At 41.1% G+C, this 144179-nt stretch overlaps 1 protein-coding gene and 1 long non-coding RNA gene across 2 annotated transcripts; one reads left to right on the top strand and one right to left on the bottom strand.

Moving 5' to 3' along the window:
• Positions 1-43159: 43159 nt before the first annotated feature.
• LOC134206955 (tumor necrosis factor receptor superfamily member wengen) lies at positions 43160-135685 on the bottom strand. The gene is made up of 5 exons (XM_062682698.1): positions 134318-135685; positions 95927-96367; positions 95590-95833; positions 80035-80268; positions 43160-43874 (listed from the first exon to the last, which is right to left on the bottom strand). The coding sequence occupies exons 2-5, from the start codon at positions 96362-96364 to the stop codon at positions 43735-43737; spliced, it is 1056 nt and encodes a 351-aa protein (XP_062538682.1). The 5' UTR covers positions 96365-96367; positions 134318-135685; the 3' UTR covers positions 43160-43734.
• Positions 48314-52886, top strand: LOC134213156 (uncharacterized). The gene is made up of 3 exons (XR_009979409.1): positions 48314-48606; positions 52189-52309; positions 52370-52886. It is a non-coding gene; the product is annotated as an uncharacterized LOC134213156 (long non-coding RNA).
• Positions 135686-144179: the final 8494 nt, after the last annotated feature.

The raw sequence follows: 144179 nt of genomic DNA, 5'->3' as shown, positions 1-144179 counted from the left end.
TTCCTCTTGTTTCTCTTGTTCCTCTTGTTCCTCTTGTTTCTCTTGTTTCTCTTGTTTCTCTTGTTTCTCTTGTTTCTCTTGTTTCTCTTGTTTCTCTTGTTTCTCTTGTTTCTCTTGTTTCTCTTGTTTCTCTTGTTTCTCTTGTTTCTCTTGTTTCTCTTGTTTCTCTTGTTTCTCTTGTTTCTCTTGTTTCTCTTGTTTCTCTTGTTTCTCTTGTTTCTCTCGTTTCTTTTGCTCTTCTTATTTCTCTTGTTTCTCTTGTTTCTCTTGTTTCTCTTGTTTCTTTTGATTCTCTTGATTCTCTTGATTCTCTTGTTTCTCGTTTTTCTCTTGTTTATCTTGTTTCTTTTGTTTCTTTTTTTCTCTTGTTTCTCTAGTTCCACTTGTTCATCTTGTTCCACTCGTTTCTCTGGTTTCTCTTGTTTCTCTGGTTTCTCTTGTTTCTCTTGTTTCTCTTGTTTCTCTTGTTTCTCTTGTTTCTCTTGTTTTTCTTGTTTCTCTTGTTTCTCTTGTTTCTCTTGTTTCTCTTTTTTCTCTGGTTTCTTTTGTTTCTCTTGTTTCTCTTGTTTTTCTTGTTTCTCTTGTTTCTCTTGTTTCTCTTGTTTCTCTTGTTTCTCTTGTTTCTCTTGTTTCTCTTGTTTCTCTTGTTTCTCTTGTTCCTCTTGTTCCTCTTGTTCCTCTTGTTTCTCTTGTTTCTCTTGTTTCTCTTGTTCCTCTTGTTTCTCTTGTTTCTCTTGTCCCTCTTGTTCTTCTTGTTCCTCTTGTTTCTCTTGTTTCTTTTCTTTTCCTCTTGTTTCTCTTGTTTCTCTTTCTTATCTTGTTTCTTTTGTTTCTCTTGATTTTCTTGATGCTCTTGATTCTCTTGTTGTTATTTGTTTGTTTGTTTCTTTTAATTCTCTTCATTCTCTTGACACTCTTGATTCTCTTGTTCCTTTTGTTACTTCTTTTTCTCTTGTTCCTCTTGTTCCTCTTGTTCTTCTTGTTACTCTTTTTTCTCTTGGTTCTCTTGTTTTTGTTGTTTATCTTATTTCTCTTGTTCCTCTTGTTCCTTTTGTTCCTCTCGTATCTCTTTTTTATCTTTATTCTCTTGTTTCTCTTGTTTCTTGTTCTTCGTTACTTTTCTGCCTGTCGCCTTAATTGTGCCTCGCACTGTAAATATTTTCTTTCCACATTTGCTGTTTAAATTGTAAACAAACCCAGTTCGTAAAAAGAGCAAATTGGCACTTCCTCAGCTTCTAATCAAAAGCAGTCAAGTTAGGAACAAACTCATCCTTGAAAACATTTTTCCAGCTCGAAATCCTTCTTTGATCCCAAGCCGCCACACGGACACACGTCTGAGCCGGGTGCATTGTGTCTTCAACCGGACCGACCAGATACTGTCATCAACGCCTCCGTCCGTTTTTGCATGATGAAGACTTAAGCTTCTTAGACTTTACATTTGGGGTTGGAAAAACTTGTTTCGTCTTTCGTTTACTTGAAGAAAGACGCACCACACCGGAGTCAATTTACCAAACCCTCATCGTTCGCTGTTTGTTGCGGTCGGCTGGGGAAAGTGGATTCTGGTGTCGTCTTCCCGGTCAATCCGGGCACTTTCTTTTGAAGGAAGGATTTGTTTATCAACCTGAGCGAAAAAGGGATACGGCTAGTTTGGAGATTGAAGACCATTCGATGTCACAAGACCCCAGTGGCAACGACACGTACGAAACTGATGTCAAGATAAGTGGCGAGTTAATCTTTTCACCAACTTTTTTGACAACCAGGCTGATGTGGGTGGGTAAGTTTGGAAGACATTATTGTGCGATGATGGAAGTTGGTCGGTTGAGTGGATGGGTGAAGGCTTGGTCAAGTGCTTTACCTGAAAAAGATAAAAAGGAAGCAACGTCTATTTTTATGCCAAGATCTCTTCTTTCTCTGGGGTTGCATGAAAGATCAATATTCAGAATTCACTATTTGCAAAATATGTTTAATAGTTCCAGTGATACACACCACATTTCGCTGGTATTGTAGCAAGTACGCCATATTTATTTATTTATTTATTGCAATATTTAGTTTATCTTTGTAAATATATTTATTTTGTTATTTATTTAAATTATAAACTTTGCATGTATAGTTGCGTCTTTTGAAATAAATCTTTGTCTTGGATCACCGCAAGAATAGTCTAGAAGAAGTACGCCATTGAGTTACCTACGCTAAGAATTGAGTCTTATGAGTTCCCTACAGTCAGCTACCAAAGAAACACATGGGGTTTAGCCAGCATATAGCGCATCATGACGCCAAAAGTAGCGCGTGGCTTGCGGCCAACGACCCGCACGCCGGTCTTTTCAAGTTGCGTTGACCTTTGGCTTGTCCGGCATTCCACGCTTGGCACGATTCTTAGCGAGCAAGCTTACTGGCTAATTTGAATCGTCTGTGGGAATGAGATGCACGATTTTGGGGGATTTCGTGGATAAATTCTTTTGATGCTCGGTTCGCAAATTTCAACTTCGTTGAATTTCGCGAACTCTGAGACAATGTCTAAAATTCCGCGGTATCTGAGGAATTTCCCAACTCAGAATCGTTCACTTTGTTCCGTTCCGTGGAAGAGGCAAACGCGGTCACTATTGATCCGTGCCGAAGAGTGATCTTTAAGGTGAAACGTGACCTCGATTCTTTGTAGGTAGTAAGCTAATATACGTTCTACGTATCCCTCTAGTAGTGCATACGGTAGTAAAGCTCAGTATCGTCTATCTTGTGAGAAAATTGTGCAAGTGCAGATCCGTGTTAGAAGAGGTAAATCATTGAATTTGTAATATGTTAGATAGTGTCTCCAACTTCGTGCGTATGTGCTATTGTGTCTTGCAAATTAGTTCCGTGGCAGCATTGGTGAAGCCGACACACGACCCCCTATTATTACGACCGTTTTTGACCCCACGCAACGGCTACAAAGGTTCCTGGGGTACACTTGGCCGGAGAAGGTTGCGAACCGTCTATTGCGCACCTTTGGCAGGCGAAGCCAACCACCGCAAATCACCGTCATCAACCACCGAAAACACCATCAACTTTCCATCGTTTCATCGTCCTCCTACGGCATAGCAGCAAATCGCCGTTGTCGTCGTCATCGTCAAGCAAAGTACCGACGGCGCATCAACTTTTCGTTTGCGCGCCAGGAGGACCATCGGCGCTTGTACCGCGCCCATGCGTAAGCCCGCGCTCCGTATGAGGGAGTGAGAGACCAGCAACATCGACGCAATTAGCCGTCCGTCGGCGTGCACGCTTAAAATCAATAACACAGAGATGTGTTTGCATCACACAAAACGGACCTAATGCGGAACATCCCCTAGATGAGCGATAGTTACACAGCCACAAAAATAGCTCCTGTGATTTTATTGAAGCTTGGATTTCAATATTTTCTACAGTATTTGGTTCCTCATGAAACAAGGAATCTGTACAAACGTTTACATGTTGAAAAGGACCGTTATCACGACCGTACGAGGCATTTTTGTGCCTGTGTAACTGTCGCTCATCTAGGGGATGTTCCGCATTAGGTCTGTTTTGTGTGATGCAAACACATCTCTGTGTTATTGATTTTAAGCGTGTGAGTTCCGGCCCGGAGTAGTGCTTAAAGCAGCTCCGGCCCATCCGTAGGTCCTCCCCATCAAATGACTAGCTAGTACAGAGTGAGTAAAATGCATGCATAATTGTTTGTGTCGTCCATGGCCATGTGACTCAGTTAGAGGCACAACAATTTGTTTTCGTGAGTCGTCAGTAGCCCATTGAGGACGGCTCCGTGTGAAGCTCATCGCATGTGAGAAGGTGAGAGTGAGAGATTACCGGAGAAGTTTGTCGGAGTAAGCAGATGCCGGAGATACCGCTGGCGAAGAGAAATAGCGAAGAAGAGGTGTAAAGAGAGTGTACGCACGTAGAGAGTAGAGATTAGGGAATTGCACGCACACTATAAAGCGAGTTAGAGGGAAACCAGAGGGAATGCTAGGCCTAGGCAAATGCAAGGAATAAAGAAAGTGCATTAAAATCCATGTAACCTTGATTGGGAGCTTCATGTATGGGAGGAATCAGAACCGAAATAAAAATCTAAAGTTAAAGCGTTAGACTGGTTCAAATGACAATGCGTGCAGTTTGAATGTATTTAGTTGATGTCCTTTAAAGATTTTATGTCGCTTCGTGGTCGAGTTTAGTTCTTTGTTGTTGTTGTATTTACTGGGTAGTCACCCGATTTGACTTTTGACCGGTTTCCAATCTTGGACGGGGCTAAACAGGAACTTTTTTGGGTTGGTCCGATGAGGAAAACCCCCGCCTGAATGACTTTGTTTCCGGGCCGGAAATCGGAGGAATTTATTCAGGAAATCTCTTGGGATTAGTTGTGTCCGCTCGGAAACGAGAAGTACGACGGACGCATTTAGGTTAGCCAGTCAGCTTTCTCTTTAAGAAAAGTGACCCTTCCCCTAAGAAGGTCTCAAGCCGGGCAACGAAAACTTGTTGGGCGGTCTCCTTCCAGGAGTGGCGCATAAGCCGCCCAATTTTAAACCGGAAACGCGACTGGCCGTCCCGTTATAGTATAACAAAAAAAAGTTCAGTATTCCAATCGCACGCCAATTATTTTAAGATTTTATTCTCTGAGATTTCCGTTAATCCAAGCATTTAATGTCAAGCTCACAACCAACTCTAACAGACCCATTCAAGTGAAACTTCTTTTTCCCAGTCCCCTATTCCGGAACGTGCCGTCGCCGGTGAAAAATCCCATTCAATCCGCTCTGCCCTTTCGAAATACCAAAGCCGAGCTTAAATGCCATTATTATCCCGTTCCTTGGCTGTTTTTAAAATTTTATTGCTTTCGTCTTGTTATTTTAATTCGATTTTTTGCCGCTCCAAAACCCTCCCCTATACCGGAATCAGCACCCTGGGGCCCAAGGGCGGGGATGGATTTTCGCGCATTTGTTCTCCGGCTCTTAACGACAGTTGTAACAAGTCAATTAAACCAGTTCCCCCGGCCATTTGGAGTTGCCAGCAAGCAAGTGAGCGAGAGAAGATGGAGATTTGGAGTCTATTATCGTTTGCGTCTTACCGGTCCTGTTCGGGTAATCCGAATAGAAGTGAATAGCAAAACCAGATTGAAAATCTTTTGGATTCTGAGGAACTCCTTTGTATTCGCCTTCGGCGATTTTTTCGAATTCTCGAGAATTCTTTCTAAAATTCTGTTGCTAAATATATTAAATATGACGGTAGAAAAAAATATATTTTTTGTAACGTTGTTCTATTCGGGTTAGCTAAGGAAAAAATGAACGTAAGACGCCCAGGAATGGATGGTCCGTTTGCTCGGTTGGAATTTCTTGGATGACAAAAGTGCAAAGAAAGCATCCCGTCGGATGGCGGAGGCGGAGGTGTTTGTCTTCTGGCTAATTTTCGGCCGGAAATAGAGATACAAGTTAAGCGCGTAAAGGAAACAGAAAGAATGAGGCTTTTCTCAAAAAACTCTCACGTCCCTATCTGGGACGACTAAGTCGGAACCAGCTCCTCGCTGGAATTGCAACTAAAGGGATGAGCGAAATCTGTGATAATTTCCAACCCAAGGGAACATACAAACGTCGTCGTCGCGACAAGCATTTGCTTGATCCGTGTGAGGCAGGGGTTGGCGACGAGGACGGGGAAAATCTAATTACAACAATAAAATTCTTAAAACAAGACCCACAATGCTATCTTTCGACTGTATTTAATTTTTATTGCAGGTTTTTTGTCGACTTGCTGCGCTGCTGGCTGGTGCTGCACGAGAACTGGATTTGCTCTGGGGCTTTTCAGTTTGAAAAGAAGAAGGAAGATAAGGACAACATTTTCGTGCTCGTTTTGAATTCAAATTGAGTAATTATGAAGGTAAACATCCAGTTGGGGGTGATAAGCGTTATTGCGCCGAATGCAAATTGACTATTTTTTTCGATCTGCTGTCGGACAATCAGCCTAGGGATGTCTGGTTATTTTCTGTCTTTATCAGTCCCAATCATATTGCTGTATCTCTCTGAGATTGATCAAAAAAGACTTGACTGAATTTGGAAGACATCACACGCAATGTGATGTTATCCAAAGGTGGCGGCAGCACTACGAAGAACACCTGAATGGCGATGTTGCAGACGAAAATGGCGGTATGGTGATCGACCTGGGAGAACGCGCACAGGACACAGGCTAGAGCGCTGCACTGGGTCATTACCAAGGTTTGGGAGAAGGAAGTTTCGCCGTAGGAGTGGATGGAAGGTGTCGTGTGTCCCATCTACAAAAAGGTCGATAAGCTGGATTGTAGCAACTACCGCGCAATCACATTGCTGAACGCCGCCTACAAGGTACTCTCCCAAATTTTATGCCGTCGACTAGCACCAATTGCAAGGGAGTTCGTGGGACAGTACCTGGCGGATTTATGGGTGAATGCTCCACCACGGACCAGGTGTTCGTAATTCGCCAAGTACTGCAGAAATGCCGCGAATACAACGTGCCCACGCATCATCTATTTATCGACTTCAAAGCCGCATATGATACAAACGATCGGGACCAGCTATAGCAGCTAATGCACGAACATGGATTTCCGGATAAACTGACACGGTTGATCAAAGCGACTATGGATCGGGTGATGTGCGTAGTTCGAGTTTCAGGGGCATTTTCGAGTCCCTTCGACACATGTAGAGGGTTACGGCAAGGTGATGGTCTTTCGTGTCTGCTATTCAACATCGCTTTGAAGGGAGTAATACGAATGGCATAGATTGACACGAGTGGTACGATTTTCAATAAGTCCGTCCAGCTATTTGGCTTCGCCGACGACATAGATATTATGGCACGTAACTTTGAGAAGATGGAGGAAGCCTACATCAGACTGAAGAGGGAAGCTAAGCGGATCGGACTAGTCATCAACACGTCGAAGACGAAGTACATGATAGGAAGAGGTTCAAGAGAAGACAATGTGAGCCACCCACCGCGAGTTTGCATCGGTGGTGACGAAATCGAGGTGGTAGTAGAATTTGTGTACACTGGCTCACTGATGACTGCCGAAAATGATACCAGCAGAGAAATTCGGAGACGCATAGTGGTTGGAAATCATATGTACTTTGGACTCCACAAGAATAGAGTTCACCGCCGTATCAAACTGACTATCTACAAAATGCTCATTAGACGAAAACTCCCAGATGCTCGTGGAGGACCAACGCGCACTGGGAGTTTTCGAAAGGAAAGTGCTGCGTACCATCTATGTTGGGGTGCAGATGGCGGACGGTACGTGGAGGGGGCGAATGAACCACGAGTTGCATCAGCTGCTGGGGAACCACCCATCGTTTACATCGCGAAAATCAGAAGACTGCGGTGGGCTGGGCACGTAGCCAGAATGTCGGACAGTAATCCGGTGAAAATGGTTCTCTACAACGATCCACAGCGAGCAAGGTGGATCTATTAGGTGGAGGATCAGGTGGAGGACGATTTGCGGACCCTCCGCAAACTACGTGGTTGGTTGGCGACGTGCAGCCATGGACCGAACTGAATGGAGAAGACTTTTGTGTACTGCACAGACCTTTCCGGCTTTAGTCTAGTAATAAATAAACAAATGCTTTGGAAATTTCTCCTGTATTCTTCCTAATAATATTTCATAAATTTATCCTCCTTTCAAAGTCCTCCACGCATTTTGACGAAGGCTACGTCTAAGGGGAAGACTCGGATACAGGGTGACAAATGAAAATTTTCAAATCTGAGACCGTCACGAAATCATGTAAGATTTTGAACGTTAATAGCGCATTCATCTTTCGATGGATTTTTGAGATTTATATATCTTGGCTTTTGGGCTCTGCTTTTTGTGCGGTGCTTCGCACCAGTTTCGCACAAAAAGTAGAGCCAGAGCAGTGACCGCGGTCGGCATAGTGTGTAACGTATAGTGAATCTATATACATAAAAATGAATTTCTGTCTGTCTGAACCTTATAGACTCCGAAACTACTGAGCCGATCGGCGTGAAAATTTGTGTGCAAAGGTTTCTGGGTCGGGGAAGGCTCCCATACAAATAAACAGAGATTTCTGCATAATTCGAGAACTACGCAGATATACTCAATTTTAGGCGAAACGAAGTTCGTCGGGTCTGCTAGAAGTGCATAAAAAGTGATATACATACAAGCGCATGTTTAAGCAAGGATAGGATGAGCGATTGTTAGCAACGACAATGCAATGTGATAATGCTATAATCGCAATACAAATTAACAAGCATGTTCGATTCAAAGATTAACTTAGGAAAATGATAATCCATTTTATGATAAACTGCAAATTTTTAATTATATTTTTATTATTAAATATACGCCAAAATCAAAATGATTCAATTTTTATTCAGGAAGAGTGAATGCACTTCAGATACTCTTTAATATGTGGGTACAATCATGCGGGGCTTATTGTATACGGCTATAGCTTCGGAACGCATACTTTCTTGAAACGGACTATAGGTTACAACGGAGCTATTACCTTGTAATAATATGGTTGCACGAATATGTTATCCATAATGCCACTGCCAGATAGTGGGAGTTAGATTGTAATAAAATAGCACACACACCCTATTCCCGTCCGCAACGTTTACTACTCTGGCGCATCTCAACAGAATGACTTACACTCAAAATAATTGTCACTTAATTTCCACTATAAAAATCAGGTAGGCTTTTAAAATCGACGTTTATGATGACCTTACTTGTGTCTAATAAAACTGACTCACATGTCTTATGCATACCAAAAAGAAATGTAGTGGAATTTAAATGAAAACGTAGAAAACAATATCTATGTTCTTTTCTAGTAAATACTACTTGTCACGAATGTATGAAAAATATATGAGTGGGGTACTCAGACCGAAGTGTATGTTTTCCATCAATCGCGAATGAAAAATTGTTCAAAAATGTCATAAGAGCAATTTACAAAAATAAATCTGAGTATGAAATAAATATTTCATTACTCTGTTTTTGGTCCCGTCCGCTTCTAGTGGACGGGAATTATTATCACTAACACGGATATTTCTCAAACTATAATGCCAATTCACTTAAAATCTATGTGTTTGTTGAAATTTCAATTCACTTAAATTTAATTACATTTTTTAAGTGAATTGAGAGCTGTGAGTACCATCACTAACGAAATATTTAAGTTTTACAATCGAACCTAGATGGAAAAAATCTTCATATGTTTTCCAGTAACTTCTAAGTGAAAATTATTTTGAGTGTAGTTTTTTTGTACCGTTCTGACTCAAATCCCGAACATGACTCATATTCCGAACACTGGCGTTTTAGCGCCCTAAAACTAAAATTGTCATTGGTTTTCCGCGCTGAGGATCAAGATAACAAACGAATTCAAGCTCCTGTGGAGAAAATTACACGAATAAAGTTGAAATGGGCATTTAAAAACTAGTGTTCGAAATATGAGTCATGTTCGGAATTTGAGTCAAAACGGTACATGGCTAGTATTTATTGGTTTCTAGTTGTCGCAACCGGATTTTATCGACTCGCGCTTCTTTGTCGGACTCGGCAATACGACTATTCCTTCTCCGCCAGCGATGCCTCGACACTCCAACTAACAGAGGGCGGAGATTCGGACAAAGATCCAAAGCTCGTATTCCTCCACCAGTGATGGCTTGATGCTCTGACTACCATTGGACAGATGCACCTGCTTGTCCGTAGCCAGAGCAGAGATTTTTCGCAAGGTCCAGGGCCGATGCGTATCGTCTCGCATCTGTCGTAAAATCGCTAAACCGTGTTACACGCACTCACCAGTATACAACCCCAGCAACAAACATATTGCACATCGATCGCAGTAACTTATATATATAACCGGATTCTGTCACAATATGGTCACTGCAACAAGATTGACTTAACTTGTACGGCTTGGGATATCATGACCATGTAACGCTAGTGATGCGTAGATGATTCATCGTTCGGAACGACATCATATGCATTATTTTTTCTTGATCACTGACATTTCGTCATTGGACTTTCTATGTCACACATCAATGAACGCTCTCGAAAAATTATTCGAATTTTTTTTACCAACATCAATTATAGAGTTATTTTTATTTCAAAATAGTACACCCAACCGTCGGTTGTTAGATTTTCCAACAACGATGTATAAGAATCTACCAAAACCTGTATAAGAATTGGGCATATGCGAAATTGCTAGATTCTTATATAAATTTTGTATATGAATCTAACAATGTTGTAAGCTTTTCTTACATTTTTTTTAAAGAATCTAACAATTTCGCATATGCCCAGTTCTTATACAAGTTTTGGTAGTTGCTCTTACAGAATTGTTAGAAAATCTAACAATCGCTGGTTGGGTGTATTTCTGCATATTTAATAATCATACTACACTACTGCCACCTATATATTACTATACTAGTGATGTACAAAAAAATCAAGATATATAGTTGGTGCTACTCTAAGGCTTCTTCTTTGAAAATGTAATGAAAATGCAAGCAATTTATTAACCATTAACCGCATTAACCACACTAAGAATAACATCAGCAATGATTCAAATTGTTCGGGCTGTCATTTTGAATATGGATCTGAAACATTCATTTTCCCAGCAGCTGTTCTAGATTCATTTTTCATACCAGTCAACTGTCAAAAACATAAAACTGGTATAACGCTCAGTTCTATTTTCTGCATGTTTGAACCATGAATGAATCACGAGATTCAAATATTTGTCAATTATTTAAGTGTATGAATGATCATTTTAACTACTGATGAATCCTCTTTGCAATTACGGCGCCTTTCCTGGCAGCAGCATAATTATTTTATTTATTCGATCATTCTAAAACAGCGGTTCTCAACCTGGGGTACATGTACCCTCGGGGGTACCACGGACAAAAATGCGTAATGGCGGATGTATTACAATTCCAACACTTTTTGATAAAGTTCTGATGATTGTGTATTTTTTTATTTCAAAGCTTTGTATTGTACATAACATGCAAGGTGATCAATAAATCAATACCTATTTAATCCTGCCACTACAACCTGCAGAGTGCATGAATGGCTGTGTGACAAAACGTAGAGTGATTAACCCAAATATTTGTTTTCGCTCAAAAACACTATTTTGCTTTCTAAAATCGATCTAATCACGGTTTAGGCTTTAGAAAATTTTAATTCGCGATTTCATCAATTTCACACTTTGATATTTTACAATTTTGTTTTTCAAGTTTTTTTCCAATAAAATAATTTCTTGAATCTATTAACTTTGTTTGATTTTTCAAAATATTGAGACTAATTTCAATTTTTAAACTTTCAGAGTTAATTTGTTATTTTGCGTGTAACGAGTTTGATAAATATTTTAGCGTGTAACATTCACCACTATATTCTTCTATTGAATAAGGTTAGAGTCTGTTCACAAATTACGTAACGCTTTTGGAGGGAGGGGGAAGGTCCAACTTGCGTTATACTTTGTTATACTAATAGGCGGGGGAGGGGGTGGGTACTACCAAATGTTACGCATAACGCGAATAAAAAATTATTTGAATGTCTTTTTTTTTAATCATTGATTGAAGTAATTGCTGTTTATCGTTATGTATTGTATATTAGTCATTATCGAAATCAAGCATTCTGACATAGCGGGACTGATATGCGTAAAATATTAAGCGAATATTGTATTTATCAACACCACAGCTCCGCTAAACTATGGTTATGATCGCAAATTCTATTTTCGTTTCTACTAGCTGCATACTTGATATCCTTGATTTTTGATCATGTGCCGTCCCTATTCTAAAAGTGTTCAAAAAATACCAAAACCCAAATGCCTCAGAGAAGGAAAAAAATCGGCCTTTAAAATTTTCACAGTTACGCGTTACATGGGGGAGGGAGGGTGTGTTACTTTTTGTTACGAGGGGGAAGGAGGGGGTCAAAAACTCGGATTTTTGCGTTACATTATTTGTGGACAGACCCAGTTGTAGAAAAATACTAAACTACAAATATTTCACTCTTCAAAGGTATACGAGCGAAAACACGGTGGAACAAAATATTAATAAATTTTCAATATAGGGGAAATATTCCGATCTCCATATCACTGTACATATATCCATCTCATCGCTAAACAAAGAAATACGGCACCAAATTCGTCGCTTCTTTTTGTCAACATGCGTGCTCACTGCTGAAAAAATCACAAAAATAATAAACAAACCAAATTCCTTTCCATTGCTTTGTTTTTGATGGGATGGAAATAGGAACTATGAGATGAAGTGGCGAACCGTTCCCCTATTTTTTATAAATGTGTAGAACTTTGAAAAATGACTTTAAACCACATTTCGGGACTAATTTGCGATTTGGGCGTAGTTTATTGCAGTTTGCCTTGAAACATGGATTATCGATGCACTTCGATAATCACACTTTTTTATTGCGTGTACACAGTTGCCGAATTATTTTCCTCGAATCCTACTAAATAATATTATTTTCTGAAGGAAATAACAGGGCTGGTAGCGATAAATGCCGTTCAAAATAGTGGCTTAATGACCAACGTTGACGAAAAAAGTGACCAAATAGTGACTTTCAGAAGCAGAAAAGTGACCAAATAGTGACTTTTGATGAAGTACTAACCAGGTAGTGAGCTGAGTTGCATTCGTATTGTTACTGAGTAACTCGTAGTAGATCGGAAACTAGGGATATCATGTTTTTTTCAAATCCTTATTAGAATGCTATCAGAAATCAAGAGAAGACAAAAATTACAATATCATGAGGTTTACTACTGCTGGCCGTGTGCATCTTCATCGTAACTAGGGAGAGGATGGATCTTAGCAGGGGACAACCGACTTGGCGACACCATCATAAATACCACAGAGTTGGATATTGAGGAAGGTATTCGTTGGGACATCCAGAGGCTAGCAATATGACCATGGTAAACCATATTCCGTAACACACGGGAGCAGCTAACGAGTTACAAGTTGTTACACTAAACCATGCTTATAATTTGAACAACGATTTTGAAGCAAGTTCTACAGCATTGTGGTAATAAAGTTTAACATGAGCTCGAAGTTTTTCGTGAAACTGCAGTTTGTGTATGAAAAAGGCAGAATGAAGTATAACAAATTTTGCGCTCCTTTTACTATCAAAAAATATTGTCTCGTCAACATATATTCCCAAAAGTTTCACCATATATAGATGATTCAGCTGCAAGACAGTATGAAAAAGTGCCAAAACGATGTTTTGGATTGGGCTTTCGCTAATTTTTATGTAGTTAAACGTGTGAACATTGGTTTTGGCACGTTAAAAAATTAACAAACGGTTTTTCGGCAAAAAATAAATAAATTGAATTATTTGGAATCACAAAGTTTATGAATCTTTATAAGAAAAAATTGTTAAAAAAACTTAAAGAATCCAAAATTATGATGACATTTTCAAAATACGATACGAAATAACATTTTTAATTGAAACAAATTTAAATACATATAGAGTCCATTTGCCATTTGTTTTTTTGAGACCCTGATCTTGGTTTCATTAAAAACATTAACTCATATATAACATGAATTTTACCGAACCTAAGTTTCAAGTTTCGTAAAATGTGATCCAAAATCTTGAATTTGATGCAGAAATTGCTTTGGAAAACTCTGAATTTTTTTCAGAAATTTCAGTGGAAGTTGATTTTCTGTGAAAAACCTAGTGTAAGTTTCTAGGATTTTTTTTCAGAAATTGTGCAGAAAATACTTCAATCCTTGTGAAATCTTTTTCCAGGAGTTCAAACGGAAATTCCAACAGAAATCCGATGGTGAATGTTCTTTCATACCATAAATTCAAGGCAGAATATTTTGTAGACATTCCTGCTGTCTCTTTCAGTAATTCCCGCGGAAACTGCACGTCAATTACTATAAAAACATCTCTGCGAATCCTTGAAAAAAAATCTCTTTCAAATACAAGCGGATTTTTTCATGAATTCCGGTAGAAATCTTTTTGAGAATTCCTGTAGATATTGTTTGATGAATTCCTAAGAAAAACCTTCCGAAAATTATTTCCCAAATTCAAGGCGAAATTTTAAATAAACATTTATGCGGTCATCGCTACAGAAATTACAGTGAAAGTTCCTCTAAGAGAAACAAAGTTAGGAAACTTTTTATAACGAAGGTGGATTTTTCTCTAGATACAGGCAACTTACCAAACTTGTAGTGCGCTGGATTCGCCTAAGAAGCGCAGATAAAACTTCGGAAGAAAGTTCGGTTCGGAAGTCCCGATCACCGAATTCTAATGTGGTGCTACGCCGACAATATCATGCTGTGTGGTTCGTCGTAGAGGGATTAATCAATCAGAAACCAAGAAATATCTCGGAATTATGTCAAAATTGAAGTGACAAAAAAAAAATGAATATTCAGAATCGATGAAAAATGACAAGGTATGTTCTTACCCTTATAATGCTTGTTAAACGAGTGCTCAAGAGTATAATGCATTCAATAATGGCTTGGAAATATCCAAAAAAAATTGGGTAAGCATAGACTTCAAATGTGGAGTCCCTTCTCAACGACATTTTGCTATCGAAAACAAAACCCTACGCTCCTTATTTATTAAATTTCCACCCAAAACTAAATCCGCGCGAAGCCTCAACGTAATGTAAATCCGCATCAAATCCGCGAGAATATCAAAAACCACGAAATCCTCGTAGTCGTAACAATCCTGCGCTTTATATACGGCGTTGCCTAAACGTATGCCCAAGCTTCGCTGTGTGGTCTGTCTGTGTGTCTCTCGATCCCGAAGTTCATGGTTCGAACCCACTCTGCCTTTCATAAGACGGCCTTGGAGCAATTATTCAAACTTTATATATTTTGTTAACAGATTTACATTTGATTTGGTTGATGATAATGGTAGGTACAAATGAATTTTATTTTGAACTTTTTTTACAAACGGTGGTACGAAAATAGTGACTTTAGTGACCATTTTCCGAAAAATAGTGACTTTAGTGACTTTTGGATGCAAATAGTGACTTTTTAGTGACTAGGCTCAAAATAGTGACCAAGTCACTAAAAGTGACTTGCTACCAGCTCTGAAATAATTATGAAAACTCAGCCTCGGGCTGAAAGTCTCCTTAATAAAGTAAAAAAAAAAAAAATTATGAAAACTGCACAAGAAGCAAGAAGTTGCAAATGCGAAAATGTCAGAAGAAAATGTTCAAAACAAAAGCACGTGGTTCTCACACCGTTTGCTTTCGTCTGACATTTATCGATGTCAAAATCCATTGTAATCGACACCGTCACATCTTTGGTCACAGTTTGGAACTGTTACACTTTCAAACTGTGTTGTACGATTTAGTGTGAACAGCGCAATATTTTGTAAACAAACATTGAAAGGCGAATTCCTGCTCAAGCAAGCATTTCCTGAGAAACGGTAGAATGTGTATCCGACAGAATGTCCCGTTACGCTGGAATATGGATACTCTGAAGTAGTGCGTAACGGTGTAAATCTGGTCATATCGTCAGGCTCGGTACAACACTGAAGCTGACAATATGACGTCCCTAACCCCGAATCCTCAGGTATCAGGCGACCCGTGCCGAGTATAGACACTATAGGTTCCATAGACGAGCGCAGGAACGGTATGGTCATTTCGATTAAGTGTGTTTTCCACTTTTTCACAGTGTACCACGTGATTTGGATTGCAATTGTGACGTCATGCTCGTTTGGCTACACTAACTGACAGTTCGTTTGGCTACACTCGCCCTCGCCTCAGCTCGTCTATGGAACCTATAGTGTCTATAGTGCCGAGGGGATGAATGGCCTGGGAGTGAAACAATTAGCCAGGCAGTTAACGGAGCCTGTAATGCTGACACCTTCTTACTATTTTTGTTCTTACTATTCTTGTTAATACTTATAAGTGATGGTCAGAAGAGTATGGAACGACTATAATTTGCTTTTAGATGACCCACCTTTTGCTCTTTTTGGATGGAGTCAATGGAGTAAATTATAAAAACGTAACTCAATTTTAGGCTGGTTTTTAAGCCGACGACATGAATCTCCAAGCTCCAGAGCGCTGATTAATTAGGAAAGAAGCGGATACGAATTTGGTGGATCTGCTGAACCCTCTGACTGGTTAGAGCTCTGTGTAAAGGTGAGATTCGGAAATGCCAAACGTAAAGAAATCAGATCTCTGTACAAAAACGAATTCGGAACTCATAAGAAGAAGCAAAAATATGTTTGAACTACAGTACCGATGCATGGTAAAAATCAGTATTATCCCACTTATTGGGCCGAAACTGATTGAGGGGCGCGCCTTTGAAAAATGGTATAAGCCGTTTCTCGAAGGGTATAAATAGCGGTACCTTAATCTAAAGAGGCCTTACATTAAGTTTAAAAATATCTGAATAAAAAACGACTACTTTATTTCTTCTCAATAGAAATGAAGCAGAAAGACATGCACTAAACAAATGACACGGGTATACTACGAAAGTTTAATGAAATGGACGCAGAATTTCATCCCGAACAAAAAAAAAATCCGGCAGAATAGGCTTTCCTCTCGCAGGTAAGGAAATTAGTTTTGGAAGAAAACGATTCCATTTCTCTTGAGTAAGGCCTCAAGGTCTACACTCGTAACCATGGGTCTATCAACTGGTTTCAAAAGTGGCACATGCTCTTTGAGATCTTTGGAATGAAATGTGATCACTACATACACAGACAAACAGACGTAACAGCTCGAACATTTTTCTAAAAAACCCATCGCACAACTCCTCTACCACCATCTTGCGAGCATGTTACACGAAACAATGATTCGTATGACATTGTCACCAGGAGGCGCTGGAGTGAAATGTCAAACTCGAAGGACTTCAACGCTAGAAATCATGGTAGATGGTAATTTCTCTAGTGTTATGCAACGTACACACCAGTCAAGCAGTTTGACAAACATTGACTCCGCCCGCAAGAAAACGCTTCGGTTGCTGCTTTGTTTGAACGTGTGTGAAGTTGTTCGAACAACCATTTGACAGTTGGCGGCTCGGTTAGAATAAAATAAAACGGTTTGATTTTGGTTTGAGTTGTCGGGGGTGGAGTTAAGATTCGCCGAACATGTTTGAGCATTTGTAGTGAAGTTGCACAAACCCCCATATACTTTTTGATGGTTGGTGCTCGAGTTGGTGCTTCGGTCATTCATGTGTGATATTGTTGGTCGAATAAATTGATTGTTCGTGTCGCTGTTGGTAAAACTTGATGGATGTTTGAATAAACGAGAGGTGTAGTCAATGTTAGTCAAACAGCATGACCGTGTGTACGTTCCATTACGTCTGTTTGTCTGAGCTCTGCCTGTGTCTGTCAAACAATTGGACTACCCTGATCAGGATGCATTTATTGGGGGTGTTCTGACTTGTCAATATCCCCAACTCAGCCATCTTGGATTTTTGTAAGGAATTTATGCTCGTTTGTTTACGTTTTTGCACTGAAAATGTATGTCCCCCTCCCCCCGCGCTTGTTATTCCCATCTACTGACGAAGTCATACAACCTGTACATAAAAAAATCTTGACCCTGATACCGAAAACATGTTTGGATCTGGGTGGTGCGAATAGAATGGATTTGGTTGTCAAACTGAAGCCAAAATTTTCTATTGTGCCAGAGCCAAACATTGGAGATTGTGGTTATGTTCGTTTCGGATCTAATATTGAGAAGTATTGTTATTATTTGGGGAAAAAATAAAAATAAACTTTGTTCTTCTTCTTCTTCTTCTTCTTATTGGCATTACATCCCCACACTGGGACAGAGCCGCCTCGCAGCTTAGTGTTCATTAAGCACTTGCACAGTTATTAACTGCGAGGTTTCTAAGCCAGGTTACCATTTTTGCATTCGTATATCATGAGGCTAACACGATGATACTTTTATGCCCAGAGAAGTCGAGACAATTTCCAATCCGAAAATTGCCTAGACCGGCACTGGGAATCGAACCCAGCCACCCTCAGCATGGTCTTGCTTTGTAGCCGCGCGTCTTACCGCACGGCTAAGGAGGGCCGGGTATTATTTCTGTATTCCTTGTAACAAATATTTTCACATTATATTTCGAGTAGAAAACTAGTAGAAATGCAATTGAAAAGCACTCATTACGAAATTTCACGAGATTCAGCAGCTGATTGGAGCATGAATGCATGTGAACAATCGTAAAGTCATGTAGAGTCTAGCGCAATGTGCGCCCTCATGCAGCATGGACAGAGAAATTCGAAGAGCGGGAAATGTTTGACAGCCAAGTAAATTGCAAACAAATTTTGTTTATGGGAGTGATTTCAAAATATCCCTCTACTCGCTTGAGCGCAGAAAAGCGGCTCCAAGATTTTTTTATGTATACAGGTTATCCGACTTTTCAATATCCCCAACTCAGCCATCTTGGATTTTTGTATGGAATTTATGCTCGTTTGTTTACGTTTTGCACTGAAAATGTATGTTTCCCCCCGCGATGGTTATTCCCACCTAGTGACGAAGTCGGATAACCTGTACATAAAAAAATCTTGAGCGGCTCTATCCGCAGCACCCAGATTTGGATACCGTTGTTGAAATAATGCATCTGTAGACTAAAAGTAAGTTAAATATCAAGCAGTGGTGGAAATCTGTGAACTTTACTCACAAAACAAGAAGTAGGCAATGTAAAAGACTCGCGAACATTTGTTTTGCCTTTTTTTTTGCCTACCTACTATTCGCAGAGAAAACAAAAAAACGAACCCCGAAAAATGTTCGTGAAGCCTCGCGAGTCATTCGGGTTAATTTGCTAAAAGTCATAAAACAACCTCTGAACTTATTTCTCACTGATGTTCGAGCAAGAACACAATTGTTTATTGTTATTGTGTTTATGTCAAGTCAAATCTATCCATTGTATTCGAAGTAATCACAAAAACTCGCGACCGTGTTTTTACTTACTCCCGTACTTGCAAACAAAGCAAGCGCCAGAAAAATGTAGGCATTAGGTTCGCGCCAGTATGGCATTTTTGGTAGGCCCAATTGCACTCTTTTCTTACTCGTGAAGCGAGTATTTCCACCACTGATATCAAGCCTTGTTCACCTGAAACTGATGGAAACTTTTAGCACAAAATTCGAAATAGCGCTCCTTTTTCATATTTCTAAGGATAAAGCTCGCTAAATTTTTATCCCAATCTTCATATTGAGATGTGAGCTGCCATTATCCGGTTGCACGCAATTTTTTAGATGATGCATTCATTGCATTGAATATATTGCATTCATTATTCCAAGCAAGACCTTGTACACAAGAAGATGGCCTCAACATCGATAAGAAGCAGTATTAAGGAGAATGATTAGTCCGATTTAGAGTGAAGCTTTATCCATACAAGTTTAGTCGAAACGTCTATCTGAAGAACCGAGAATGAAATGATCGAATGGATCAAAATAATGCCTTTGGTGTCATGTTGTATTATCCTTCAGCGTCCATCTCAATTGTAGGCAATGTCTACAGTCGTTGTGGGCAGAAGATATTGCCCTACAACTTTCTGTTTTTTTTAAATTCAAGGACATTTTACTTTTCCATTAACCGGGTACAACATTACGCGTAGCCAAAATTCGTCACTTCATATAAGCAGCTGCGAACTTTTAACGTTGGAGTAAAGCAATATAGTGACTTCGGAGAAAAGTTAGCTAAGACCTGTAGCTTTCTATTGGTTGAAAGTATAATATTGACTTGAAAAAATAAATTATGAGCGTAAAAGTACGACATTGATCGGCGATTAGATTTATTGTCTTCAGTGTTATCGCAAATTCATTTTTAATGCGTGCTAAACCCGCGTGATTAAAACTAACTGTTGTGCATAAGACGAGTGAACACTATTTGCATCGATAAGTGCATTTAGTTAAGTGATTTATGTGTTATAATCTAGAAAATTTGTGTATTTAAAGTCAATTCGTGGTTCATTTGTTTCATTGTTGTTCTGTTCATTTTGCTTTGGGCACGATGCCCATGGATGCAGACGGGGAGGAGATGGTTGCTGAAGAGAGCAATAACAATCAGCCGTGTGCTCAGTGTGCGCAGCCTATCAATAATCCTAGTGAATTTGTTGAATGCTTTGGCCGGTGCAAACTGGCTATCCATATCCACTGCCTACCGGGTGCGACGAGCGAAGAAATTAAACTCCTAATGAACGTTAATAATGCGGTGTTTGTTTGTGACGCTTGCTTGAGTCTGGCCGAATTCGATGATCGGCACTGCGAGAAACGGTTAGATGAAATTGCGAATAAGCTAAATAATCTGGCCGGTGTGGTGGAAACAGTTAAGAATCTTGATCAGATTATTCGAAAAGTGGTTCGTGAAGAAACTGCGCGTGTGATCGATCGGAACAATATTGTACCGGATGGAAAGGATTCTCCCCGGCGTATGGTCACAAGATCGTCTGCTAAACGGAGAAGACTGAACGAAACAGTGATCCAGAGTGCTGTAGGAAATACACCAAAAACAAGTTTTGCGGATGTGTTGAAAGTAGGTGGGAAGAAAATTTCTGAAGAGCAAAAAGAAGAAAAGCGAAAACCAAACCCCGTTGTCATTATCAAACCAAAAGCGGGTATGGTGGTAAAAGATGTTCGAGCAGAATTACGAAAGAATGTTGATGCTAGACATCTGAATGTGCAACGCGTTACGAGTGGTAGAAGTTACGTCGACTACTCTAAGTAGCAACCAACGGTGGAATACCAGTCTAACCGACTGACTGGTCCAGGTAAAGCTTACTTCAGTATATGTCCGCCCGAAGCAAAGCATGATACTGCACCCGCCCTCAATCGAGTTAACACGTTCCAGACTGACTCCATACACCTCGATGCTACTGTTTCCGGCACACTCTCTACCCACTTTTGCCTGGCTCCGCTCCCCGAAGCCGATCGATTTTTGTTTCTGGATGGTCCATCTTTAACGGACTTAGGCAACCAGCTCATTCGACCAACTGGTTCAGGATGTTTGACTCCTCTGGTTTCTCCATCTCTACTGGATTCAGGACACCAGCTCAACCGACTGACTGGACCAGGTAAAGCTTACTTTAGTATATGTCCGCCCGAAGCAAAGCATGATACTGCACCTGCCCTGAATCGCGAAAACATGTTCCAGAACGACTCTTCACTGCTCCAAACAACTATTTACGGTACATCTTCTGCTCTGGTTCGTCTGCATCCGCTTTCTGACGAAGGATGTTTGACTCTGGACTCTCCATCTCTATTGGATTCAGGACACCAGCTCAACCGACTGACTGGTCCAGGTAAAGCTTACTTTAGTATATGTCCGCCCGAAGGAAAGCATGATACTGCACCCACCCTCAATCGAGTTAACACGTTCCAGATTGACTCCATACACCTCGATACAACAATCTCCGGCACACTCGCTACCCATTTTTATCTGGCTCCGCAACCCGATGCCGATCGCTTTTTATTGCTGGATGCTCCATCTCTATCGGACTTAGGCAACCAACTCACCAGACTATCTGGTCCAGATCTTACTTCTTCTGGATCCGTTTTCGACTCAACACCGGGACGCACACTTGCCGTTAGTATTGAGGGAGCCCCTGACCCCCCCAACGCAGTCGAGCCAATGCTGCCAGCGTTCATCAGTCGTCCTGGTCCTGCGTTTGGGGTGAGGGATGGGGTCTTCCGAGCTCCTGTGATCGGCAAGTATGAACAACGTTCGAATGATTTACTACCTGACAGAGTACTGTTTTCTAGTGTTACAACTCCCGGTAATTCGTGTATCTCCATTTACTACCAGAACGTAGGTGGTATGAATATTCTTATCAATGATTATCGTATAGCTGTTTCGGACTTATGCTACGATATAATCATCCTGACCGAAACATGGCTTGACTGTCGAACTGTCTCCAGTTACATATTCGGTGACGATTACGAGGTATTCCGTTGTGATCGTAACGATAATAACAGCAGGAAGACAACCGGAGGTGGTGTCCTCATTGCAGTGAGTTCTAGGCTGAAATCGAAAGCCATCGAGGATGACACTTGGAATTCAGTCGAACAAGTTTGGGTAGCTATAGAGCTTGGATACCGACAATTGAAACTCTGTGCAGTTTACATACCACCGGATCGGACTCGAGACATTCAGCTAATCGAGTCACACTGTCGTTCGGTTACATCCGTAAACGACTCAGCTGCCCCATATGACGATGTTATGATCTTTGGTGATTTCAACCTAGCGGGCATTGCTTGGATTCCAACGCATAGTGGCTTCTTCCAACCTGACTATGCGATCTCTTCTCTTCATGCCGGAGCCATTAAGCTTCTCGATGGCTACAGCATTGCTACCTTGCAACAGATTAACGGCATCAGGAACGAGAACAATCGATCTTTGGATCTTTGCTTCGTCAGCGACCGTGATTTGGCTCCATACATCGCTGCTGCTCCTGTACCGTTGGTGAAACTGGCGCTACACCATACTCCGCTGATCGTTGCGATTGAGAGCAATGCGGATCACGATTTGGTTATTATTCCCACTGCTGTCTCATATAATTACCAGAAAGCTGATCATCGTGGAATTGCAGACGTACTTTCTAATTTGGATTGGGAGCGAGTTCTAGACCCCGTTGATGTCAACGCTGCGGCACAAACGTTTTCACACGTGTTATCTTACGTAATCGACAGACATGTACCGAAGAAGACTGCTCGCGCTGCCCCTAGCGCACCGTGGATGACGAGGGAACTCAAATCCTTAAAGACTACTAAACGGGCGGCTTTTAAAAGATTTACAAGGTCACGTACATTAACGTTGAAACAGCACTACGTTCAACTAAACCATGAATACAAGCGCTTGAGCAAATCCTGCTACCAACGATACCAGAGAAAGATCCAACGAAGGCTTAAAACTCACCCGAAATCCTTCTGGAATTTTGTGAATGAGCAGCGTAAGGAGTCCGGATTACCATCCTCCATGGTCTTTAACGGTGTCACCGCTTCGTCACAACAAGAAATCTGCAACTTCTTCAGTTCCAAGTTTGCCAGTGTGTTTTCGGACGAGGAATTATCTGCTGACCGTATATCACTTGCTGCAGAAAATGTCCCATTGTCTAATCGAGTGATTAGTACCATCGACCTAACTGATGCGACAATTTCAGATGCCATCTCGCGATTAAAAACCTCGTTCAATTCAGGACCTGACGGAATTCCTTCATCGTTGCTCAAGAAACATTCCGACAGTCTTCTCTCACCACTTCAACACATTTTCAGACTTTCTCTTTCAAGTGGTACGTTTCCATCGTGTTGGAAGTCGGCCCAGATGTACCCTGTCTATAAGAAAGGAAGTAAGCGTGACATTAACAACTATCGAGGTATAACTTCGCTAAGTGCCGCATCGAAAGTTTTTGAGCTGGTGGTGTTTGATCCGATGGTTTCGTACTGTAAACAGATAATTTGCTCGGACCAACATGGGTTTTATGCTGGGCGCTCAACGACGACAAATCTACTGTGCTTGACATCGTACATCACTGATAGTATGACTGAACGGACTCAAACTGACGTTGTTTACACCGATTTTTCTGCTGCTTTCGATAAAGTCAATCATGCTATTACCATCGCCAAACTGGACAGGCTGGGTGTCAGCGGCAATCTTCTCGAGTGGTTCCATTCCTACTTAGTTGACCGCCAACTTACAGTTGTCATAGGTGATTGTATGTCATCTACTTTCTATGCGACGTCCGGCATTCCTCAGGGTAGCCACTTAGGACCATTGATTTTCTTGCTGTATTTTAATGACGTACATTTTGCTATTGAAACACCAAAGCTATCATTCGCTGATGACCTTAAAATGTACCTAAAGATTGGATCAATAGCGGACTGTCTGACTCTGCAAAAACAACTAGATGCTGTGGTTAACTGGTGCAGTTTAAACTGTATGGTTATCAACCCGGAGAATGCTCCGTTATTACGTTTTCGCGAAAGAGGCTGCCGATTATCTACGATTATGCACTGCAAGGTACGAAGATCGAACGTGTTCATCATGTGAAAGACTTGGGAGTTATTTTGGACGAGCAGTTGAGCTATAAACATCATATTTCTTACATCGTCGATAAGGCATCTAGATCTCTTGGAGTCATTTTCAAAATTGCGAAAGATTTCACTGACATTCATTGCCTGAAATCGCTCTATTGTTCGCTAGCACGATCCACATTAGAATACTGCTCTGCAGTTTGGAGTCCGTTTTATAATAACGGCGAAGAACGCATCGAATCGATCCAGCGTCGGTTTCTTCGTTTTGCGCTTCGAAGGCTGCCTTGGAGAGACCCTTTTCGATTACCCAGCTACGAGAGCCGATGTCGCTTGATTGAACTTGAAACCCTCAGAGTGCGAAGAAATGTTTCCAGAGCTTTGACCATCGCCGATGTTCTCCAAGGTAGAACAGATTGTGAGACCATTCTCCAACTCATCGATCTGAATGTTAGGCCACGGATGCTGCGAAATAATGTTTTGTTACGACCACCGTATCGTAGGACAAATTATGGACTGGCAAGCGCAATAATTGGCTTGCAACGAAATTTCAATCGTGCGGCATCAGTTTTTGACTTCCATCTCTCACGTGAAATTTTAAAAAGAAGATTCGCTTCTGTTTTTAACGCCCAGAACTAGTGAAAGCTTTTTTTTATTTTTTATTTTTGTTTTGTATTGTTCACGTTAATCACTTGACCATGAGAGATTTGTTTGTGTCCTTGAATTACTTGTTTTTGTGTTTAAATTAAATATCATTGGGGCAGTAACAAGCCTGTTGATGTATACTAAATAAATAATAAATAATAAATAATAAAAATAAGCCCACAATCGGAGACTCTTCCCTATAATAAAGAAAACAACAACTCTGCATCAAACAATCTATCTTGATAGAAGATCGCCGACGCACTGTGGTCGGATATCATGAAATCATGGCATTAATAAATAACTCCTTAGGGTTGCCTCATAGAAGTTTGATGTCTTCCACAAAGTTGTTGCATGATAAGTAGGCCTTCACATGGTGACAAAAATATAGTTCGGAACTCTACCGCTAGGGCGGCGCTTCAGCTAACTTTTTATATGAGCATGACAGGATGATGGTGTCTTCAGCAAAAATCAAGAATTCAGTATTTTGAGCAACTCTTGAGAAGGAACTATCTTTGAAAAGGCTTTTGATTCTGAGATACAATGCATTTTATGTAAAAAATGTGAGTTTCTATCCAAAATTTGATTATTTTTAGTTTAATTTTGTATCTATGTGAAATATTTATTTCCACATATTTTTTCTGCATCTCCGAGAGTTATATATAGTAGTGTCTGAGCCGGTTGGACCATGAAATAACTTGCAGAACGCTTTAATTTTTGGAAAATATTCAAAAATATGATGAAAAATCGATTTATTATCCTACTCCCTCCACTTCTCGCTTAAATTTTATCTCGGGTAGAATCTTTGGGTTATAAAGAATGTAACGGACGCGAATTCGGTTGCAGAAATTTGCTTCCACAGTGCCTTAATATTTATTTAATTCAGCATGTGTTTGACGGAAACCTTGTCACTTATTCAATCAAAGTAGGCCGTAAAATTCATATTATAATGAGCACATGAACTTTCTGGGCTTCGTTTTGGTTATTTTGCAGTATTATTTTAAAATATATTAGTCTGGAATTTAGCTTAGAAATCACTAAGGGCCAGTTTCTTCACCTCCGCTTAACTCTTAAGCGGTGCTTACCCATACGCTTAAACCCGGTTTAAGCACTAAGGGAAGATCCATTAATTACGTAACGCAAAAATTGGACTTTTTCAACCCCCCCCTCCTCCCTATGTCACACTTTTTGTATGAAGCACCCAGAAATTTTGAATGGAACGTCACACTTCACTCAACCCCCCCTCCCCCCTCTAAGCGTTACGTAATTTGTGGACATTCCCTAAGCGGAGGTGAAGAAATCGCCCCTAAATGACGCTACAGATTTGGTTCCCTTGAAGTTAAAGTTAGTACACTCTGGACGGATTTCGAAACAAGAAGGTTTGATTTTATCTATATTTTTAACAAGCTCTGACTAGATCATACCAAAACGTAAACTAATTTACGTTGTCCGTAAATCTATGTCTAATTTGAGGAGTGTGCCAATCATAAAAAAATATAAAATGTGTATTTGATAAGATTCGTCAGAAATACCATCGGGTGTCAGTATATTTGACGATATTCTATTTTCGTCTTAAAGATCTAAAGCGTTGAAAATGGGCTCTCATGAAATATCACCGGAAAATATGAAACAGCTCCTAGTTCTGAAAAAAAAAATAAGTACGTTCTTCGATGATTAATGTACAAAACATTTTGTATTTATGTTATGTTCTGTATAAACAGTTCGTATGCCAACGTTAAATAAATATTAAAATGTTTACAACTATTATTTAAAAAAATATAGTACCAGCATAAAATTTCTATTGCATGGTACTATAAATGGTAGTAATGGTAGGACTGCATTCAAGAAATTTGTGGCGTATGTTAAATTGAGCGCAAAATCATTCAGTTGAACAAATAAAAGTAGGTCGTTTGAGAGTTACGGCAAGTTTCTGCAACCAAATTTCCCTCTATTTCTTTCTTTACAACCCAAAGATTCTATCCGAGATAAAATCTTGGTGGGATGTGGAGGGAGTGAGAAAATAAACCGATTTTTCTATATATTTTAAATATTTTACAATAATTAAGACATTTTTTAGGTTGTTTGTCGATTAAATCGGGTCAGACCCTACCATACATTACTCTCTGGGATACAGAAAGTTTATGCGAAAATAAATATTGTACATAGATACAAAATTAAGCAAACAAAAAAAATCTAATTTTGGGAATAAAAGCACATTTTTAACAAAAAGGCATTGTATCTCAGAATCAAAAGCCTTTTCAAAAATGGTTCCTTCGCAAGAGTTGCTCATAATACTAAATTCTCAAACTTTGCAGAAGACACCATCAACCTGTCATGCTCATATAAAAAGTTAGCTGAAGCGCCCCCCTAGCGGTAGAGTTCCGAACTAAATTTTTAACACCATATGAAGGCCTACTTATCAAGCAACAACTTTGTGGAAGACACCAAACTTCTATGAGGCAACCCTAAGGAGTTATTTATTAATGCCATGATTTCATGATATCCGACCACAGTGCGACGCACAATGCTAAATGCAAAACGCTAATTAGATATGTAGTTCTATACGGACCTGGTCAATGCTCGGAACAGACCTAAGCGCAAAGAAGGATGGGGCAAAATGGCCCAACTTAATGCGTCGTTCTTTCAACTCACCCGTAAGATTTTTGATTTTTCATATAAACTTTACAAACAACCATGCGTTTACCGTTTTCTCTTATGCAAGAGTGCCATTTTGCACCACCTCTGTGGAAATAAGTCCTGCGATCTATTCATGTTGCATCCAGATGGAAAGCGCATGTAGGAGATGAATAAATCCATAAATTACATTTACTGTTGGTAAACCATTCATCGTTATAATTGCAAATATCGATTCTTCACCTAAGTGAAAGTATACATTTTATCGATGCTTACAGTTAATTTTTTTGCACGAGAAATAGAGAAAAAAATAATGCCTATGTTTATAAAATTCTGAATTTGTAAAAGTGCTTAACTGTGTTCTTGTGTTCTGTTTCCTAAGACGAAACTTTAATAGATTGAATTTAATATCGACATTGTAAGGGGCACCTTGAGCATAATTCTAGTAACGCGTAATTTACAACATAAACACATTAACGACACTGATGGATTACGTTCAACCGAACACACGAACCGCATCCATTCACCACCATTTGAAATCCATTCCGCATTTGTTGCAAAGCGATGTGTGCAGTTCTAAAAATATTGCCATCAGTTTCTCGCCCTCCAAAAGCCGGTGTGCCTTCTAAACCCAAAATAGGAACTGAAGATTAAATAAAAGCGCGATATTTTGAACCGAAATCCGCGCACATACACGAACCGTATGCTGCCCATCCATGTCCGATGGTGGTGCATGCCGCTGCTGTTGCTGCTGGTGCCCATATGTTATGTGCCATCGCCAGCGCATAGAGTGGAAGTCCTATGCTTCCTTTTTGCTCTCTCGTTCTCGTATGCCTGCTCAACATAATCAACATCATCAGCTACTCTACCCACCACCATTTGTGTGTGCACGGATGCGTGTCTCTGATGCTGGAAAACGCATCATTTCTCATACGTGGATCATGTTCGGGCCCGCTTTCCGCGCAGTTTAGTCCCCGTATAGAGTTCGTGCAGCGCAGAAAACAGCATCTGGATCTGGATCGGCATCGACGTCAATGTGAAAGGGTAAAACTATGACGCTTCTCGGGCGGAATAGGATGGTTGTCGCATTTGCCGGTATGATGGGTTGCGCACGTGTTGCTGTTTAGAATAATATGGAAAAAGGGAATCAAATTCGGTGAGGCGTTCAGGAGATTTTGTACATGTTTTTAAGCTGCGTATTCACATGTAGAAAGAGTTTCTTTTGGCAGTGTGATTATATTGAGCAAAAATCATTATTTTTGCTCAGACTATCAACCAATTTTGAAGATTTTGGTATCGATGGATCGACCAACCTTTTAAGATGTTGTCCAACTATTGAAAACAATGGGTTGAAGGCGCTAAACTAGTGAAAAATTGAATTTCGGCGAGCACTGGTAAAAGTAGATGAACTAACCAATCCCGAAAGGGTAGGGTGACCATATGGAATTTTGTCCGAAGGAGGACAATTCACGCGAATCGTAGCGAAAAAAAAGACATTTCGTTAAAAAGGAGGACATAAAAAAATATATATCGATTAAGAATATTATATTTGTTTGAAGTTTGCACACTAAAGTTTATTGGATGATGATTTTGTAGGTCGAGGCAACCCAACAATCAATATCAATGCAAATAAGTGTACAAAATGGCATATGCATGCCTATATCGCCTCCCCCTGGAACACTTATTCGCGAGCATATCCCAAGCAGCACAAATTGTTTCACTACTGAACATTTCACTGTGTTGCAACTATTCGGAAAGAAACAATCTTTGCGTATGTGCCATCAAATACAGCTCTCTTGCAATCTAAAAAGCGCAAGAGGTGGAGCCTACGGAAACATCCTTCGATTGCAGTAAAATTGCAATAATGTAGCAAAATACTACAGCGGAAAAAATAAAATAAAAATATAAAACTGGATTCGATTTATGGATCTTGTGATTGATAGTCCTTCACTCTACCACAGCACCATTCAACACTTCGAAGGGACTGCATGCTGACTCACCATAAAAACCATACGATTATGAAGTTTTGTACTAGGGTTTCCTGTTACTTGATTGCACCATCACAGAAAAAGATGTGAGTTGTCAAAACGTTGAACGATGCTAAATTAAACATGAAGACACATTCAACTAATCTGCAACTTAATTTAAACAAACAATTAAATTTTGAAAGACGCATTGAAGTTACGTGGTAAAAAATATGCAACTTAATGATTTTGTTTCGTGTTTGCAACATGAAGTGCGGTATTCTTTGTTTGTTTGTTTCCAAATGTCAAACACGTACTGCATTGCAATTTTAGTGAAACATTGATAACAATTCGAACATTGTTGACATCTTGATGCAACTTTTTCGTGCTTTGATGTTTTTCCCATGCCTTTAATGAAACTGAATAGAAACAAGATGCTTTTAGGAAGATGTTGCGTGTGCTACTTGGGATGCAACTTTGTTTTAGCTGGAAAACACGATATTTTCCTCTACTTTATCAACATTACATCTCCAGATGGATTATTACCATTAAATGGCATGTACCTTAGCTTCAACTTAGATTTTAGTTTCATCTTATTTTAAATTCAACAGTGAACAAAATTTGCATTTAGTGCTGAATATGTATTATTATGCTGACATTTTCAGCATATTTATTTATTACACCATCTTCGGCGTTTACGTACAGACTGAAGCTCACCATACCGCCATCTTCGTCTGCCACATCGCCATTCACGTGTTCTTCATAGTGCTGCCGCCACCTTTGGATCACCTCACGCTCGTTTGTAAGAAGGTTCTCGTTTATATCCTTACACATATCGGGCTGTGGCACGTGGCCCTTACGTGAACGGTTCAACTTCTCATAGAACTTTCGTGCGTTATTAGCGCGGTACAGTTCCTCCATCTCTTCACGGTCTCGATCTTCCTGCTGGCGCTTTTTCCTCCGGAAAATCGAGTTTTATCTGTTCAGCGCCCGTTTGTGTCGCGCCTCGTTGGCCATCGTGCGGTGTTGCAGCAATCTCGCCCATGCTACATTCTTCTCCTCAACTAACTACTCACATTCACCGTCATACCAGTTGTTTCTCTAATCCGGAGCCACCGTGCCAAGTGCAGCGGTTGCGGTGCTTCCGATGGGGAATCGAATATCTCTTCAGCCATCTTCAAGAGATGCTGCGCCTAGCTGCTCTTCCGTTGGGAGTACCACTTCCAGCTGCTGCGCGTAGTCTTGGGCTAGTCTACCGTCTTGTAACCGCCCAATGTTTTGCCGCGGCGGACGACTCCGACGCGTGTTGTACACCGTCGAGAGTTTTGAGCGCAGGCATACTGCAACGAGGTAGTGGTCGGATTCACTATTCGCATTGCGTACGTTCGTGATGTCGGAGAAGAATTTACCGTCGATTAGAACGTGGTCGATACGGTTTTCCGTTTCTTGGTTAGGTGATCTTTATGTGGCCTTGTAGATATTTTTGCGGGGAAAGAAGGTGCTTCGGACTTCCATTCTGCGGGAGGCTGCGAAGTTTATGTACCGTTGGCCGTTATCATTCGATGCGGTGTGCAGACTATCTGGTTCGATAACCGGTCTATACATTTCCTCTCATTCTCCCATCCTTGAAGGAACAGCCTTTTATCCTCAGCTTGCACATCCTTGCGTTGATTGGCTGAATCCCAATCACACCTTGGCGCATTTTACCCAGCACTATGAAGCCGGTGTAATTCATCGTAGATCATCTTGTCGTAACCAAAACCTAGAGACCTGCAGTTCCATGTTCCAAGCATCCAATCGTGATCATCGCCTGGGTCTTTGCCGATTATATCTTCTATGTCGTTCGTAATGGTTGTTTTTAAAGGCGGCTTATTGGGCCTGCGCAAACCTCCTGTCTCGTCGGAGGGCCATCGTGTCAGGTCTGTTTTGTATCCCACCCGACACCAGGACTCGGGCTTGTGCGCTTTGAGCGGCACACGGTCGCTTTGGTGGGGCCTACTTGCGGATACATGCAGCTTTTTATAGGAATTTAACAGGGCCCACTGTCAAACCCCACCACATCCTAGGCAAGCCCCACAACTCGCAGATGGTCTGGGGAGGGATCGTCAAGCCCTTGGACATAGTCCCTGCTGCTGTTGTTATTGATGTATAATCTATTTTTTGGAGTGCTGTCAATTGGGGGAATTGATCAGTCTCCACGAATAAGTAGAATGTTGCCCTCTAATTTTTTTAAAAATATTTTTCCTTCAAAATACGCAGATTCTACGATTTGCTGTGCGTATTCATGAACCAATTTTTGTTATGGATTTCGACAGCGCATGTAATCTTAAGATATGGGGAGACTTGATCCCCTTTTCATTATATCCACTCAATAAATATTTTTTACGAGCCAACCCTTCCTCAGATCAGTGAAATCTGTGAACAATTGGGTTCTAAAATGAAAAATTGATATTCGATTGTCTTTCAGGGAACGACGAAGTTAATCATCCTGAATGCATCAGTTTTTCTTTCGACTCAAAAATCGAAAGGAGCATTGTTTAATTTGAAATTTAAAAATAGATGGGAAATGCTTCCTCGATATGTTCGGTCTTGTTTGACGTACGGAATAATATGATTTAAACGCACTAGCAAAATACCGCAGGGCACTTGACTAAACCTTTGACAGTTGATATATGGGCCTGAAGTTTTGGGCTGATGTTTCATTCGTTCTAAAATGTTGCACAGCCCAAAATTTGCCTTAAAATGTCTCAAGCACAAACATATCGTTTTTATTGATTTAGACTTTTGCCAGAATTTTTATAACATCGGTTCAAGTATTCTTGACCGATGCACTACCGTTTGCAACCAGGCGGGTGCTAAGCTGTCAAATATGCGTTGCCTCCAATCGAGCGAATACCGACGGCACTAACACTACGCCGTAGTCTATGAAAAATAAACACTGCAGTGAGTGAGAATGTTCTGAAACGCACAAAGTTTGGATAAAGCAAGAAACAACTGTTTCTGCTCAGCACAGAGTTTCTTCTACCAACATAATTATTTATCTGCATATTTCGCGTAAGGAATAAAGTGAAAACACTACATTTTTACGAATTTGGTGTATTTTTGTTCGATGCTATCTTTAATTTAATATGTGCTTTCGGAACCACTCTCTCTTGTTAAAACGGTAAACAATACAAATTTTTACAAATACCACCACAATTTATGGTAGAAGACACCCAGAAATCGCCCTCTCCCCAGTTTTCGCCCACCTATTTTAAAATCTTTATTTCTCGAAAACTAGTTGTTGAAAACAGTTACAGTTCAAGTTTTTCCATACAAGCATCAATCAATTACGAAAAAACTTGAATTTTGACTGTTTCCAACAACTAGTTTTCGAGAAATAAAGGTTTTAAAATAGGTGGGCGGAAACTGGGGGGAGGGCGACTTCTGGGTGTCTTACCCTAGTATATGAGCATTTTGACATTGGAGTATAAATTTATGCGCCAAATAAGAGGGTGCTGTCATACTTGCCAAACTCCATATGAAAAAAAAAAATCCGTTGTCCCCCCTCTGTTTGCAACCATAAACAAGGTAGGGCTTTAGGACGCAATTAGCCACTGGAGAATAAATTTATATTTTTTTGAATTTTTTCGCCAATTTTTTGTATGGGTGACTAATGAGAGATCAAGTGTCCCCAAATTGAGGCAATAACTTAAAATCCAAATATCCCAAAATTATGATGGGTTGTTCATATTTTTATCAGTGCGGATCATTTAGCATATTTTTGACATTGTGCTGTAAAAAAATGATAGCATTTGGTCAATGTTAGGAGAAGGATCAAGTCTACCCATCAAGTTTTCCGCGGAATTTTTATTGAATTGGTTGGTTGAATTGAATTGGTACGTTATGTATGAAATTCTGATTTTACTTTTATGAAGTCAAATAACTGTTTTGCGACCAATAGTTAAAACAGAAGAGGCAGTCAGCGATAATTCGCCGCGTTCCTGTTTATATGCCATTGGCAATAAGGCAATACCCCAGCATTTGTGCCACTTTCAAAGGATTTCATCGTGTCGCGTGTGCTCCATAATCTGATCAATTTTATATCAGTTCAGTTTTACATCAGTAGGGGAGACTGGGTAGACTTGATCCCCTTTTCTGATTTCCGATGTATCATAGCCAAAAATAAATAAACATACGCAATTTCCACACAAACTCTCTAAGAAATATAGTATTCAACTTTACTGATGTATGACAGTCCTTAAATTATTGTTGTTATTGATACACAATCGATTTTTTGGAGTACTGTCAAAAATCGACTTTTAAAATATTAGGGGGAAATTGATCCCTCTTCACGAACTTGCTTTGATAAAATTAGAAAGGTGCCCTCAGATTTTTTAAATATTTTCCCTTCAAAATACATGCAATTTTAAAATTTGGGGAGACTTGATCCCCTTTCTATGAGATCTATGCAATAAATAATTTTTCCTGCCAACCCTTCATCAAATCTGTCAAATCTACAAAAAATTAGAAGCTTAAGAACAGATTTATATTTTTTCGCCAAATTTTTGAATGGGTGACTAATTGGGGATCAAGTGTCCCCATATTGAGGCAATAACTTCAAATCCAAATATGTATCCTAAAACTTTGATGGAATGTTGACATTTTCATCAGTACAGATCATTAAGCATATTTATGACTTGTTGCTGTGAAAAACAAAAGACTTTGTCCATTGTTATGAAAAGTTGATCAAATTTTGCGTGGCCAATAAAAAAATCTTTAGGAAAGTCAAAACATACAATCCGCCCTGCAGAATAAAGGTTGTCAATCCAAAAAATAACTCACCACATAAAAGTCATTTGGCTAGAACGCTAGAACAAAACTACTTTAGTTCTCGATAAAACAGGGGGTAATCAAGTCTCCGCGGGGATCAAGTCTACCCACCTTCCCCTAAGTATATAAAAATAAAGGAATTGTGGGATATTTCGTAAAGTGATTCGAATTCCGTTAAAACCTCAAAACCTTCACTTAAAAATTATGTGATTATGCTGAAGCATACTTCTTATTGTCTGATTAGTATGAGCTAACCCAAAATTAGAAAAAGGAATCCATAGATTGATCAAAAATTTGTACCAAATCAGTAGTGTAGTTGATAGATCAAAAAGTTGTACCAAAAGGCTATCATTTCCTTCCAAATTCAAACTTTTTATAGGAGGTTCGGAGTCTTATATACTATCAGCTCGACGAACTGAGCTATTGTCTGTTTTTCTTTGTTTATCGATCACAGTTGTGGATACTCCGTCGCCATACGTCACAATACCCACGGTACTGAACCAATGGTCAGCCAGGAGGAACAATCTCGCATATCAAGCTTACGCTGTTGCAAATGCAAACTACTGTTTTTTTTCCGGTGAAATTATCGATTCATCCGGGCAATGACGGATCAATAGCGCTGTAAAAATTAATCTAGTTTAAGCTGCTGGCGAACTTCTCTCAACATCGTCATTAGGCAAAACTTATACTTTTTATTGTCAAATAAAATATAATATATCAACAAGCTAAATGCTTTATATTCAAATATGATATGATCATTATTGGACGAGTAATAAAGTTCATGCTTGTATACTAAATAATGAATATATATCTAATTTAATAAATAGAACAAATGCTTTTTTTACGTGTATGATTAACTGTACATATCGTAGTTGCTAATAATAATTGGCCGAGAAACAGCAAATATGCACAGCTCACCAATTGAATAATCTTCATGGGATAAACAAAAAACTCGTAGTACTTGCTCCGGGTTTTCCAATTCATGACCAATAACGATGCTGCTCCTTACAGTCAATTTTGGATTATGAGAGGAAATTAGTTTGGTTATAAGAGGTCGAGGTATGCTCTGCATCTGCGTGAGCGCCGCAGTAAAGGGATCTTTGGTTAGTTGAAAACTGAGATTGAAAAGGTAATTCATATGAAGTCACCTTGGTAAGCGACTAAATATGTATCTTCTTCTTCTTCTTATTGGCATTACATCCCCACACTGGGACAAAGCCGCCTCACAGCTTAGTGTTCATTAAGCACTTCCACAGTTATTAACTGCGAGGTTTCTAAGCCAAGTTACTATTTTTGCATTCGTATATCATGAGGCTAGCACGATGATATTTTATGCCCAGGGAATTCGAGACAATTTCTAATCCGAAAATTGCCTAGACCGACACCGGGAATCGAACCCATGAGCACGGTCTTGTTTTGTAGCCGCGCGTCTTACCGCACGACTAAGGAGGGCCCCAAATATTTATTGTAAATTAAGGTATTTGGAAAACACGAAGACGAAAATCGTATTTCAAATGATTATTTATTATCAGACTAAGGCCGGAGTGGCCTGTGCTGCACATAAAAGTCTTCTCCATTCAGCTCGGTCCATGGCTGCACTTCGCCAACCACGCAGTCTGCGGAGGGTTCGCAAATCGTCCTCCACCTGATCGATCCACCTTGCCCGCTGTGCACCTCGCCTTCTTGTTCCTGCTGGATCGTTGTCGAGAACCATTTTTACCAGATTACTGTCCGACATTCTGGCTACGTGCCCGGCCCACCGCAGTCTTCCGATTTTCGCGGTGTGAACGATGGATGGTTCTCCCAACAGCTGATGCAACTCGTGGTTCATTCGCCTCCTCCACGTACCGTCCGCCATCTGCACCCCACCATAGATGGTACGCAACACTCCATCGTCCAGGTCTCGTGTCCGTAGAGAACTACCGGTCTTATAAGCGTTTTGTAGATTGTCAGTTTGGTACGGCGGCGAACTCTATTCGATCGGAGCGTCTTACGGAGTCCAAAGTACGTACGATTTCCAGCCACTATGCGCCTCCGAATTTCTCTGCTGGTATCGTTATCAGCGGTCACCAGTGAGCCCAAGTACACGAATTCTTCAACCACATCGATTTCGTCACCACCGATAGAAACTCTTGGTGGGTGGCTTACATTGACCTCTCTTGAGCCTCTTCCTATCATGTACTTCGTCTTCGACGTGTTGATGACTAGTCCAATCCGTTTAGCTTCTCTTTTCAGTCTGATGTAGGCTTCCTCCATCCTCTCAAAGTTACGTGCCGTGATATGAATGTCATCGGCGAACCCAAATAACTGGACGGACTTCGTGAAACTCGTACCACTCGTGTCAATCCCTGCCCTTCGTATTACTCCCTCCAAACCGTTGTTGAATAGCAGACACGAAAGACCATCACCTTGCCGTAACCCTCTACGCGTTTCGAAGGGACTCGAGAATGCCCCTGAAACTCGAACTATGCACATCAACCGATCCATCGTCGCCTTGATCAACCGTATCAGTTTATCCGGAAATCCGTCTTCGTGCATTAGCTGCCATAGCTGGTCCCGATCGATTGTATCATATGCGGCTTTGAAGTCGATAAATAGATGATGTGTGGGCACGTTGTATTCGCGGCATTTCTGCAATACCTGACGTATGGCGAACACCTGGTCTGTGGTAGAGCGTTCACCCATAAATCCCGCCTGCTACTGCCCCACGAACTCTCTTGCAATTGGTGTTAGTCGACGGCATAAAATTTGGGAGAGTACCTTGTAGGCGGCGTTCAGCAATGTGATTGCGCGGTAGTTGCTACAATCCAGCTTATCGCCCTTTTTGTAGATGGGACACACGACACCTTCCATCCACTCCTGCGACAGAACCTCATCCTCCCAAACCTTGGTAATGACCCAGTGCAGCGCTCTAGCCAGTGCCTCACCACCGTGTTTAAACAGCTCTCCTGGTAGTTGATCAACTGCAGGGGCTTTGTTATTTTTCAGCCTGCCGATCTCCTCCTGGATTTCCTGGAGATTCGAAGCCGGAAGTCGCATGTCCTGCGCGCGTGCTCCATTACCATACCGCCACCGTTGTCTGCCATATCGCCATTCAGGTGCTTTTCGTAGTGCTGCCGCCGCCTTTGGATCACCTCACGCTCGTTTGAAAGAAGGTTCCCGTTTATGTTTATGTTTATGTTAGCGCGGTACAGTTCCTCCGTCTCTTCACGGTCTCGATCTTCCTGCTGGCGCTTTTTCCTCCGGAAAATCGAGTTTTGTCCGTTCCGCGCCCGTTTGTATCGTGCCTCGTTCGCCCTCGTGCGGTGTTGCAGCAATCTCGCCCATGCTGCATTCTTCTCCTCAACTAACTACTCACATTCGCCGTCATACCAGTCGTTCCTCTGATCCGGAGCCACCGTGCCTAGTGCAGCGGTTGCGGTGCTTCCAATGGTGGATCGAATATCTCTCCAGCCATCTTCAAGAGATGCTGCGCCTAACTGCTCTTCCGTTGGGAGTGCCACTTCCAGCTGCTGCGCGTAGTCTTGGGCTAGTCTACCGTCTTGTAGCCGCCCAATATTTAGCCGCGGCGGACGACTCCGACGCGTGTTGATCACCCGACACAGAGTTTTGAGCGCAGACATACTGCAACGAGGTAGTGGCCGGATTCAATATTCGCACTGCGGTAAGTGCGTACGTTCGTGATGTCGGAGAAGAATTTACCGTCGATTAGAACGTGGTCGATTTGGTTTTCCGTTACTTGATTAGGTGATTTCCATGTAGCCTTGTGGATATTCTTGCGGGGAAGAAAGTGCTTCGGACTACCATTCAGCGGGAGGCTGCAAAGTTTATGCATCGTTGGTCATTGTCGTTCGATGCGGTATGCAGACTATCCGGTCCGATGACCGGTCTATACATTTCCTCCCTTCCTACCTGAGCGTTCATGTCACCGATGACGATTTTGACGTCCCGCAGTGGGCATCCATCGTATGTCTGCTTCAGCTGTGCATAGAACGCTTTTTCTCGTCGTCGGGTCTCCCTTCGTGTGGGCAGTGCACGTTGATGATGCTATAGTTGAAGAAACGGCCTTTTATCCTCAGCTTGCACATCCTTGCGTTGATTGGCTGCCACCCAATCACGCGTTGGCGCATCTTTCCCAGCACTATGAAGCCGGTTCCCAGCTCATTGGTGGTGCCACAGCTTTGGTAGAAGGTAGTCGCTCGATGCCCGCTTTTCCGCACTTTCTGTCCTGTCCAGCAGATTTCCTGCAGCGCTACGACATCGAAGTTGTGGGGATGTAATTCATCGTAGATTATCCTGTCGCAACCTGCGAAGCCTAGCGACTTGCAGTTCCATTCGTCGCCTAGGTCGTTGCCGATTGTATCGAGTCGTATTATCTTCTATGTCGTTCGTAATAGTCGTTTTGACGTAGGACTACGTCTGTCTTTTCTATATTGGGGTACACATTACGATTGCGAGAATCGGGGACCGTCACGAAAATATGATGACTTTAAACTTTAATATCTCAGCCATTTCTTGAAGGATTTTCGATTTTTCTTGGACCATTCGATCAAGGATGAGTTAACGCTTCTTTGTATTTATATGAAAATACTGATTTTTAGCTATTTATTATCGATAATTGATGAAAAGTTTAGAAATAGGTAAACCAACCAATCACGTACATGCAACACTAGCACAGACATCAAAAATCAATCACTTGCGGGTTTGGGTCTAATCCTCAGTTTGAATAAGATTTCACGCAGAGCGGACACATCAAAGCGATCGCAGCGGAGCGGACACAGCATCACGGAGGCGCTGGTAATATTTCCAACGGAAATCCATCCCATTGGTGGTGGTCATTGGTGTGTTGCTGCAGATCATTCAACCTCAACGAACCAGCATTTCGTATGAAGAAATACTTGACTATAAAAATAGCACTATTGCGATCCTGCGCCGCCAGTAGAAATGCTGAAAATGTATTACAAATTCTGGTGTCAGTTAGTTGTTGGGTAGGCGCATGAAGGAAAAAAATAGTTCTTCTAAGGACTAGCATTTTCTGAATAGAATAGAATCATTGCGAAAACGATCAGAGATAGCTTCCAGACGCCCAATTGCAAATTGGATCGAACTTTACGAAGGAAACGAGAATAGACCCGGGTGGACAACAGATTTAGGATGCTGCTGATACACTCAACTAACGCCCAGAACCATAGCAAACGAGTTCACAATAAACAGCACCTTCGTTGCAACACAGTGCTACAAGAGGCAATGCAAGTTTCAGATTTGTCAACAAATCGATGAGCCTGAATCTTGGGTGACAGGGGCGATTCCTGAGACGGTACCGACAACACTCAGCTCTTCAAAAACCAGAATGAATGATGTACATAGGTAACGGTATGTAAATAGGTGCACGGTGTACCAAATCTCTCCCTCCCACCAAAAACCATATCAGGTAAGCCACGCAGAAACAGAACCAAATAATCTTGCCAGAAAATTTCACTTTCCGCCGATGACAGTCAAATCGATGAAGACGCCAATACCTCTTCTTGGATAAATAGTTTAAGTCCTGAAAAGGAAAGAATTTCTCCTCATTTTGCCACGTACGTTCCCATCGCTGGCGAAAACCAAACGTTGCAAATAAATATATCATGACACTTCTGATTCTGCTTATTTCTCTTTTGTTTCGGACATTTTTGAGGATGGTGTCTTCTAGGATTGTGATATTCTCCACTGAAAGCCAGTCAAGTGGCTTCAGCGGCGATGCGGCCGATGAGTCATGTAAATTCCATGGTTAGTGACTCAAAGTCCATCCAACTGGGAGCAACTATTCGCCTTCTTGATTCATTTGACCTCCGAGCAGTTTGCTCAATGTTAATAAAGAGACACAAATTATTATGGCGAATACCATCTATTTCGTGTGGCTACGTAGTCCTACGTCACCTTTGCATACAACCCGATTGGGCTGCACCTTTGAGTTTTTAAAGGCGGCTTATTGGGCCTGCGCAAACCTCCTGTCTCGTCGGAGGGCCGTCGTGTCAGGGCTGTTTAGCGTCCCACCTAACACCAGGACTTGGGCTTGTGCGCTTTGAGCGGCACACGGTCGCTTTGGTGGAGCCTACTTGCGGATTCATGCAGCTTTTATAGAGGTTTAACAGGGCCCATTGTCAAACCCCACCATATCCTAGGCAGGCGCCACAACTCGCAGATGGCCTGGGGAGGGATCATCAAGCTCTTGGGCATAGTCCCTGCTGCCCCCGAATGTTTCGAATGAATCCAACGCAAAATCAATGTGCTTCGTTTAATAAGCTTCCACAACACGATCGATTCTGCACTACATAATTTGTTGCTCTTCGTTTCAGACATTAATTTCCCGCACTAGCTGGCGTGACCAGCATCAGACAGATTTTGTTTCCTTCGTGTTCTCCCGCACTTATATTGTGTTATATTGTCAAATGATATCACAAAATTGAATTCTAAATCTTGGGGGCTGAACGTCCATTTCGATGATTCAGCGAATATTGACTGTTGTGTGGAGTATCTTCAATCCTCCGATATTTTTATTTATAATATCAAATTGTTGTTTGAACGTTTTTGTTTTCTTTAGGGCTTTCTTAACTTTCAAGCGGTGCTTAGCCATGCGCTTAAACCTGGTTTGAGGCCTAAGCGAAGGTGAAGAAATCGGCCTTTAATAAGAAAGAGGTGCTATAAAAGAGTTCACAAGGGCCCTAGGAATCCCGTGGCGTGGTTTTGCCTCTTTGAGAAAGTTATACTGATCTGATTCATATCTGATAACATTTACACTCTAAGCCTGACGTCTTAAATATTTAGTCGGATCACTTTTGTAAAAAGTAGGATTGAATAGTTTCGTGTTCTGTTAAATATTTCTAACAAAACATTGAAAATGTTTTATAGAAGAAAACTAAATACGTATTTGTCGACTCAGAATGGGGTTGTTTAGTAAGCGTTAATAGAAAAATTTGTATAACATAAAGTTTTGAAAACAGCATTATGATTTTGTTCAGCGGCGCAGCCAAAATTTTTGAAAATATAAAGTATGGTTTAAGTTTAAATTTGTTTCGAAATTCCGCGAAATTCCGTTAAATTTCGTTAGAAGCTAGTTTTTTTCTAGCGAAATTTTTGTAAGTTTACGAAACGAAACGAAATCTGGAAATCAGATTTCGCCATGCTCAAATTCCGCGAAATTCCGCGGAATTTCGTTTCGTAGCACCTGAAACGAAAATTTTCGAAATACCGCATATGCTTACAAAACTTCATGTGACGAGCCCTATTGGCGAGTTAAGCCAATTTATCTTTTTTTTTTTTCCTGTTCGGGTGTGCCACTGCGACCAATTATTAGATCTATTGTAGCGTTACCCGTATCCTTAGTGTTTAAGTGCATGTCGAATTACTCCAGTGCTATTGAGAAGCAATGCAGTATCGGTTTCGATACAGTTGTTGTTTTGTTTTCTCAAGACCACCATGACAAGGTCCCGCTATTTAGACCCTTCATAGAGAGCAATCCCATTGAAGGCGCGCCCCTTATCAATAGGATATCAATCCTTTCTTGAGAAAACAGAACAGTGATACTGTTTTTGGCCATGCATCGGAGCCTTAGCCACATCCTTGTCTTGCTTCTAGAATATCACCAGTAAACAATGAAAACCCGGGATTTAGCTCTGTCTACAAGACCATTTCAAGCAAGAGAATTTGTTCAGTAATAAGAACTTCCGTGTGTTCCTCTCACTACCATTGTTCACCAGTTCAAGAAGAGTTAGTACGTATTTAAACCCCTAACTCGATTTTTCCAGCAGTCAGTTCAGCCTAGGACCGGGTACCGAGGTTTTTTAACTAATTGCTTGAAAAGTTGTTTCCGCTGCATACAGTTTAGCCTCAAACAAGAGGAATTCGAGTCTTTCAACTTTCTGCAAGGTAACATTAATTATGTTTTATTTCTGAGACTGCTGTTGGTAGCGAGGACTAAATACGATGAATCCTTAATTACCACAACTTATTGCCCTAGCTAGAAAAATGGATTAGGTTAGGGCTCTGTTTGGTAGATCTTACACCGCAACACACTACGTCAAAGTGATCTACCGTGTTACGGGAACAATTTATCTTACTAAGCTATGGGAAGATCCATAAAGTACGTCACGCAAAAATTGGCAATTTTCAACCCCCCTCCCCCCTTCGTCACACTTTTTGTATTAAACCTCTAAAAAATTTGTATGAGTCGTCACGCTGCTCGGAACCCCCCCTCCCTCCTAGGAGCGTGACGTACTTTGTGGATGGCCCCTATGTTTAACACATTCAATGTGTTCAAGTGCAAAGTTGCATAGCTACTTGAAATATCATGCGCCTCCATCTGTTCATGTGAAAATTAGACGTTCAGCATTTTTAAGAACCCAACAACAGTGCCCACGAGACTCATATTCCCCAGAGTGTATGTAATTAAGAATTGTCCTGAATAACAAATAGGGGAACTGTTTCCATTTTTACCTCACTGATCATATATTCATCCCATCGCGAAAGAAAGGAATGCAACACCAATGAGCACGCCTCAAAAATCACAAAAATAAGAAACCAATCAAGTTCATTTTCATTGCTTTCTTTTTGATGGGATGAACATAGAAGCTTTGGGATGAAATCCAGGAGCAGTAACCCTATATTCCCAAGAAACAATCAGAAACCACAAATGGACATCATTGTTGAAATTAAGGTTTAATCAAAGTATTCGTAGCTAAACCGAATAATACATAGGGAAAATGACGGCTTTGGCAGGTTTTGTTCTATTATTGTCAGGGGGTTTTTGTTGACCAAATTTTATGAAATTCGGCCACAATATTCTTTGATATGAAAAGAATGTTTAGGCCAAATTTGAGCATAATTGGTTATAGAAAACCCCCTGACAATAATAGAACAAAACCTGCCAAAGCCGTCATTTTCCCTAGTACAATTGAATAACAAATTGAGCAAACATCGTTGACATCAGTAACCAGCTTCTTTTCCCCTTTCAACTTTGTATCATACCAGAATTCCGATATTCTTTGAACAAGTTTTTTTTTCCTATTAAAGACAAGCAAAACGGAAGGTTTTGGCCAGAATACTTATCCTTGAATCGCAACAACGTATTTTACCTTGCTAAACCGCTAAAATTCCACCGCTTGTTTACCATGCAGGCGGCATATATTATATGTAGGAATTTTCGGACACAAAGAGAAAGCTCATATACCGCTAATAACGGCACATGCATTACTTCGGATTCGGAAGAAGGAATTTATTACTTTGATAAACACGGATCAAAGCAGGCCCGTGCGCGTGCCTATTTTTAAGTTTCATTTTGCGTTGCTACCGGCTACCGTCAGTGTTTGAAACTGTTATTGCTACCGTTGGCAGCAGTGCAGCCAAGAGAAAAAAAATAAACTTTACAATATTATATTTACACAATCAAAGCGTTTTGCGAAAAACGTCCTACAAAGGGGGGCTACACGCTTGACACGGTTTTTAGTGCGTTTGCTAAACTTCTACAATATAGCGGTTAGTGTTTCCTTTGAAACAAGGCACATTATCTAATTGCTACACAGACACAGTTGTCCATCTACAAGGTTTATTGGTGTATTTTAACTCTACGTTAGAATTTATGTGATCATAAAATAAAACGAAGGAAAATACGGGATCTCTGTTTGCGATACGCTTCGACAGGTAGTTGATGCAATACTTTCTTTTGTGCCATTGTGGCGTGCTGAGCCATTGATTGGAGCGGTTCTGCTCCAATCCAAACAATTAAATATTAGTTTCTGTTCGCTCCTGGGGCGTCCGCAACGTAATCAATACATCCGAGCTCGGTTCAACGGGGAACCGTTCGCGGAAAGCGTCGTTGTTGGTCCACGGTCCACGTTTGCGGCGTTGTTGTTCTCCTCGATGTACACATTGCCGGGGCCCTGGCTTTGGATGCAGCTTTTGCCGTCTGGAAATGGAGAAAAGTGGCAATCATAAATTATTGATGTCGCATCCGTCATCAAGGGAGGGAAGAGGAATGGGGTTTCGATTTTGGCCAGCGAGGTGTCGCAATGGCTATAAAACAGTAAAACGTCGAAGAGTGATGTCCGTTTTTGGATTTGATTATTTATTGCGTTCCGCCTCGAAGTTGGCGATGATGGAGATCTGCTTGTACGAGCGAGGGAGAAGTTCCTCAGCACAGTAGGACAGCGTGCGCGCGGCGGGACGCGGATTGACGCAATGCAATTTAATGGCTTGCCTTGCCGGTAAAACACTCCCGTTCCCGTGAAGTTAATCTTGGAATAGGAATACGGGAACCAGATGCTTGCTGTCAGATTTGTGTTTTCGCTCATTACACTGAATTAGTAGCAGCAGCAGTGAGTGCGCACGTGGTTGCGGTGGAACCCTAATGCGTTTACCTTACTTTGCGTTTTGTTTATAATTAAAACATCCACAGCAAATGCGCGCCGAAAGGTGCAACAAGAGTCAAAATTAATGAAGCTAATTATACTTTTCACTGCATGCGCGCAGTTCGTTGAATGGATTCCGTGTTGCTACGAAATAGACTGGATTGTTTGGACACCTGGTCTTCATCTTCTGTACCATGCCATATTGTCCGATCTGGATTGAGTTTATTCCACAGACAGTACCATATCACTGCAGTATGGAGGTATGGACCCTTCACTGAATAATGATATTTATTTATGTGGATTCAGATCTGAGTAAGAACTGGTCGGGGTTCCGCCAAATCGCACCGAGCGCCAATGAAAATTTTTCAATTTTTCTGCCAAAGTGACATATTCAATTGATCACAAATCGCATCGCTCATCGTTTAACGTCATAACTGAGGATATCCTACAACAAATGCACACATGAATTGACATAAAATATGTTCTGTTTTCCTTTCGCGAACAAACTATCATGAGTTAGTCAAACAGCCGCTTGGTGCGGTTTGGTTGAACCCCGACCAACTATTGTGCACATCTAGTGGTCTGAGCCGGTTGGAGAATCGTCACAGCACATCGAGATCACCACAGGAGTTCACAGAGGAAATGGCCAGGTCGAACATCAGGTGATCCTGGCCATGCTAACGTAATTGAGTGTAAACGACAAAACTAAGTGGTACAAACATGTCGGAAACATCCAACGCTGGATTAACGCAAGTGTTCATCAAAGTATTAGCGTAACACCGTTTGAAGCTATGTTCGGTGTTGAAGGCATGAAGGCGACATTCGACTAAGTGAACTACTCGAGGAGATAAAGATTGTGCGGTACGACGATCGCAGCCATCGAGAAAGCACATGATGAACAACGGAACGCGTATAACCTTCGGGCAAAGCCGGCTGTTAAATATAAAACAGGTGACATCGTGGCCATCAAGCGTACTCAATTCGGTCCTGGTAAGAAGTACGCAGTGGAGTACTTGGGACCATACAAGATTGTAAACAACCGTGGAAGCAAACAACCGTTATGAGGTAGAGAAGGTAAGCGGCGAGGGATCGAAGTGTACTACAACTGCGGCGTCCCACATGAAGAAGTATCGGGTCTGGAGTCCAGATCCCTTTCAGGATGACCGAGATGTAAGAGAGAGTGAGACACACTACTATCCCTGAAGCAGACCTGAGGAGCTCAGGAAGTGTATCCTAGAGCAACCGATCGAGTTTTAGCGTTGCTCCGCGAGCAGTGTGTTTTTTGAAGGAAATCCTGTTTAATTATACATTTTGTTATATTGAAATATCTTTAATAAAAATAAACATTTCATCACATAAATATTGATTAATTTATGATTTTTTTTTTCAATGGAACCTTTTGATTTCTTCATGGACAATTTTTCTTTTTTAATTGCAATTTTTGCTTTGAAAAGTGCTTATTTGTTTTTGTTTTGAGGGAAATTTTAAATTGTTTATGAATTTTTTGCATTATTTAGAGAAGTTTTATATTCATTTGGGGGCCCTCCTTAGCCGTGCGGTAAGACGCGCGGCAACAAAGCAAGACCATGCTGAGGGTGGCTGGGTTCGATTCCCGGTGCCGGTCTAGACAATTTTCGGATTGGAAATTGTCTCGACTTCCCTGGGCATAAAAGTATCATCGTGTTAGCCTCATGATATACGAATGCAGAAATGGTAACTTGGCTTAGAAACCTCGCAGTTAATAACTGTGGAAATGCTTAATGAATACTAAGCTGCGAGGCGGCTCTGTCCCAGCGCGGGATGTAATGCCAACGAAGAAGAAGTTATATTCATTTATTGCTTTTATCCTGATTTTTTCATTGGAATAGAGGGAGTTTTTATTTTTTTATTTTAGTCGATAGAAAATTCAATCGATTTGATCATTTATTTGTTTATTTTTTATTTCCCACCCCCTTCATTATTAAAAGATTATAGGTACAAAAGAAAAAATCAATATTTGTTGCGGTCTTATTTGGCCGAAAATGTAATTTGGTCGAAAGGCAAATATGGTTGGAAATGTAAGAAATGTATGAAAATTCGGATGAATGTAAGTCAGGTCATTTGCCGAAATTATTATTTTGCAGAAAGGACATTTTCGGGCCAAATAGTTCTTCCTGTGAAAGGCCATTTCCACCAAACAGCATTTTCGGTCAATTGATCTATCCAGTCAAATGACATTTTCGGCCCAACGATTATTCCGGTCAACCGGACATTTTTTGGCCAAATGACCCGACATTTTCGGTCAAACCATTTTCGACTTAATAACCGCTTCGGAAAAACTTCCAACTCAGTCAAATAGAATTAGGCTAGATAGATTTTGGCTGAACGTGTTATTTGGCCAAGTGGCATCCGAACAAATAGATTTTCGCCGAATGACTTTCGACCACACGGCCATTCGGCCGAAGGAAACAAATCCGAAAGCTGTTTAATCGAATATGTTAAATGGCCGAACAAACTATTAGGGCAAAACTCATTTGGCCGAATATGTCTCTTACTGGGCGGGTCGGAAGGACCTGGCCCAGGGCATGGGACTCTTAGGGTCGGCTTACAGGGCTGGTCAAGGACACAAGTAAAACACGTTCTTGTTCTTTTTGATATATATTCTTTTTGACTTACGGTTGTGTGTGTGTCTGTGTGGCGTGTAGTTGCGGCCGGCCGATGCTGGAGCTCTTCGGGATCCCGGAATGGTTTAGCAGGGGAACGGGCCACCGATCGGATGGATGATTCGACGGCAGCTCAGAATGCCCTACAGGCGGCGAAAACGGGTGAATTACCCGATTGTTCCCTTTTGACGTCGATTGTCTGGACGGAATCAACGGTGCGGTCCCAACAATGACCTCGGATTCTTTCCCTGGACTTTCGGGTGATCCACGATTATAAAAGGCCTTCCGGGGGGAGCGGTCTCACCAGTACTTCTCAGGCGAACGTTAACGGCTCCTGGTAGTAGGGTTAGGGGTTAGGTATGAAATTGGCTACTGGGGTTTGATAGCTAATTTCGGCCTCAATTTATAGCATACCTGCATACCTGATTCCGAATAATAGGTAAAATCCCCGATATGGGATTATACTTGAGCTATAAGCTTTAGACTGTGCTTGGTGGGTAACGGATAACTTTCAAAAACTTTTGTACCTTCTCACTTGGCGCTCTAGATCAGAAAAGACTTTAGCTAAATGCAACCCAGTAGCTCATACCTCCTTTTCCCTTTTCCTTTCTTATACCGTAGTCGTCGTATCCAGTGTGGCAATACTTTTTATTCCCTTTGGCTCATTATTTTCATATGTAACGTCTAGTTGTGTTCAGTGTAAATGTATTGTGTTTAACAAATTTTGTTCTTTTTTTAGCTTATGAGTGATTTTTAAATTAATTATATCAACAATATTAACGTAACAATTTTAACTAATAATTTTACTAACATTTAGAATAAATATTAGAATAAACAATCTAACAAAATTAACACTTTCATATTTTTATTATTTAAATAAGCAATATTTACGCAACGGTAACACCACCTCTATCTCTCCCCAAAATTAATTGCATAATTTATTATCAATTAATTTTTATAAAGTTTACCTAAATAAATAGCATACCAGGTTTGAGTTGCAACTTTCATGCTTTAGACTTTCTCAAAAACAGACATTGTCGCGAGTAACCACCAGATAGTTCATTCCTTTCATGCACGGAATGCCTTCTGTACCGCTTCAAAATCTCCGATTCTGTTAAATGGCCTTCCTTCTTCTAGTCAACCAAAACAGTAATGTTTCGTGGAAGATGACCAAAACAAAAACATTGCTTGCGAACTAATATGATGCAAATTTACCGAATTGATGCTGATCTTATTTCCCGTTTTTCATAACTGATCGATGTTTCATTGGAGGGTGATTGGTAATTGGTATGGCGGATGTCGATATCAGAATTGTAGTGCAGATTAAACCGGTTCCAAAAACTATCTGCAAATTTGTGATGAAGAATTTGTCACTAAAAGGCATATTTCCCTGGTCTGTTTGTTCTTCGCTCACAAGCTACAATCCCTTACAACGACAGACTATTGCTTTATGTGTTCGAGTATTGAGTATTGGTTATTCTACTTTTAACGGAAAGAGACAGACCGACGACAGAAACATCTACATTCGTTCACATCAACTTCGCACTCTCTCTAACTTAATTTGCTCTCCATGGACGATACTATTTGATCTTGACCTTCTACACTACCTATTATCACTATCAACCGACGCGGACAAGCTGAGAATGCGGTATCTATAAATTATCCATAAACCGTGAATGTAGTGCTACAAAACCCAAAAATCTAAGACTAAAGAGTGGACAAATTAGTGCTGATTATTCTGATATACCAGGCTTAATATCTGCGGCAGAGAATATGCCTAGATTCTTGCCGTTTTCGTCGGAGAGCTCATACGAGCTGGTGCCTCTTCGCGAAACAATAGTGCATGGCACATACGCTGGCCCTAGCTTTGCATTAAAGTTGTCTCCAGCAGACGACTGTGAAAAATTTCTTTTGTACACGTGCTGGCCTACCTGGTAAACAGGGGCAGATTTCTGAGAACGAAGATTGTACGCTCTTGCACTGCGGTCATGAGCCTTCTCCAAATTTTTACGAACAAGGTCGTAAACTGCATTGTCAACCTTTAATCGTTGCTTATCTCGTTCTTTTTCAGATAGTTCTGACGTATCGGGATCTCTTCTGTGCTCTTCGCCAGTGGTGACGATTTCATGGCCAAATATGACCCGATATGGAGTGAAACTCGTAGATGAATGTAGCGTATTGTTTATAGTGTGCTCGATTGCGGATATTTTGGTGTCCCATTGACGCTGATCGGATTTCACATAAGTGCGAATACACGCATTTATGCTCCGATTTAATCGCTCAACAGGATTTGCCTGTGAGTGATGACGTGAATTCGCCCAATGTTTCACTCCATACTTTGTCAGAAAATTTTTGAAATCGTGGCTTAGGAAACTGGTAGCATTATCAGTGATAATGATCTCGGGAACTGAATAACGCCTAAACCACTGTTCCTCGAGAATCTTCACAATCAGTGGTGACGATATTTTTCTGACCGGGACCAACACGGTCCATTTCGAAAATAAATCGAGCATGACAAATAAGTGCATATTTCCAGATTTTGATCGCGGTAAAGATTGAATAAAATCCACCGCAAGAATTTGAAACAGCTTCGTTGCCAACCTTTGGTTCCCCATGGCTGGGTGTTGTGAGATGGAGCTGGGCTTGCACTCCTTGCATATTCTGCATTTAGCTACATATTTTCTAGCATAATCTGCCATTCTAGGCCAGAAATAGCGAGATTTGAGCCTATCGAGTAGCTTCTCATATCCGATATGTAAAGACCCATCGTGCTCCTGTTGAAGTATTTGCTCTCTCTTGCTTTCTGGAATACAGAGCTTCCATTCATGGCGATAGTCGAGCACTTCGGTTTTGTTTGGGACTAGTTTGAGCAATTGTTGATTCTCAATTTTGAAATCCAACTGTCCTTCAGGAGAATTTTTCACCTGTCTGAACATATTGGAGTACCATGCGTCTCCATTAGTAAGGACTTCTGCAACTTCCAGAGAACGGGACAGGGCGTCTGGAATGACGTTATCCTTCCCACGCCTGTGCCGTATCTCTAAGTCGTAACCCTGTAACTGGATGCTCCATCTATTCAATCTAGACGATGTGCGCCACTTGCCTCTCATGATGTGAGTGAGAGCAGACGCATCCGTGACCACAGTGAAATGAGCCCCTTCTATGTACGGCCGAAATTTCTCAATGGCACATATAACGGCCAACCCTTCTTTTTCTGAAGCTGCGTAGGCTTTTTGAGCTGGCGAAAGCTTTTGAGAAAAATAAGCGATTATTTTCTCACCTTCTCCATGCAGCTGAGTCAGGATAGCAGCGATGGCACTATCGCTTGCGTCCGATTGAATTTGAAAGGGAAGGTCGAAATTGGGATTGGCTAATACGGGCGATGCGATTAAGCTTTCCTTCAAGCTCATGAACGCTTGTTCTGCTCTCGGATTCCAGACGAGAGTTTTTGGTTTTTTCTTAAGGAGATCAGTGAGAGGCGCTGATATCTCACTAAATCCTGGAATAAAACGTCTATAATAATTTGTCATCCCGAGAAACCGGCGTAGTGCTTTCAGAGATGACGGTCTCTCGAAATTAACTATGGCCTCGATACGGTCCGGGTTTGGCTTCAGTCCTTCGGTTGAGAGGATGTAACCTAGATAAGGTAATTCTCTCAAACAAAAGCGGGACTTGTCCAGATTAATTGACAGATTTGCAGCCTTCAATCGGCGAGCGACTTCTGATAATGTTTGGATGTGGGCTTCGAATGTGTCGTTTACCACGACAATGTCGTCGAGGTACACGAACACATTCGGTTCCAGTTCACCATATCCCAGAACATCATCCATTAGCCTAGCTAATGTGGCTGGACTGTTTACTAGGCCGAAGGGAAGTCTGGTGAACTGGAACAATCCTCTCCCCAACACCGAGAAAGCAGTGTATTTGCGAGATTCTGGATGCAGCGGTATTTGTAAGAACGCTTTCGTCAAATCGATCGTAGTTAAGTACTTGCTTGCACCCAGTCTGCTTAATATTCTGTCTTGGTGTGGGAGAGGATAAGCGTCGCGTTTGGTTCTTTCATTTAGACGCCTGGCGTCTAAACACAACCGTACATCCCCAGTTGGTTTAATTACTGGGACGGTGCTTTGTGACCATTCACTTTTGCTGGGCTCAATGACTTGTTGTAGCATTTTATCGAGTTCCTTATTGATGCGTTTTGCATCTCAGGTGATGTCGGATAGGGTTTATTCGGATGGGGGTCGAAAGTTTGAACTCATCCTTCAGCTCAATCTTATGAGTTGCAAGAGATGTTACATCCAATATTTGCCCCTCAATGGCAACTTTAAATTTAAGTTTGACCTTATCTAATTGAGCTTTTGTGTCTCGCTCAAGTTTCCCTCTTCTTCCTCGCTCACTTCCATTCTAATTCCTCTATTCTTAAGTTTTCTTCCATCTCTTTCTCCCTTCTTCGAGACTCTCGACTCAAAACCACTGGCTGAATCTGGAAAGCTCTCCAAAATCATTAAAACCTAGAATTAATCTTCTTTTTAATTTGGGCGCCACGAGAGTCTTGATTATTCGGTTTTCGTTATTGAAGGTGATGGGCAAATACACAAAACCTTTAACTTCGACAGTTGATCATGATGCAGTCTCAACATGCACGTCTGATGGGACTATTTTCAATCTCAAAAGTCTTATGAGCTTTTTACACCCTGCCCCAAAACTGACCGATGTGCTCCACTGTCTAAAAGGCCGATTATTTCTCTGTCAAACACACTCACTTTTACAAACGGCCGGGTGTCTCCATCGACGCGAACAAAAAGCTCGTTCACGCTGGACACGGGGGAATAATCGTTATCAGAGACCGGTTCAAACCCACTCATTGAAAGCTTCTCAGTGACACATTTATTAGTTGGAGGATTTCGACGATCTATTTCAGCTTGCCTCCTCATGCTGAATCCGCCACGTTTTTTTGACACACGGGACAAGCTGGTGTTATGACATCACCAAACCCGCAAATCCTACAAAATTTGCCTTTCGGTTTCGTACAATCTGCGTAATGGTGTCCGCTTAATCTGCAATTGTAGCATACGCCCAAGAGAGGTCGTCTGTATTTTTCAGCCATCGCTGAAAGCGTGCTCTTAACAGAGCCCTCGACTGGATCCATCACATTATTATTCTCATTCGTGTCCCTGAAGCTTTTTGAGTTTCTCTTAACGGTTTGAATTTCTCTGTGAACTCATTTTAGGTTTGCTTCGAGTGAATACGCGTGATGCCGTATTCGAATTTTGGAACGTGCTTTTGGACTTCGTTAAATCCGTTGCAGCAACTTCATTGACCTGGGCATTTCTACCACGGGCCACACTGTCGTGAGATTTTTGGAACATTGTCCAATTGTTCTCGTCAATAATTCTTCCATACTTTTTCAGTTTGGATAGAGATCTTACTCCGGCACCGGTCATGGCGTTCTTATAATCAAACCGGAGATTACGCCAGATGATATTGAACTTCCTGCGGTCCGAGATTGAACGAGTCATCGAATGGAAAATTTTCATCATATCGTGAAGATAATCAGTAAATTTTTCCCCCCTAGACTGCCGTCTCTCAGTTGCTTGTACTTCCAGCTGAAAGTCCAAATCGGGTGGCAAAAATTCCCGTTTTAATTCTTTTTTCAGCTCATGCCAATTCCGAAAATCCCTATTCTCGGTTCCCTCAATGAACCAGTCTTTTGCGCGCCCCGCAAAAAGATGAATGGCACTCCTGTATAGCTCTTTCTCTGTGATGTCCTCAGAGATGCATCTCATTTTAACTTCCTTTAGGAACTCAGTTAGCTTTCTTCCCTGATCTTTTCCATCATACTTTAATCTCCATTCAGCTACCGGAATTCTCTTCAATTCCCTCTTTCTTCTACCTTCTCTCCTCCCTCTCTCCCTTTTATGTCCTACATTGGACTCTAAGCTACTATCCGAACTAGAGTGATCGGAGCTTTCGGTTACTGATGTAACCTCAGATGCAGATGAGAAGCTTTGTCTGCGATGTCTTTTTCGACTCTCTTTTGGACGACTTTTCCCTATTTTCGATGGAGCTTTATCCTTTTAGATTTCAATTTCGATCTTCCTATGTCAGTACTATTATCGGAGCTATTTCCCTTTGAGTCTAGCTTTAAACTATTCAAATTGAAATCAAAGCCTATCTTGCTATCCAACTCTTTTCCTCTTCTTCCTCTTTAAAATTCCCTCTCTGTATAAACGTCTCTGGTTCATTCTTCAGAGACGTATCCGGCTCTTTTCAACCGATCAAACTAATCAACACTTTCTCCAATCTCTTTTTCCGTTCTACACTATCTTTTGCTTCTCTCATTTTTCTTTCCTCTTCGGCAATCTGAATTTCTCGCATGTGCTTTTGCTGTTCTGTGGTTTGTTGAACAAACTTTTTGAAAACCGAAATGAGTTCCTTTGGATTTTCCTTCTTTCCTTCCTCATACTCAGACAGCACTCTCAAAATTTCTTCTGATCTTCTAACCGACTCCTTCATTTCCTTTCTTTTAGAAGCTATCATTTGATTCGTCGCTCCTTCCTGCTCTAACTGCTCTTCTATCTCTCTACCTGACATAGTTGTTTCATTCAATGTTTCTATTTCACTTCTGACCTCTTCTAGCACATTGTTCAAATCCGATTCAAGTCGTTCAGTATCTTTTGAATGATTGTCCGTCTCGTTAACTTCCGGATAGAATTTCACGAATAGTTCGGTAGTCAACCTCCCTACTCTCAAGATTTCTTCCTTGATTCTATCCGCACCTGTAGCTTTGGACAGGATATAGTTTCGAACTCGATAATGAACTAATCGCGTTTTTAACTTCTGACGTTGTCGAGCATCTGTCTTCGGATTTTCGAGCAAGCCTCCTATTACCTTTATTTTCGCACTGATAGTAACTAATTCTTCATTGACATCGCGCCAAGGTTGGGAAAACGCAAACGTTTTCGACTGTTTCTCGCTTTTCAGTCTATCTTTAAGTTTTCTTCGCTTGATACTTTCGTGTTCATCGAAGTGAAACAAAATGTTCCTGATCAGTAGTTCGTATTCAACTTCATCGATCGAGAGATGGGAGACATCCATCGAAGCGTACATTGTTTGTAGATCCATCATTGTTCCACTGCTCGGTGGCTATTTCGGGATTGAAAGCAAGCTATTGTGTGTACGATTGTAATTAATTGAACACAAGCAAACTATTTTCCGTGAATCATTTACTGTATAGGGTAATTAGTCGAATCAAGACCCATTAACAAAATTGCTATACTGAAAAATACCGTTTCCTAATTTTCGCTATTTGGTGCAAACACTGCAACACTGTAAGCTTTTGAGAGTGTTCGCGCACTAGTAGTATGATATCTAGAAATTTATCACTTTACGGATGAGAACAAATTGGTGATACCGGATAGAACTACACCATTGATATAATTTTTGGTGAATTGGATAACCTAATTTTTGCACGTGTTAATTTCACTAATTTGATATCCTAGTTTTCTTGATCACTCTGATAGAGTTTTTCCTTGAATCCTTGACCAGAGCTATTTTAGTTGGGCGTCAATTCTTACTGAGCGGGTCGGAAGGACCTGGCCCAGGGCATGGGACTCTTAGGGTCGGCTTACAGGGCTGGTCAAGGACACAAGTAAAACACGTTCTTGTTCTTTTTGATATATATTCTTTTTGACTTACGGTTGTGTGTGTGTGTCTGTGTGGCGTGTAGTTGCGGCCGGCCGATGCTGGAGCTCTTCGGGATCCCGGAATGGTTTATCAGGGGAACGGGCCACCGATCGGATGGATGATTCGACGGCAGCTCAGAATGCCCTACAGGCGGCGAAAACGGGTGAATTACCCGATTGTTCCCTTTTGACGTCGATTGTCTGGACGGAATCAACGGTGCGGTCCCAACAATGACCTCGGATTCTTTCCCTGGACTTTCGGGTGATCCACGATTATAAAAGGCCTTCCGGGGGGAGCGGTCTCACCAGTACTTCTCAGGCGAACGTTAACGGCTCCTGGTAGTAGGGTTAGGGGTTAGGTATGAAATTGGCTACTGGGGTTTGATAGCTAATTTCGGCCTCAATTTATAGCATACCTGCTGATTCCAAATAATAGGTAAAATCCCCGATATGGGATGATACTTGAGCTATAAGCTTTAGACTGTGCTTGGTGGGTAACGGATAACTTTTCTACCTTCTCACTTGGCGCTCTAGATCAGAAAAGACTTTAGCTAAATGCAGCCCAGTAGCTCATACCTCCTTTTCCCTTTTCCTTTCTTATACCGTAGTCGTCGTATCCAGTGTGGCAATACTTTTTATTCCCTTTGGCTCATTATTTTCATATGTAACGTCTAGTTGTGTTCAGTGTAAATGTATTGTGTTTAACAAATTTTGTTCTTTTTTTAGCTTATGAGTGATTTTTAAATTAATTATATCAACAATATTAACGTAACAATTTTAACTAATAATTTTACTAACATTTAGAATAGATATTACAATTAACAAACTAACAAAATTAACACTTTTTATATTTTTATTATTTAAATTAGCAATAGTTACGTAACGGTAACATGTCATTCAACTGTAATAGACATACAGCCGAAAATGTCGCTTGGACGAACGGGCGAACATTTTTTATTCCGAAAAAAAAAAACCATAGAACTTAAAGAAATCCCGTGCAAATTTTAATGAATTGATCAGTTTTTCGTCGAAATTCTGTAGAAAATTAGAACAACTTTCGGTGAAAACACTGAAGAATTTGGCAAGTAAACTCCAAAGAGCTTCCCTTGAAAATTCAAAAGAAATCTCGCTTCTCGAAATTTTTAAATAGTATCCATAAATAATTTACAACGTTCTGAAAAACGATGGTGTGGATATTTACGTTATATGAAAGATTTTGATTTGAAAAATGTATTGGATGTAACCACTTTCCTTCGATGGGACTCAATAAAATGATTTTTTGGAAGAACTCAGTGAAATTTCTAGGGAGTTGCGAAATTCAAAAGATTCTCCCATTGTTGTCTTTAAAATATCCTGATAAAATGCAGACATTTTTTCTTTCTAAAGAAATGAACGTTATAAAAAAAAGCCACGCCTATTCACATCGCCGCCGACTAAGATGGCTTCTGGGGTGACGCTGAAAACGCTGCAGCCACTTACCAGAATTCTGACAAACGCCGCCGCCGCCGATATTTATTCCGGCACACACACTATTCACAGTGTGAAGTGAAAAGGGAGAAATGAGGTGTGAAAAGAGAAAATTGGGACGCCTCATTTATTGAGTTTCGTTCCCTAATTCTCACTTCTCAGTGCTCATTACGCTCTTTTAGCCATATGACCTGTTCGGCCAAACTACATTTGCGGCTCTATGACCCGTTCGGCCAAAAGGCCCTTTCTGCCAAACGAGGTTCGCTTGAGCGTGTACCTACTCGGTACGTAGAAAGCTAATGCGACCAAATTCAACTTCAGTGATGATTGATTGCCGGTAGATGAAATAATTCAAGCCCTCAAACCTGTTTTTTAAGCTGCTTTGGAACAACTCCTCTGTGAGTTCTGCGACCTATATGAAGCCGACGTGGCGCTTCAATTTATAATGGAATAATTATGAAATCAAGCCACAGAAATTTCCGCCACTTATTCGATGCTTTTAAGGAATGAATCCAAGAGAGACGATCCAAATACGCCGATATTTTTGATTTATTGAATGAATCTGCCGTGAAGCAATTAATCAGAAACGATTTTGGCATTTTATTTTCTTCGAGGCATCTAGAGCTACTTTGATTAAGCAAGCGGACGGGATCTTGAAGCGTCTAATCATTCTTGATGCGATCGTTGAAACTGAGACAACGACCATTCCTGACGATCGTTCCCTTCCTATATGACCGTAAGGACGTGGCCGGTGCCGTTATTGACTTTAGATGTTTGAGCTCCCGAAACGTATACACTGTACATTGAGAGTGGGTAGCTAGGCCCAAGCCCCACGAATTGTGCAGTCATAATGCTCATGCTCATGCTAGCATGACGGTGCATGTGCCGAAGACGAAGCGTAAGAAGTTTGATCCGAAAGCAAAGAAAGGTATTTTCGTTGACTACTGTGATGATACCAAAGGATACAAAGTCTACGATCCTACCAGTGTTGAATTTCAACACTGGTAGGATCGAAGTCGAGTCGAGTCGAGAGATGTTGTCGTAGTTACGGAAGGTGTGGCCAACGCAAGCGTTGCAATCGAGCAATCGAGTAAGGTGTGGAAGGCTAAATTGGATGACGTTCTTCGAAATTTCTGCCTCAATCGTTCATCAGTAGATCCTTGTTTGTACTGGATGGGGAGAAGATAATATTTGTAATAATTTACGTCAATGATTTTTTTTATTTTCACCAACGACCAGAATCTGAAACGAGTCGAAACGAATCTGGAAAGTCACTTTTGAGAAGCATTCCAGAATGAAGGATCTTGGTTAAGCCAAATGCTGTTTGGGCATGCGAGTTACGAGGCAACGAGCAGATGGCAAACTCTGGCTCAATCAGGAGGCATATATAAAAGAAATTATCTAGCGTTTTGGCATGGCTGATTCAAACCCCGTTGCAAGTATCCAGCTTTCCACGCTCACCATATTGGCGGATGCTATAAAAAATCTGACAAGAACTGCTTCCCGACACTGAACTGGAATTCCCATCTAAGCAAACGTTGTTTTTTTGTTACCAACGATACTTGTTGATTTGTTTATTCTTTCATCAACAAACGAGAAACGACATTTGCGCAAGATTTTAATTTTTCTAATTTGTTTTACTATGCTTGTTAACTCTTTTCATTCCAGGTCTTGTTAGAAATGAAATACGCATATGATAAGCATAGCTTGAAATTAAATTCGTGCTTTTAAGATGGCCGGATAAGGCGGATGATAAATTGGATTTGGTTAAGAACAGTGAACATTCTCAAGTACCCGTTAGGTCAAACACAGAATAAAGCCCAATTGAGTCCTCCGTCTATCTAATGAACCAAATCCTAGTTACGAAACTGTCGACAATCTGTCGCTGTGTCGCATAAGAGAGAACAGTTACTGTTAAATGTTTGTATTATCAATTCAGTGCAAAGCCGAGGTATAGCTGCTAACGAAGTTGGATTTTTCTCACAATCCATACGTTAAACCTAACTTCGGAAGTGGTGCGCTGTTTTCATTTGGTGATGTGCTATACAACGCACCACTTCCGAAATTAGGTTTAACGTATGGATTGTGAGAAAAATCCAATTTCGATAGCGGCTATAATTCGGTTTTCTACTGAATTTATAATATTTGAATGGACAATTTCTACTGTTCTCAATCGAATATGTTTTTTCAGCAATTCATAGTCTTTCTTATCATAATGATAGTACTATAATAGTACTGAATGTTCACTAAAATGATAAATTCACTCCTATTTCTCAAACTTGATAACGCGATACTCCTATATAAAATAACTTAATAAATAGAAGACATGACTTTCCCCACTTTCGGAGTTCAGTGCGAGATTTCTCTTGTTTCGGACAGCAGAACGATCGCGCGATCGGCCGAAATATTGTGTTCTGCATTGCGCGGACGGTAATAAAAATCAGTTCAGTGCGAGTTTTCTCTTGTTTCGGACAGCAGAACGATGGCGCGATCGGCCGAAGTATTGTGTTCTGCATTGCGCGGACGGTAATAAAAATCAGTTCAGTGCGAGATTTCTCTTGTTTCGGGCCGTTAGGTAAAATCACTGTGTATAAAGAATGGCACGGTCGTATCGCTTATCAGAGTGAATCCAGATCCAACGATGCCTACCAACTAACTGATAATCCTTTCTGTGGTTTTTTGTTGAGACGCAAAGGTAAACATGGTCTTCAAATAGCAAAAATCACCTATTAATATTACTTACCTCCTTCTAACTACTAGGACGTGACTGTCGCCGTAATTGATCATTTGAATATTTGAGTCACTGAAACTTACACATTGAGAAAGCTTGAGCAATCCCAGTCAATCATTCAGTTGATTCTTGGTGCAATTTCACTGATTCTGGTCAATCACGGAGTAACAACCATAGATATGTGTAGTCAGTCAAAGCTAAGCTAAGCTAAGCTAGAAGACATGACTTTCCCCATTTCGAATTTAGCTCCTTCTAAGACGGAAATACGCAACATAAAATTTTGAACAGGTTTTTTGAAAATTCATTAATAATGTTGAATTACAATTTTTAAATTATCAATTTCGATCAATTTCCACGTTTTTATTCATTTACGTTTGTTGCGAGTCGATAAAGGCCTAACCTCTCTTGGCGTTTTAGGAGTCTGCACGGACTCTCCTGCCATGCCCATTACCTCCTCCCCATATAATTGGCCTTGGATTGGTACGCTGCAAAATGAAAATAAAAATTAAATGATTCAATCTGCAGTCAAATTATGTTTTGCTAATGGTTACTGATATTTTTCGCAAGGAGTATAATTGTAAAATAGCTTCGGTTGATTTCGGAATTTATTCCGTGGGTGGCTGATATGTTTTTTACTGTAGCTTAACGAAGATTTGTGGGGATCATCGGTGGAGGAATACGCTTTAAATATAGTGTGTATAACAATCAGGGAGGGATTGTGGGGATGAAAATATTGTGGTTCTGTTACCCGTTATATAAGTGGAGCCATATTGTAAAAAAAATCAAACACGAAGATGTGGGTGAGACTTGATTTCAAAGAGGTGGCACAGTAAGTATAGCAAGAAAAGAGGTTGTCTGGAAAACTGGAACTATCTGCTAGATTCCTGCAGTTGATATCGATCACATATCATACTAATGAAATTTTGTTGATTTATATTCGTGCTCATCATCCTTTGCAGTATTTGAAAATAATGTCGGAAAAAAGATGTAAATTAGTAAATTGTTGGATTATTTTAATGAAAGAATATAAATCTTGCGGAAATGCCATTGTTGATAGAAAAATAAACAACGCAATGGATGCCGTTGGTAACGAGGATATCAACGTTTGCTTAGATGGGAATTTCAGTTCAGTGTCGGGAAGCAGTTCTTGTCAAAAAATTTATAGCATCCGCCATTATGGTGAGCGTGGAAAGCTGGATAAGACTAAGAATAATACTTAACGAATCAATGGTACCGAATAGCCAGAAAGAAATTGAAGAGATGAAAAAAATATAGACAATGGTGGAAGAACTTACGTTCTCAGGTGTCTGAGGATCGCCCGATTTCTGTCAAGTGTGACAACCAGGCTGCAATCAGCATCGCAAATAATGGCTCATTCAACTCTCGCACAAAACATGTTAGCATCCGCTATGATAGCCACGAATAAGGAGTTGCACGACTGAATTATCTGTCAACGAAGAAGCAACCAGCCGACGGATTCAAGTAACCATTAGCTGTTCAGAAACCAAAGCAATTAAGGAGGAGTAATATAGATCACTAATTTATTTGTAGACAAATATAGCAATAGCGCCCGTGGCAAGTGTTTTTTTATTTTTAAGAGTGATAGATTCTTTTCTGCATTTAAAAAATCAAAATTTTCAACGTCTGTTGACTGTGATTTTTTTCATCAAATGCTGTGTCTGGTTGTCTAAGGTTGTCACTGGTTTTGTTTTCTGCATCTGATAGTAAAAAAGAATTGAAGTGTCAAATATTTTATTTTTTGTGAGAATTTCCCCGCGTGCTGCGTCTGGTTGGCTAGTCACCGGATAGACAAACAGGGCTATTATATGGACTTAACCACGAGCGTCTTCTTTTTTCACGATTCTTCTTCTTTTCGCTCGAAAAAATGACATCCGCTGCGGGCCGATGAACATTTGAGTGAAATCGGAGCTTTTAGTTCACCGGATGTTCACGTTGATGTTCATTTTTCGTAAACTTTGCCCTCAGATGAGGTTTTCTTCTTACTGAAAATCGACGCGTGACGTCATCGTGGTTTAGTCCATATATGATAGCAAACGTTGTAATCCGGTATCAGGCCATTTGGCCGAATGCCGTTTGGCCGAACGGGTCATTTGGCCGTATGCCATTTGGCCGAATAGTAAATAGAATTGACCTCAAATTACGACTAATTTATTTAATTTTTTTTAAAACGCCTAATTAAAGACATTTTTACATTACATTGATTAGACCCCGAAACCGACGAAAAAAAATATTTAAAAAATCCGTGTGAACATCTAGTTTTCAAAATTCAAACGTCTAGTTTTCAAAATTCGCGTCACAAAAAGTGAACAAATGTTGAAGTATCATGAGAAAACAAAAACCATTTGTAACTCCTTTGTAACGTTCCTTGATTCAAATGTGAATCGGAAACTCCCAGGGTCGTTTTATGCGAATTGTTTACATTTAGGTACAGGGAAGGGTCAGCATAATCACAACATAATTTCTGATGAACTCTCGAGGTTCATTTACCAGGGTTGAAACCAACTTGCTAGCTCGATCTTACCTTTCTACCCTCTGAAAGATTTCAGGAAATGATGAGTGGGACACTATTGGATTAAGAAGTTTGCATCGCATTTAGGGCGATATTAACCAATTAGTGTGATTTCTAAGAGCTTTAAATTTCCTTTTCTAATAGAGACTAACCGACATGCTATTTATTATGCTTTCAAGTAACTAGCTATAGTAGCCTAACCTCGTGATCACGATTTCCTTATTTTCTCTTGCACAAATGTGTTCCTAATAAAAAAATAACCAGCGCGATTCACGGTTTTCCTGTTGCTGTGGATCGTAGGCTCACTTACGGTGATGGTGGGGAATCTCTGGATCTATCTGCTATCCATAACAGTCGCCCGAATGGCCCAATGGTGATTGGCCAATCAACCGACTTGACGGTGGAGCGATATGATGGAGAACCTCTGGTGGAAAGCGCCGCAATTATCTCCTCTTTCGCCACATGGGGGCCGGTTCACTCCCAAACTATTTCCGTGATTGATTCCAGCCTTTCGAATAAAAATGACGTCTCCAACAATGGCGTCGAACTTCGGATCAGAATGGCCTTACAAAAATCCCGAAAAACGTGGTTGGACAATTTTAGTGTCGAGAATCCTTCTTCTGCTATTTGAAAATTCCAAATTAGATGCAAGTTGGGCGTTTGGGACCAGTTTCTCCCGGAAATCCAAACGACTGGCGTAAACAAACGGAAAAGGCCTCGTTAGGCTTGTTCAGGTTGATATTAGTGACCTGATAAGATTTCATTCGACGGCTTTTACAATCATTTTGATCCATTTTCCTTTTTCAACTAGGTTCAGTTGCACGCAATTCCCTTGGAGTGCGAACCACTTTAATTAGCCACACAGTACCATGTATATAGTACATTTATTTTTAGGTTAAGTTTCTCTAACACTATTAACATTTCTTAACCTTTAACAAATTACTAACTGCCCTACTAACACTTTATTTGAGGATTTTAACAATTGGCTTTTCAGGGACAACTATAAATAAAAGAATTAGAAACAAGAATTACTCAAAAATCACACATGTTTTTTGAACTATTATCACTACCTCGACTTTTAACACGCGCCGCACACTTCTAACTTCTTTAACTCTTGAGCCAGAAAAAAAGAATTAGTTCAATCATGCTAGCAAGAAGTCTATATTTAATAAGTATTGATAAGTCATTGCATGGTGGATGGTGTGCAAAACTGTGTGAAGATTTCGGGCGAACACTCCAGTTGATGGTGATGGAACAAGGTGATGGACTTTCGTGCCTGTTGTTCAACATTGCGCTAGAAGATGTCATGCGGAGAGCCGGGTGTGACAGTCGGGGTACGACTTTCAACAGATCCAGTCAATTTATTTGTTTCTCGGATGACATGGACATTGTCGGCCGAACATTTGCAAAGGTGGCAGAACTGTACACCCGCCTGAAACGTGAAGCAACAAAAGTTGGACTGGTGGTGAATGCGTCAAAGACAAAGTACATGCTTGTGGGCGGAACCGAGCGCGACAGGGCCCGCCTGGGAAGCAGTGTTACGATAGACGGGGATACCTTCTAGGTGGTCGAGGAATTCGTCTACCTCAGATCCTTGCTAACGGCTGAAAACAATGTCAATCGTGAAATACGAAGGCGCATCATCTGTGGAAGTCGGGCCTACTACGGGCTCCAGAATAAACCGCGGTCAAAAAAGATTCGCCACCACACCAAATGTGTCATGTACAAGACGTTAATAAGACCGGTTGTCCTCTACGGACATGAAACATAGACAATGCTCGAGGAGGACTTGCAAGCACTCGGAGTATTCGAGAGACCATCTTTGGTGGTGTGCAAGAAGACGGTGTGTGGCGACGAACCCAGTATCTAGAAGGTAGCTAAAGCCGGAAGGGTACGATGGGCAGGGCATGTTGCAAGAATGCCGGACAGCAACCCTGCAAAGATGGTGTTCGCTTCCGATCCGGCAGGGACGAGACGACGTGGAGCGCAGCGAGCGAGATGGGCAGACCAGGTGCAAAACGATTTGGCGAGCGTGGGGCGTATTCGAGGATGGAGAGATGCGGCCTCGAACCGTGTATTGTGGCGTCAAATTGTTGATTCAGTGTTATCTGTTTAGATGTAGACTAAATAAATGAAAATGAATGATAATTCATTTGTATTGACTAATGATTTTGACAGCCCCTCTAGTGTCCATATCGAGAACCATATTGATTTTATGAACTGAAATTCCCATATACGGTTCACCTTAAATTTGTTTCGAAAATGAACTCCCGCGACCTCAGACATAGATGGCGTATAAAGGAGGTCACCCATATTCCCGCATTTGGTGGAGTCTGCACCATTTTTGCATTCGTATATCATGAGGCTAACACGGCGATACTTTTATGTCCAGGGAAATCAAGACAATTTCCAATCCAAAAATTGCCTAGGCCGAAACCGGGAATCGAACCCAGCGTGATCTTGCTTTGTAGCCACGCGTCTTACCGCTAGGCTAAGGCCCCTCTTAATGAAGAGTAATAAATAAGAAGCGAGTAATGGAAAGTAGCAAAACAGAAATGAGAAGTGAAAAGTGGAAAGACAAAAGTGAACTGAGAACAAGGGGTGTCTCACAGCTATCGAAGGCAGCGAATTTCAATCGAAATAAAGTCGATTTGTAATGATTTTTATGAAATGGTACGATTTGTGCGTGTTGGCTCTTGTTTCGGACGGCACAACGATCGCGCGATTTGCCGAAGTTTTGTGTTTTGCATTGTGCGGCCGGTAATAAAGTTAATTAGTTCAGTGCGTGTTGGCTCTTGTTTCGGACGGCAGAACGATCGCGCGATTTGCCGAAATTTTGTGTTTTGTTTTGTTTTTCCCTTAGGACGGTTCGTAAGTAAAATGATGAATATATTTTATTATTTTTACAGCATATACTGTTATTGACAAACGCTCTATATTGTCGAATAGAGTTCCCTATTATTCACCTTTCCCACTAACACAAATTTTCCTTCCCGAGACATCTATGAAGGTAGTATGGGTTCCCTGCATCTTCACTAGTAGATGTTGAACTAACATTCCTTCCCTTCCTTCCGTGATTGTAAGGACGTGGCCAGGTATACAACTGCTACTGTATAGGAAAAGGTACTAATCCCAAGTACCAATTTGCGACAATATACAGTAGATTGCTCAATTCAAGCTCTGTCTGGTGAGGGGGCAGGTGTCGCGGGAGAGGGTTCTCTTCGTCGACTTCCCCTCATTTGAATGAAAGTGACAGGCAGGGAGTTTCTTTGCAGTGTATCACCTCAGAACGCAAGTTCGCATTGTTTTCTTTCGTTCTGAAGTGATGAACCATAGAGAGATCTGCTGCTTGTCACTTTTGTTTAAGGGAGGGGGGGTCGACGGGTAGAGTCTTCTCTTGCGACATTCGCCCTTATTCCAGATGGAGCTTGAATTGAGCATTGTATAGCCACCCACGATTTGTACAATCACATATGCTATGCTATGCTATGCTATTTTTATGAAATTGTACGATTTAATCAAACTTGCAACACACCTTCTGCGACACTGAACTGTAATTGTAATCCAAGCAAACGTGGATTTCACATGTTACCAATGACATCAATCGACTTGTTTATTTTGTTTATTTTTCTATCAACAATTAAGTTTGAGCATGAGATCTGAAATAACCTTTATTATTTATTTAAATCAATAACAAACTGTATTCTAATTTTAGGTTTTGGATGTTGAAGTATTCTTCCGGACGATACTATCTCTAGCTTTGATGATTAATGAGAAAATCCTACTGAAACTATACTCAATCTACGGTTTCGCAAATGCGGCTGCCGTAAATGTGATATTAAACACAACTTTCATATTCTTTGGCCTCATTGTCCATTCATATTTGGCAGCATATTTGTATGGTAATTCGCATGGTTTCCTCGTTTCCGAAAGTATCCGTGATTGATCTCTGACGTAGCTCATGTGTAGAAATATTTGAATATTAGATTTCATTTTTTAAACTACTGCTACTGCTAAAACAGATTTCGTTAACGGATCAATCAAGGATCGGCAATCGTTCGTCTCCGGTTCAATTCGATCTGCGAGTAGTGTAAATTGTGATAAGTAGATAGTGTGGTGGAAGTCTTCTGTCCAGACTTCAAAATACGAGTCAAAGCGGGGGTTTCTGATATGTTTCATGTAATGATTTAATTTATCCACCTACCTTGAAGCCGAATGCACTAGGTAATAATGCACCGGTGCTTCTATTCTGATGTGTATTAGGAAAATAATTGTGTGGGGCAGCAGCAGATAAAATCTAAATGCAGCAACGTATCAGGGATTGGACGAAATTGCTACAAATAATACACAGTACATAAAGCATTTCATTTTTTTTTTGGAATCTGGGTTACAGGTGAGGACGCCTGTGCTATGGCCAGACAGAATTCACGTATTCTGCAAAACAATGTTTAGCCCGGATAGCACGTAGCACTTTCCTGATCTTTCTATCGGTATTCATAACAACTTCACAAATTCCTGTAACTCTGTGCTAGTCATATTTTGACAATCACTGACAGGTGATAAAATCGCTGCGTTGCTAAAACCAACTTTTGATTCTAAATATTTTCGATTTATATCGAAATAAAGTCGCTTCGGTTGCTTGGTTAATTTTTAGCAAATAAATTCAATTCAATCTATGTGAGACACCCCTTGACTGAGAACAGAGAACATCTCCCTTCTTTCTTCGCCTCTCGTCCATCTTCTTTCTTTCTTCTTCTTTCTTCCTTCTTCCCCCTTTCTTCTTCCTTCTTTTTTATTCCTTTTTCCGACTTTCTTCTTCCTTCTTCCTTTTCCCTTCTCTTTTCTTCCTTCTTCTTTCATTTTTCTTCTTCCTTCTTCCTTTTTCTTCTCTCTTTTTTCTTCCCTATTCCTTATTCTTTCTTGATTCTTACGGTCTTACTTCACACACATAATAAGGAAACGTATTTCAACTATTCTGCCAAATGACATTCGGCCAAACGGCGTTCGGCCAAATAACTCTAAACCTTGTAATCCTTGTCGCTATACTACCATGTTAAATAAATAGAATTTATTATTCCACTGTTAACCGGTTAACGTCAATGAAACCACGCGTGTTTCAATTAGTTTCAACATTGCCATATTCAAAAGTGAATCTGGCCTTTTTTAAAGATTGGATGTTCATTTTCCATCCATCATTTTCCCTTCTCACCGCACAAGGTAGTACCAATAACAAAACGCAATGACCCTGTTGACCAAATGATTTTTCGATTGTAATAGTAGTAGCAAAATGAAACTGGCAATTCCGTGCAAGGCCGGGTACACAAGCTAATGAGTTCCGTAAAGAATTGTTGCTAAATCCTTCAGGAATTGCGGAAAAATCAGTGGATTTTGCGGAACAGTTCCCAGAAAATGTTTTTAAAAGGACCGAAATTCATAAACTATTGGAGCAGCACAAGCATTTTCTTGAGAGTTCGCCGCAGACTTCTCAAAGAACTTCTATCAAAATTCTAGAACAATATTACCAAACAAAATTTGTGGATTTCTATTGTATTTTCTGAGGGAATATCTACAAATTGGTTTTTTGGAAAATCTTGAAGTATTCTGACATTTTCGGAAGAAAAATCTAATAAGAACTTTTTTTTTATTACGAATCGAATTCTGAAGAATTTATCTTGGAAATTTGTGAAACTGGAATACTGAAGAATCCTTTCAGAAATTTTGTAGAATTCATTCAGAGATTTTGCGGGATTTCTAGGAAATATCACAAGAAGGTTTTGAAGGTTTTCTTTGGAGAATATTTGAATTAAATAATGGGGAAACTCCCGTAACAGTTTACGGAAAAAATGCTGGAGGAATTTTCAGAGGATTTTTTTAACATATTTTTACGAGCAGTTTTCTAACAAATTTCCACAACAATTTTCGATGGAATTCAATAGAGAGGATTCAGATCTATTCATTTGGGATTTTAGTTTATATTTTTGGAGAAATTCGTCAGGAAACTATCGGTGAAAATCTTGTAAGAATTGCTGAAAAAAAAAACCCTTTCTCCTTTTTCTGTGAGAATAGCTGCTAATTGGTTAATGGAATCTCTGGATTCCTTTTTGTTATGCGGGTCTCTAAATCAATCGATAATAATTACTCTTATTTAGACAAAAATGTGTCGGTTTTTTGTTTTGTTTTTTTTTTCTGAAGACTGTCAACTAGACTGGTCCAGGAAACAAAAAGTTGTCGAATTCTACGAGGCACTTTCCAGGATTGTGTCTTTGGATGAGAAAACCAATCTCTCAAAATTTCAGCTCAATCACTTGTTGCATAAGCTGGCGCATTTGATTTGAAGATTGTATAGGGATTTCTGCCAAAATGTGTAGGAAAATACACCTCCGTCACTTTTTCGAACTGGAAATTGGTTCTGATTGCTCGATTGATCTCAGAATTGCGAGAAGAGCAGTTGGTATGTTACAAAACAATTTCACAGAAGATTCTATGATGATTAAATGAACTTTAATATAGTTTTCGGCTGATTCGATTTGATCAATAAACCCAAAAATACACAAATTAGCTCCTAATAAATCAGCCGAAAATTATATAAAAGTTCATTTAATCATCCTGCAATGTTCTGTGAAATTGTTCTGTAGCATACCAACTGTCGTTTTTGCAATTCTGAGGTCAATCGAGCAATCAGAACCCATTTCCAGATCGAATGAGTGACGGAGGTGTATTTTCCTATACATTTTGGCTGAAATCCCCATACAAACTTCAAATCAAATGCGCCAGCTTATGCAACAAGCGATTGAGCTGAAATTTTCAGAGATTGATTTTCTCATCCAAAGACACAATTCTGGGGGGTGCCCCGTGGAATTCGACAACATTTTTTTCTCCCCATAGTAATCTGGGCCAGTCTACTGTCAACAGACAAACAATTGACTTTGAAGTTTTTGTTTTTCATAGAGAATAATTTGAGACTTCAAAGAATTATTGTATAATAAGAAAATTACTTTAAGCTGTTGAGACGTGAAAATTATCTGTTCCCGTCAATTTTTGTGTTTAAAGTAACACCGGTTCAAAATTATAAAATCGATATCCGAAGATCATTAAGTGTTTCTTCATCTCAAGAAAAAACATAGGCTGCAGCTAATGATTTTGGACCAATTTCAACCAGCATTTGAAGCATTTCTGAAGCTACTACATGAAAAATTACACTGTGCGGAACTTCAATAGTTGCTGTACGACGGGCAGGACTGGATTTCGAATCGATCGCACTCATCAAGAACTTGCCGAGCCCAACGGAAGTCTGAAAGCGTACATGAATTGGAGTTTTTCATCAACAAAACGTTGGTGTCCGTTGAGCGCATTTCTAAGGTCCTCACGGTACTGGCGTCTTTGAGGTTTCCGAATTGATCAATTGATCATCATTCTCGTCAGCCCGCAAGTAAGCTAAAAACACTAAACTTTCAATTTGCTCAACTATAAGGTAAGTCCAAACGCATGTTAATCAAGATGGGATCTATTATTTTTTATACATAGGGGAGGTTGAGGTAAAATGGACAGGGTGGGTAAAACGGACAGAGGTCCAGTTTGTGCTAAATCGTTTCAAAATTGGCACTCCTTTAAGTGGATCTTATTGCACGTTTCAAATTATGAGTGTAACATGTTTAACTACATTCAAATAATGAAAACTATTCTGTTTATTAAAGATTTAATGTAAACTATGGCTGATATTCCATAGAGATGTAATTTTTGTTGTGCAGTATTTAAGCTTTTAAAACAGAAATCGGCAAAACCGAATAGTTTCTCGAATAGATCCTCGAGGATCTCAAACTTAGTCTATCCAAAGATTATGTATGGGTTGAATCGATGATTTATCTCAAAATTCGATTTTTTTAGTATTTTTCTAAGAAATTGGATCATGGTGGGGTAAACGGACACGTTCTGGTGTGGGTAATATGGACCATATGAAGCACATACATTTTTTCAACGAAATTATATTTTGAAAAGTTTGTATTGTTTACCTCCGAAAGACCAAGCATTCATTAGGAAATTCGAATTTCGAGTTTTGTTCAGACCAATGGCATTTTAAAGTGATTTTTATTGATGTTACATGCTGTTTTAGTAAAATCATTGTAAGTTACCAATATATTAATTATTATTTTTATTTCCATTTTTTATTTCCACATTTCCAACATTTTTATTTCCAGAGACTCATTTTAGAGATACTTAGCCTATGCATACAATTTATCAACCAAATTCACTGTTTTAAGCTTAATTTCTTAACATGTTCGTTTTACCCACACATTATGTCCGTTTCACCGCATACTTTTAAAACGAGATTTTTTCATCCTTATTTTCATTGTCGAAAAATCACAAAATCCAATTGTTTTCTACTAAATTGACTTCAAGTCATTGTAGTGTTTCTATTCAAGATTCACACAAGTGATTTAGGTTTTCCTTGTGAAAATGGCGCGATTCCTTAGCATGTCCATATTACCCCCAACCCCCCTACTTTGGAATGATGATAGAAAATGTGGGTGTATAAATTTTGAATTAAGATTTTCGTGGAAAGAACGCGGAATCTAATAAGGGACAGGAAAAACATAGTATTGACAAAAATATTTATATTATAGGGGCATTATATTTACACAACTTGGATTCGTTGTATTATTCTAATTCATCGTGCAAATTCTATTCCCTGACTTCAAAATAGGTATTCAATGCTTATGTTCTTATAATTGTGTTACAATTTAGATCAATCACATTTTTTTGCATTAAAGACCACATCATTTAGAAATGGGGCTCTTTCAAATGCGTGTATTTTTTTAACTTTTAGTTTGATCGAAAAACTTTCTAAGAATGGAACAAATACTAGCTGTGCATGTGCTAAGACAAGACAAGACGAGATAATAAATCATAACTATTGAATTAGGATTAAATTTTGGACATGTCAGAGAAAATCCATACCTCACGCAAACATTGGAATTTCATCTCCTTTCCTATTATTTTGTATTGAATTTTATATACTTTTTGACGACCCATGTCACAGTTCTTGACCCAGTTATATTTCTTTATAAACGTAATATATTTTATGCATGGCCCCTTACTGGAAATTGTATGAATTAAGCATTGTTTGTCCTAATCTTTGCATATTCAGATATTTTCATCATTGAACATTACAACATATTCTTGACAAACATGTTGATGATGATTCACATATTGTGAAATTCAGCCATTTAATAAATATAATCGTTGAAGATTATGGAAGCCTTTGAAAAAATCCGGTAAAACTATTGAAAAGCCCTCAATTGTCTAAAAATATAAAAGAAGAAAAAAGTTTAAGAATGACAGAAATGACAAAAGCGTAATGAATAATCATTCTTCTATACCTGTAATCACTGTAATGTAGTTTTTTGCTTTTATTGAAAAACATTTTGAATCACGATTCTGTGATTTCATTTAAACTTGGCGTGTCCTTCATTTTAGTTTTATTTTTAACATTTTCGTGAATTTAACCGAATGGTTTTACTAGAAATAAAGAAGTTTGTAGGGAGTCCTTAGCATCGCATGCGGTACAAAGATCCTGCAGGTCGCCGTTATCATCGTTACCTATCACCATACTAGTTGCAGAATCTGACGAGGAATTGATTAAAGTTTCTTCTGCGTAGTTTTTCGTCAGTTTTCTTCGACTAGTGTACCGCCGAAGTATCAATGCAATATTCTGGTCGATGGCGAATGTTTCGTAGTTTGTGGTGAAAAACATCTTTGAATTATTCCCGTTTGAAGCAATAGGTTGATCCGATGTTTCGATGGAGTAATTTCCGAATACAACTAAATTTGATTCAACCAAAGTACAGACTGTTATTGGCTTTCCTCAATATTTCTATTTTCTCGATAAAATTTTCTGTGATTGTAAAGTTGCATATTGGTTTTCGCTTATTACTAAGGGCATATATTAATATGAGTACATAATTTCAATTGGCACGGCAAATGCTGGGTAAAGCGTACCATTGGTACTTCGCGTACCTGAAGGAATAAAATAGACCCCATCTAGCGGTCCTTAGCCTTTTACCCAGCTACTCCTATCCCTACCTCCCCGTGGTGCATGGGCGGGATATGAGCAACCTTAGGGAACATCGGGTAACCAACTCCGGTGGGAACTATGGTCATATGCTGACAGGGTAGGGGGGATTTGCAAATCTTACTGAGCGTCTGTTCTCCATGTCAGGATCGGCTCACAACAGCGTCTGTTCTCCATGTTAGGGGCGGCTGATCATCGTCCGAGTGCCAGCGAGGGACTCTAAGTGAAACTGTGCACCATGGTCCACCGGGAATAAGGAAGAATGGTCCTCCGGAAATTTAGGGGGTTTGGTGTCAGGCCCTGCAAGCCAGCCTTTAAAAATCATAAGCAACGAACAATCAACAAGAGAGTACGGACCGGAACCATCGGCGAAGACCACTGCGACGAAAAGGGACTAGCGATTGGAAACTCGGTTCGTGGAACTGCAAATCTCTCAACTTCATCGGGAGCACACGCATACTCGCCGATGTGCTCAAGGACCGTGGATTCGGCATCGTAGCGCTGCAGGAGGTTTGTTGGAAGGGATCAATGGTGCGAACGTTTAGAGGTAATCATACCATCTACCAGAGCTGCGGCAGCACACACGAGCTGGGAACAGCTTTCATAGTGATGGGCGACATGCAAAGGCGCGTGATCGGGTGGTGGCCGATCAACGAGAGAATGTGCAGGTTGAGGATCAAAGGCCGGTTCTTCAACTTCAGCATAATCAACGTCCATAGCCCACACTCCGGAAGCACTGATGATGATAAGGACGCATTCTACGCGCAGCTGGAACGTGAGTACGACAGCTGCCCAAGCCACGACGTCAAAATCATCATAGGAGATTTGAACGCTCAGGTTGGCCAAGAGGAGGAGTTTAGACCGACTATTGGAAAGTTCAGCGCTCACCGGCTGACGAACGAAAACGGCCTACGACTAATTGATTTCGCCGCCTCCAAGAATATGGCCATTCGCAGCACCTACTTCCAACACAGCCTCCCGTATCGGTACACCTGGAGATCGCCACTGCAGACAGAATCACAAATCGACCACGTTCTGATTGATGGACGGCACTTCTCCGACATTATCGACGTCAGGACTTATCGTGGCGCTAACATCGACTCTGACCACTATCTGGTGATGGTTAAACTGCGCCCAAAACTATCCGTCATCAACAATGTTCGGTACCGACGACCGCCGCGGTACGACCTAGAGCGACTGAAGCAACCTGATGTCGCCACTGCATACGCGCAGCATCTCGAGGCAGCGTTGCCGGAAGAGGGTGAGCTCGATGGGGCCCCTCTTGAGGACTGCTGGAATACAGTCAAAGCAGCCATTAACGACGCAGCGGAGAACAACGTCGGGTATATGGGTCGAAGTCGACGGAACGATTGGTTCGACGAAGAGTGCAGACAGATTCTGGAGGAGAAGGACGCAGCGCGGGCGGCCGCGCTGCAGCAAGGTACCCGACAGAACGTGGAACGTTATAGACGGAAGCGGAGACAGCAGACCCGCCTTTTCAGGAGAAGAAACGCCGCCTGGAAGAAGCGGAGTGCGAGGAGATGGAACAGCTGTGCCGTTCTCAAGAAACACGCAAGTTCTATCAGAAGCTCAACGCATCCCGCAAAGGCTTCGTGCCGCGAGCCGAAATGTGCCGGGATAAGGATGGGTGCATCTTGACGGACGAACGTGTGGTGATCGAAAGGTGGAAGCAGCACTACGAGGAACATCTGAATGGCGCTGAGAGTACAGGCAATGAAAGTCAAGGCAGCGGAGGAGATGACTACGTCAGTTCAGCGGACGATGGAAGCCAACCAGCCCCCACCTTGAGGGAAGTTAAGGATGCCATTCAACAGCTAAAGACCAATAAAGCAGCTGGTAAGGATGGTATCGGAGCTGAGCTCATCAAGATGGGCCCGGAAAAGCTGGCCACTTGCCTGCACAAACTGATAGTCAGAATCTGGGAAAACGAACAGCTACCGGAGGAGTGGAAGGAAGGGGTTATATGCCCCATCTACAAGAAAGGTGACAAACTGGAGTGTGAGAACTTTCGAGCGATCACCATCCTTAATGCCGCCTACAAAGTGATATCCCAGATCATCTTCCGTCGTCTGTCACCATTAGTGAACGAGTTCGTGGGAAGTTATCAAGCCGGCTTCGTTGACGGCCGCTCGACAACGGACCAGATCTTTACTGTACGGCAAATCCTTCAAAAATGCCGTGAATACCAGGTCCCAACGCACCATCTGTTCGTTGATTTCAAGGCGGCATACGACAGTATAGACCGCGTAGAGCTATGGAAAATTATGGACGAGAACAGCTTCCCTGGAAAGCTTACCAGACTGATCAAAGCAACGGTGGATGGTGTGCAAAACTGTGTGAAGATCTCGGGCGAACACTCCAGTTCGTTCGAATCGCGCCGGGGACTAAGACAAGGTGATGGACTTTCGTGCCTGTTGTTCAACATTGCGCTAGAAGGTGTCATGCGGAGAGCCGGGTGTAACAGCCGGGGAACGATTTTCAACAGATCCAGTCAATTTATTTGCTTCGCGGATGACATGGACATTGTCGGCCGAACATTTGCAAAGGTGGCAGAACTGTACACCCGCCTGAAACGTGAAGCAACAAAAGTTGGACTGGTGGTGAATGCGTCAAAGACAAAGTACATGCTTGTGGGTGGAACCGAGCGCGACAGGGTCCGCCTGGGAAGCAGTGTTACGATAGACGGGGATACCTTCGAGGTGGTCGAGGAATTCGTCTACCTCGGATCCTTGCTAACGGCTGACAACAACGTTAGTCGTGAAATACGAAGGCGCATCATCTGTGGAAGTCGGGCCTACTACGGGCTCCAGAAGAAACTGCGGTCGAAAAGATTCGCCACCGCACCAAATGTGTCATGTACAAGACGTTAATAAGACCGGTAGTCCTCTACGGACATGAAACATGGACAATGCTCGAGGAGGACTTGCAAGCACTCGGAGTATTTGAGAGACGGGTGCTTAGGACCATCTTTGGCGGTGTACAAGAAGACGGTGTGTGGCGGCGAAGAATGAACCATGAGCTCGCCCAGCTCTACGGCGAACCCAGTATCCAGAAGGTAGCTAAAGCCGGAAGGGTACGATGGGCAGGGCATGTTGCAAGAATGCCGGACAGCAACCCTGCAAAGATGGTGTTCGCTTCCGATCCGGCAGGTACGAGACGACGTGGAGCGCAGCGAGCGAGATGGGCAGACCAGGTGCTTGGGTAGCCAGGGCAAGTTTAATAGCTTCGCCCCATCCCAGGACAATTAACAATGGAGTGACATAAATTTTTTAGCATGGTCACTTCCAACGTCTGTTTAAACGCATTATATCATTTGCTTATGATGATATTCCTAAACTATATCCCTACCAACCATCCAACTCCTTGACATCTATGAGGGCGTCGGTGAGTCGCTGGCCTCTCGTTAAGTAGATGTCATATCATCATTTCCTTCCCTTCCTTAGTAACAGAGAAGATGGGCGTGGCCGGCAATGGTAGCTTTCATGCTTTATCATTTTTGACCCCCAATTGGGTTGCTATTAAATCCCAAATAGTAATCCATAAGCAGTTGGGGTAAGAAAGTTAAAGAAAATACATGACAGCTATCAGTATGCAATCTACGAAATACTCTGTTACAACGCAACGCAACGCAACGCATAAGAAAATTACTTTAAGCTGTTAGTAGAATGTCTTCACCTAACATAAGACGAGTGCGTACCATTCCATTTCATTCCACCACTTGATTGTACAATCTTCTTATGACAAGTGGAATTATTGTATGTTATTAATGTTTCTGAGAAATTAAAAAAAACTTTTAAAGATTATTCCTAATACTCATGCGGATTGTTTGTTTCCCCAATGATTTGCTAAAAACAAGTGAAATTGAACACGGTTTGCATTTAAAGTACCAATTCTGCCGAACCTAATGGAATCAATGAAATCTGTAATCTAAATCAATTGAACAAATTTGGTCTTAATTTCTACATATGTACGCCTGAGAATGATAGTGTCAGATGCAGATGCAGACATACACTACCCGCCAAAAGTATGGAAGCGCAAAAATAAGTATTGCAACACCCGCTTCGAATTTTGCAACACCCCAAAAAGTTTAGCATCACTCTAGAACTAACATATTCGTGATCATGTATTATCGGATCTTTTCCATTGTGAATGATGGAACCGTCTACAAAATTGTTCACGACAACAAGTACGTTGATAGTGAGGACAATTTAGTTCCCTGGGCTGCGATGATCGCTGGGTGAACATCCGGCTAGTCCGGATTCCGGAACATCTGTTGAATTTACCATTCAAAAATGTGATTCATCCCAGAGAACTGCGTTATTTACATTATCTTTCGTAATCGTATTGTGACAACCAATTCAATGGAAGCACCACTCATTGGCCCTGTGTGGCCACCCAGTGGGCCTCTGGGAGTTCCAGAACATGCCGTGAGCTGGTCAATTTTAGTAATTCGTTCCAGAAAGCTGCGATTTTTTCTAATACGTTTGTTGTAGCAATGTCAGAGCAACATCAATTCAAGTAGTACTCATTGACCCCGGTTGGCCACCCAGTGGTTCTCCGGGTGTTCCGAAACATCCGATAAAGAGGTCAATTTTGGTAATTCGTCCCAGAAAGCTGCAATTTTTTCTAAACCGTTGGTTGTAGCAATGTCAGAGCAACATCAATGCAAGTACTACTCATTGACCCCGGTTGGCCACCCAGTGGTTCTCCGGGTGTTCCGAAACATCCGATAAAGTGGTCAATTTTGGTAATTCGTCCCAGAAAGCTGCGATTTTTTCTAAACCGTTTGTTATAGTAATGTCAGAGCAAAATCTATGCAATCCCCACTCATTGACAACGAGTGGCCACCCAGTGGTCTTCCAGGAGTTCCAGATCATCCCGAGGGCTACGTGTTTATCTTATGTCTATTTAATGTTTTGTATCTGGTTTCGACAATCGTATTGATCCTGGGTGGCAACCAAATAGCCTTCTGGGACCCTTCAGGGACCCTGGGACTTCTTCAGACCCAGGAATGTGAATAATTTCAAAATTTCCTCGTAGATACTTTTCAAAATGCTTTCTTACAGTAACCTGATATTTGAATCGATTGGATACACATCGGAGCACAAAGTTGTCCTCTGGAAGAGCTGATTTGCTTATGATTCAATTCCAGAATTCAACACAGAACATAATTTGTTTGAAATAATTTGAATTAAAAGTCGGAAAACGAAGCATGCTTAACAAGTAGTTTTGTGTAACTACTGACACAACTGAAATAGTGTCCTCTTTGATTCTGGGAGGCTACCAACTTGTTATTCGAAAAATCGGGAATTTCCATGAAAATCAAATGTTTCAGCATTGGTCTAGAAGTTCTATGGGTTTTTTAATCAGAAAGCCAAACTAATGCAGTGAACACATGTGATAATACAATTTGTGGGGTCCCATAATGTATCAAAATTTATAATTCAGGTATGTTTTGGTACATACGATTTAGGGGCTGTGTCCATATATTAAAAACCCAGATTAATCCACCTAGCAGTGACGATGCCTTTCTCGATTCAATCGTTAAGTTTCACCTTTGTGTGATACACATCATAAATAATTGCCTACATTACGGCTCTTGCAAATGCTGTAAGGCGAATCAACCAACCAACCGTATATGGTTCTACACACCATTTTCTTCATAACTTTTGAACGCAAATATCGATTTTGATTATATTCAATAGTGATCAACTAGAGTTTGTCCCCAGTCGAACGCAACTTGTTGCGAGAAAATCGGTTAAGAATTACTATATGAAAAAGTGGCTAATGTTTTTCGGTTTTCGTGTGCACACACACACACACACACACGGACTGACAGACATTTGTTCAGCTCGGCGAGCTGAGTCGATTGGTATATAACATCATGGGTCTCAGAGATTTCTATAAAAGTTCGATTTTGGAGTGAAATGATAGCCTTTCGGTACAACTTTGTTGTACGAGAAAGGCAAAAAGGTCTCGTTGTCTAGAACGAACTTCTAGACTTCTATAACCAACGAACTGTCCTTGCAATTATTTTGCTCTTACATCGCCACAACAAACGGGTTAAAAAAAAGTCGCAGCTTTTTTAGGACAAGATTAAAAAATTGGCAACTTTTCCGGATGTTCCGGAACTCCCGGAAGACCACTAAGAGGCCACCAGTGGTCAATGAGTGGTGCTTGCATTGAATCTCTGACATTGCTACTACAAACGGATTAGAAAAAGTCGCAGCTTTTTGGGACGAATTACTAACATTGTAAACTTCACCGGATGTTCCGGAACTCCCGGAGGACCAATAGGTGGCCACCAGGGGTCAATGAGTGGTGCTTGCATTGATTTTGCACTGACATTGCTACTACAAACGGATTAGAAAAAGTCGCAGCTTTCTGGGACGAATTACAAACATTGACCACTTCACCGGATGTTCCGGAACTCCCGGAGGACCAATAGGTGGCCACCAGGGGTCAATGAGTGGTGCTTGCATTGATTTTGCACTGACATTGCTACTACAAACGGATTAGAAAAAGTCGCAGCTTTCTGGGACGAATTACAAACATTGACCACTTCACCGGATGTTCCGGAACTCCCGGAGGACCAATAGGTGGCCACCAGGGGTCAATGAGTGGTGCTTGCATTGATTTTGCACTGACATTGCTACTACAAACGGATTAGAAAAAGTCGCAGCTTTTTGGGACGAATTACAAACATTGACCACTTCACCGGATGTTCCGGAACTCCCGGAGGACCAGCGGTCGGCCACCATGGATCAAGCAAGCGTAACTTAGCATTGTTTTTTTTTTGTCATTTTGCGATTACGAAAGATGATAAAACCTGGCATCTTGCTGGAATTAATGGATTAAGAAAATGGTGACTTCGCACGTTTTTCTGAATCCGGATCATTCGTATGTCAACATGGTGGCCTATGCACCCCAGGGATCTAAATTGTCCTTCTTCATCGTTATCGTTGTGAACCATTTTGTTGAAGGTTCCATCATTCAAAATGGAAAAGATCCGATAATACATTATCACGAATATGCTAGTTCTGGAGTGATGCTAAACTTTTCGGGGGGTGTTGCAATAAGTATGTCTGCATCTGCATCTGACACTACGTATCATTCTCAGGCGTTGTTGCAACCTTAGAAATGCTAATGAAGCCCATATTGCACCTGTTCTCAGTCAGCATGGCAGAGTATAGCTTGCGGTTGAAATCCGTTCAACTAGCTGCGGTTTTTTTTTTCAACCTCCAACGATGGTGTAGAATGCAATGTTCGTTACCAACTGTGTGCACTGAATACGAAAATAGTCTATCTGTCCATTAGCTCCCGATGAGATGTGATGGACGACGATCGATTTACGTCCTCTTGATGGTTCACCATCGGGCAATTGTAATCGGTTTGTTGATTGCCGCCACCTCGGTGGATAAATAATTCTTTGCAGTTACTTTGCAAATTTTTACGATTGGCATAAATCGCTTTGAGCAAATGTGATCCGATGAAATATTGATGCAGCTGGATTGTTTTGCAGTTAGCAGAATGCGATGCGCAATTTTCGTCGTATTTTGATGCGAATTCAAATTCTCAGATACGATTGTTAAAATATTTAGAATTATGCATTTTAAAGCAAACCACTGTCTGCATTCCTAATGAGAAGCATTCGTTGTTTGTGAACTGGAAAACCTCAGCCAAAATTTGAAAATTCTTCGAATTTTATTCAGGCTTTCGCTGAATTCAACATCAACATTCAACCCTTCTTAAAAAGATACGCCAAACTGCCATCCATCGATCATCCCAACCGATTTTGGTCATCATTGGCATTCCGATCGTTTGACAATCGCTTAAGGGTCTTTGCAACTACCAAAGCTACACATCACGTAGGCCTTGTTGTTTCGCCATCCATCCGTCAACGGCCGTTGGTAGTGTGGTGACCGAAACCGGCGATCAAAATACGTTTGTAGTAGGCCAGGCTTATGAAATCAAATATCAACTCCGGCTAACCTCGACGGATTGGAAACGATCAGATTTTATGAATTCAAGTCACATCGCGCACAATTGGTGTGAGGAATTTGATTCCAGTATTCCTGATGGATTGCTTTGATTTCTGGCTTTCGTGTCGGAGCTGTTTTACAGACGTGCGATGTTGTGCTGAGACAGACTTCCGAAGAAGCAGAATACTTTGAAATACAGTTTTTTTTTACCAACGTACGAGGGGTGCAAAACACACGTGATTCGTTTTCAGCATCAGCACAAAAACAGGGTTGTGCACAGAAGTGTGCGCTGCGGTAACCTGGAGCAGGCATAAATCACTGGTTGGAATCTTAGTACATGCCACGTCCTAATTGGAACGTCGTTGGTTTGTCAAACTAAAGCATTTTTGAGGTAAAATACAGTGCCAAATTTGAAAATGAACATTAATTATTATCAGAATCTAAACGCTAATCCATCGATTGCACATAAACGTTAACGTATGAAATGGCAATTAACAGCAAGAACTCCATCTGCCAATCCAAACAGCAAATTTACAGAAGAGCATCTGTTTCAATGTTTTGTATCAAAATATTAAAAACAAAATCACTCACCTAGCAACTGATCCATGTAGACGCACCGCACCTCAATCGGGTGGTGGTGATGATGATGGTGGTGTCCCCCGAGCAGGGCGCTGGTGCTGCTGATGCTGTCTCCACTTCGTTCACCGCTGCGGTGAAACCGTCGCTGATCCCCGACCAGCACATCATCCAGGAAGATCGATCCGTTCTCGAGCTGCTGCATGCTGGACAGATGGCTCATCAGCTGCGCGGAAAGGGCCTCCATATCTGCGAAGGAAGAAAGCAACCACTCAGAATAGATCAACTAGGCAATATGTTAGGTACATAAAGGACGTAATTGGATCCTTGAAAATGAGAATCGATTTCCTTCTTTTGGGCGGTGTGCGGCTGCGAGACGAATGTGATTTGTCACGTCCATATTGTCGTGTCGCGCGCTAAGGAAACTCGAACTAGGGCACGTGCTACGCACATTTCTGTTCATCTGAATGAAAGAAGGACAGGAGAAACAGCAATTGAAGTAGGCTCTGCTCGTGACGGAAATCAAACTTCCGATCCATGACCTGCTGCTGAGGGAAGGTGACTAAAAGATCGCTCAAGTGGGGCAGGTTTCTGTTTTTCAAAGACCTTTCGGTAACGTTTTCTTCAAGTTTGGTTTCATTCTTCCGAGGTAGAAAGAAAAACATAAACGGAGACATACTTCCGGACCGGAGGCTGAGCAGCGGAAGCAAATTGATGCATTTTTTCCTCGATCTAAAAGAGATTTTTTTCCCTCCAAAAAGGTACTTGAAAAAACATCTCGCAAACTAATTTATGAGTTTATTTCCTCAGTCAAAATTGTGGTAAGCAAACACAGGAGGTATTTTTGGACGGTTAGCTCACTTTGACTTGAACGGGAAGCAGCTCAGAAGCAAGCAACATTCAACTGCGCGAATGAACGTAGTTAATGGTTGTCGATTTTTTAAACTGATTTCACTGATGTGCGCGCAATGTTTATCCAATGAGGGAAAGATGTTTTCCATCGTCAGACCGAAAATCGATATGACGAAGTCTAGTCTCAGTCCGCAGTCAATCAGGGAAGTAGGGTGCGAGACCCAACCAACGAACGACTGAATATTTTATTCTTGTGGCAACATTATTATCTGAATACCAAATTGTGTTGTCTGTAGTCAACGAAACCAAATTCGAAACAGAATAGGACAATGGTTGCAGAATAACGATTCCGATTGGCCCCATCACCCTACAATTGTATATTCTTGCTTGTCTCGGGTTGTCTGTTTCTAGTCAGACGGAGTCAGACTGTTTCAGCCGATGATGGCGGGAAAATCCGAACGGAAGCCATTTAGCTCGTTTATCGATTAGCAACAAACAACTGCAACTTTCTTCGATGGTGAAAACGTGTTTACTTCTTACCGTGAAATACCGAGAAAATTGAGTCGTGTTGATTTGTTGTTTCACAGCTTAATTTCGTAGCGTGAGAAACGATCGTTCTGCTAACCAATGTGGTTGCGAGAAACAATTACGCAGCAAACGACCTTCCGGTCAGCCTTGTTAAAACAAATCCGAGGATGATGAGTCTATTTCTCGGGCAGTCAGCTAATCACAGCTAGAGAATGAGCTGATCATTTAGTTTCCAATCCACAGCACTTCTCGAAAGTGAAGTGTTTTCGGAAATCCTTCCCGCCCCATTCCTATTTCAAATTGGTTTGAACTTTCGCGCAAAAATAGTTCTGGACAGTTGCTCTCAGTCCTGCGACCACTGCCTTAAACCTATAAGCCCGCGCACTCGAGTAGAGGTGTGCGCCGGTACGAAGTCAAATCAGGAAAATCGAACCACACGTATTACCCCCTCCAAAGCCATTTTGAATAACAAACACGAAAGACAATCACCTTGCCATACATAACCGTTCCAAAGGGACTCGAGGGGCTGAAACTAGAACTACGCCCATCATCCAATCCATTACCAAGATCACCCATGTCAGAATCCATGTTCCTGCATAAGCGGCCATAGCTGGTCTCGATCGATAGTATCAAATATTCGGCTTTGAAGTCGATGAATGGATGCTGTGAGGGTACTTTGTATTCGGTCATTTCAATACTTGACGCACAGCAATCCCCTGGTCCGTGGTAGAGCGTTTGCCCAGAATTTCCGCCCTTTTACTGCCTCACGAGCTTTTTTGCAATTTTTACTAGTCGATGACATAAAATTTGGAATACTATTCGAATGACACTTAGTCGAAAGGACATTTCTTCGAATTTGGATGAAGGGACATTTAGTCGAAAATGATATTTTAGTCCACTAAAGACGTAGGACATTTGGTCGAATGACATTTGGACGAAAAGACATTTAGTCGGAATCAGATTTTAGAATGAAGATTCTTCGTACATTTGGTTGAATGGACATTTGGTCGAAAGCGAATTTTCTAATGAATAATCTTGGTACATTTAGTCGAATGATGTTCCGTCGAATGGATGTTTGAAAGGAAGAAACTTTAGTCAATATTAAGTGAACATTGAATGATTTATTGCGGTGTTTCAAGAAGTCACATAATTATTGCTCCAATTTTGTCCAAGGAAATATGGATTCACAAAAAGAATAAATAATAGGAAAACGGTAAACATTCCCGACAGGATATAGGGCACTGCACGGACTGCTTTGTCTCTTTCTCGCTACAAAGAAATTAGAAAACAACAAGGCCAGTAAACGTCAAAATTTATAAGGAACGAAAGAGAAAGATATTATTCCGTGCAGTGCCCTATTGACTTTGGCAAACCCCTCTAACCTGCTACGATGAATCTATACTACCTGATCAAAAGATATTTAGTCGAATGATGTTTCGTCAAATGACACTTTGTCGGAAAGACTGTACGTCAAATAGACATTACGCCATACGACTATTTGGTCAATAAATAACGAATTATGGTTGGAAGTGAATTTTATACTGAACTAGAAATTGTATAAGCATTAAGTGAAAGAAAGAGTATCAATGAAAATAATAAGAAAAGCATTTCCATTTGATCAAATGTCCCTTCGACTAAACGTCCTTTGGACAACATGTTATTCGACTAAATGTCAATCACCGAAACGTCCCAAAGCCGACTACGTAGAAGTATTGGCAAAATAAAAATGATATCGATTGTTTTTCAGCTTGTGCCAAAAAATATAATCGAGGGTATATCACCGTTTGTAAGTTTTTTTGTAGGTGAGTTCCCGTTTGTTCTGGTAAAAAATCTTCATTGGCTTCTGTATTCGTTTCTTCCGCTGTTGTTTCTTCCTCACGACCACTAAATTCCTTCAATTAGTTCAACCATGTATCTTGTGGATTATTTATTCAAATTTAATCAAAAATCTATTGACTAATTATCCATTTTACTAAATTATCTATTTTATACTGAAATTCGCTTTCAACATTCTACCAAATATCCATTCGACTAAATGTCCATTCGAGCAAATGTTCCTTCGACCAAATGTCCCTGCGATCAAATGTCCCTTTGATCAAATGTCTCTTCGACCAAATGTCCTTCCGACTAGATTTCATTCCACTAAATGTCATTCGACGGAATGTCACTCGACGAACTATCTCAAAGCCGTGTTCAACGGGGAAGGCTCGTTTTGGTCATAGGTCATTAAGCCGAATTGGTCATTTTGCCGAATAGGTAATTTGGTCGAATAGATCATTTGGCCGAGTAGGTCATTTGGCCGAACAAGTCATTTGGCTGAACAAGTCATTCGACCGAATAGGTCGTTGGGCCGAATATGTCATTTGATTAAATAGTTTATTTGACCTCTGACTTCTCAATCATAATTTCTCACTTCTCACTGCGAAAAAAGAGAAATGAGAAGATAGAAACCATGAGTGAGAAAAGAGGCGTCTTCCTTCTTACTTCACTCTTTACATTTTTCACAGTGAGAAATAAGGAGTGAGAAGTTAGAAGTGAGACGTCTCACTTCTCACTCCTCATTTCTTACTTCTCACTGTGAAATATAAGTAGTGCGAAGTAAGAAGTGAGGAAAAAGTCGTCGCACTTCTCATTCCTCACTTCTAACTCCTCCCTGTGGAAAGTAAGAAGTGCGAAGTAAGTAGTGAGTCGTCTTACTTCTCATTTCGCACTACTCACTTCTCACAGTGAGAAGTGAGAAATGTAAAGTGTGAAGTGCTAAGCGAGACGTCTCACTTCTCACTCCTCGTTTCTCACTTATCACATCTCACTGTTAAAAGTGGGAAGAGCAAAGTAAGAAGAGTGACGCCTCTATTCTCACTCATCATTTCTAACATCTCATTTATTACTTTTCGCAGTGAGAAGTGAGAAATGATGATTGAGAAGTGAGACGTCGAATAAGCTATTTGGCCAAATGACATATTCGGCCAACGACCTATTCGGTCAAATGACTTGTTCGGCCAAATGACCTACTCGATCAAACGACCTATTCGGCCCGATTGGTATAGTCGGCCTAACAACTTTCGGCCTAATGGAGTTCAGCCGAATGGTTTTCGGTAAAACCCTCAGCGTAGTTCGGCCAAAATTGAAATATCATCAGATCATGTTAAAATTTGCTGAGCTGTTCATCATTCGATAGAATACCGTGAAATGATTTAGAATGATGACACATTGTTTAGTATTTATTTCGGCGGTAAGTCGTTTGACATAATGGTCATTTAGCTCAATAGTTTTGAAATCACCAATTTCGAAATTAAAGCAAGCATGTTAAATTCTTCAAAATTATTGTCGCTTTTACATCATAAGAGAGATGCTGTTTTTTATATCTACCCTTCCCACTTAGCATCTGTTTTTCTCGGCAGAAGAGAGGATATGATTCCTCTTTTTCAATTCAGGCATCGGTGTTGGGCAAGTGGAGATATGGTCCGTTTCTTTCGAAGGTTCCATTTGACAGGCAGATGGCAAAAGAGGATATGACTCTTTCTTTCTATTCAGGTACAGACAAACAGACGTAACAGCTAGAACAATTTCCTGAAAAATTCATCGCTCAGTTACTCTGCCACCATCTTGCGTGCATGTTGCACGAAATCAAATTTAGTACAAGGGAATTTCTGCAGTGTTACGTCTGTTTGTCTGTGATTCAGGTATTTGCTTAGAAAGAGGCAAGAGGAAATATCACTCCTTATTTCAATTCAGACATTTTTTTCAGTTTCAGGAAAAGGGAATAAAATCTCTTGTTCGAGGGATGCATTCGCCTGACAGAAAGCAAAAGATGATATGATCGTTCGTTCAATTCAGACATCTGCTCGATTCAACGGTACTTGATAACCCCGGGCAGTTACCAGAGTGCATTACTATGGATGTCACTTATCTTCTGCTGAAGGATCAGAATACTTTAAATCCAGCCACGTACAGACCAATATCGTGCCTTTCGAGTCTGTACAAAGTGCTGTCATCGACAATAGCGAGCAGAGTGTGAAAAATGGTGCAGTCGTTGTTGGACAGACCACCTACAAGCAAAGAAACCTTAGCATGGCGTATATCAACTACAAGGAGGCGTACGTCTCAGTACCTCACTCGTACTTTTTTAAGGTACTGCAGTTGTACAAGATAGGTTACGTCATAAGACTAATGAGCGATTCCAAGCAACAGCATCAAAATTTAAGAAAATTTTTAATTCATGATTTTCTATTGAGTTGAAACTTTGCACAGTTTTTCAATTTCATCTAAATCGTCATTTTTCGATATCAAATCTTCATATTGAGTCACGACTAACTTTTCAAAAGGGTGTATGTGAAAATGGTTCAAAAATATTTAAAAAGCTGCACAGCAAAAACGGAATGTTCGATTGTTATGATTTTTTCAGCAAAGTTAGACAACTAAATGGTGATTCTTAAGAAAATGTGCACAGTAAAAAAAATTGTTTGCCTTTAAAAATATCATTTTTGTCACAAAAACTCAAATATCTCAAAACCCTATCTTTTTTCGAACGTAATTTTTTTAGGGAAAACGGTCCATTATATTAGCTATCTACCATAAAAATTTGGTGATGGTAAACTAATAAACAAAAAAGTTATGACATTTCAAACATTTCACAATTTTCACATATAGTAAACAAAAAAAAATTTCCGTGTGTTTTTTTTTTTCAAGAATCGCAGTTTGATGCTGATTTTATTGTTAAGGGCCTTGCGTGAGTTAAACAAGTTGTTTGTATGATATTCCATATTTATGTATTCATCGATATTATGTATATTATATGTATAAATATTATATGTATAAATAAATAAAATGAATTAATATTATCCTAAGTATTAAATTAAATGTGGCAGTTACACAATGTTGTTATAGAAACTCTAAGAGTTTTGGGTTTGAATTTTGGTATGGGTTATGACATCATGAAAACAGTTTATTAATACTTATTTTTATTTATTTTTATTCAAATTTTTAAAATATCGAACACTTTTGAATTATTATCAGCACAGTTTGAGTATAGTTTTGCTTTAATTTTATTTTCCGACAATGGAATGAAACAGTGAAATTTTTGGGTTCCTTGGATCGTTTTCGCGTTATTAAATTGCTCGCTGAGCTCTGAAGCCTTTATTTCGTACTCTTCAGTAGTAGTAAAACAAAATGATAATTTGGTTAAATCTTTTCTTTTCTACGATTTGCCCAATCAAAAAGTTCTTTCGCAGTTTTAATTGGATGCTCACGTTCTTTGGCTAAACTTGCTCTTGTGGCCATGCGCTTTATTGTTCCTCCAATAGCATCACAAGGACCTTTGCCATGTGATGTAGCAAAAAATGCCATTCTGCATCAATTCCGTACATTGATTTAAATTGACATAGGCTCGAAAAATTCTTACGATTTTGTACTGCGACGCTGCTCCATCAGACATGAAATATATCTTTTGACTTCTTTATGCTTATCAACGCGTAAAAAGTTAATCATTTTTCAATGAACAAGTTTACGGATACTGAATCGTGTCTTAAATCTTCGGAAATTATAATAAAACTTAAGTGTTCAATTTGCGTACTTCCATTAAAATAAATAACGAATGGATGAATTGTAGCTTGTTGTACGTTCCAGTGATGGGACTGCACTTCATCTTGCAATACAAAGCTGTAATTTTCAGAAAAATCACAAATGACTAAAAATTCACCATTTTGTAATGTATTTTTCGTATTTTTAAAAAGCTGGATTGTTCTGTTTTAATGAAATCGTGAGGGATTAAACTTTCTAATTTCAAGCAAAAATATGACACAAACTCATCTACAGGTTTTACAATAGTTTCTATGTCACACCTATCCGTGGTCACCCATTGCTCAAATGATAACTGATCAATATATTTTTCTTCAAACTCAGCGAATAAAGTATTTTCCAATGATGAAGAATCTGGACAATCCGAACAAGATCGTAGATAGCAATTTGATGTTGTATTTTCACACAAAAGACTACCAGTTAACATTTTAATATCCTTTGTTAAATTGATTCTTTTCAAACTATGTAAAATAAGATTAATATTCTCATGAGTTGTGCACACACACACATTATGTGTTCCTGAATTGGAAAGAAGCTTACATTGCCTTGGCCGAAGGCTTGCAAATGAGGAAAAACCTATTTTAATATTATCGTGAATTTCCTTGAAGCGTGTGTACGCTTCTTTCAAAGTCGTCATCATTAATCGTTTTTGGATTGCTTGACGCTTTCCATCTTTTTTTACTGATACATAATCTTTTTGACCAGGCATAGCTGGACTTACTTCATCATCTTCAAAATATTGAACTACTATTTCTTTTGTCTCATCTGTTAATGCAGTACTAGACCTAGTATTTTTGGTTGAAAGACAGTTATTCTTCAATTGTTTTGCCTCTTTTACTGTATTTCTATTGGTTTTGAACTCATCAATGGCATCCTGAATAGACCACGAACTTGGCAGCATCGACAAAATCAATAATTTTTCTTTCCTTGTCGTGGCTGCATTCGAGAACCTTTCCTTCATATTTATAATTACCTCATCGTAGTCTGTATTTTCCACATCATCAGGTCCCTAATTTGAAGAGGTTTCTTCGTACAGCTTCGTTTATTTCACGGTATTTTTCTCCGGGTAATAAACGTAGTCCATCTTACTCCATTTAATCGGAGTCACTTTTATCCCAGCTATGCCCTCGTTAAAGCGTTCGATGTTGACCTTTTGGATACACTCATCTTCCGATTGCTGTGTTGAAACAGAGTTCGCTGATGGTACGGTGGCAAGCCTCTCAGCACTTAATACTTCTGGTAATTCGTCAGTTGCTGTCGTTTTCGAACTTGCTGCGCTCTGCCGTACTGATGATATACAGATTGCTCTTTTGTCAACGTTTAGACGGCAGGACGTGCAAATGCGTAAATTTGTATTCAATGTGGACATTGGAGCATAACCAGTCGCTTTCAGTTTATCTATGGTGCTTTCGGTGAGATTTCGTAACTCTTTTGAACACTTTTTCCATCAAACGGCCTACAACAGTTGAGAAAGTGGCTACTCATGTTGTTCGTAATATTTCAATAAACAAAATCACTTTTAAGTTTTTACTGACTAGTTTGGTGTCATTTGCTTGACTGAAGAAAAATTACTATAAGATCTTTAACAACCTTAGTAGTAGTAATTTTTTGCTTTTTCGTGAGCATTGTCATGGTATGTACCTATCATGCATTTGTTGTTGTTGAAGATACCCGTTTCCTCCCGATCATAAAGTCTATTCTCTAAGAGGTATATTTTTTGCAGGTAAACTATAGACGTACACGTGTATATAAATCTTTGATTTTGCAGCTTTTGTCTTAAAAATAACATTTCTGATATGTTTCTATCAACGTTATTATCAACAGGTTTCAACACTATTAAAAGAATTTTTCGCCAGTCACGTGCAATGAAAATTATGACACTATCAATACTTTTGATCACAACACTAGATCGTGTCTAAGTTTCTTATAGATGCTATGAATAATTAAATCAAAATATCATGAAAACAACTTGTTTAAATCACGTCCCTTAACAATAAAATCTGCATCAAACTGCAATTCTCGAAATAACTTACACAGAAAAAAAAATGTTTTTACTAAATGTGAAAATTGTGAAATGTTTGAAATGTCATAACTTTTTTGTTTATTAGTTTACCATCACCAAATTTTTATGGTAGATAGCTAATATAATGGACCGTTTTCCTAAAAAATTAAAAAAGATAGGGTTTTGAGATATTTGAGTTTTGTGACAAAATGATATTTTTAAAGGCAAAAAATTTTTTTTACTGTGCACATTTTCTTAAGAATCACCATTTAGTTGTCTAACTTTGCTGAAAAAATCATAACAATCGAACATTCCGTTTTTGCTGTGCAGCTTTTAAATATTTTTGAACCATTTTCACATACACCCTTTTGAAAAGTTAGTCGTGACTCAATATGAAGATTTGATATCGAAAATGACGATTTAGATGAAATTGAAAAACTGTGCAGAGTTTCAAATATTTTCGAAATGGTCGCTCAGGATCGACTGACATGCCCCCGTGGAATGCCTCTAATGCAGCACGCTATGGGAATGTAGAGCACGCCCCTACACAATACCGATAATGAAAAGGTATTATACTGCAGGACTCTAAGCATATTCCAAGGCGATACCTTTACTGCTGCTAACCGCAAAGCCATATACAGTTGTGCTCGACTTGCGGTTAGCAGCAGTCTAGTCCTCTATGATTTTGCCTTGCCATAAACCCTCTCAAAAGAGCACTCAATCAACACAACTATGGCTATCATTTGAAGAGTAGGGAAAGGAGTACAAACATTACCCGCACCTTTCTTTATGGACGATTTGAAGCTCTTGGCGAAATCTGTGGAGAAGCTTATGCAGCTTGAACCGGATTTCAGCAACGAAATCTGGATAAAGCTTGAAATCGAGAAATGTCTACACCGGGGTTAACTGGTAGATGCCGACAGTTTCAGAGTCAGGAACAGAAGGAGATTCGAAACATGGTTGAAAGCGAAACGAACAAGTTCGTAGGTTTCCTGCAACTGAAGAGAATTCGTCACACGATGATAAAGAAAGAGCTGCAGGAAAAGTTCTTGCAACACGGTGTTTTGAAAAGCTTCTTGTCGGCCGGTAACAAGGTGAAGGCAATAAATACGTTTGCGGTGGTGACATACAGTTTCGGGGTGGTGAAAAGGCCTCCAAGCAGTCTCCAAGCAGCAGTTGGAGGCGTTCGAACGAGCAGTACGAGTAGCGTCCATTGAGAGGGTCACCCTACCATGCAAAGTTGAAGGAAGAGGCGTCACCGATATACATACACTACGTGTTTCCCAGATCCAGCAGTTGTGAAGATACTTCGTGGAGAACCAGAACGGCTACGAAATCTATCGCGCTGTGTGTGAAGCTCACCACGGCGCAGGAGGACTATCAGCTGAATTGCGACATCAAAACTGTCGACCGGCTGTTCAGCCTCTCGGTCACCACAAGGAAGTCGCCAAGATTGCGTACCAACATCTTGCTTTAAAACACAACTTGGTTGATCAGTTTGTCGCCTACTACAAATACGTGCTCCTCCCGGTATGGAAAATTGTATCGTAAAGCTGTACTGGGATCTCGAAATCATTAATGATATCCTCATTCGTGCCAATCGGCCCGATATTGTGGTCTACGACAAAAGGATGAAGCGGGTAACCCTCACCGTTATCTCAGCAATCAGAATCGTCCCGAAATCTCTTCTGAGATCCGCATAGCCTACATAGTATTCAAAAGACAGTGGTTCTTGGATTTTGCAGCATTGTAAGAAGGTTCCTGAACCACCACAATTAATACATCCGGTGCAAACGCTTATTATAGGATTTAAGTCAACCGGCGTATGAGATCTACAGAGTCTAGTCCCCTTAGGAATTTAGATTGCCCGGGGTAGGTGAAAATTCCCAGCGAGGTAGTGCCAAAACCCTGTAATAATAATATACTCAACCCTCCTTTTACGGCACTTTTTTATCCGTCACTTTGTTTTACGGCCTCCTTTTAACGGCACTGATGTAAAAAGCATTTTAAACATAATTGACATCTAAAAGTGAATATATAAGAAGGTACTCTTAGAAACCCAATGAACTAAGAAATTCTTGTACACCTTCAACAATTGTTTTATTCCAGGTCATCCAAGATTCCATGTAACCAAGGCCTTAAGTTCTACTCGCGTAACCTAAGATCTGTTATGTCTTTTGGTTCATGCCCTTTCTAATCCGTAGAATAAAATTGGATACGCCTTCAGTAACTGTTCCGCCCTGGCATATAGGCCTTAAGATCCAAAAGTGTATCCGAAGCAGAGCATAAAATAATCACCTTCACGAAGCAACTTCGGGCCGAATATTGACAAACGTCGCATGACTATTCAAAACAGAGAATGACTTACTCAGTTTTCTTCTTCACATATTCATTCATTTGATTGATACTGAGAATGGTCTTGATCGTGTTGACTTTTGACACTAAAATTGCCACTGAGTTTAACGTCGGGGTCAGATCTATGTGGGTAATTGTTGAAATCATCATTTAAGTATTTAGTTTTACAGTAAATTATTGCTTTACGAAATCTAAATAAATACTAACTGACTGATATTTGATCGGAAATTGCCGATGCTCAGTCGAATATGAATATGTACGAAGTGAGGGTTACAAAGAAGGCCGATGGGCTTCACCAAAAATATTCGATTATTTAAAGCTCTGATCCGAAGGTACGATATCTTTTTCGTAAAATGGTTTATGCCCTATTTAATGTATCAAACCAAATTGGAAACGCCTTATAACTGTTCATTTCCAAATCATCCAGGAATTTTAGGCTTTGAGGTTTACACGAGTAACGAAAGGGCTGTTATATTTTTTTAAATGGTCCATCTGCTTTCTAATCTGTAGAATCAAATTATATACACCTTCAATAACTGTTCCGTTTGAAGTCATCCAAGAACTCCCTGGAGTAAAGGCCTTAAAGGTCTACACACATAGCCAAATGGCTGTTATCTTTTTTTAATGGTTCTTCATGCCCATTCTAATCCGTAGAATCGAACTGGATATGCCTTCAGTAGCTTTGCCGTTTTAGGTCATCTGAGAACTCCCTGGAGTATAGGCCTTAAGATGCACGTTATGCAAAGGGCTGTTATCTTTTTTCAAAAATGGTTCAAGCCCTTTCTAATCCATGGAATCAAATTGGATACATTTTGAATAATTGTTCCGTTTCAGGTCATGCAAGAACTCCCTTGAAGTCTACACGCATTACCAAAAGGGCTGATAATTCTTATTAAAAATATTCATGACCTTTTGATCCATGAAAGCGAATAGGATACACCATCAACAACTGTTTCAAACCAGATCATCCAAGAATTCCCTGGAGTATATGCCTCAAGATCAACACGCGTAACCAAAGGTTATTTGTTTCTTTGAAGAATGGTTTATGCCCTTATTGATAGATTGAGCTAAATTGGATAACCCTTCAGTAAATGTTCCGTTCCAAGTCATCCAATAATTCTCTGGATCACATGACTTAAGATCTACACGCATAGTCAAAGGTCTCTAATAACTTAAAAAATAATGATTGATGCCCTTGTGATCCATAGGAAAACAATGGATATACCTTCAACATTTGTTGCATCCCAATTCATTCAAGAATTCTCTGAAGTATAGTCATTGATTACCTTGAGAGATGTTAGCCTTTTTTAATCGTTCATGCTGTTTGGGATCCCTATAATTGGATTGAATGAGCGTTCCTGGATACGCTCAAAAAATCCATTCCATCTAACATTTGCTTGGACTAGTATATGCCCTAATGGTATGCAATAATCTTTCCAAAACTATGATCCATAGAACCACATTGGATAAGCATTGAACACCTATTTTATTCAAATGATCACAAAAAGCATATTTTGTTTCAAGAAAAAGCAAATAGATCTTTGGTTACGCGTATAGGCCTTAAGGCTTGTACTCCAATTCTTGGAATTCTTGAATGACCTGGCTGCATTCAGTTCATATCCAGTTTGTCTCAAATGATCACTGAGAGCTTGTTGCATTTCTAAACGGAGGAAACAGATCTTTGGCTACGCGTATTGACCTTAAGGCCTTTACACCAATTCTTGAATGGCTTGAAATGGAACATGCATTCAATTCATACCCAATTTGGCTCAAATGATCACTAACAGCTTGTTGTATTTCTGAACGGAGCAAACAGGTCTTCCGTTACGCGTATTGATCTTTATTAAGGCCTGTTCTCCAACTCTTGGAAGTCTTGAATTACCTGGAATGGAACGCAAGTTGAAGGCATGTCTAATTTTATTCAAGAGGCGCTAGGAATAACTTCCTAAACTTCAGGGAAATCTTGGAAGACCAAAAACATGTGGTCGGGTCTAGCGAGGCTAATTCGATACCCCGTCATTTGGCCTAAAGGGTCATTGGCCGAAAGAGTCATTTGGCGTAAAGGGTCGTTTGGCCGAATAGGACATTTGGCCGAATAGGTCATTTGAAAAGTAAGAAATTAGGAATAAGAAGAGAGACGTCTCACTTCTCACTCTTCATTTTTCTCTTCTCACTTTAAAAAAGTGGGGAATGTGAGGAATGAGAACAAAAACGTCTCTCTTCTTACTCCTAATTACTCACTTTTCAAATGATTACAAATGATCACTTATTCGGCCTAATGACCCTTTCGGCCAAATGACCCTTTCCGCCAAACGACCCTTTCGGTCAAACGACCCTTTCGACCAAACGCCCCTTTCGGACTAATGACCGTTTCGGCCAAATGACCCTTTCGGCCAGGTGGTTTTTGGTCTAATGGTTTGTTCGGCCTAGTGGCATTCGGCCAAATGGCTTTCGACCTAAAGGGTTTCGGCAAAACGACCCTTCGCCCATCGGTAGAACGTTGATGAATTTACCCTTGACCATATCGTACAACATTGCGCTCCAATTGGGACTGGGCGAAGCCCTTTTGTGTCTTGTAATAACCCGTTCAATCATTGTTGAAGTAATGCCGTCTCATAGCGAATGACTTCGAGGTAAGGTATTTACCGTTCTCACGGAGAAGCCGCGCACGGATCATTGCCTGACTGTCTTGAATCTGTGTCAATTCGACCTTTTTCTGAGATGAAATCAATATTGTAAAGTAGTGGCGGGTGATTCCGACCAAAAAGATGATAACCAGAATCGGCAGAAACACCCAACTCTGCAATGTTTTCGGTATTACTTTGGATCTAGCAGATTATAAAATCTTATTTACTTTCAAGCAGAAAAAAAAAGTTTCTTCATAATACTTATATTTTATGCGAAGGCGCATTGATTAGATATACTGTCCAATCAGTAAAATATTTTCCAAAAAAATTAATCCTCATTTACAGCCTCTTGGGAAACTTCTACCGACTCCGGTAAAATAAAGTAGCTCTGTGCCCAGTTTATAAGGCTACTTTATAGTTTGGAAAACGTGTCATATGAATTTTGGACTATTCTCCAATTTGATAAAGACATTTGTGTGTGCAAACGGTCAAAAGTTGCTTCTTCGACTGGATTTAGTAGTTACACCCAATCGGTATTTGTTATATTTTCTAAAAATTCTGTATAAGAAGTTTTGGTGTACAAACCAGTATAAAGGCTGGTTTAACGTTCGGAAAACATGTCACTCGACTACAAGAACTCGGTTTCACAGTGCTGATTGAAAATACAGCTTTTTGATGCGTCTAGTACTTTTCGCATAGATTTTTGCCCAAAAAAATTGGAAAAATATTTGTAAGGCAGTATGAATTGTAATAAATTTTGTAAAACGAAGTTGAAAAATGCAGCGGACGTCTGGTCTAGTGAAACACTTGGATACTAGATAGAGACTACCCGAGCAAAGTCTGAAAACATAATGAGAGCATATAGAAAACATATTTTGATATTGATATCAAATCGAAATCATAATTTGTTTTCAAATATGAATCATCATATGACTGATTACATATTTTGATCTCATTTTGCTGTTGATTTCTGAATTGTATGATCTGACATCAAACTGTGTACTTATTTTGTTATCGGAACCAATATCAAAATTAGTTTTCGATTTGCTCTCATCGACAGCAGGAATAGTTTTCGATTTGATGTCACAGTAAGATTTTTCTGCTGTAGATTTTGATCTTTTAACCGTTAAAACGACCAAAAGGATATCAACCTGAGTTATCAAAATTAGGCGATTTCACAAAAACAAAATTAGTTATCGATTTGCTCTCAATCTTTGCTCGGGTACGGTATTAAATACATAATGTTAATTCTTACAAATTCAGAAGACGTGGAAAATTAAAGATCAGCGGCGTGACAAATTCTAAACAACGCCGTACCTACGCAAAAATAACGTGACCATCGGCGACGGCGCACAACTCTAACACCCTAGCTCTCGATGAGCGATCGCCATCATCCATTTTCAACCAAACTCAACAAGACGCAAATCACCGCCTGCTCTGAGCTGTGTACGCTGGCTGGACGACGGCTGCTGGCGACGACGAAGCAGAACATCAAATGGACCGTTACGTCGCAAGCAGTGGCCGTGTTTGGCCATTCGCCCTGTTCGTTCCGTTCCGCGCACACTTTCGCCGTCAAAACACGCGAGGTGTTCCGATGGTAAATTTTGGAGCAATTGGTATGGGACTTACCCGCGTCAAAGTGCTTCTCGATTCGCTTCCACTGGCGCGTCTGGTTCAGCGCGATGATGGCGGCGGCGAAGAAAAACAGCAAACAACCGATGATGGCCAGCAGCAGCGAGGCCGCCTGCCAATCCCACAGGATTTCTTCGGTGTTTTCGCGCTTCCTGGCCGAGCCCGGATGGGGGTGTTGTTGGTTAGCTGAGTTGTGATGCGGCCGGTGCTGGTGGGCGTCCGGTCCATCTTTCCGGCGTTCCTGTAAATTAGACGGGAGAAAAATTTTCACATTTATAATTTATTTATCCTGACACCTAATTTGTGATTCAAAGTTTGTGGTTTGCAAACCTACCTCCTTCCAGTGACGCTGCTCGTGGCGCGCTTCCGTTCGCGCCAGTTGCGCCAAATCCATATCCAAATCGCCTATCGTCCCGCAAACCGTGTCCATATATTCCTGACATGGCCGCAGGACCAGCTGCTGCTCACCGCAAACTGTACAGGGAATGCATTCTTCCCGCTCGAGATTCCACCACCGCTCCGGATCGCACACCGCTTCCGCGCCGGATAATACTGTCAACAAGGTCACCATCCCCAACGCCCATCTTAGTCTACACCCCGACGTCGCCGTCGAACTTACTGCTACTGTGCTTAAGGAACTATTGCTCTTAATACTAGCGCCGCTACTACTGTACATGACTGATCGGACTGACCAGCTGTTACTGCTGCTTCCGGGCAGGTGCCGCGTTGATCTTCTGTCGTACTGCTCCATGGGGTCGATCCAAGGTGGCATGTTCTGAAATTGAGCCAGAGAGAGAAAAAAAAGGTCACAACCAATTAGCAAAGTAGGCCGGATAGTAACAAACATCGCAACGTCCAGCGAGTGTCACGCGGTGGTGGCGGCATGCGGCAACTCACACGACTTGACCATCCACACCGGAAGTTGCCAACAACTCGCATCACCATGCGGAATACTGATTAGCCGCCCCTCATCATCGATGAGGAGAAACCGACCCATCTTCGATGGAGAAAATGTGATTACATAAAACAATGAACCGAACACATGCGGCACCGGGGCAGAAGGGAATTGTTGAGCCGGAGGGAGGATGAGGAAGAGGAACACTTCCTTATAATGCAGCGGCCCGATGTCAAACGACACGAAACATGCCATATGGAGGGAGGCCCGCGCACGCTTCCGTTGTCGCAGTGGCAGTGGCTGGTTTCTCTACTAAAACTACCGATAGGGAAAAGGGAACGAGCTGTTGTTGCCGAAGCTAAGGTCTCCGCGCGCTGATTGGTTGCGTGCGGGTTTATTAATTCTCGATATTTTATGATTATGAGTGTCATTAGCTAGCTGGGCTTCGGCGGAGGTGCTATGGGAACCATTCTCGTCGACCATTCATACATACGGTCACGACCGTAGCTAGCAGCATAGGCAATCAAAACACTGTTTACAGAATCTTTAATAATTTGATTTGCCACACAGGGATGCCAGATGATATTTTCCAATGTCTTCACAGTTGTTTAAAAATGTCTTCAAATGTCTTCAATATTAAGATTATGATTATCAGCGAAAAATTTCAAAATCCAATAGGTCTTCTTCTTCTTCAATGGCTTGTATTCCAATTGGAACTAGGCCTGCTATTCAACTTCAGGAATCTTCAGGATGAATTCCGGAGGGATTTTCTGGAGAAATAAGTGAAGGATTTTCCTGATGAATTTATGAAGGATATTCCTGAGGAATTATTGAAGCAATTTCTGGTGGAATTCCAAAAGAAACTGTAATGTTTCACTAATTGCTAAAAAGAGGTGTGCGGGGAAGCGGATACAAGGACACAAAATAAAATACATGTTTGTACGTTGATAGTCACAAAGCTACTGCCGTTTATTAAATAATGCTCTGAGTACATGGTTATTCTCATTTTCCCTATTCTCTTACTCTTGCTCTTAGTACGGTTACAACAACTCCTACACCCTTTAGAACGAACATATCAAAACGGATTTAAAATTATACAATTAGATTTTTTCTAATTAAACTTATTGTAAACATATTTCGATTACCTGATATTTAGGCACAATACCAATAGACACAGATTTTTCTGTGGATTATCTTAAAAGCTAAACAGATACGATCTCAGAATGTATAATCATTATTATATTTATACAACATTCAGTACTCCTACACATCAACTTCAATACCCTCTTTGCGTAGAAATTTCTGCCTCCAATCCAGTATAAACATAACCGTGTCACAGCAACGAAAACATATCCTTAACCATGGGTCTATTCCCTAACTTTGAAAAATATCACGCAATGCTTTTGTGATCGTCACGGCACAGAGAACAGACGTTCATCTTCATTCGCGTACTTGTGTAAAACTTTGTACTGGTCATTTTGAAGTATGTCGTTATGCCCCCGTTGCGCGGTGCTAGTGTGCTGATGAATATGGTTAAAATTTGCCGTGTTTTACTTTTTAGCGCTAGTGTTCATTCCGAATCGCTCCTAGGCTCGCTCCTAGGTGGCAGCACTACATTGTTTATGTAGTGTATGCTAACGCCATCACTTAGTGAGATTGAGTTTTTATGTCGGGCAGCCTGCGTTGGCGGCGCTGGGGAGCGATTTAAATCTTTACACACGTTTTTACAGAAATTTTGTTCGAGGATCCGTGTCTGTTCTCTGTGGTCACGGTCTCTGCGGCACAAAAAATACAACGAAAAACACCGCACTGGTTGGTTCAAATCGAGTAGCTTTATCACAATTCGCGCCAAGTTCATAATGAGTTGTGATGACTGATGCATACTCTAAAAGCGATGGTTTAGGTGGAAATGATGTAAAAGCATACTTATAGCCCGGAAATGATGCGCATCATATAAAACTCAACACCTAATAAAAACAATACAAAAAAACATCGCAAATACAAAAATATACTAAAATACTAAACAAAAAACACAAAATTCAATTTAAAACAATACAAGCACATCTTTTCCAGTCGAATGGAATTTGTCAACACATCACTCGCTTCTTTTGTGTCATCCTCAGCAGCTGTGAATCTACCGACAAATAATAGTAGCACTCTATTGATGATTTCGTTGGATTATTAGCTGTTATCAGTCTTTCCGCCATTCCAAAACCAGCACAATGTAGAGCAAAAAACAATGAGTATTGTAAAATATGTAGCAAATAAAGCCATACGGACCAAATGCTCATGCCGGAAAAAGCGTCCATAGCGAGAAAAGAAAAAAAAAATAGTTCTCTATACTAAATTTGCAACTCGTTTAAATATCAGCATTCCAATCTTCAAATTCGACATATGGCAATAAATTCGGGTGGAAACGAGAAAACAGTTTGTTTAAAAAAAAATGATATATGCACATCACTAAAAACAATACACCCGAAAACCATATTTTTAACTAATAAACAGTTTTCACAAAATTGCACATTAAAATAAATAAAACGTTCTACACAAAAATCTTAATAGGAACTAATCTTTATCCTCGTCGCCACTGTAATGTTTCACTAATTGCTAAAAAGAGGTGTGCGGGGAAGCGGATACAAGGACACAAAATGAAATACATGTTTGTACGTTGATAGTCACAAAGCTACTGCCGTTTATTAAATAATGCTCTGAGTACATGGTTATTCTCATTTTCCCTATTCTCTTACTCTTGCTCTTAGTACGGTTACAACAGAAACTTCTGGAGAAATTCTTGGAGGTAGTTGAAGAAGCCTCTTGAGGTATTGCTGCAGAAAATTCCGAAAGATTTATTTATCATCAGACTAAGGCCGGGGTGGCCTGTGCTGCACATAGAAGACTTCTCCATTCAGCTCGGTCCATGGCTGCACTTCGCCAACCACGCAGTCTGGGAGGGTCTGCAAGTCGTCCTCCACCTGATCGATCCACCTTGCCCGCTGTGCACCTCGCCTTCTTGTTCCCGTCGGATCGTTGTCGAGAACCATTTTCACCGGATTACTGTCCGACATTCTGGCTACGTGCCCGGTCCACCGCAGTCTTCCGATTTTCGCGGTGTGAACGATGGATGGTTCTCCCAACAGCTGATGCAACTCGTGGTTCATTCGCCTCCTCCACGTACCGTCCGCCATCTGCACCCCACCATAGATGGTACGCAGCACTTTCCTTTCGAAAGCTCCAAGTGCGCGTTGGTCCTCCACGAGCATCGTCCAGGTCTCGTGTCCGTAGATGACTACCGGTCTAATTAGCGTTTTGTAGATTGTCAGTTTGGTACGGCGGCGAACTCTATTCGATCGGAGCGTCTTGCGGAGTCCAAAGTACGTACGATTTCCAGCCACTATGCGTCTCCGAATTTCTCTGCTGGTGTCATTTTCGGCAGTCACCAGTGAGCCCAAGTACACGAATTCTTCAACCACCTCGATTTCGTCACCACCGATAGAAACTCGTGTGGGTGGCTCACATTGACTTCTCTTGAGCCTCTTCCTATCATGTACTTCGTCTTCGACGTGTTGATGACTAGTCCAATCCGTTTAGCTCCGCTTTTCAGTCTGATGTAGGCTTCCTCCATCCTCTCAAAGTTACGTGCCATGATATCAATGTCGTCGGCGAAACCAAATAACTGGACGGACTTCGTGAAAATCGTGCCACTCGTGTCAATCCCTGCCCTTCGTATTACTCCCTCCAAAGCGATGTTGAATAGCAGACACGAAAGACCATCACCTTGCCGTAACCCTCTGTAACCCTTGCCACCTGGGACACACGACACCTTCCATCCCCTCCTGCGGCAGAACCTCATCCTCCCAAACCTTGGTAATCACCCAGTGTAGCGCTCTAGCCAGTGTTTCACCACCGTGTTTAAACAGCTCTCCTGGTAGTTGATCAACTCCAGGAGCTTTGTTGTTTTTCAGCCCGCCGATCTCCTCCTGGATTTCCTGGAGATTCGGAGCCGGAAGTCGCATGTCCTGTGCGCGTGCTCCTAGGTTCATTACCATACCGCCACCGTTGTCTGCCACATCGCCATTCAGATGCTCTTCGTAGTGCTGCCGCCACCTTTGGATCACCTCACGCTCGTTCGTAAGAAGGTTCACGTTTATGTCATTACACATATCAGGCTGTGGCACGTGGCCCTTACTTGAGCGGTTCAACTTCTCATAGAACTTTCGTGCGTTATTAGCGCGGTACAGTTCCTCCGTCTCTTCACGGTTTCGATCTTCCTGCTGGCGCTTTTTCTTCCGGAAAATCGAGTTTTGTCTGTTCCGCGCCCGTTTGTATCGTGCCTCGTTCGCCCTCGTGCGGTTTTGCAGCAATCTCACCCATGCTGCATTCTTTTCCTTAACTAACTGCTGACATTCGCCGTCATACCAGTCGTTTCTCTGATCCGAAGCCACCGTGCCTAGTGCAGCGGTTGCGGTGCTTCCAATGGCGGATCGAATATCTCTCCAGCCATCTTCAAGAAATGCTGCGCCTAGCTGCTCTTCCGTTGGGAGTGCCACTTCCAGCTGCTGCGCGTAATCTTGGGCTAGTCTACCGTCTTGTAGCCGCCTAATGTTTAGCCGCGGCGGACGACTCCGACGCGTGTAGATCACCGTCGAGAGTTTTGAGCGCAGGCATACTGCAACGAGGTAGTGGTCGGATTCAATATTCGCACTGCGGTAAGTGCGTACGTTCGTGATGTCGGAGAAGAATTTACCGTCGATTAGAACGTGGTCGATTTGGTTTTCCGTTACTTGATTAGGTGATTTCCATGTGGCCTTGTGGATATTCTTGCGGGGGAAGAAAGTGCTTCGAACTACCATTCCGCGGGAGGCTGCAAAGTTTATGCATCGTTGGCCGTTGTCGTTCGATACGGTATGCAGACTATCCGGTCCGATGACCGGTCTATACATTTCCTCTCTTCCTACCTGAACGTTCATGTCACCGATGACGATTTTGACGTCCCGCAGTGGGCATCCATCGTATGTCTGCTCCAGCTGCGCATAGAACGCTTCTTTCTCGTCGTCGGATCTCCCTTCGTGTGGGCAGTGCACGTTGATGATGCTATAGTTGAAGAAACGGCCTTTTATCCTCAGCTTGCATCCTTGCGTTGATTGGCTGCCACCCAATCACGCGTTGGCGCATCTTTCCCAGCACTACGAAGCCGGTTCCCAGCTCGTTGGTGGTGCCACAGCTTTGGTAGAAGGTAGCCGCTCGATGCCCGCTTTTCCACACTTTCTGTCCTGTCCAGCAGATTTCCTGCAGCGCTACGACATCGAAGTTGCGGGGATGTAATTCATCGTAGATTATCCTGTCGCAACCTGCGAAGCCTAGCGACTTGCAGTTCCATATTCCAAGCTTCCAATCGTGATCCTTTATTCGTCGCCTAGGTCGTTGCCGATTGTATCGAGTCGTATTATCTTCTATGTCGTTCGTAATAGTTGTTTTAAAGGCGGCTTATTGGGCCAGCGCAAACCTCCTGTCTCGTCGGAGGGCCGTCGTGTCAGGGCTGTTTAGCGTCCCACCTAACACCAGGACTTGGGCTTGTGCGCTTTGAGCGGCACACGGTCGCTTTGGTGGGGCCTACTTGCGGATACATGCAGCTTTTTATAGAGGTTTAACAGGGCCCACTGTCAAACCCCACCACATCCTAGGCAGGCGCCACAACTCGCAGATGGCCTGGGGAGGGATCGTCAAGCCCTTGGACATAGTCCCTGCCCCCCCTAATAAAAATTCCGAAAGAAATAGAAGGAAATAGAAGTATACTTCCGGAGGCATTCTTGGAGAGTAATTCGGCAATCTTGAAGGTTCTTCCAGAGGAGGAACATCCGGAGGGATCCCTGGAATCAGGGTTTCGACTTTTCGCTTCAATGAAAACAAAGCACGGGTTTTAGAGCCAAGGGATAATCTTTTTTCGTTGTTTATGTTGAGGATCATCTTTCACCCATCAATCTTTTCTCTAGAATTAGTCTTGGAAGATAAACGAAAATCTTGCCTATTAGATGAAAATCCTTTTTCGTTTCATCACTTTTATCTCTCACTCACTTTTCGCAAGAATTATCGCAGAACAATTACAAAATTGTATGGCTGCGCCGCGATTCGAACCCAGAATAGTAACAATAATAGCCGTACACCCAACCAGCGGATGGCAGATTTTAATACAATTCTGCATAAGAACCTTACAGAAACTGTATAATAATTTGGCATATACAATTTCTTAAGATTTTTATACAATTTTTGTATTGAAATAATACAGATGTGTATTATTTTAATTCAATATTTGTATAAAAGCCCGCATAATAAAAAACAACAAGTTATATGGTCAGAATCATTATTACGATGTAAGATATAGCTTCACAGTTTACGTTGCGGTTATCGAATACTTTTCGATCGGTTCAACCATAACTGCTCGACATCATCACTAAATGTCAACATATAACATGTTGTCTCATAAATGTTCTTTATTTCTTGCATTATATGTCAACATTTTATCATACTGTTGAGCGAAAATTTTGCACGCGAAAACAGACGATTTTTTATGGTGACATAACTTAACAACCCATTCAACATATTATTATTTGTCAAATAACCGTACCACAAACTGTTAAAACTTTATATGACATTGTTCATTTACAGTTGTCAACAGTAAAGGATACTGTTGTCGACCGCACGGGAAAATATCCATTACAGTTTGTAATTATGCGGAAGCTTACAGAATTGTATATGCCAAGATTTTATACAATGATTGCCAGATTTGTTTTCTGGGTGTAGGGATGCGCTTACTCTAGCCACATCACAACACTATCTGTATGAAAGAATTAAGTTATTTGTTCCACATAAGCTACTACAATTTGCATTGATTGTGCCACGAAAAGACTTGAATATGAAAGAAAACGAGCAAACCAACGATTGGCGGCAATCGAAGTGAGCGAAAAATGGTTATCTTTCTCCAGGCTGTTTTTCTTTCCCGAAAAGCGATTTCTCCCCGAAAATTTCCGTGAGGGAGCATCCTGTGCTCCTGAGATTGAGTGAGCTTTACGAACCCTGCCTGGAATAGCTTCCGCAGAAATCCCGGGGAAAACTTTTAAAAGAATTCCTGGAAAAACTATTGGAGGAATTCGTGAAGGAACTACCGAAGAAGTTTTGGGGGAACTTCTGGAGGATCTTCCAAATGAATTCCTGGAGGATTTTTCGAAAAAATCCCTGAAACTTCCGGACAATTTCCTGGATGAATTTCGGAAAGAATACCAGAACGTATATTTGAAAAACTTCTTAGAGGAATTCTCAGAGAAAATACTGGAAGAATGGTCAAAGATATTTCTTGAAGAATTACCAAAGGAATTCAAGGAAGAATTTAACGAAAGTGTGTAACAAGTTTCCTCTGATTTTGCTACTTAGTATTTAATTAAAAATCCCTTAATTTTTTGTGGAATTTCTCTGAATTTTTTTAGGAAGATTTTCACGTAGAAATTTACCATGGAAATAATGAGAAATAATATATCATTGAGAAATAATCATTTAACACCAGAACAAATTCAATTTCTTGTCGACATTCTTAAAAAAATTCTATTAAAATTAATTGAGACAATTTTCTTGTGGAAATTAAAAGGGATTTATTGTGGGAGTTCAGAAGAACTTGTGGAAATTAAGGAGAATTTTCAATTTAAATTTTGGAGGATTCCCTTTATATGTTTTACGGAAATTATTAGATATAAATTTTGAACTGAATTCCCAACTTTAAATCTCTTAAATCCTCATAATTTTCATCGGAAATTCTCCTTATTTTACATGGAAAATTCTTTGAAATTTTTACAAAAAATAATTTAAAAAATTCACGGAAAATTAAAAGAGTTTCCCGACGGATATTTAGAGGAAAGTCACATGGAAATGCCGAAAAGATCAAATGAGTTCAAAAGGAATTAAGATAAAATTCAGGTTCTAGCTCAACGGTTGAATAGATTAAATCAAGTCATAGAAGAATTCAATCAACTTGTGCGTTCCAATGTAATAATCGAAATACCACGAAATACCTTTCTACATACACGTCAAAAACGCCGCCACCGCCAAGAAAAAATCAAAAAAAATCTGCCATCGGGAATTTTTTAACCAGCGCACAACTCAAAGTTAAGTGCGTATGAGGTCTGAAATGCGTTGCAGTTATCAGCCCGCTAGTGTGAAGGTATTTTTATGTTTGAGATTCTAGGCCCAAGACAAAGACTTTTATAACTTTTGTAATTTTTTTTTGTATAATTTACATATAGAAGTCGCAGAATTTATAAGCAAAAATTAAATTGTATTTTCCACTCGCTGGCTTATTGATTGTCTTCAGGTATCTTCAAATAAGTAGATAAGTCTTCAAATATTTTGAAAAGTCTTCAAAATGTCTTCACGAAATAAATGTCTTCACAGAGATTCAAATGTCTTCAAATTGAAGACATGTCTTCAAATCTGGCAACTCTGTTGCCACATCTTGTACAGCCCTTTGGAGTTTCTTCTAAACTGTTGCGACAACACTTTAGAATTTTCTACAAAATAAAAATGATTTACTTTTGTTTTGTGAAAAATTCTAAATTGTTCATGGGAATTTTGCATTATTTGTGAAAATTTTATATTTTTTATTGCTTATACCCTGATTTCTTCATTGGCAATTTCCTAATTTTTTATGGAAAATTTCTAATTCTTCATGGAAATTTTATTTTTCTGCCATCGCAATACTGCTCTTAAGTTATCTGCCAAAGTGGCGTATATGTCAATTTACAACACACATGTTTTTCATTTTTCTGTTTAAGAGCTTGTTGAATACTACTCGTTAACACTATTACCGTCAAACCTCCATGAGTCAATGGTCTTTGACTCGATATCGACTCATGGAAGTAAATTATGGCATATCAAAAAATATTTTCTTGGATACTGTGATATGGTCCCTTCAAATAGCTTTTCAAGGAATATCTTTTCCACGTCTCAATATTTCCGTGAGTAATTGGTCCCTTCAGCATCGACTCATGGAGGTTTGACTGTATTAGATAATGGCGTATACGTTACTTTTCAGATTACGGCAGCCTGTTCTACCCTTCATCTCAAGACAACATTTTCAAAACGAATTACTGCTAATAATCATGCGGTCGCATGGCGAGCTCTGCTTGATCGTTAATCATATCCCTTTCTACTCAAGAAGAAACATTTGCAGTATTTGACAACCCATACTGAGGTGTCGGGAAAATCTCCAACGGCGCTTCGGAATGTCGTAAAAGTTTTTCAATATCATGTGAAAATGTTGTGCTCGGATCGACGACCAGTCTCTGAAAGAATGGGAAGAATTGGTTTCTGGAAATCAAGATGCGACCTACGACAACCTTATCCAGTTTTTAACCCTTTATAAGGCAGTGACAACTATATTGCCACCAACAAATTATACGTTTTTCTATTTATCAACAAAATCTCTACTTATTATTTCCCATGTAGTGGCTTTATTTGCTTCCTAGTAACACCCCAGATGAAATTTAAGCCATAAAAAAATTTAAATGTCAATTTGAGAACAGTTTTTTTACGAACAAATCGTAAGTTTCGAGTGGAAGAAGGATTTTCAGTTATAATTCGTTAAAAAAACGACAAACATATATTTTTTCCCGTTGGTATTAATTATTTTGAATCTCCTGTGTTAGATTATTACGTGATAGCGTGAAATTTTTTTTTTTTTTTCGCTTATAAGACTTGGACTCTTCACCAAAAAAAGTAACGTGCCATGATTTGACTACACACTTAAATCATTTAACAAATTTCGGTGAATTTTGCTTCAATTCAGCGAAATCTTTACAGCAGAACTTAGATAATTATTTCACCGAATTTTCTGCGATTTTTCCTTTGTTCAACTGTCAAAACCACCGAAAATCTGTAAAATTATTCACCGAACAGTTCTGCTGTTGAGATTTCGGTGAAATTTCACAGAAATCTGCGATTTATTTTAAGTGTGTAGTTTTACGTAAAACCTAATTTTTAAAAACCTTTTATTTATTATTGTTGTTGCCTGTTTTCCCGCTTGCCGAGCAGTGGCAACTATATTGCCACCAATGTTGTCCCGCTTGACGGGCAGTGGCAACTATATTGCTATTACGGAGAAAAAGAAAAATTTGGATAGCCCCGCGGAAATAACGCGCAATGAGCAATCCCCGCAAGGAGGAAATGTAACAAAGAATGCCTTGATTTCAATTCTTGTTTTGAAAATGCATGATTGACAAGTTTGTTTTTATTTTTCTGCAATTGAGCAGATTGTTGTTCCTAGGAGGTTTGGCGTGAAGTTCGGAAAGCTTTGCGTTTTCCCAATCTAACTAAACGAACAATGGAAAAATTGGAGCTTGTAATTCAGCATGAGGGTAACACCCCCGATGTATTGCAAATATCAAAATGACCAACTAATACGGTATGGGTTGGAACTGGCTGCATTGAAATAAGTCTAATCCGTATGCAATTTTTACAAAATAATTATTCTAACATTATTCTACCAAATAACCTTCAAAGTTAAAAAAAGCCCCAAAAACACAGTTAAGAGACAGTGTCACTAGTGCACCTTTCTTTCCCTCCTGTCGATCCACATAGCTCGTAGTTCTTATTCCTATAGCGATAGGACATACCTATCGGACTGACGTAGAATATTGAGCTATTACCTATATGGGAGAAAACTATAATTAAAAGTAGAAGGAAATGAATTAATGCTAAGCATTTTCTAAATTATTCGCATAATGATTCCCAAAGTGGGTCAACTTCGTGTAGTTATGACACTGAATGACACATTGAAAGTAAACATTGTTACGTTGGGCAAAGCTGTCTATGATCATTTACCAGGGAAATATCCGCTCAATGCGGTTTGAATTTTCCACTAATCCAAATTTTTCTTGCAATGCGTAATACGCAATTTTTCAATGTTTCTGAACTACTTAATGTATAACAAACATACATTTGAGTTTAATACCATGTCAACATTGTGTCCTATTGTTGTTTTTGTTAATTTATTGTTTAAATTCGTCTGTTTTATAAAAGGTTAACAAGAAAAATTCGTACCTTGGAATCGTTGCATATTTCGGCCAGAGACGTTGTTTATAGATAGAGACCCGCGCAGAGTGAAGCCGAAAGTACCAAACGAACAGTCAAACGCGGTACCAAACGAGCAAAGTAAACAAACATTACCAATCGGTGCTAAATGCAAGATTAGTATTGTAATCAACATCATAGAAAATATGAAAAAGTTTTAAGAGTTAAGTAAATTAAGCCGTTTTTTGAGTTCTTATACCAAGTTTATTATTGCATTTCATCATATTTGTCGTTGCATTATATGGCAATGGTGCTGAACGAGGCAGGATATATGGTTGGAGCAAACGAAATAACTGCTCATACTGAGAGTCACTTCAAGTTCTCACAAATTTTTATGTTGCCAATCGCACAGGATATTTTTGTCTGCTGGCCGTGAAGCCAGAATTGCTTTTATTCCCTCCGCGTGTCTCTATATAATAACATCGTCTCTGATTTCGGCAGAACAACCTAAATCGTCTTATCAAGGAAAGCACTGTCTCCCTGTCAAGCAAACTACGAGCAAGCAACACCTTCTTCTAAAAATCAACTGCTACTGTTCTGGCTCAAATCCTAAACATGACTCATATTCCGAGCACTGGCGTTATACTAAAACTAAAACTGGCGCCCTTAAACTAGAACTTTCATCGGTTTTCTGTACTGAGGATCAAGATAACAAACGAATTCGAGTTCTTGTGGAGAAAATTAAAAAGATAAAGCCAAAATGGATATTTAAAAGCGAGTGTTCGGAATAGGAGTCATGTGTGGAATTTGAGCCAAAACGGTATTCGGCGGTGGAACATCATCAAATCAGGTGCCTTGCTTGCAGCGTATGCCATCCTTTGGTCAAGTGCACGGTTTTCGCAAAGATGCAATTAAAGGATCGGTTGGATTTGGTCAACACAAAACGCATCTGCAGTAATTGCTTTCGGAGCAATCATTTCGCACGGAACTGCTCGTCCAACTTTTCGTGTCGATACTGTCAAAAGCGGCATCACTCGCTCCTCCATTCTGGATTTGATTCGGCAAGTACGGAAACACTATATCCAACTGCGATTCCATCCGATCAGTCCCTACTCCTCAGAACGTCAATACGATAAACAGCGAAGCAACGATTGGTGCGACTGGTTGTGCAGCTTCACTGTCATCAAACAGCGTGGTGGAATCCCGTAGCGTGAATATTTTCCACTCAACCGTCGTCACACACTGGGGCAGCCCTGGTTCAAACACGGAATAAACCTCTCAGTAATTGAAATGATGAAATTGACCATAGGTATCTTCAGCGAAGTTTCAATATACATCAATGCCGATATTTTGGTCAATATTAATCTTTTTTAGCGATAATCGCATAAATGTCCCAAACGCCAAATTGGCCAAACAGTGTTTTTAAAGTGTGATTTCTTCAGAGAAGTTGCTAATCAGTTAATTTCAATGAACCTTGCTAAAAACTTCAAATTTCCAGAGCCTACTGTGATGATTTATTTGCTTATTTTCAAAAGAAAGACAAAAAATGAAATTTCATCAGTAATTGTACTTTTTACTATTGGACACTTTTACTATTGGATATTATTCAAAATCATAGATATTGGTAAAATACACGATTCGTGGCGTTGATCCAGTTAGAAAAAATGATTTTTGGCGATTGAACGTGCAAAAAAGGCAAATTTATGGTATTTTTCACATATGCCGATTATGCGATGGGGCAGAGACGGGCAGCTGTTTTAATCGGCAATGGACAGAAAAATGCATGCTCTTTCAAACAAACACTTTCTCAAAGACATGATATTCGATGATTTTTTTCTACAAGATCCACCAGCTGACAGCGAGCAGGATCGTCTGGTAAATTTCAGGCTCATTCCACGGTAAGTGACGAAGTGCAAAACGGATGAATGATTTTTGAATACGTTCAACAGGAATGACATGCGAAGTGTGGTAAGGATCCCAAACAGGGGCAGCATACTCAAAAATGCTACGCACGAGGGCGCAGTACAGTGACTTCAATGCATATATGTCTACTGCGATGCATTACGACGAATGAATCCGAGAACTGCCCAAGCTTTAGCAGTAATTGGACAAATATGCTCATTGAAACGCAGTCTAGAATCCATTACGATTCCCAAGTCTCGGATTGAAGCGACACGGTCCAGTTCCATTCCATCTATGGTATAGGCGAAGGTAGTTGAAGATAGACATCGGCAGAAAGTGATCACCTTGCACTTCTTGATGTTGACGCACATCCCATTTTCATCGCACCAACGGAGAAGTTCATCAATGTCCGTCTGCAGAGCAACGCAGTCTAGTAATGATTTGATCACTCTGAAGATTTTGAGATCGTCGGCAAACAGTAGTTTTGCAGATGAGATTCGAAGGTTTAGGTCGTTTATGTAGAGAACGAAAATTAAAGGCCCTAGCACACTGCCTTGCGGAACACCCGAAGGAATGTTGAAGGCCTCGGATCGGGAAGAGTTTGTTTCAACGTAAGCTTTTCTGCCAGTCAAATAGGATAAAAGTCCAGTCCGCTACCCAGTCTGGAAAGCCTGCTATGTGTCGCAACTTATTCACGACATGATGATGTGGTATGCAGTTGAACGCTTTCGAAAAGTCGAAGTAAATCGAATCCATCTGAATTCGCCGTTCGATTTCACGAAACAGCACGTTAGAGTAACATAACAGGTTGGTCGTAGTAGAGCGACGTGGAACGAAACCATGCTGGTGTTCCGATATTACATGTTTATTTGCTGATAATATGACTTCATGGATCATAGATTCAAAGAGTTTGCCAGGACAACATAGTATCGATAGACCGCGGTAGTTTTCAACATTGCGCCTACTTCCTGTTTTGTGGACAGGGATCATTTTTGCAGTTTTCCATAATTCCGGGAACGTATTGTCTTTTATCGATTGATTGAAAAGCAGTAGCAGTGGAGTCGCAAAAGATTCAGCACAGCTTTTCAGAAGATAGGGCGTTAAGCCGTCCACTCCTGCACCTTTGGACACGTCAAGGTCACAAAGAGCCTTTAGCACTTCACGATGGGAGATCTGAAAGCGTGGAAGACGTATTTCATGGACTGGGACGTTCTGGAAGCCTGCTTTGATGGCTGGAGGCAGATATGTTGCATTGAATCCGCTTTGAAAGAATGCCGCAAAAAGGTTCGCAGCCTCGTCAGATGTAGTTGCAGTAGCGTTACCGTAATTCACTGTCTTCGGAATTTGGTTACTTGTCTTCTGAGATCTTACAAACTTCCAAAACATGGAGGGTTGTTCCTTAAATTCGACTGCAAGTTGTCCAGGTGTCTACGGTAGCAGGAGTCAAGAAGCTCGTTGTAGGAAGATTCCATCAGTAGGAGTGCATTCCTGTTCTAGTCGGTTTTGTTGACGAAGAATCTTTTGCGCGCTTTTCTCAATTTGTTTCGCTGGTTACGAAGTTCAGCATTCCACCAGGGCTTTCTGCTAATACCGTGATTATTACTTCGGCGACGAGGTACCATCAATTGAAAAACTTTATGTAGTTTGTCATAGAACAAGACAACATTACCACCGATAGAAGGTACCTGGAGATATTAATTCCAGTTGATCGTAGGAGGTTCAGAATTAAGAGAGAGACAATCGCATCACCGGAAGTCGAAACCTATAGGGCTCATTCACAAATTACATAATGCAAAAAAACACAGATTTGAACCCCCATCCAATCTCCGTGACTTGTTTGTAACATTTCCTTCATACCCACCCACCCCCATCTGTGACGCATAACGTCTTACTAAAATTTCATAAAAATGATAAATTGGTATTTTTATTGAACTCTTCCTTAACTTCCTTCATAGTACATAATAATACTGTCAAATTCGAATTTAATTAGAAATTTGTTTTTTTAAATTATTTTATTATTATTGTTACCTGTAACAGAACTAAACAAACCCACCCACCCCCTAGCCAAACGGTAACATTTTGTAACGCAATGTTGTGTACCCACCCACCCCTTTATGCGTTATGTAATTTGTGAATGAACCCATAGCATCTGGATCGCGTTCAGTTTAAGCGGGTACGAAACTGCAAACATCCATTTGTATTAGTACTGGCGGGTGATGATCATCTGTTGGTAGGAGGGGCAAGGCTGGCTATGAAACTTCTAAGATGTCCGACGAGCTCGTGAACACAAGATCAAGCACTCTACTATTACGATTCGAAATGGAGTTGATTTGCACCAGACCGACCGCTGGCGGAGATTGATTCGGTTAGAGAAATTTCTTGCTCGCTAGACGCATTTACGGGAAACAAGCCGTTGATATCGTCGTCAAAACGCCACTGAAGGTAAGGGAAATTGTAATCCCCTAGCAGTAGCCGGGGCCCTACTTAGCCGTGCGGTAAGACGCGCGGCTACAAAGCAAGACCATGCTGGGGTGGCTGGGTTCGATTCCCGGTGCCGGTCTAGGCAATTTTCGGCTTGGAAATTGTCTCGACTTCCCTGGGCATAAAAGTATCATCGTGTTAGCCTCATGATATACGAATGCAAAAATGGTAACTTGCCTTAGAAACCTCGCAGTTAATAACTGTGGAAGTGCTTAATGAACACTAAGCTGCGAGGCGAAGAAGAAGCAGTAGAATGATATCGTTGTCCAAAGACGTGTCTGAAACTCGTTGATCGGCGGAGAAATGGGCGGAGTAGAGCGCTGGATCAGATTTTGGACGCAGGTAAATTCCAAAGATATATACGGATCGATTTGGAAGTTTCACGCACAATACGACTTGCTCGAGTTCGATGCAGCCATTGAGGGTCCCCTCGAAACAATTCAGTTCATGTTTCACAGCAATTAGCACACCCCCACCTCTACAAAGGTTGCTGGTGGACTCACTACGATCACAACGAAATATTTATCAGCACACTAGCACCGCGCAACGGGGGCATAACGACATACTTCAAAATGACTAGTACAAAATTTTACACAAGCACGTGAATGAAGATGAACGTCTGTTCTCTGTGCTAGGCTGGAGCTGTGTGCTGCTCAATTAGAAGTAGGGTTGACATCGAGAGTTACAACAGCACTGAAACTAAAATTTTATTGGACAAACCTGGGAAACATTTGTGTCATACCGAATTGCAGACATCCAAACCCTAACCAGCAGTTCATGGCTTCACGTACCCAGAGTAGACAACCCACCCAGTTTCTCGTCACAACGGTCACAATTTTTGTGTAGCAAGAACTGGATACATGGACCCGACTGGTTGGGAGGGGTAGAGGAAAATTGGCCGACACAAAACACCGCCGAGGCTGCACTACCTGATTTGGAGAATAAGCGCAAATCAACCATATTATTGATCAAAAGCCCTGTACTTTTTTCGGTAGCCATAGAGTCTAGGCCGACCACCCTCATTCTGTGCCATGAAATTCTTAAGTAGTATATCGTGCTTTGCCTTCCTCCAATAGCTTCATTGACTCCCAAATCCGCGTTTTGTGTCTAATGTCGAATTCGTTTTTAAAAAGTTCCAACCTAGGTTGGAACCAGTTCCAACCTAAGTGCTGTCAAAGTGTTTTTTTATTCGCTCAGGTTGGAACTAGGTTCGTACTAGTTCCAACCCCAAAGCTGTCGGGTTCGCACTGTGTTGCTTCACGGTTTCGCACCGGGTTCACCAATACAACTGTACTACAACTGTCAAAACCACGTGGGTGGGTGGGACTGGGTGGAATAAACAAGCAGAAGGGAGAAACGAAACTGTCTGTTTATTAAAATAAAATGCGCGTTAAAAATCTTTTTGTCCGGGAACTTTGTGATAGGGTTTCTTACCCCACTCCCGGCCTAACTTGTATACGATGCATTATTGCATTGTTTAATTGATATTTATGACAGGAAGCAAATTTTCCTGAATTGTGTGGGCTGTATAATACTGCATTGAGGTTCACTTCTGATTAAAAAATAGCTATCCGTGCTAAATATCGTTCAAAAAAGCTTTTATTTGATTTTAATTAACGAGGTGCAGCACTCATTTCAGTCATAGCGATTTAATTTGCGGCCCACTTCAAAACCAGTTCCCGGCCTAAGCAAAATTTCACTCAATCTCTCAACATTTTGCTCTCATTCTCTCTCGGGACGGTACACGCTTAAAATCAATAACACAGAGATGTGTTTGCATCACACAAAACGGACCTAATGCGGAACATCCCCTAGATGAGCGATAGTTACACAGCCACAAAAATAGCTCGTGTGGTTTTATTGAAGCTTGGATTTCAATATTTTCAACAGTATTTGGTTCCTCATGAAACAAGGAATCTGTACAAACGTTTACATGTTGAAAAGGACCGTTATCACGACCGTACGAGGCATTTTTGTGCCTGTGTAACTGTCGCTCATCTAGGGGATGTTCCGCATTAGGTCCGTTTTGTGTGATGCAAACACATCTCTGTGTTATTGATTTTTAGCGTGTAGAAAATGCGACGTAAACAAAAGTGCTGTCCAATGAGCAGCTCGAAGTAGCTCGAAGTTGTTCCCGTCCTGCTCGTTCTTTTTTGTCAACAAACGGGCCTGAGCGTGACAGGAACAACTTCGAGCTACTTCGAGCTGCTCATTGGACAGCATTAAAAATATGCACGTTCCACGACAACAAGATGCCAGATGGTATTATTCATAATCATTTTTATTTGGTTGAGAAGATATATTTACTCATCCAAATTTCTTTCAAATACTTAAAAACAATATTTTTTTCATGCTTTGAAATCGAGAGAATTATAAATAACATGATAGCGTCAACGTATTAGACAGTTTTCCTATTAACAATGGAGGATCATTTTCATACTCCTGGCCTTTTGGCAGCACGGTGCGGCAAGAAGTTCTTGGGCCGAGGTGATTTTTTGTTCGGTTTGAGGATACATTTTAAAATGTATTCTAATGTGTTTAAATAAGTTCTAGTGAAACGAAAAATTTGGAAGAATTGAAGCGCGTGTGTTTAGAATTATGGTGTGGTGATTAACAGCTTCAAGCAATGATTGTATCGAGCACTGTGACGATTTTCAGGTAGGTGTTTATTTGATGATACCGTTTTGTAAAAGTGGAAAGAATCACTCCGGCTCAGTGGTGTGGCATCGGAGAGCGAAATTTTGAAATCTACATTTTTATTTTCTACAATTGGATCAATTAGAAGTAAAACAAGTGGTTGAAAAATATTGAGTATTGTGAAAAATAAATGGGAGACTTTTTAAAAATTATCAATCATGAACCTACGGCTTTCAAACAGTATAAATCATTAGTTTTCTGTGCAGTGAGCCGGGAACCGGGTTTATAGGATTTACCCTATTTGTTATTGTAGTTTAAAATGAAATTAATCCGGTACTTTTGTCTAGATTCAGTTTTAAATATAATTGTTATGGAAGTTATGTATTCATAATTTCATTCAGGTTTTCCTCACAGATGGTGTTCTAAATTAGGTCCGTGGGTGGAATTATGTAGTTTGGGAATTCCCCTTGAAACCCGTTCACAAAATCCGCTAAGAATTGCCAGAAAAATATATTTGAGGAATACCGAATAGAATTAGGGTAATTCGCCAAATGTTGAACGGCTAATTTCTTCGCCTATTGTTGAACCCACGTGCATTTCTTATGGGAGTTCAACAATAGGCGACAAAATTAGCCGTTCAACATTTGGCGGTTTCCCCTATTTCTTATGCAGAATTTCTTTTGAAATTATTCCAAAAACTCTTTCGTATGTTTCAGAATTTTCTTCGGGAATTCTGCCAGAAATTACTTCAGAAATTCTTTCAGTAATTCTTTCTTGAATTTTTGGCGATATCTTTCAGGCATTTCTCCATATTTTTTCCAAGGGATCCTTTTGAGATGAATTCCTTTGGAAATTCTTCTTGGAATATCTTTGAATACTGTTCCAGGATTTTCTCTGGAAGTTGCTCCAGGAATTAATTTGGAAATTCCTACAATATAATTCCTTCAGGAAATTCTTCTAGAATACAGGAACTGTTCCGCAAGTTTCGTACATAAATTACCCCGAAAGTACCTTGAGCAATTCCTCCGGGAGATTTTTGAAAGTTGAAAATGCACGGGGCTCAAAATCCGGCGGAAAATTTTCCCGAGGTGTGAGGCTACCTTTATCAGGAGAGGTAGCGAGGAAAAAAATTAGCGAATCCTGGAGAATTTTTATTACATGCTTCTGAGTGTTCTCCGAAAAAAAAAACTTTTGCAGAAATAGATGATTTTTTGTAGAATAGAAAATCTCTTTTACATGAATTCTATACGGAATTCTTGGTATAAAAATGTGCACGGGATTATTGAATATAATTAAATAGGGGAACTGTTCCGATCTCCATCTCACTGAACATCACATCATCAATCATCTCATCGGGAAACAAAGAAATGCAGCACCAATTTCGTCGCCTCTTTTTGTCAACATGCGTGCATCCAAATTCCTTTCCATTGCTTTGTTTTTGATGGAAAGAATATCGGAGCCATGAGATGAGTTTCCCTGTTTATATCCACCCAGAAGTAAATTCTACTATCCGCAAAAATCAGTTCACGCACTTAAACATATTTATTTATCATGATCTGATTAGTCAACGCCAACGCACTGCCAGTGCACTGGATGTCCTGGATCATATGTTTTGAATCAAAACAAACACGATGCTACGCACACCAACATATCCAATGACAGATGGAACTGAAAATGTTTTTTTATTCAGGGTTCGGGTTGGCACTGACCCAGGTTTAAGGTTGCCCCAAACACACGCGACACAACAGTCGCGACGCGATTCTATCATTTGGCGACAGCGATTCTGTCGCCGTTGGTATGGAAGCGTAAATAGCACATTGCCTGCAGCGACCCAACGATAGAGTCGCGACGACCAGTTGTCGCCGTCGCGGCGATGAAATCGCTTAGGTCTGGGGGAGCCTTTAAAAACGAATTCAACACAAGTAAATATTTCCGAAAGTAATACGCTCGTGTTTTGATACCCTGACGTAGCAGCCATTCAGTGGTTAAAAGAGGTTAAAAGTAAAAATTTCTCGCAAGATATGGACAATTATTGTGGTGGTGCTGTGGTTGTAAAAGCGCATAAAGAAGCGTACCTCGGTTCTTTTCAAGACAACCAAATAAAACGGAAGAGAGTTGATTTGAGACTTTTTTTATGGACCTAGTTCATTGCACGGCATACAAAAAACAAGGCAGGCTCATCACGTATGTAAACATTCAATTTGAATGTAAACATGTGACGTCACTGCTATCTTCGCACAAGCTGGACCGAGACGATGCTCTACGGTCGCAGCATGCTTACTTTCGTACTCCAACATGTGGCGATAAAATATGCGTCACATTCGAAGTGTCATTTTTCTAACGAGCCTACCTTGTTTTCTGTATACCGTGGTTCATTGGATCGCAACGACAATCTTGGGAAAAGTACATAAATTAAAATTTTGATAAGTAAGAAAAAATTAAACTTTGAACTTTTGGTAATCTAAATTAACTTTTAGTTTAGTGAGTTCATTCAAAATCAGACCACTTCCAGGAACTTTCGTGTTTGTTTATTAAAGTCAATAATTCTTAATGACCAACGACAACGGAACAGTTTCGAGTGATACACTTATTTTACAGAAATATTCACCTGAGTTCTGCTGACATTCGATGATTTATTGCTGAATTGCTACAGACGCGAATAAATTTTCTGCAGTCTACAGTCAACATGAGATGTTGCTTTGTACTGTGGAGAAAATTCCTCTCAATTTAAGTTTCTTCTGCATATATAAGTGGTCTTGAAATGGCTCTTCGATTTCGATGCTAGGAACGCTCTTTGCGGGATCTCGAACAAAATGACTCGCGCGCTGGTTGTGGGTTTGGTTTTAGAGGGATATTAACCCAGAAGGTCATTCATGCGTAAAGGCTCGGGCGCGCGGAGAAGCAGTGTTCTGGTCTCCTATGAGGTAAACCCATTAGCCCCGCCTTTTTGATAATCGTTATGGATACGAATGTTATGAGTGCCCTTAATGGTTAATGCAGAGGCGGGGTTAATTGGCTCCTTCCGAGCGCGCCCGAGCCAAACTCGGGAATGAAGCAAAAAGCAAAAAGCAAATTCAATAATGCACATTTTCAATCACTAACGTCAACAAACCCAAAGTTGGAATCTATTGAGAAAAATTCATTTGATGTTTAAGTTATTTGGATATAGATAATGTGTAAATCCAATACAAACCAATAGAAATTGATTTAAAGTTCTGCAATGCAATCAATTGACATACCGTAAAAACCAGGGGTCTGCGAAGCGGCTATGTTTCTGACGCCAGCATAAAAATTATCGATTAATTTAATACGAAGGCGTAATCATAGTCGTCGAAAACCTGCCAGTAAAGCGCTTGGTACCGACCGAAATATGAAAATTTATTAAAGGCATCAATGTTCTTGTTGAAATACACCTCGCATTCATACTTTCGCACAAGTTTTTGAAAAATTCGGGGGCGGAGTCAAGGTTTGTCGAACTCGTTGTAGTGAAGTTGCACAAATCCCCATATATTTTTTGATGGTTGGTGCTCAAGTTGGCGCTTCGGTCGTTCGTGTATGATATTATTGGTCGAATAAATTGATTGTTCGTGCCGCTGTTGGTAAAACTTGATGGATGTTTGAATAAACGAGAGGTGGATTCAATGTTGGTCAAACTGCTTGACCGTGTGTACGTTCCATTACATGAAGCTACGTAGTCCTACGTCATCTTTGCGTACAACCCGGTTGAGCTGCAGAGTATTTTTCCATCAGTGAAACTGACATCCAATCAAAGCAACACTATTCATGTGACAATCACCGATCGCACCAACCGCACACGGCCCACGATTGCTGCGATGCCCTTTTGGCGCAAGCTTCAAATCGCTACACTGCGATCAGCAATTAACTGGACCCACATTTGGTACTAATTTGAAAGAATAAAATAAACAGTAAAATCCGTTTGGTAGAACGTTTATGGCTTTACCACACAGGCGCAAGCCGCAAACCGCAAACCGCGAGATGGCGCACGTTTGATAATGAGTTTTATTGGCGCACACGACGACTCGGCGATGGACGACCAAAACAATCATTCGCCACCAGAAACAGGATGTTTTCGTTCTCCCCGCACACCTTCGGAGGAGTTCTTCCTGTTTGCCTGTTGGCTTTGCGACGGAATCGCAGAGGTGATTCCTGATGCGATTGAAATTCTGGCTGTGCGTTGCCCATCAACGTCAACCACCGAGGGTTGTGACGGAAAATAGTAACCATCTTCGCCAGGTGTGATGATTTTATTGCACGCGCGCGATGACCCTTGCGCAATGCAATCAAACGGCAATGTTGTTTTCTTATGTAAGTGGAATTATGTAGGTTCTATGCTCGAAGTCACTCTATATAATTATTGAGTCCAGGAAGCTGAAATCGTATGCGATTTTCAGTAAGAAACAACAAATCAAAACATAGTGTCTTACAATTTCGTAACACAGCACATAACTTAAGATTTTAATGCATCCCAGAAAGAGAAGGCTAAATGCACTTATCGTTTCGTGCGTTCGTATTAACACAATTACATTCATGCTACGCTCCATTAGAATGGCGATATTCGTACCCTTCCCAGAAGTCAGCGAAGAGTCGCGTCTCAAAGTAAGCTCGCTTAATCCCAGACCATTGTCGGCCAGAAACCATCAAACCGGGCGGCGTCGCGTCGTCCGCGTGCCCGACCGTTCCAATCCATCCATCAGTCAATCAGGCAGAGCATTCACGCGTTTACTTGAGGAGGCCCCGTTAGACGCGACCACATGATGGGTTCGTGTAATCAAACGAATGAGCATCCATTAGCCAAGCATTATGGCAGCTGGCAGCAATCGTTGGTTGGAGAAAGGAGAATTTCACGAGAAGTTTCTGCAACTGAGATACAACAAAGCTCCCAGATTAGTGCGAATTTGATTGCGCACGTTCGCTTGGCTTGCGCTGGCATCGGGGCAGAACAGCAATAATAGAAGACGCGTACCCGCGTACGTAGTAGAGTGATTGTCTGGGTTGGTTGTGCCGTTGGATTAGATGAGGAAGACATTTTCGACTGGTTGATGTTGGTTTTGAAGTGGCTTATATCGAGCCATAGTAGCAGACATTGACGTCAGCTTGGAGAAACTGTGGTTAGAGGTATGCTCCGATCGTAAAATACTGGGTTGCGACATCCCTTTTTGGCATCGCGTCGATTTTTTTCATCTTGAAGAACAGCGCGAGAGGAATGGCAATTCACATGTCGATAGTTCCGAACAATACTGGCACAACTCTTTTTCTTTACATTTTGATGGAAAAATACCGCAGAAAATAGTGAAAAAAATCTCTTGACAAGAGTTGTATCAACAAAGTATTACCATTTCAAAATATGATGAAATTTTAAAGAAATCACTGATGTAAACATCATGGAAACTGTTTACAAAACGACTGAAGATAGATCTTGATTCGTGAAGTTCACTTCATCAGATGTCATACAGGACGCATTACGGAAGAATACGGAAGAACCAAGAAAGTTTAGCTATTCAAGCGGAAAGACTGTGGTAGTTCGAATGATTGTTGTGAAAAGCGATGTTCGGTACGTTTGGGTGTTTGACCTTCCACCCGAAATACCGGATGAGGGTCTCCCAAGTAACATTTTAAGTTTTATAACGCTCTTGAAGACCATAATTTACTCTACAAGAGTGTTATAAAAGCAGTATAAAACCAAAATGTTACTAGGGCTGTCTTTGTTACTCGGACAATACGGTACGGAACGGAAGTCGCGAATCTTAAGGAAAGGACTTAAAGAATAAGTGTTTTGAGTGCCAAAAGGAAGAACATCGTAAAAATGCATGTCCTCTGCGTAGTAAACACATCCCGGAGAAGCCCAAGAGATCGTCAATTACGTTTGCCGGAGTGGTTAGCGGAAGCCAAGGAAATCAAGAAGCTGGTAATGAGGAAGTAATCGAGGAAGAAACTTTCGAGGTTTTGGACGAAGCGATGCAGAAATCTGTGGAAGAAGATGAAGGAGGAGGAGGAGAGGAAGAAAAGAAAGAAGTACAGAATCCAGTAAAAATAGAATTTAAAAACAAAACGGACCAGTTGTGGTATGAGAACAAGGGAATCTTAAATTATACAGAGAAAAACAAAAACAATGTTGCGGGACTATGCTGAGGAACGAAAAAAGATGAAGGAGGATAACCAAAGTATGCGGCCCGCAAAAAAGCAAAAAAAAATGCAATATAATAAAAATAACTCTGTTATTAAATGAGCAAATCGGCTCCGTAGAGTTTTATTGAAAACAAATGAGCCTTAAATAATCGAATAATGCGTCCGTGGGTATGGAAGAATCAAGTTTTGAATCAAAGGATACGCTTCATCTCCAACAAAAACATTCGGCACTTTCAGCTTGAGATTATTATCAGGTAGTTGTGAATCAGAAGGTACGTTCAGTTTTTCGACATTGTAGTATCCACTTGTAGCTGGTCATTTGATCCGGATGTGCTTGCCATCAGCGGCACCGATGCAGTTTGGGAAATTCCATTTAGTCCAATACTCATTTGCTACCGAACAAAATATTTGCTCAGTGGGAGCTGGCATACAAATGGATTGTAGTACATACGTCCCATAATGCACAGCAAGTTTACCAAACTATTTCAGCAACCGTTGAACGACCATGGGATCCATGGGATTTCATGAAGTTTTGCAGATTTAAATTTTGAAAATGGTTGAGGCATAGAATAAATTATGTATTTTGGACCACCCTTACGGGGGCTCTTATTTTGGACCACCAAGAGGAATTTTCACTCAGTGGTCCAAAATATGAGCCGTCGAACTGGTGGTCCAAAATACCTCCCTTACCCTATACCATAGTCACAATCAAACGTTCGCAAGGTAAGATCTTTGTTGAAGTTGGTCCACTTTTTCAATAACTTGTGCCCAATTGGATCCAGAATTCTATCGAATAAATCCACATTCATCCTACACTGACAAAAATCCAATCATATCCATTATGTGTGGCACATAAATTTTGACTATAGCATTTCCCACATAACGGCTATGTGAATTTGCATAGCATATATGTGGAAACACACATAACCCTTATTAACTGATAACCTTTATGTGGATTCTCCTATAGCGGGTGGTTATTAACGCACACATAAAATTTATTTGTAAATTTCTTTAGATTTTTGCCATTAAAAATGTGTGGAATTTTATTAGTGTAGAATAAGAATGAAATTTGTTCGGTTGCTTTCGATGGTCTACGTATAACCTATGGACTCTGATCTATGGAACTGATCTCTTTGTGTTTATTGGATGGACGGAAAACGTTCCCCCAACTCTTCTATTCTCTTTCTTCATGGCATCGGCCTTGTTGACATAGCGGGCTGGTACTGTACTTACTCAATACGCTCACCCACAAGGTAATAAGTAAGCTGAGACAGCTGTAGGGTCGTCCGGAGCAATAACTGCTACAATGTTATCTGGAGAAGGTGCGTAGGCTGGAACCGCCGAAGGCTGACAATTTGGCTACCAGGGTTGTGTTGAATCATTCTCACACGATAATGATTGGAGTTATCATTTGATAACATCTCAGGTGTGAAAAGTAAGCGAGTTTTCCTTGGCGATAGCTTTTCAAATTTTGGAATCAATTGATAATAAACACAAAATTATCAATTAAATTTAAACCTTTCCAATACAAATTTAATGTCAACAATGAAGGTCATTCTGATGCTTGGCATTGTGTTTTATTGTTATGTAGAGAAATAAGTTCAAAAAGTAACGGCAAGTGCTTAAATCGAGATACAATTGTCGAACGATTCTCACTCGCTAGCGAGTTTTTATCAATTGATAATTTGGATTTGTGATCGCATGAGAGTTTTGCTCATCCTCGATTATTTGAAAATTTGGTTTTTCCATGCCTGTTGGCTACATTCATACCGTTCGGTACAGCAGTGGAGCAGCTCTGCGAGCACTTAAAGGCCGCCAGGTTAAAGCAACTTCTGGTTAACTCGTTGTTAGTGCAGAATATGGTCGATAAGCTCCTTTCCGGGGACAAGCGCGAATTGGCGCGGAACAAGAAGCGGAAGAAGACGGTGACGCTCCGTACCTTCACTTATTTTATTTCGGAAATTGTGGCCGAAGCCTGCGAAGCGAGCGTTTCTGTTGACTTCAAGCCGAAGGCGAAATCAGGAAGCTCCGGCTTCGGGAAAGGACGGAATAATAAGAGAGGTGCTGTTGACAATCATAGCGCTATGGAGTCGGTCGTCAATGTGCCGGTGGGATCTAGACAAAAGGTCTGCAAGGTTTGTAAGGACCATCGATTGCGATTCTGCCAGGATTTCAGGAGTAAACGCCGGCAGATCGGGTAAAGCTCGCGCGAAAGTCGATACTCTGCGATACATGCCTGAACTACCATGGTAACGCGGAGTGAAAGTTCAGAACACGGTGCTCCATTGGCGAGTGTACGGAAAGGCACAATCCGTTGCTACATCAGAGGCCAGGAATGGTCACATCCGCCAGGAACGCCCAAATCCGGCTAAACAGCAGCGTATTGTTCCGCATGCTGCCGGTGGTACTTTATATCCGGGATTTGTGACTACCCTAGCGTTTTTGGACGAAGGAGCATCAGTTATAATGATGGGGAAGGCACTGGCAGACCAACTGGGCGCAGAGAGCGTCCGGTAAACACTCGAGATCCGGTGGACAGGAGATGTTGCCCACGTCAGAAAGGACTCGAGGAGAATCAGCCTAAATATTTCTGCGACTGGAGAAATTAAGAAAATTTGCACTGCCAGAGCAGTCATTAGTTGCCCAGGAGAAGGTAAAACGTTACGAACACATCCGTGGTGACTGGTAGACCGTATAGGAGAAACCGACCGAGAATCTTGATCGGATTGAACAATCTATATAAGATGGCGCCGGTAGACGCTAGACTAGGTAACCCTGAAGAGCCCATATCGGTAAAGTCGCCATTAGGCTGCACTACTGTATGGCCCAAGGCGTGGAGCAGAATCGTCCGATGCGTATATGATTGGTCACTATGACGGAATACGAATGAACAGACACACGATCTAATCAAACAGCAGTATGCGCTGGAGCAGTCGATGATCTGTGAACTGAAGAAGTCTGCGCAAGATAGGAGACCCAGGGACATTCTGGAGACAACAACTGTACGAGTGTGTAACATTGCAAGTTCCAAAACAGTGGAGAAAAGTTATATTGCGATTTTCACTATTTGGATAGTGTATGGGAACGGAGGTATGGTTTTAGAACCCTATTACGCGGGCATGTGCTACCAACCAATGGGGACGACAAACTCCCTAACAGATGGCGCTTGTTGGTAGCTGGGTGACAGCACAGGGAACGGAAGCTGGGAAATGACACGACGAATGTCGAGAATGGGGAGCAAAGAGCTGGATAGATGGTTTTCGGGGAGTTGGATGGGAAGCCTCGTGGAGAAGGGTTAGGTTTGTGCAACAGAAGAGCCAATTAGAGTCGGTTTAAAAAACGTGCGGGTAATTGTACGTGAAGGACTCAGTGTTAGTCCTTAAGGACAGTTTGGTCCTAAGTTCGAGATTCGGCCAATCGAGTGGCCACAACAGATTGCGGTTTTCGCCTATCATTCTGGCCGCGTACTCGTCACGCCGACAGTGTGACCGCTTTCCCGGTCCGTTCCGTCAGCGCCATCGACCATTTCCCCGCCGGCCCGGCTATTGCCGCCATTGCGATTACCGTTGATCCTGCCCGTCGTCTAGCAAACCTGCTGGCCGATCTATTGCCGGTCTCGCTGTTTTCGCCGCTCCTGCCAAGCCAACATTGCCATCGCGTTTGTCGCTGACCCAGCGCGTCGCCCGTGAGCCTCGCTATACGCGTTGTTCGATCCACCTGTCAAGCTATCGTCGCCATCGTGATTTTCCCGAACCCTACCCATCGATCAGCAAGCCTGCTGGCCAATTACCGTCGCTATCGCCATTCTTGTCCCGTCATCAAGCTAGAACCGCCATCGTGGTGCGTCACACAGCCAGCCTGCTAGCCTCTAGTTGCCGTCGATATCGCCATTCTCGCCGTGCTATCAGTCGTTCACCGCCCTCACCAGCGTTCTATACCCAGCCTATCAAGATACCGTATCATCACGATACTCACCGATCCGGCCCGTCGTTCCGTCGTCATTGGACCCCAACCGTCAAGGCTAGCGTAACCAACAGCAGTCCCACCGGATTGCTGTCATCGCCAAGTTTGCCAGTCCAGTCAGCGATTACACTGTGGTTTACAGAAGTAGCGCTTCCAGATATCGTTTCCGAGTGAGTAAATAAAGTTTGCAAAACTAACCTCCAATTCCGTTGCTAACCAGATCCGAAAGCCTCCCCGCTTCCGCAAAACGACCCTGGGACTCGAGGACCAAAAAGAGGCCTTCCGCGCCCGTTGGCTGCCGTAGGTCAGACCAGTGGCCTGGGGTTTTAATCGGATTCCCCTTCTGGGTTCCGGACTGAAATCCTCGAGGGCTAGAAGAGCCTTACCAGTAGAGTATAACAAGTGGGAGATCGCTTCGAAACCGTACTGTTGTGGAAGTCCGATGATCCGCTATCCGATGGAGTATCAGGCCAATGGATACGCACATCAGGCGACGCCGGAGGAACTCAATAACACCAATCCAAATCCGCTGAAAGGGAAAGCTCGTCTACTGTGGGACGGCCGTGCGTCCGTAAATGGAATTTTCTTTGAACACGCAGCTGATAAAAGGGCCCGACATGTTCGCATCGCTACCAGCAGTGATCAACCGGATCCGGGAGCGGCGAATCGGTTTTGTCGGAGACATCAAATAAATGTACCACCAAATCAGGATCCGAGAGGAAGACAAGTCAGCCCAGCGTTTTCTGTTTACGAGCGTTAGAAGGGGAAGCACCCAAAGTGTACGTGATGAACGTAGCCACGTTCGGGTCAACGTGTTCCCCGAGCTCAGCGCAATTCATCAAGAACAAGAACGCGCTGGAGTTTACGGCGGAGTTTCCAGAGGCGGCACAAGTTAAATACGTGCACTCTAAGAGCTGTTCGATATCTGAAACTCTTCGAAATTGCTTCATAGCCTCGGAGAGCAGAAAGCAGACCAGGCGGTTCTTTTTATCCAGAACAAGGAGTCTGGCAACGAGAGGGTGCTCGGTATAATATGGAACCCGAAGCAGGATATATTTTCATTCTCCACCGAGCACAGAGAAGGCGTTAAGGAGTATTTGCGAGGCGATAAAGCACAAAGCGAGTCGTCTTAAGCTGCGTCATGGGATTCTTCGATCCGCTCGGATTATTAGCCCCGTTCACGGTCCACGGGAAGATACTGGTGCAGGAGCTTTGGATTGCCGGATGTGACTGGGACGAAAATATTGACGACGACGTTGGATGAGCCTGCTGTCAGCAGTTGAAACGCTGCGTATACCCAGGAGGTATTCTGTAGATTTCTGCTCTTCTTCTCTCCAATCGATTGAGCTGCACGTTTTCACCGACACTAGTGAGTGCGCATACGGAGCGGCTACATATTTTCGAGTGGTGGCGGGCGATCACGTCAAGTGTTCTCTGGTGATGGCCAGATCGAAAGTGCTGCCGTTGAAGCTACAATCGGTCCCAAGGCTGGAACTGATGGCGGCGGTACTCGGTTCGAAACTGTTGACAACTGTAAAAGCAAACCATTCGCTTACTGTTCGTCGGCCGTTTCTGTGGACGGATTCCCAAACAGTGTTCAGCTGGATAAGCACAAATATAAACAAGCGGTGCCCTTCAAGATCCGTAAGATACTTGAAGGTACAAGCGTGGCAATTTTGTGCTGGGTGTCGACCCGGATGAATATTGCGGACGTAATGACGAAGTAGGGTGAATGTCCTCCTCTGGCATCCGATAGCCAGTGGTTCAGGGGACCTGATTTTTTGTACGAGCGAGAGTTACCAACCGCTGGAAGAAGCTGGTATGAATAACGACTGTAGTTCTGCGATTCGTCAGAAATTGTCGGCGAAAAGCTAGTGAAGAATCTATCTGGACGTTGAAGAGTCCTGACGGGTATCGGAACATACATACGAAACAGCTGTGAAGTCGGTCCAACAACCGTTCCAGAAGAGCGAGATCCAGCTAGCAGAAGAGGTTCCATGGAAGCAAGCGCAGAGAGAAGGTTTCCCGGACGAGTTGCGGAAAAATCTTGTGAAAAACACGATGCAGCCTTAATCGTTGAAGCGATTAAGCGCGCAGTACCAGATGAATTCAAGGTTGGATGAAGTTGGAGTAATGCGAGTAGACGGGTGGCTGGACCAAGCTGAATACTTGCCGTACGATAAAAGATTTCCGATTATTCTGCCAAGGAACCACAGGATAACGGAGCTTCTTATCTAAAGCTACCACGAACAGGGAAGAACAGGGAGACGGTGTTCAACGAGCTGCGCCAAAGGTTCCACATTCCGAAGCCTGTGTTGGGAAATGAGTGAGCATGGTTCGTTCCATCCTCACTCACTCACTCATATGAGTTGAACCAGTTCTACTCACGCGTGAGTACTCACAGGTATGGTGAGCACTCACGCGTGAGTAAACTCACGCCTGAGTGAGTAAAACTACTCATTCGATTTTTTGGTGAGTAAGTGAGGAAATAGGTGTATTTAAAAATATACTGTAAGGTTAGCAATAATTGAAAATGCGAATTTCCTAAGTCAATTGAAGATCATGAAATATACGTGTACAGGTTTGTGTTGGGGTGCGTGTTTGTGTTTAGGTGCGTGCTTGAGTTTAGTTGCGTGTTTATGTTTTGGGTGCGTGCTTGTGTTTTGGGTGCGTGTTTGTGCTTAGGTGCGTATTTGTGTTTAGGTGCGTGTTTGTATTTTGGTGCGTGTTTGTATTTAGGTGCGTGCTTGTCTTTAGTTGCGTGTTTGTGTGTTTATGTTTTGGGTGCGTGTTTGTTTTGGGTGCGTGTTTCTATTTAGGCGCGTGTTTGTATTTAGGTGCGTGTTTGTGTTTAGTTGTGTGTTTATGTTTTGGGTGCGTGTTTGTGTTTTGGGTGCGTGTTTGTGTTTAGGTGCGTGTTTGTGTTTAGGTGCGTGTTTGTATTTTGGTGCGTGCTTGTCTTTAGTTGCGTGTTTGTATTTAGGTGCGTGTTTGTGTTTAGTTGTGTGTTTATGTTTTGGGTGCGTGTTTGTGTTTAGATACGTGCTTGTGTTTAGTTGCGTGTTTGTATTTTGGTGCGTGTTTGTGTTTATGTTTTGGGTGTGTGTTTGTGTTGAGTTGTGTGTTTATGTTTTGGGTGCGTGTTTGTGTTTAGTTGCGTGTTTGTATTTAGGCGCGTGTTTGTATTTAGGTGCGTGTTTGTGTTTAGTTGCGTGTTCATGTTTTGATTGCGTGTTTGTGTTCAGTTGCGTGTTTATGTTTAGTTGCGTGTTTATATTTTGGTGCGTGTTTGTGTTTAGTTGTGTGTTTATGTTTGGGTGCGTGTTTGTGTTTAGTTGCGTGTTTGTATTTTGGTGTGTGTTTGTGTTTGGGGTGCGTAGACTACGAATATAAAAATAGCTAGAAAGGACATGCGTTATAGTCTAAGCTTTCAATATTATTTAAATTTTTCAATAAATTTCACTGATATATATCTGATAAATAATCATTAGTTGGCCAATCGATCACTCGTGGCATGTGCATCGAATTTACTCTATTTTAACGTTTGCTTACTACCGCCACCTAGTTCGTGATTAGCCCAGCTAGCTAAAGTTGTATAGCCAATTGTTTTTACTCTAAAATATTGGATATCAAGTATTTTATTAAATAAATATTCATTATAAATGAGTCAAATTCGAACTAAATGATCGTATCATACCGTAAGCATATTATTATGTTATACCTGTTCGTGCAATGCTGCATGAGAACTAAAGATGCCGGCTTTTACAGTTTAGCACTTTTGTAAACAAGACCAACATCATTTTCGAAGCTGGCTAAATTTAACAGTATGGAGCGTCCACACATTACGTAACGCTTAAGGGGGGGAGGAAGTGTGACATAGGGGGAGGGGGGATTGAAAATGCCCAATTTTTGGGTTACGTAATTAATGGATCTTCCCTTTAATGTGTTAATTCTAAAAAATATGAGATCTGTATATTTTCTAGTTTTGTCAATGTATTTTCGATAAAGATGTGTATATGTATTTCGACTCTTAATTGATCATTTCTACAGTATTTTTCGAATAGTAGAAAATCGTTAATTTATTATTTTTACGATACATATAAGGGTTTAAAAATATGGCTAAAAGAAAGTATAATAAATAAAAATAATACTTCAAACCACCTTATTTAATGAATAAAATTGTTGTAAACAACAAATAAATGCCTTTATTTAGTAATCGTATCATTCTTAATACCATGCTCCTATATCAATAACATTCGCATCATTTTATGAATTCATGGAGCGGTAACCCTGTATAATATTTTTTATGTATTCATTCAGGATTGTTACGGGGACCTTGAAATATTTTTCACGCCGGCCAAAACCAGATCCTCGTTATTTACGCGGCCTGAACTTACATCCGCACCACCCAGACCTCAATTACTGTCAAATACACGTGAGATCTCATTTTTTATCACTCACATTGTGACTATTTTCACTTGAAGTGCGTTATATACAAACCGATTTTAATACCATCAGATATGTATAGTAGATTAACAATATAGGTCACTTCGTGAATCTCTCCACATTACGCAACGGACAGCATCTTGCATCTCAAAAGGCCCAAAAGCGATAGTCAAGGGGTGCATTAATTGAAAAATTACACAAATTTAACAGTTGTCAACTAGGTATTTGTCAACCAAAATAAAGTGGAATGAATCTGAACAAATCGCTATTAGTATGACAACCCTTCGCTTTGAAGATATGGTGACTGTTTTGCATGTTCTTTATATTATTGTTATTAAATTTTTTAGTTAAAATGTAATGCCTAAGCCAAGATTTTTTTATTTACAGTCACTCTCAAAATTGAGCGTACAGCAAGGATTAGATGAATATATTCGAAAATTTCAAAGGAATTTTAATTGTTGGCTCGGTTGTTTTTAATGCATTTTAATATTCATCCCTTCCTTCAATGTATGCGCACATAAAATGGATGAAATTTTTTCTCTAAAGTTCATTTATTTGAAAATAATCTCAAAATACGCCTATTAGATGTGCCAAAATTGAGCGTACAGCAAATGTTTTTCTATAAAATTTCTTATTATAAAAGCGATTAATGTCATTTAATGTTATTTTTTCATGATTATATTTATAATAATAAATATCTGCTACTTAAACATTCAATGTTTTTGAATTAAACCATATTTTGGTCAAAATGGCGAACAATTAAGATGTATAAACAATGCTATTTAACAATTCAATGCTGCTAGGAAAAATAGATGCTTTAAGATACGGATTTCACCGGTATCGGGTCTTATATATGATAGATAATCGAAATCGAGCGAGACATATGATAAATTTAAGCAAAATCAGTCGGTAAATGATGAAAACAGATGTAAACATACAGAGAAAACGACAAATGTTGGAATGGCATATTTTAAATTCAGTATAACTTTATTTAAAAGTCGATGTATAGGTAGCTTATAAGCTCAGGACACTCATTAATAATAATATTAATAAAAGAGCAGCACACGGATACATTATAAGATGTCATTTTATATTTGAAGACTCAGGAACCGTAGGGACAAATTTGGTTGAATCATTTAAATTCACCAAGATATCATTAAATAAGCTGCCGAACTCTTAAAAAAGTTTATTTTTACTCGCCACATGGAAATCATCCAATTGTATCCCTTATGGTAACAGATCGTGGAGTTTAATCCAAAATTAATTATGAAATAACGATTTTAAGCTATATTTTCAATATTCAATCAGAAGTGCTCTACGGGGTTGAAAAGCTGATTTTATGTTCGGTACCTTAACATGCACCTTGTACTTTTAGAATTCGACTGTGAATGATTGGATTCAATAATACTACTCTTAATGATAGACCTGAGACAATAATCGAGCTTTAAAACAAATTTAAGTTAAAGACATACTAAATTTGAAATATGTCATTCCTAACATTTGTCGTTTTCTCTGTATGTTTACATCTGTTTTCATCATTTACCGACTGAATTTTCCCAAAATAAACGTATGTCTTGCTCGATTTCGATTTTCTATCATATATAAGATACGATGCCGGTGAAACATACAAATTAAAGCATCTATTTTGCCCAGCAGCATTGAATTGTTAAATAGCAATGTTCTTACCTCTCACTTGTTCGCCATTTTGACCAAAACATGGTTTAATTTCAAAACATTGAATGTTTAAGTAGCGGATGTTTATTATTATAAATATAATCATGAAAAAACAATATTAAAATACATTAATCGTGTTTATAATAAGAAATTTTATAAAAAAAAAATTACTGTACGCTCAATTTTGTCACATCTAATAGGCGTATTTTGAAATTATTTTCAAATAAATGAACTTTAGAGAAAAATTCATCTATTTTATGTACGCATACATTAAAGGAAGGGATGAATATTGAAATGCATTAAAAACAACCGAGCTAACAATTAAGTTTCCTTTGGGAATTTTCGAATATATTCATCTAATCCTTGTGTACGCTCAATTTTGAGAGTGACTGTATACAGGTTATCCGACTTGTCAATATCCCCAACTCAGCCATCTTGGATTTTTGTATGGAATTTATGCTCGTTTGTTTACGTTTTGCACTGAAAATGTATGTTTCCCCCCCGTGCTGGTTATTCCCATCTACTGACGAAGTCGGATAACCTGTACATAAAAAAATCTTGGCCTAAGCCATCTTTTCCCCTGCAACAATAAATTATGTAATTTGTCTAGATCATGACAAACTTGCATAGAGTTTAAGCAATATAATAAACATTCAAGCACACGTGCATAAACACATACGCGCACAAACAAACACACGCGGCACATACAAATACACACGCGCGCAAACACACATGCACGCACACACAAACATACCCAGACACGCGAACACATAAACACACACGCGCACACACAAACACACGCAAACTCAAACCTACGCATACACGAACACATGCACAAACAAGCACGCCATATGCGCAAAATCCGCGCAGTCGAAACAATCCTGCACTACATACTTTCGAAATTTATTATTATGCAATTAGTTAACATGTTGATAGGGGAAGTGCACCGGTTTTGGCCAACTTAGTGCCTAATTTGGCCAACCTTGGAAAATACATATTTGTCCAAAATAATCGATTAGTTGAAAGCAGCATTGAACCGTGAGGGATATATCTTTTGATGGAACTAATAAAACCCTCGCAAATTGCTTTATTTTCGGAGTTATTTGCAAAATTGGCCAAATTAGGAACATGGCCAAAACCGGTACAGTTCCCCTAGTAATTCCCAATATATTAGCAATTTGTTATTCGTATATTTTGACAAATTCTTTAGTTTTTTTTTCATAAATTCATTCCACAATTTTTCACGTACTTCTTGACAACTACCAGAGTTGGCCAAAACTTGACATCTACATTGTGGAAGAAACAAAAACTAATCTTATTGGATTAATCATATGATCAAAAATTCCTCACTCGTGAGTGAGCAAAACCACGTTTGCTCACTGGTGAGTACTCACAGGTCGTGAGTAACTCACGCGTGAGTACTCACGGAAAAAATGAGCAATGAGTGAGGAATTTTTACTCATATGAGTGAGTTTCTCAACACTGTCCGAAGCTTCGTGTAGTGATCCGGAAGATGGTTGCAGAATGTGTCCGGTGCAAGGTTTATAAGTGTCAACCACATGTTCCGCAGATGGCTCCACTACCGGTACATTGTATAACCCCACACCTGCAGCCATTTAGTGCAGTCGGCATAGACTACCTTGGACCTGTTACGGTGCCGGTCCTCCGTCGGAGCAAGAAACGGTGGGTGGCGCTGTTCATCTGCATGGCAGTTCAAGCGGTCCACCTCGTGGAAGTACATAGCCTTTCGACGCAGTCAAGTCTGATGGTGATCCGGCGGTTCGTGTGTAGGCAGGGAATTCCACTGGAGTTCTTCGCGGACAACGGGACGAACTTCCAAGGAGCCAGCAAGGTTATTGACATTGAAGATAATGTTAGTCCCAAACATTATCTATTGGTTCTCTGTGTAATTTCTGCTGACCTGGCAATAGCAGAGGAGCAACCGTGGGCGGTAAATCATGCTCTGTCGTACAGTACGGACTTCGACCAAGATGGCCGCGGAGTTTCATGGATTCCTCCGGATACTGCTCCCTTCGTCAATTCAGGAAGTTCAGGATCCCAATCAAATAGCCCTTTACACGTAATCAGCTTTGGAGAGCACGATGCTTCTTGTCCAGCAACATTGGGTCATATCAGCGGCTTGATGCTTGATCTGACTAATGTTGACATGTGGTATAGAGGTTTCTGTTACCAAAGTTACAACTGATTACATTCCATTTGACTTGTAGCATCCAAACCGGTCCGAATTGTGCTGCTGGGGTGTAGTCTACAAGGTTACTGAATCTCAACGCTTATTGTCTAGCATCTTCCCCAATGTTTTAAGTTCTCCTGATGGTGATATTGCAGCAACCGTCGCCAATCGTCGCCTTTTGCGCCGATTTCCGGCTGTTGATGACTATCATCTTTGTTTTGTGATGCGCCAGCTGCTGCTTCTTACTGCCAAACAATTTCTCGAAGAGGTTGATCGAACGAGCTGCAGTGATCTGCACTCAATACAGAAAGTAGCTTTCCAGAGTCTTGTACAACTCTACTGGTACTGCCAAGCGAAGCAGTGAGTTTGCGATCCCCGCTCAATAGGAAGGTTATTGAAGGCATTGCACACGACAAGAGTTATCACCGATTGAAAGGCGTCTAGGCGTCTGAAAACAAATTTTCTTGCTCGGCATCCCTCCTGTCTTCCCTGTGAATTAGACAGATTGGTCTGAACGGTGTCTCTCGACGACCCACCAGGTTTCGACACCAGGACAAACGCTGTCTTTTTCATATATCCGGGGATTCCCGCTCGTCCAGGCATCTCTACATGACTGACCTGAACATGTCCGGATTTGCCACAATACCACATACTTTGTCTATGGTACTGTGCGGAGTATTGTTTATAGGCGGCATATTGCGATTGTGCTAGCATTTCACCCATCGTGTCAGGTCTATTTAGAATCCAATTTGGCACTTGAGTTGCACGTCTTCTAGAAGCGACATAATGTCGCTTTGCTTTCAAGTTCTTTTAGATTTAAAAACAAGTTCAGCAGAGACTACTGTCGAACCAGACCACACCATAAGCAAGTCATAATTCATGATGACCAAATATGATATTCAACATTTCCGTATTACAAGATATCATCCTGAAATTAAAGAATTTACAGATAAGCACAGGCCTCACGAAACAGATTATATGAGGAACAAAAGTTTTGAACTCATGTTTCCCTTGTTAAAACGATCTCTCAAACCACTCCAACCGAATTCGCCAATAACAATCTCCAGACCCTTCCTTCGACAACGTTATGCGTGCGTTATCTTGAGAAAGCAGATCCCGAGACGACGATGAAAGCAGCAGTACCAGACGACGCCGAAAATAAATGGCACTGTTTGTATACATTTGCCGAAACGAATGGAGCTGGCGATGAAATGATAATTAACTTTGCCGTTTTCCTTGCCAGCGATTCCGTAAGCGCAAATCATCCAGCGGGAACTGCTTCTGCTACGGAGAAAAACAAACAAACCCTACGAACCTCCGGTTTTGCGTTTACTCACCCAGATTTGTTTGCTAAGATGTTCCCGAAGGTAATAGAAAGCCGGGTTTCCTCAGTTGGCCTTTTTTATGCTTGACTCAGTTTCTGGCACAAAGGAAGTCACTTCTATCAACACTAGTGGCGGCGGCCACTCCAACTGCGGCCATATTCGACTGAAACTGGACGGTTAAATCAAAACAAAATGCGCGGCAACTTTGATTGTTGTCAGTGTCACGCACTCGTCGCCTTCTGATCGGAAGTTCAACGTCTTCGCTGGTTCTTTACGCGCGCATTTCAACCGTACGGCGACACTACACACCAGAGATTCAATCTAAACAAACGACGTTAGTTTTTTTTAAGGCTATTATTCTTCACTTGCGTTTTCTCCAGACTTGTTCGTAAACAACACGACTTCAACGTCCCAAACTTCCAATCGTCGTAGTGGGCGTACGCACATGTGTGTAAATCTTCCTCCGCGCTTCACTCACACTCGGCCCAGGTTATTTTGGTTGGGTTCTTCAACCTTCGTGACCGGATGCCTACTTTTCCTTTAGCCGTTTCGTGAATAGTTTAGCAGCTCTTCTCTCTGTCTCTTCCCGTCCGCGACTTCTCTTCAATCACACGTAACGAAGTCAGAGAAACTATCTTTGGAAACCAACTTTTAACGCGACGTAGTCTTCTTGGTTTTGGTTATTTCGGAAGACTGCTGAATTGCATCAAATTTATTTCAAACAGATTGCATCCATCGAGACACTATTTACCGCAGGAAGAATTCGTATCGTTGGCAAAACCGATAAACATCCACCGCGGGAAATATTTCACACATTTCCAGAATTTCAAATTCACCGCAGTGCGACACTTGCTTCCGTCACCGACTTTCACGCCGCAATCATCAATCAACGAGCTCGAACTAAATAGGCTAGGCCCCGGGAGGCACTCCCACCCACTTGACGTAATCCGGTCCTGCAGCACACAACCTCTTTTGACACACCTTTGTCAAGGCACACTTTGATCGATTTTTGTACCCCGCACTGATATCGATTACACAGCAAGCCATGCAAATCAAAAAACTATAAATAAATCCCGTTCTGTTTGATGGGTTCGCTAGCTGGCAAATGCACCGCGAAGACAATAAATTCGTTCATCCTCGGCCACACAACAACACAAACTAACTGGCGACGTTCACGACACACGAATGTGACGAGGTCAAAGCAAATTGAAACAACATGAATTCGTATTTAGAATGCACTCCGCCGTGGAAGAGAAACAAGTCAAACAACTTGAATCGTGCGGTCAGAGAAGCGACTGATCGCAGTATGCTGTGTGCATATGCGAAAGCAAGGAAAACGAGAGGACAGTTTTGGGCCGCGCGATGCTCAGCTGCCGACTGCTCAATCGGTACTGAAGAGAATGGAAGCGTCCGCCGTTGGATAAACACCAGTTCGAAGGAGCAAAAGCTAAGGTGAGCTTTGAAATTCAAAGTTTGTCCCATCCCATGTGCTTTTGGGAAACCCGTACCGGTAACTTTTCCATTCCATTCATGAATGTAGATGGAAAACTAATAAGGAACAGCCTTATATGTTTTACGATGTAGGGGATTAAAGGGTGTACGGAATCAAATTGCAACACTTTCAAAAGTTGATAACATTTTGCCTCCTGGGCTAATTTTAACGAAATTTCGTGGAAGACGGCTTCAGCATGTGTTATTCACACTGCGTGAATTTCATTACGAAATTTCCAGTAGTTTCGAAAATACAGCCGAAGGAATAGGACGTGTGCAAATAAATCTTGCGCATTCACCTCCATATTCCACATCTCATAAAAATATGTAAGTAATCCAATTATGTGCCTCTGACCCCAAAATCACCAGAATTGCGGCTGATCGAAAGATACTGGTCTGGAATGAAAACACGAGCTTCGGAAGCCTCCGAAATTGATCATTACGGAACACAAAATGTTGATTTAGCCTTTCACGTCAACATTTCGTATTGGTTTCTAACTCCAACGTCAACATTTTCGATTATCCGACTAATACAAGTAAACTTTCCAAAAAACTTTCTGTTTTGTCGCTTCTATAGTAAAAAACCCAACTTAATTCACCGAGTGGTGATACTGCCTTTCTCGCATTTAGCCAAGACACCAACCTTCTATGGCGCTTATATAGTTCGATTCCATTTTCTTAATAACTTTTAAACGCAATGGTCGATCGTTATCAAATTCAATAGTGATCAACAAGGCTTTGTCCCCTGTCGAATGCAACTTGTTGCGAGAAAATCGGTTAAGAATTACTATATGAAAAATTGGCTAATGTTTTTCGGTTTTCGTGTGCACACACACACATACACACGGACAGACAGACATTTGTTCAGTTCGACGAGCTGAGTCGATTGGTATATAACATCATGGGTCTCCGAGAGTTCTATAAAAAGTTCGATTTTGGAGTGAAATGATAGCCTTTCGGGACAACTTTGTTGTACGAGAAAGGCAAAACCAAAATAAAAAAAAAATAGGAGAAGCGCTGAAATCTAATTTTGGACTGATATTTGTCAGAATTTGGGAGAGCATCATTCTCATTGATCAGGCCGGTTCACACTGAAGCACTTTTTTGATTTTTAGTGTTTGATTTTTGTAATAGTTAGAGGCGTCAAAAAATATGGTTTCTTTGGGAAAGTTGACTTTAATTAAGTTAAATAATCGACTGAGACAATAAAGTTAGTTCATTTTTTTTGTTGAGATAGATTTCAGGATGAAAAATGTTAGTTAGGGACATGTACAGAATCATATGAGCTCATTTAAGAAAAATCTTCAGCATTTGGATGAATTTAAGAATTACAGTGAAAATGTTATACGTAGTCAAAGCTTGCATATTGTATTTCAGTCCCTGAAAATTTCATAACAATCGGTTGATAGACTAATTTTTGGCGAGTAGTTCAATTTGATTCCGTACACCCTTTACGCTCGGGTAAATAGGGGAGTAATTCTGCAGATTCAAATTTTAAGATCGTCACGAAAAATGGCCAGGAAGTATGGGCTAATAACATCGACAAACCGACGTGTCACCGGCGGTCTTTCATTGTCTACCACTTTTCAACGATCATTCACTTTTGCGGGCTATCGCTCCCGCCAACCTTCGAAGGTTGGTGGCTGAGCTACGAAAACTTAGTACCTACGCCATTACGGGGGTGGCGGTAGTGATCGCCGGCAGCAAATTTGAATTATTCACTGAGGTGAGACAGGATGGTTCGTCGGGGCTAATAACTCAGCCGTTTTCCAAACGATTTCAGAGATTTTTGTATGAATTTTTAGACGATATCCATAAGATTTTGCCTAGCTGTTAAAAACAAAGGATTAAAAATACTAAACTATTGAAAAAAATATCGCCAGGAGGTGTTGAAATTTTACTATTTATAAAAAAATTACCTACATTTCGGTATTAGCCATCCGGCTTAACATGGACAAATTGTTGATCACATTTCGCATTCACTATCACACTGTACGTAAATCTACGTTTTATTTGCGGTCGTGTCTAATACAACCTTCAAATTTTTTATATGGTTCGATTGGCAGCAAATACGAATCCACGTTTCTCGTATTCAGGCTCATCTTGTTCCGACGTTTCGGTTTGGGTTTTTTTCAACTTTATTCAACTGATGTTTCTATTTAATCACTTTAATTTTTTTTATATTCACTAATAGTTGTTTAAATGTTTAGAAATCTTGAATTTAGTTCAAGAAGTTGAAAAAACTCCTTGACTTTTCTTATCCATTTTAAAGAGAATCTTTTTTTTTAGTTGGTACATATTTTTTCACACTTCATTTCATTTATTTAGTTTACATCTAAACAGATAACACTGAATCAACAATTTGACGCCACAATACACGGCTCGAGGCCGCATCTCTCCATCCTCGGTGCTTGCAAGTCCTCCTCGAGCATTGTCCATGTTTCATGTCCGTGGATGACACCCAGTCCTATAAGCGTCTTGTACATGACACATTAGGTGCGATGGCGCATCTTTTGTGACCGCAGTTTCTTCAACAGATGATGCGCCTTCGAATTTCACGACTAACATTGTTATCAGCCGTTAGCAAGGATCCAAGATAGACGAATTCTTCAACTCGAAGGTGTCCCCATCTTTCGTAACACTGCTTCCCAGGCGGGCCCTGTCGCGCTCGGTTCCGCCCACAAGCATGTACTTTGTCTTGTCTCGCCATTACCTCTGCATGGGCAGACCATTCACACACTTCTCCGCGTTCGGCACTTTTCACTTTAACTAACCAATCACAAGTTAGTACTGCTTGTCGATTGCTGCTCGGCGCGCCAGATTATCTGCAAGCTGCAGGCAATCTGAGTGGTTGCAGTCGAGACTGCGTTCCACTTCTCCACCGCTTGACACATCCTCTGGATAAGGTTATCCGGAGTTGTGTCCCGGCCGCAAACGTCTAGCATTGCTCTTCTTTCGACGTCGAAGCGAGGACATACGAACAGTATGTGCTCTGCAGTTTCGTCAACACCTGGGCAGTCAGGGCAGACGGGGACCTCCGCGTGCCCAAACCTGTGGTGGTACTGTCGGAAACAGCCATGGCCTGACAGGAATTGTGTCAGATGGAAGTGAACCTCCCCATGGGGTCTCCCCACCCAGCTTGATATGTTAGGAATCAGCCGGTGGGTCCACCTACCTTTCGAGGAGTTATCCCACTCGCGCTGCCATCTGGCAACCGAAGTCACCCTGGTACGCTCGCGGGCTCCTCTGGTGCCATGTAGCTCAAAACACTCATCGTCTTCCCGGATGACCAGCCCGACTGGCATCATACTCGCTATCACGCAGGATGCGTCGTGCGATACCGTGCGGTAGGCCGATATCACTCTGAGACACATCAAGCGGTAGGTGCTCTCCAGTTTCTGCAGGTAACTGGTTACCCCAGTGCTTTTGCCCAGGACGGGCCGCCGTACCTAAGGATAGATGCGGCAACGCCTGCCAGTAGCCTACGTCTACTGGCGCACACCTTGGAGCTGTTGGACATCATCCTCGATAATGCCACCACAGCAGTCGAAGCCTTCTTGCACGCATATTCGACATGGCTACCGAAGGTAAGCTTGTCGTCTATGATGACCCCAAGAATCTTCAGACTCCGCTTTGAAGTGATCGCGACGTCTCCCACGTGTATAACTGCATGTTGTGCCGACTTACGGTTGCTGACGATAACCACCTCCGTCTTATGTTGAGCGAGCTCAAGGCCTCTTGCACTCATCCAGTCCACCACAGTGCTGATCGCGTGTTCTGCGGTTAGCTCTACTTCGGGGATTGACTCCCCGTAGACCTCTAGGGTTACATCGTCAGCAATGCCGACGATCTTCACACCAGGAGGGAACTTTAGCTTCAGAACCCCGTCATACATCAGGTTCCATAGTACCGGACTCATGCGGTAATGGGAACACTTTTCTGACCGGCATCGGTCTCGTATAGCAACACACGGTTCTGGAAGTAGCTTTCCAAGATCCAGTACAATCCCACCGGCAGGCTAAGCCGGTGTAACGAGAGCGCGATGGCATCCCAGCTTGCGCTATTGAATGCGCTCTACACGTCCATTCGCATTCCTCTACTTTTCCTCGTTGGATCGCTACCTCTGCAGTATTTTGCACTGAGTTGATAGCGTCCACCGTGGACTTACCCTTCCGAAAACCAAACTGGTTGCTAGACAGGCCATCCGTACTCTCTGCGTACGGGATGAGCCTGTTGATCCTCTCGAGCAGATTACCCGTCGTGTCGATCAGGCAAATTGGTCTGTACGCCGATGGGTCACAGCAGCTACAATAGAACACACCATTGATCTTGTACAGTTTACAACCTCTTGAACCGGGTACCTTCCCGTTGTGCAGATTGCCGCAAACCTAGACCCGTCCGCCACCCAGTAGCCATTGTCGGCAGGGACGTTGTACGGGTCGGACAAGAGGGCGACATCGGTCCTCGACTCCGAGACCGACTGCTACAGCAGTTGCACTGTGGTTCAGGTTCAGCTGTATTACTTGCACGGCTTTTTCCTATTGGCATCTCCGAAGGGACACGCAGGCCCACCCATAGCATGGTTCCGGGCCTGCTTCTTACTGGCGCAGATGAGGCACTTAGGTGCTGTTGCCTACCCCATTCGCACGGCACACATCTTCAATATCCAGCAGTACCCCCTGTTTGAACGTTGACGTTGTCATTGTCATCCCAGCCGACCTGTCTGTCTGCCGAGAGCCTGAAGGTTGTCATCGCCGGTACGTACACAACAAGAGCATTGAATGAAAACGTGAGTGCATTAAAGCGAAAGCGAAATTGAAATTAAATCTAATGTTAATCCTAATCTTAATTAAATTGTTAAAAACTATAATTCCATATTGCCTAGTAAGTATAACATGATGTAGTTTAATGTGTTCATAAAACTAATGTTTAGTGTTTAGATTCCCACATTACGCATACACACTTAGCTCATTTTACAGTATTCGGTAAATTTTACTGAAATCTCAACCGCTGAACTGTTCGGTAAATTAATTTACAGATTTTTTGTAATTTTTTCCATTGCTCAACTGTCAAAATCACCGAAAATCAGTAAAATAATTTACCGAACAGTTCAGCGGTTGAGATTTCGGTAAAATTTTACCGAAGTCGGCGATTTATTTTAAGTGTGTATGTGAATTCGTCGTGGTAAATAACCTAGATTCCTGCAATTGATACAATCCCGCAAGGCGGTAAACTATTCCTAAGATGCGTAATATTTCGTAAATACTAAATTTCTTAAACTAATAGGCTGAAATAATATTCACAAGGCTGAACAATACGCAATTACAGTTAATGGGCGACTAAACGTGAGTACAGAAAAACACAATTGATATTTATAAATTATTTGATACACTTACATATATAGCAACACCAATCCACAGCTTGTGACATGCAACATAAATATTGAACAAACTTATATCTATATAACTAGATTTGACCTGAAATTATTGCAAACACTTATATGTACCATACCGATAACACCGGCACACTGTATTATCTAGACTTAAGCTATACAGTTATCTCCATTGATTTGATTCATATCATCTATCCAATGAATTTACAGGAAAATTATAAATCTCCTAAATCCTGAGAGCGAGTTGGACAGAGTTTTATAGTATCGGAAGAATTCCCCGTTAATTGAGTTGCAGTTTGCAACAGGTGCCTTGTCGCATTCCTGCACCTTGTGTCCCTCCTCGCCACAGCGACGGCACATCTTGCTTCGGTCTGGGCCCTTGCAGTTATAAAACTTGTGCCCGGACTCAAGGCACCTGTAGCACCTGTCCACTGAAGGTGGCTGGAGCACGCTTACTTGGCGTACTGACCAGCCGATCTTCAGCTTCCCTTTCTCAGTGACTTTTTTTGGCATCTACCACCGGTAGTCTGGCTACCTGCGTACCAAAGAGTCTGTAACAGCAATTGGCAATAACCTGTGTGCTCGCGCGAAAGCAACAAGCGCACAGTGACACATTACGCGTCAGTTTAGCTGCGTTAGATTTCTAACGCTACGCTAGGCAAGTACCTTTCTCGCGCGAGTGGCTGCCGCCCAGCGTAAATAAACTGTTATACACTTGTTTATCAGTAATCCAGCTCATCACCAAGTAACAAGTGATGCACGATCCGATGAGGCCCTTCAAGTTTTGGAAGGTTTCCTCCTTAGTTTGACAGATCAATCTATTCTTTTTAACTTTGGTCGTCGTTGAAAGTGGTAGTTCAGAGTGAAGAGAGTGACTAAGTGGAAAAATTATAAAGCAGTTGGCTGATCAAATTAGAAAATCAGGTAGGCAAGAAAAACAAGTGAATTGTGGCTTGTGGCTAGGTAATAATAGGTGAAAACCGTTTGAAGAATTATCCTTCAAACGAAGGTTTCTTTATTGGAAACAGAAAAGGCAGCGAGTACCGAAAGCCGAACCACGCGGAGGAAAGGCCGCCATCGCCTTATTGGCGTCGCGAACATCAGGTGCATAGGGCAAAGTGACGGAAGAGTTGGCAACGCATTGGTGTCCCGGTACAAGCGAAGTGTACACATCCGTCTGATCACCCGCCAATCCTCGTCTGACCCGGCTGACTCGGTAATCCTTTGGCGTGGCAAGGTCACTTACTTCCGAGAAATCTGCCATTACCGAAAGCGAGCTTACAAGCGAATCAACGTCTCCGCATTCGAGTGACCCGCAAGTAACTATATCAACATTTTCGTTCCGGTTTTCGAACCGTACGCCGTCGGTCCCGAGACTACCAGCGAGCACCGTCAAACTCCACGTCGCCAAGCCGCCTCCTCGCTTCCGGCAAAATACGAGCGTCACCAAGCTACATTCGTCGCCCCCGGCGAACTCAGTTGCACCGCGAACTTCTCCACGTCGCCAAGCCGCCTCCTCGCTTCCGGCATAATACGTGCACCACCAAGCTACATTCGTCGCCTCCGGCGAACTCAGTTTCATCGCAAACTTCTCCGCGTCGCCCAGCTGCCACCTCCGGCAAAATACGAGAGTCGCCAAGCCGTACTCATCACTTCCGGTGAACACATTTGCCCCGTCAAGTTCCATCAAGTCGTCCAGCCGCATTCATCGCTCCCGGTGAAGTCACTAGCATCGCCAAACCTCGCCACGTCACCAGTCCACCATCGTCGCCAGGCGAACTCCATTGCACCGTCTCGTCCGGTGGACCACATCGTTAAGCCCTGCCGCGCAAACGAAAGTCACCGCAAGCCACAGCAGGTAGTACTACAACGGACAAAGGAAAGTACAACTAAAACAGGTTAGCACTACGATTATTATCCCTTGTATTATATAATGGTCTCTGGTGCGCGCACACAGTAGGGTATCAGGTACCGAAACATTGTACTTAACTCAAAAGCTTGAATATATAAAGTAGATAATTGCCATACGAAACCAAAATTATTAGTTTGATTGATTCTCTAGTTTTCTTATTTGATTCGCCATTAGTTGTTTGATGTTGAGTTGATCGCGTTAATACCCGCCCTGAGATTGATAGCCGGGCAAGCTACAAAACCGTGCGATCTCACATCATACTCCTTGAGTGTGTTGGCGCTGAAGTGAGAAACGTTTTTCTATGTAGCAGGGAAGGTGTTAAGCCGATCGCAACCGAAGGGTAGTTGCACTTGCGATAGTTTTTTGGTAATTTCCAGTTAGTTTGTTGCGATAATCGCTAGCGCACTACAAAGGTTGTCATAGTTGTAACGAAGCAACCTTGGTCGAGGCAATACATATTCTTGCGTTTTTTGGTATCGTCCCGTTTGGCCTAAACCAGGGTGACATTCCGTTACAAGTCCCCCTCTTAGACGTACAGAGGACCGTTCAACCTCTGTGCCGCACTGCTCTTTGACGGCAGAGACGACGTCTTCCGCGCTCGTGATCTCGTCCAGTTGCTTACACTGGAGGGTCACTTCCGCACCCAACGACCTGACCTGAGCGCCGTCACCCAAGACCTCCTGGGCAAGCTTTTTGTAAGCTACACCGTTCTTGGTACGTCTGACGCTGCGCACATCCTGACCCAGGGCCGATAGGCTATCGGCTGCTCGCAGCGATTTGAGGACATTGGCGTACTTGTCCTTCTCGGTTTTCACCAGCAAGGTCTCGCCTCTGTCTCTCACCTTCTTCGCAGGTCGAGGGGTGTTCGACTTCCGCACTCTACTGACCAGCTGCCAAGGATTTCCATCCCCTGGCTGGGGCCAGCTTGTGGCTCAGCAACTTGAGCTTGTTTGGTGTCTTTCACCTTTTTGGGACATGCCCTTCAGGCCCCTTCAGGTGCACCATCCAGACGACGTTTTGCCTTTATGGTAGCGCGTCTGGGTCGCTTCGAGTTTGGCGTTTTCTTGCCCTCGCTGGCC

This window comes from Armigeres subalbatus, chromosome 1, assembly GCF_024139115.2.
Source record: "Armigeres subalbatus isolate Guangzhou_Male chromosome 1, GZ_Asu_2, whole genome shotgun sequence".
Lineage (NCBI taxonomy): Eukaryota > Metazoa > Arthropoda > Insecta > Diptera > Culicidae > Armigeres > Armigeres subalbatus.
This window is presented reverse-complemented; position numbering and strand designations above follow the sequence as displayed.

Excerpts from the sequence above, each read along its gene's own strand:
- LOC134206955 (XM_062682698.1), bottom strand. The coding sequence starts at position 96,364 with ATGCCACCTTGGATCGACCCCATGGAGCAGTACGACAGAAGATCAACG. Across the intron at positions 95,834-95,926 it reads AGCAGCGTCACTGGAAGGAG|GAACGCCGGAAAGATGGACC; the intron begins GTAGGTTTGCAA and ends TCTAATTTACAG. Across the intron at positions 80,269-95,589 it reads CGAGAAGCACTTTGACGCGG|ATATGGAGGCCCTTTCCGCG; the intron begins GTAAGTCCCATA and ends CTTCCTTCGCAG.